Below are 144179 nucleotides of genomic sequence, written 5' to 3' on the forward strand. Positions count from 1 at the left end.
ATTCTCAAAGGATCTTCTCCTTAATACAAGACTTACATTTAATAAATACTCTGTTTATTTTAGCAAATTTGTTTCCATTTGGTCTAAGTAGATTGTATTGAAGGCATTTGAAGAAAATGTATATTGCCTCAATCTATTTATGATAAACTGAAGCCATGCTTAATAATATGTTCTCATCTATTCATCCACGATATAGAATTATCAACTAAGAAGTTTTTTCCATATATAAATTTATAAGCCTTCTATATGGCACTACACATTATATGAATTTATAAATAAATTTCATGTTAATGCAATATGACCTCCATTTCATCAATAGGGGCACACATTTTGCTGTTGTCTATATACAGGTATAAGATATATTTACACCTTTTTAATTATGTTTTAACATTGCTCTTTTAGCATTTTTTAATTAATAAATTTATTTTGGTATAATAGTTTTTTTTTAACATATAATTGTTTTGATATATGCATTTTTTCTTATATTCAATAAGTTTTTAAAAAAAATCTTTTCTAATATCTTTTCTTTCTTTACTTGTATTTATTTATATATTTTTTTCATATATATTTTGTTTTACAATTGACTGCACTTGTTTATGTATTATATAATGCAGCTGACTGTCTAGTTATTCCCCAGTATATGTATGTGTGTAGATTCTCCTCATACAGTATATATATGTGTATAATTATAGCACAATTGCCAGTATCTGGACATAAGCCACCTTCATGGTCGCTGTGTAGAACTGGGGAGAATATACAATCTTTTACCAGCACATGTGCCGAGCGGGGAGGAGGAGGTGTTCCTCTGCAATTGTCAGAGGCGTGCTCTTAGTGATGAGGCCGCCCTGAGAGGCGTGCCGCTCATGATTGAGCACGGCTGGTATGAGCAGGGAATCTCTGAATACTCTGGCGCGGGGCGCATGCGCGGAGTATACATTTTTCATTGGCTGATGACGCTTAGTGACGTCACTGTTTGGCGCGAAATCAAGGCAGTCAGCTGCATTTAAACTGTTGATCATACTATGTACAGCACTTCTTGATAAAGTTCTTTGAACGAAACGCTTTGAAGGTTTGCTGCTGTCCCACACCCATATGACCCATCAATAAAGGACTGTTATTGCAAGACCTGCTCTCTCTATCTTTGCTGTGCGCTGCACACCCTGGCTTTTGCAACCTTTCTGTGATTTTGAACTCCAGATTCCTGTGTGGTATGTGTATTGTGTCCGCTGTGTGGAGAATTGGGCACGTTTTGCATCTTGCGTCCTGGCATGATCTTGTCCCGCATTCAGTTATACTGTTGAATACTTTACTCCTCGGCTTCATTTTCTTGAGATTATGAGGTTGTCTGTATGATAAGGGTATTTCAGGGAAGACCTGTTGCAGGCTTGTATCTTCCTGGAGAATGGGCTGTAGTTCACTGGCGATCTTGCGTAGGGCTTCTAGGTGTGGGTTATATAAGCCTGTCACAGGAGACCAGGTCTTTTAACACCTTTTAATACCGGGATCATATGATTGAGCAAAGCAAGGAGGTAAAATAAATTGTCATTTATTCCACTAAATGACGTACACACAATGTTACACAATTACACTCAAAATACACTTACTGGGACGGGGGCAAATGAAATAATGGGTTTCTAGAATGGAGTCTTGAAAAACAAAGTCTTTAGGAGCAATTTCCCAGAAGTGGGAGTTGCTCGTGAAACAGCATGGAACTGTCCTCGGTCAGCGGTGCAAGTTGCCACCGCTGTGTACTCCAACAGAGCGGCTTCCTTCGTTCTGCCACCACAGTAACGGCACTTAGAATCTTTGTATCTGACGAAATCTTAGATGTTTCTTACGCAGCTTGATGAATCTTAGATGTTTCTTAGGTGAATCTGTACAACTGATTCCTGATGGGCTGCAGGAATTCTTATACTTTACAAACCTGGCAGAGAGGGCTTCTCAGTCTGCTAAGAGCATGCGCCAACCTAGCACCTTTTGCTTCTTAGCATATGAGACCCAGCCCCTCTACCTGACGACAGTAAGTCTGGGCTGGCCACTATTTGCCAAACTGCCCGGACTTTACACTAGGATGGGGGTACTTGAGGAACCCCTCCCCACCTAAAACCTAGGGACACTGAGCCCTTTCAACTCTGGGCTTCTACAGACATCGTGGCACCACGCCAGCAGGATGCCTTAGAAGTCTGGAGCTGCACATCCTCAGCTCACTTACAGTGAGTCACTAGACACATACTAAGTGAGGGCTGCAATAATTGAGTGTTTCCCGATCCCCGATGGTCTGAATGAAAGCCCAAATGTGCCTTATATGTTTAATACACTATTTGAGGGGGACTTTCATTCATCAATTTTTATAAAAACGTATAAAAATTACGCTATGGTCGTTTTACATGTTCCTCCCTGAACTACGCGCACAGCAAGTTTCAGAGCGCTAGGAGCTTCCTAACAAAATTTAGCACACAGCCGCTTTTACTCCTCAAGTGCTGAAGTTAAAAACATTTTTACTCTCGCCACATAATACCTGGTGGGAGAGACACCGAACCCCTACACTGGGTTCTGGGGTTTTGAGCATATACAGGGGACCCTGGAATGTGATTTCCCCCTGCCCTGTCTTACTGTTCTGGTCTGTGCTGAAGCAGGGAGATCTGGCAATGTGCCGCTAACTGCTTCCTAGTGAGGACTTTGTCTGGTGGCCTGTGTCTTCATGTCCCGAGTAATCTGGTAGGATTCCTTGGTACATATTTCGGGGTAACCAGCAAGTCTGGTCCCCTTCTACCCAAACCCACCATGACAACATTTTACTGTAAAATCATCCCTGAAACTCATGCCCTGTGAATCTCCTCTGGTAGCACTCCTGGAACAGTAAAATACACACATACATCTTTATTGAAATACAGTGCACATGCCATAACTGGGTCGCAGAGCTGACACTTCAAACTCCCCAATATGGCTCAGGGACACCCAGCCGGACATAATACCTTTATTATTACCAACAGACTCTGACAGCTCTACATCCACAAAACACACACTGCAGACACACACACACACACACACCACTCTATACCCCTCCTCCACCCACAAAACACACACTGAAGCCCTCCCCCTGCACCTACAAAACACACACACTGAGCTCCCCCTCTACACCAACAAAACACACACAGCAGAAACACACCAACAAAACTCTGCTGCCCCCTCTACACCCACAAAACACACACCAACAGAAGACACACAACACTAATAAAACACTCCGCTGGCCCCTTTACACCCACAAAACACACAGCAGACACACAAACCTTTCCCCTCACTCTCCTGTGCTGAGCTGTCTGCAGGCAGGGTGAGGGAGGAGTCAGTGCCTTGCTGGTGCCTTCTGTCCAATCACCTCTCCTGTCTAAGGCTGCGTTTATAGTGGCGTAGTGCTTGGTGATGCGTGTTGAGGCGCGCTTAGCATATATTCAGAGACCCATTATATGTTAGGCCTCGGCCATGTTTACCACTTGCTGGCGGAAGCGCACTGAGGCGCGCTCCCGCTCAGCACTGAGCCCCTTCAGCCGAAATTAGAGCGGCTTTAGTAGGGGCTCGCCTATGCTTCCGCAAGCGCGTGGAAGCGTAGGTCTTAGGGAATTGTAAAATTCCCCCGCTTGCCGGCGCGACAGGCCAGTCACGTGAGCGGTTCGCCCAATGAGCACAAACCAGCTCCGTGACACCACTGGCCCGCCCCAAGCCCGCCCCCAGCCCACCCCCTGATGGCGTGCCGGGCAAGCAACCGCAAGGCCTGGGAAAGCACCCTCTTTCCCTGAGCCTCAGCGCGCCTCAGCACGCCAGCGGTAAGCGTGTTCGAGGCCTTATGGTGCCATTCTGAGTGAAAGCTTCCGTTTGCTTGCTCACGCTTGCTGAACCTCGCTCAGCTTCCAGCTACAGGCAAATCTGCGTTTCTGTGCTTGCTGGAGAGGAGGTGTGGTCACGTGACCGCAAAGCCTCCAATCAGAGCGCAGCACAGAAATGGTCTTACACCTGAGAGCATCATTGTTCCCTGTGTGCTGTGCTGTGTATGTGTAGTGTATGCAGTGAGTGTGTGCTGTGAGAGTGCTGTGTGCTGGTTCTGTGTGTGCTGTGAGTGTGTGTAGTGAGTGTGTGCAGTGTGCTGTGTGTGTGCAGTGTATGCAGTGAGTGTGTGCTGTGAGAGTGCTGTGTGCTGGTGCTGTGTGTGCTGTGAGTGTGTGTAGTGAGTGTATGCAGTGAGTGTGTGCTGTGAGAGGGCTGTGTGCTGGGCTGCATGTGCAGTGAGTGTGTGTAGTGAGTGTGTGCAGTGTGCTGTGTGTGTGCAGTGTATGCAGTGTACACATTTTTTCTAACATTATTATGTTTTTTTAATTCGGGGTCCATATATATATATATATATATATATATATATATATATATATATACTGTCGCGGCCGAGTTTATTCTTACCTTTACCCGGTCTCGGCCGCGACAGTAACCGGGCGTGCGCCGGGGTGTCCCGTGCGCGCGCCGAAGCCTCGGAGGAGCGGTCCTCCGATCGGGGCTTCCCTCTCCCCTCTCCGGGACCGCCGGGTCCCCCGGAACACCCACCGCCGTCCCCCACATCGCGGGACACCAGGGCTCCCTCGGGGAGCCCTGGGCACGCGCGCATGGGGCGCAGGCGCCCGATGAAGCGTGACCGCGCAACCGTGATGTGCGGCACGCCGAGGGGATTTGGCTAGCAAGCCGGGAAATCTCCCGGCTTGCGGAACTAGCCAAGTAAGGATTAAACGTGTCGCCAGTGTATATAAGTATCCATTATATCCATGGATATAGGGGATATATATTAAATGAGATATATATATATTTTATATATATGATATATATATTTTGGATATATCTATATATATCTATATATATCCTATATATATATCATACATATATATATATACACATACATACATATTCATCACACAGATCCCTGTCCCGCCTCCCGCCCTGCCTCCGCCCCACAATCCCCGCCTACCTGAGCACACGCTCTGTCTCATGGGCAAGAACATGAAAAGCAGCCACTTGGTAAGCGAGAGGTGAGCATCAGCAAGCATCAGCGCTGGAGAACACAGCCACACTCCACTATAAACACAGCCTAAGAGCAAATTTCACTCTTTGTGAATGAAAACTGAAAGCCGATTGGCTAAAATACTTGGCAGGGTGCTAAACATTCGTGCCATTACTGATTGGATAATGCCCAGAATTTTAACCAATTAGAGAGCAGGGATTTTAATAATGCCCAGAATTTACCAGCTTTAGCCAAGAATGTGTTTTAAATGGAACACATATTATTCCATTTTAAGATTTAAAGTCTGAAGCTTTAACGCCAGTATTCTTATATGTTAATAAATCGAGTCTATTAAGATTTTTGGCTTTAATGTAAGCTCCTTTCACAACAGTGTCACTTTAATTCTTAGCTTTAAATTTACTCATAGTGGCCTCAGCCTGTTCTTCAAACATTTTGATATCACTGCAGTTATGTCTAATCCTACGTAACTCGCCATAAGGTATATTCTCCAACCATTTAGAGAAATAATTGCTATCTGCTTCAATGTAATTACAGAAGTTCACTGGCTTATGAAAAGTCTTGGTACAGATACCCCTATTCTCAACATAAATCAATAGATCAAAGAATTCTAAATCCATCAACATGGTCTCTGCAAACAAATACAAGTTAAAACAGATGTATAAACAACCTTATACCGTACACAGATTACCAAACGTTATCATCCACTGACGACAGCGATGATAATTATAAAATTATTCTTCCAACGAGAAGATACAAGAGAACCCTCACTTATAATGTTTGGGTCCTGCTTCTTGACTACCCTCCCATTGAATAACTCGGTCCAGATATAATATACCTTTGGAGGACCAGGGCAATGTCTAACCTCTACCCTGTCTTTGAAAATACAAGTGCCTATGAGCCACTCTTCCATTACAGAACAAATCTTGTCATGTTTAATAAACCTGTCATCACTGGTTTTGGTCTTAAGATTCTCAATAACCTGCTAGCCTCAACCACCCATGTTGATCTATTTCATCCATTATGGGCTCAGGTACATATGGAAAGGTGTATCCGTGAGATTAGCGGTACCTATTACAGATAGCTCGGTCAGCTCTACTTAATCTTTAGTAGGATGGTCCAGACTGACACCTTTCTTTAGCCCAAGACAGTGAATCACACTTGATAATGGTTCCATGGTATTTATTGCATTGGTTAAGATCTTATTACAGGTACATCTCTTGCTTAACCTAAGAAGGTTACTTCAAGGCTTGAGGCCCACCCAAGTTTCTTCCTGCATGGTGCTCCTCCCGAGGCCTCCTAATGAGACCCAGGGAAGTTGTTGTTCACTCCACAGAGGGAGGAAAGAGAGACACCCACTTTTGGGAAAGTGCCAGTGTTTATACCCTCGGGTTGTGCTTGTAATCCTGCCCTATAATAGAGCAGGTCTGAATACTGACAGGCCATCACATCCAGCATGTGACCCAACCAGTATCCAACTCCTCAGGCTGACACTTTCTGGCTGTTGCTAGGCCCGCCCTTGGATACATAAAATGTATCTAAGGCTGCAATAGCACACAAGGCCTTTCTGTAGGAATTAACCCTTCTGCTGCCTGCACCTAACAGGACTTACACTGGTAGGGCCCAGGAAAATAAATAGCCGCCGGAGGCTATGCTACATTTATATACTGCTTATATTTATAAAAATATACATAGGTAGTTTGGCACTAATACTTGAATAAGATAGCTAAATATAATATATGTTTCAGCATCTCTAATTGGATAATTAAATGATGAGGATCACTGGCCTAGCAAAATATATTTGAATAACGTTGCACTTTACGTGACAATTTTTTTAAACATTTTAAGACGTGCTCTTCTTACTACAGAATATTATTGCACAGGACTATCCTGTGTGTGTAAAAATGTTGCATACCAAATGAGGTACCACTATATTTCAATAATTGTTTTTACTTATATCCAACACTTACCTATTTCTGCTGACCGGACCGGATTCGTTTACACATAATACTATGGAACTCATTTGCTATCTGCCGGTTTGCAGACAAAATTCCCTATTGAAGTCAGTGGGAAATTTTAACCGAAAATCTGCCCGATCATCAGCATCAGCGGCAATTGAATAAGCCTTTAAAGGAGCTATTATAGTGGTGTCTTCCATCAGCAAAGCTTGTTCAATATTGGTTAATAAAAATACACATCAATCTGTTTTTGCTTGATATACTGTATATAATGCAGTTTTTGCACTAATTTTTGCTGCTGAATAGCCACCTAAAATGTATTTTATATGATACACTGTTTTACCCAACCAGAGTGAAACTCAGAATCAAAGTAAATCTTTATATAATAATATATTGGTTATCTGTGATAAATGACCCCTAATGCATTGTAGCCAATCTTTTAGAAAATTTCAAATATGCATAATTTATATATCTATAGATATGTTTCCTATAAAATTAACACAAAAAAATGCCAAGATAGTGAGTAGCACCACTTTATTCATACAGTAGGACTATAAAAGTACATATTGTTCATCACAGTACAATTATTTATTTATTTATTTATAAAATATTTTACCAGGAAGTAATACATTGAGAGTTACCTCTCGTTTTCAAGTATGTCCTGGGCACAGAGTTAAGACAAATAATACATGGTTACAAATACAGTTACATAAATGAACAGTGTATACATTATATACAAGACATTGCATGCACAGTTAAAGAAAATATATATTATGGGAGTATGAAACAGTTACAGACCAGATTAAAATGTGAGACAGCCTTAGATATGAAAGAACTTAAACTGGTGGTGGATGTGAGAGTCTCTGGTAGGTTGCTCCAGTTTTGGGGTGCACGGTAAGAGAAGGAGGAACGGCCGGATAATTTGTTGAGCCTTGGGACCATGAACAGTCTTTTGGAGTCTAATCTCAGATGATAAGTGCTGCATGTGGTAGGGGTGAGGAGCTTGTTCAGATAGCTGGGTAGCTTGCCCATAAAGAATTTAAATGCAAGACAGGAAAGGTGAACTTTGCGCCTAGACTCGAGTGATGACCAATCTAGTTCTTTGAGCATTTCGCAGTCATGTGTGATAGTTGCATTGGAGAACAAAACGACAAATTGAATTGTAGAGGATGTCAAGTTTGCTAAGGTGGGTTTGAGGTGCCGAGCCATATACTATGTCTCCATAGTCAATAATTGGCATTAGCATCTGCTGTGCGATACGCTTTCTGACCAGGAGACTTAGGGAGGATTTTTTCCTGTAAAGTACCCCTAGTTTGGCATAGGTCTTGGTTGTCAGGGTATCAATGTGCATCCCGAATGTTAAATGGGAGTCAAACCATATGCCCAGGTATTTAAAACTAGTGACAGGGGTTAGGGTGGTGTTAGCGTTGGTTCTAATCTGGAGCTCAGTCGCTGGAAGCTTTAAAAATTTAGTCGTGTTCCCAAATACCATTGTTACAGTCTTGTCAGTGTTTAAAAACAGTTTGTTGTGGGAAATCCAGTTTTGAAGGTCAGAGAGGCTATGGCTGTGTGCATATAGGATTGTGTCATCTGCATACATGTGTATTGAGGCTTCCTTACAAGCTGTGGAAAGATCATTGATGAACACTGAGAAGAGTGTTGGTCCCCAGAACAGAGCCTTGCGGGATACCACAGGTGATATCCAGGGAGTTGGAGTTAGAGCCTGAGATGGACACATGTTGGGATCTACCTGATAGGAAGGACTGAAACCAGTTTAAAGCATGCTTCCCTATTCCAGAGCTCTGGAGTTTGTTAAGCAGGATAGCATGATCAACAGTATCAAAAGCCTTTGCAAAATCTAGGAATACTGCACTAGTGAGTTGTCCCCGTTCCATTCCACACTGGATTTCATTGCAAACTTTTAGCAGGGTAGTTATGGTGGAGTGTTTTGGGCGAAAACCAGATTGGAATTGGCTAGGGAAATTTGTCTTGGTAAAGTAATCGCTTAATTGGGAGTGGACACATTTTTCCATGACTTTGGATAGAATTGGGAGAAGTGAGATTTGCCTGTAGTTTGAGACAGTGTTTTTGTCCCCACTTTTGAAGATTGGGATAACTCTGGCAGTTTTCCAGGTCTTAGGGATATGGCCTGCAGACAGGATAGAGTTGACTATGGAAGCAATTGGTTTGGCAATGGCTGGGGCACCAAGTCGTAGGAACCTAGATTGTAGTAAGTCAGGTCCACATTGGCTGCTTAGTTTTAATTTGAGGAGCGCTTGTGTAATCTCCGTTTCGGATACAGGGCCAAATTGAAAATTGTGGGCAGTGTTGGGAGGGGGTACTTCCAGGTATGTGGGTACTCCCAGGGTGAGATTCAGGTTTGTGGTTTGGGCTGCGTTTCGCAATAGCAGTCTTGTATACAGCTGTGCCAGCCTTTATTCTAAAGCCTCGCACGCCGTACCGCTCTGAATACCGGGTGAATGACTCGCTATGTTTTCCAACCATATAGCAAATGACTCGGGTTTCTATCGCGTGCAGAATCCATTTATCGGGGGTGAAAATTGCATTTTAGCGTTGTCTGCAATACGTCTAGAAACTCAAGTGGGTGATCGTGAGCTGTTGTCTTAAAAGTCTAATAGCAATTCAACCTACTGTACAGTACACAGTACAACCGTACTGTTCTGCAAGTCTGTGTGTGTGTAATTAAATTGTAATTTGATACTTTATGCGTGTCATCACATTTCTATACAATATGCATTATTTATTAATCAATACTTTTGCTAGGCTTGCTCTTCTTTAACTACTGTTTTTATTTTATGCGCATGCGTGTACTGTATGTCTGTATGCCTGTGCGTGTGTTCTCACATTCTGCGCATGCGTGTATGTCTCATTGGAACCTTGTTGAAACGCATATGCGTGTCATCACATTTATGCGTGTATGACTTCTCATTCAATTTGAATGTCACGCATGCGCACACTGAGCACGGGAGCAAAGGAGGAGAATCCAGGGCTTGCGCAACCCTGGAGGAACCCCCTGCATGCAGTGAACGAGGGACTGGAAGCTGAAACGGCGTCTACGTGAACAGCCCAAGGGCAGGGAGTAACGTGGAGATACCAAACCGAGGGCAAAACGCTGGGAGAACAATTCTAAAATCTCAATTTTATGGACGCTTGTGAGTAGGATTCTTTTACTGTTTTCATATATTAAACGTTATTACACTATGCTTTCTTCTCTTCTTTCTTTTTGAAGCCTATACTGAAGATCATCTGGGGAAACACACAGTGAGAGAAAGGCACAGGCAAGTGTCAATCTCTGTATTTATAAGTGTTTTTTAATTGGTATATCAATTTGTATTACACCGTTGGTCTGTGTTCTGTTCTCTTTCTCCTCTGTATATACTGAGGCGAAGAGGATCAGAAGTCTACGCGCTGGAGGACTTTATAATTTTTCTGAATGTCAAGTCTGTCTGAAATAAAAACTTTTTTTTTGTTTTCTCGACATGTGCTTGCATACAGTAACAATTCTCGATATTCTGAGAATCAATCACTACTGTAGCTTTTTAATTCTACACTAGTCATGTACATACTTTATGAGGTGGGTGAAATACTGTGATTTTTATTTGGGGGTGTGGGGATCAAAACATTATGATGAGATGACCTGTTCAAAATATTTCTTTGAACTAATAATCCAGCATACAGCGCTCTCCCCCTCACCCCCTCACACACAGACAAGGCTAAAGTATTTCTTCTTCTTATCGACACCTCTCCCAAACCATTCATTTGTAATGGGTGGCTTTGTGGCTTAGTTTAATAGTTTAATCTTCCCGAGCGTGTTCTCACATTTATGCGCATGCGTGTATGTCTCATTGGAACCTCGTTGAAACGCATATGCGTTTTATCACATTTAGGCGCATGCGTGTATGACTTCTCATTCAATTTGAATGTCAAGTCTGTCTGAAAAAAATAAAAAAAATTCCCGTTTCTCGACATGTGCTTGCATACAGTAAAAATTCTTGATATTCTGAGAATCAATCACTACTCTAGCTTTTTAATTCTACACTAGTCATGTACGTACTTTATGAGGTGGGTGGCATACTATGATTTTTATTTGGGGGTGTGGGGATCAAAACATTATGATGAGATGACCTGTTGAAAATATTTATTTGAACTAATAATCCAGCATACAGCTCTCCCCCCCCCCCCCCACGCACACACAAGGCTAAAGTATTTCTACTTCTTATCGACACCTCTCCCAAACCATTCATTTGTAATGGGTGGCTTTGTGGCTTAGTTTAATCTTTGAGGCTTTTTAGTCTTCTTGAGGCCTTTGAAGCTTAACGCATGTGCACGTGTGATAATCCCTTCTCGAATGATTCCTCCACGCACATACCAAGAGAATTGCAAGTTTAAGGACCGGTGGTAACTACTGTAGCACCTTCAACCCCTCCCCCCCCACCACTTCACACACAAAGCCTTCCTTGCAAACAAACCAACGTGAATAGAAATGCTTATCCATACACATAGCCAAACTTTACCCAAAGCAATTAACCTGTGATAAGCCCTTCATGCAGAATACCACACACATTCAAATTTAAAATTGAATTTCAAGTTCAAAATAAACCCTTTTTTAAGGACTGATTTTTTAAATAAACCATAATCATGTTTTTGATAAGTTAACAATCTTTGCCATTCTTTCTTTTTCTTGGGGGGGGGGGGGTTAAATGATTCTCGGGAAATTTAAAGGTAATTTTTTTTATTTTATCAGGATAATCATGGAAAAATGAAAAATGCAAATAATCATGAATAATACAAAATGTACAGTCTTTATCTTCTTCGTCATGGCCGCATTGCATTCTGTAGTTCATTGAGGGGGGGGGGGGGGGGGATTGTGTAAATTATGACTGATGCTACTGTACACAATACACACAGTTCACTAATTTTACACATGATACCCCCATCCCGTCCGTTCGTCCTTTTTTAGTGCAGCTCTCTCTGAAAAGATAAAATAAGTGCTGTTAAGTGCATATAATGGCATTGTGTACAGTATCACTACTCCATATTGGACTATGTAGTTACTACTGTCAAACTATACTGTATACTGGAACTCTATATTACATTATAACTACTGTACTTTATAACAAGATTTGTAGTGCAGCTCTCTCTGAAAAGAAAAGAAAAAATGAGTGCAGTTAAGTGCATACTGTATAAAACAATATGTGCCATAGTTACCTGTATCATACTTGGTGTACCTGTACTTACCATACTACAGTACTGTACTGTACCTTACTACTTTCCTGATGCCTGCCCATTACGCTATATCATAATGGGCAACACTGTCGCAATATGATCTATATATTTATTACATCTTTCAACGGTGAGTACGTTGTTCCAAAAACTCATTATGCAATTCGCCAATTCATCCTTTTTTGACGGTTTCACCACTTTTCGGATATGATCCTTGAGCTGATGCCATACCATTTCGATTGGATTGAAATCTGGCGATCTGGAATTGAAGGGGGGAAAGAGGAATAATTAGTTAAAGAGATACACAGTAAACAGTGTAAAAAAACGAGAAACGGTCAATAAATTGTTGCCTCCAGTACTTGGATTTTTAAATCAGATTCATCAATGCGCAAGCAACGTTTCAAAAAAGCGATATTATACTGTAGGTCCATCGAAATCCCTCCATTTGCCGTTCTCCGCTTGATGACAAAGTTTCTTTTCTGAGGAAAAATAAAATATTATATATTTCCATTATTGCTGCTGATTGATTGTTCTGTTGTTCAAAATTTATAAAATAATGTTTTTACTCCAAAAAAATTAAAAAAGTAGCATTTTTAAAATTGTTTCATTGTTTCATTGTGTCACATACTTTAATGGTTCCTTCAAGAAGGTTACAAGAAGGGGAGGGTGGTGTTGATAAGAGGTTGTATTACCGCTGTCTTGTGTAGTAAGACTTTGCATGCGAGGTGGATGGGGGTTGGGGTTATGTGATGATATGCATATGCGTTTCAACAAGGTACTACAATGAGACATAAACGCATGCGCATAGCTGTCCACCAATTGTTCAGTATCTACTGTAGAAACTGCCCAGCCAATCATATTGCTGGACTACATTTTCTAGAATTGTGAATAAAATAATAGAACTAAATAACAATGAGCAAAGCGATTGATTACAAGAGAACGGACCGATCTGCAGTAACTAATCACTTGTCTGTGTGCATAATGTATTGATATTTAAAAAAAGAATAAAATACAGCAGCTTGAACTGTAGCTAGTGTACTGTAAGTCCCGTAACACACATACTCTAGTGTACTGTAATACAGGTAGTTAATTTAATAATTTAATTTACCTTCATTAGAGACGTTGCCAAACGGGTGGCGAGGACCAACTGCCTGTCCCGTAGTCTTCATTATACACATAGTTGACAGGTGACAGCGGACCTGTAGTTGACAGCTGATGAAGCTGGAATTATTTTTGGTATATGCAAGCTTGCTGGTATCTGTACGTGAAATCAGGCTCAGGCTGGAAGTTTTGCAGGTATCCTGGCGGGGACAGATAGCAAGGGTTGCCTGTCACCGGGTTTTCACTGACGGTCGGATCGTTATTGTAAGCCGTTCTGGCGCTTGCGCCGGTGCAGGCGCTATTACATTGCTGGCCTGGGATTGCCGAATCTTATTTTCATTAAATCTGACCTTTCTCCTTTTGAAGTCTCCATGATCAAAGATACTCGAAAAATCTGGCACCACACACCAATACGAAAAAAACACGAATCACTACTTAACTTTTTCCTTATTGCACGCTTCCACACATGAGCATCAGGTGAAAATTTGTAAAAGTCATAATTTGAGATAAAAAATTGATCAATTTCACCAACTGTGGTCATTTTATCAGCTGCAGCATTAATTGCAGAAAAATTATATATGAATAGGTACAATCGGGTCTTTTGCACACGTACTGCAGTGTACTGGTGCTCATTGCGTCCGGCGATTGTGCAGTGAGAAAATATGTGAAAAAGACACGGCGCATTTAGTTTTATTATGAAACGCCTAAATTGATACAGTAACTTCTTCAGTACCAAGGTCAATTCACACTGGACCACTGTGGTTTTTTTAAAACTCCTGCAAGTCGACACATTACTGTAGCACATGTACTGTACACATTAGAATTCACTACAATTCATGAATATCTGCCACCTGGCGGATATGCGAAGAATTGCCCCCAATTAAATCCGAACCATTATAATTAAACAAATCAACCGCGAATAAACCGCAGTTCAACCGTGGGTGCCGGGCGGCGCGAATGCAGCATGAGCACGGGGGATGCACCATTTACTACGTGTGGCATTCAGGACATGGCACCACCACGCCCCCGAGAAGTTTTAGAATAAAGGCTGGCACAGCAGTATTTCAGTTTCATAGATATTTTCATATTATACTTCTCTGAAGATACATAAATAAACATTGTTCTGTAGAAACTATTTGATATGTACATTAATGTCAACCATTTGTATGTATTTTTAATTTATTTTATAATATGTTATTTTGTCTAAAAGTTATTTTCATTTTCCAAAACACATACAGTATGTGCATTCAATTAAGACTTTATTTTGATTTCTGAGTTTCGTGAAATGCATATACTGTATATCCCAATGTATTGCTTGATAGATGCAATAGAAAGAAAATGCTACTTACAATTGACTCAAAAGTGACTCGCTTCTCTAAATGACCCAAGTTTTAAATGTAACAAATGGATTCTTGTAATTTTTAAAAAAAAAAACAGAACAAAAAAACATATGCACAAATATCATACGCCAAGATCCAATATACTCTTTGAAGGTTGCAACATCTTTCTTAAACCTAAACGGAGATAATACCAAGCACATCACTTATTTCAAACACACTTTACACACATTGTGGTTTTACTCACCGACATTGAATAGAGGTTGGGACTTGGTGAACCCAAGTTTGCTGGTATCAGGTGAACCCACTCGCTGATACACAATGCATTAGAGGACCCTTTAACTGCAAAGGATTTGATACACCAAACAAACAAACCAATCCTATCATTTGAGTCCTATCAATGAATTTTTCTCAATTTTTGCTTATGATGCTAAATCAATGGGATATTTATTAAATATTAAGCACATTTGAAATTACAAATGTACTGTGTTGTTGTTCATATTGGATATTTCTGCAGATGTGACGTCAAGATTTTAGGGACAACACTTTGGAACCATAAAGCTGTCAAAAATAATGTACCTGTTGTGGTCCTAGTCCTAGCTCAACAGTAATGTACTGAAACACATCTGGAATTTGATTTTGTCAATCCCATCTAAAATCAGTCGCTGCTACAAGGAAACTAATGTTATCAGGGACCAATACAGCAACATACATTACATTACCTGGCACATTAAAAAAAAAGGTACAGATTAGTGCCTTTGTCATAAGGGAGCTTTTCCAAGTAAGTGAACATTTCATAGGCAGCATTTTGAGACGCATTTCCACTTCACAGTGAAATATTCCTTTTTATTTTGCAAATGCTTTATTTAATTATTTTTATTTCTCATATAGTTACAACTAAGGTAAACTAAATGATGGTGACTTTTAAAAAACTTTTATAAAATTGCTTTATAATTCAGTCCTGGTCCCGGCAACTTTGGAATTGCTGCGCTGTGAAATCCTTAGTTGAAGGTCCTAGCCAATCCCAACCAACAGTATGCAATGTATATCTTTTGACACAGTACTTATCATTGTGTTTTTTTTTGTAGTTGAAGTGTTAGACCTAATACGACAAAGCTAATAAACATATTAAACTGTAAAACAATAATGAAAATTGTAGATATTGTGTGTGTAACAGGGACTTATCACTGAGAGAAACTGCCTCTAAATCCAGCAGTGTGCTGGTTAAATGCCCACAGGCAATCAACCAGACCCCACCTAGCTGATTAGGACTCTTAGAAAAAGCCTGATGTGAGAAACAGGAGAGAGATTCCTTAGCTCACAATTGGGCTGACATAAGGAGAAAGAGGACTGCAGAGATTTCCTTAGCCCACAACTGGGCTGACCTGAGGAAAATATGATATTTTGATGTTCACAAAAGGACTGTATGCTGACAGCAAGATAAGGGGACATGACCTCTATACCTGGACACAGACATTTCCATAGCACACAAGGGTGCAGACCCAGGAGAGCAGAGAGGCCTTCCCCTACAGCTACAACAACAGAAACAGATAAGAGACTTTCTTGTTGGACTGTTGTGTGAGTATATATATATATGTTTAGGGTGGTAACCAGCTTAGCCACCAACCCAGTTAGAAAGGGCTGAAGTAGGAGGTGCGCATGCAGTGTCGGGGTGGTTGGTAGCAGCCTGAGTGAGCTCTGGGGACTCCGCTCAGATCGCGCCATAATTAACCTCTAAAACCGCCGAAAACCTCATAAAAACATCCTTCCCCGGTGTCAGAACCTGCAGGGATGCCTCCCCCAAGAGAGATTGTAAGCCAGCCACCCCCTCTGTCTCTCGTTACCTCCAGAAAGCTGCATCTCCTCTGCACGAAATCCAAGATGGTGCCCGTGCTGGCACGTGCATCCACAGGCACTGGAGCTTTCACAACAACAAGGAAGCATCTTTACGGACACTGAATAAAAACAAGATTCAGAAGAAAACACTGAAATAACCACAAACATGTTAAAAGATTTATTTAAAGAGATGCATGGTGTGTTTCAACTGTCTCTCGACAGGGCTGTTGCTGAATTCAAGGCAGGTTTGAACTCTCTGACCGAACGAACAGTGCAGCTGGAAAATAAACTTGAAGAATCCCTGCAGAGTCAAGGTTAAATGGAAGATGAAATATTCAGGCTCAATGATGAAGTCAAGAACCTGAACGACACCGTCGACACTTGGAAAATCGGGAAAAGAGGCAAAATCTCAGAATAAGAAATATCCCAGAAACAGTCATTCCAGATGAGCTGCAACCCTACATAACAAACCTATTTACTCAGAGTCCCGTCGCTCCAAACAAGTGACCTTCATACTGACAGAGCCCATCGTGCCTTGGGTCCAAGATTTGCAGAACCTCGGAAATGCAGGGATGTAATAGTCAAATTACACTATTACACCAGCAAGGAGAAAATAATGAGAAGCTGCAGTAACCAAGATTTCGTGGACTTCGAGGACTCCAGGATCCAAATCTTTTCCAGGATCTTTGCAGATCCACAATTTCAAGACGAAGATGCTTCCGCCGAGTTACAGCGGTCCTTAAAGACAATGATATCTTCTATAGATGGGCTTTCCCGTTCCGCTTGGTTGTAAACAGAGATGGGAAGCAATTCTCATTAAGATATCCAGAAGAGGCGGAGAATTTCCTAGGAGCCCTTGGAGTACACAGCCAGCAATCCGTGAAACCGTAACACTCTCCGAGACCTAAGAGACCACGGAGGCTTCAGCGCAAAGTGAAGGAGAGGACCGTCAAGAATCACTGTATTTCGCACACCCAACCTGACCGAGCTAAGGGCCCTGGTTTTATGACTAAAGTCAATCTAGCTGATGGAGGAGGTCGTGGTCCAGAAATTATGGCCCGCGGTGAACTTTTCTCCTCGACGAGGTTTGATTCTTTTCCTGCCCCTACCGGGTCTTGTTGGTCCCGGATGAGGAACAGAAAATCTAAGACTATGATTATCTTAAAGATATTTATATGTCAATCATAAAGATATTTTTTGGTGAGTACAAACTTTTTAAGGTTTATACTATATCCCCAGTTAATTGTGTTATAAGCTGTGTTTTTTTTTTTTCTGGAAGAAAGGAAAGGTCTAAGGTAAAAGGTTTAGGATGTGATATATCCCAAAGGTATTCTCCTGTTTTTTTTTTTTTCAATTCTGTTTTTATAAAAGGGCTTGGAGTTTGGAGGTAAAAGAGGCTTATAGATATTAAGATGGCAGAGTCCTTCAGCGGAGATCGGGGTGCCCCGGAATCTTCGAGGCTCGTGTCCCCCACCTATTTGCGCTTTTTGTTGCCTTTTCTTTTGGTCTATATAAAGACCAACAGTTAAAATGTGTTAGGATGGTCATTAGGTCCCCCTCCAATATATTCTTTATTGTTGTGTTCTATGGTTGCTTTCATAATATTTCCCCCCCAAGTGTTCCCCCTTCAGTACCACCCATTTTAATAATCAGGATCCCCCTAACACTTTCCGAGATACTTACCCACTAGCTTATTATTCCTCTTTTTCAAAAAAGAAAAGAGGAATAGCAATTTTGTTAAAACATGATATTTCATTTCAATTGGAAGATATTAAAAGAGATAAAGAGGGTAGATTCATAATAGTGAGAGGTCTTCGGGCAGAGTTAGGCTAACTCTAGTTAATATACATGCTCCGGGTGATCAATAAATTGATTTCCTGAAATCAACCTTGGAAGAAATTGGGGGCTCCACCTCGGGAGATATAATATTAGGAGGAGATTTCAATATGACTGTAAACCCAGAGTTAGACAGATCCTCATCTGCACGGTATAAGATAGCGAACGAAGTATTCAACAAAGCTAAATATTTAAAAAAACTGATAAAAGATTCCTCACTCGAAGACACTTGATGCATGAAGAACAAGAAACAAAGGGACTATACATTTTATTCCCCCCACACGACATATACACAAGAATTAACTACATCTTTGTACCAGCGAATATTTTCTATTGTGTCACAAACACACATATATGCCCTATAACATGGTCTGATCACGCTCCAGTGGAGTTGGTCCTGAAACCCCCTTTTATTAGGCCTAAGGTGTTTCAGTGGCGTCTAAATGAGTCGCTCTTGAACCAGACAGGGATTGAAGAACAGATAGGGAATATTCTAGTAGATTATTTCAAACTAAATAAAGGATCAGTCGAAAGTTCATCCACTCTCTGGGAGGCCGATAAATGCTATATTAGGGGTCAATTTATCTCAATAGCCTCATATAGGAAAAAGGCAAAAAATCTCAAACAAGATAAACTTACAGCTAAAATAACTGAACTAGGACAGGAACATAAATCACACCCCTGCAGGAAAATATATAAGCTGCTTTGCCAGACCAGAGAGGAACTACATAAATTAAGATTGGAAGACACAGAGAAAGCACTAAAATGGGCCCGTCAGACCAACTACGATAAAGGCAATACATCAGATAAGCTTCTCGCTAGCAAACTAAGAGGTGTAAAAAACAAATCGCAAGTTTCAGTGAGAAGAAGGGGTAACAAGGAAATCACATAGAACCCTTTTCAAATTGCTGAGGAATTTTCTAAATATTATAATAATTTGTATAATATCGACTCATTAGACCCCAACTTTAATAAAACAACCATCGAACAAATATATAGTTATCTACTGGCATGAGAACTCCCAAAGCTATCTGCGAAAGAATCGGCAGGTCTTAACGCTAAAATAAATATTACAGGATTAAAAGAGGCTATTAAAGGTCTGAAATCCTCAAAAGCCCCAGGTCCAGATGTTTTTTCAAATTTATATTATAAAAAATATTGGGGAATTTTAGCACCAATTCTTTTGGATATGTTTAATAGTTTTCTATCGGGTTTCCAGATCCCCTCGCAAATGTCAAAAGCAAATTTTGTGGTAATACCCAAGGAAGGAAAAGATCCAATGAGTTGCACAAGTTATAGGCGAATTTTACTTCTCAATATAGATATAAAAATATATAGTAAAATTCTGGCAAATAGATAAAAAAACAATTTTGCCCTGCTTACTCCATAATGACCAGGTAGGTTTTATAAGGTTTTTCTGAGCTAGTCATAAAAGATTTTGAAAAGTTAACGTCGAATAACTCTCCATTTAACAACAATCTTTCAAAATCAGAAAGGGAAGCATTAAAAGTATTAACTGAAGACAGAGAAATAGTTTTAAAACAAGCTGACAAGGGGGAGGGGTAGTTATATTAAATAGAGAAGACTATATTAAAGAGTCTGAAAGAATCCTAGGTGACACAACAACATACTGTAAACTTCCTAGAGATCCCACAGCTCAATACCAAAAAGAACTACAGATACTTTTAAATAGAGGCAAAATTGATGGTATATTGGATGAAAAAGAATTTGACTTTTTAAATAAAAAAAATCCAATATTACCAATCTTCTATTATCTACCCAAATTGCACAAGTGCCCTGAAAACCCCCCGGGAAGACCTATCATAGCAGGGATTGATTCCCTCACTTCGAACCTATCAGCCTATGTAGATATTTTTCTTCAAGAATATGTTAAGAATAAAAAATCTTATATCAGAGACACAACAGATATTTTAAGAACTCTCAAAGGACAGATATGGGAAGATGATTTGTATCTTGTCACAGGTGATGTCACATCCCTGTATAAATCTATCAGTCACCAATAGGGATTTGAAGCAATAGACAAAACACTTTCTAAGGATCCCAATATGACTCATGAACAAGCCAATTTTATTTTAGACAGCATATATTTTATATTAAAACATAACTATTTTTGGTTTGAAAATAATTTTTATTTACAGAAATGTGGAACCGCCATGGGTACTAAATTCACCCCCAGCTACACAAACCTTTTCTTGTCAGTATGGGAAGATGACCATATTTGGTCAATTGCAGAGCTGGTTGCGAATTTGGTCATATGGCGGAGATTTATAGATGATGTCATTTTTATTTGGATGGGAGATGAAGGGAGACTTTTAAAATTTATTGCGTACATAAATGATAATGATTTGAATCTTAGATTCACCTGTGACTATAGTAAAGATAGAATTAATTTCCTTGATCTGGCAATTTATATTGAAGAAGGTACCATCAAAACCATGACACATTTCAAGGATGTTGATAAAAATAATTACATATTACAAACGAGTTGCCATCACCCAAGTTGGCTTCGAAATGTGCCATATGGGCAATTTAGAAGAATGAAAAGAAATTTCACCGATGATACAAACTTTAAGATTCAAGCCAAATTTCTTGAAGATAGGTTCTATGAGAAAGATTATAATAAACAAATAGTTCAGTCAGCAATACAAAAAGTGGAAACCTTGAAAAGGGATGACTTATTAATAGATGTATCCAAAAAACAAGACAAGAAGGATTTTAATTCTAATTTTTCTTTTATTACAAACTACAACAGACAAGCTGGAAAGATTGTTAATATTGTGAATAAATACTGGCATATACAGTTAGGTCCGGAAATAATTGGACACTGATACAAGTTTTGTTATTTCGGCTGTGTACCAAAATAAATTCAAGTTACAGTTAAATAATGAATATGGGCTTAAAGTGCAGTCTATCACCTTTAATTTGAGGGTATTCACATTTCCAGGTGTGGCATTCGCATTTGGAAGCTGTTGCTGTGAACCCACAACACGCGGTCAAATGAGCTCTCAATGCAAGTGAAACAGGGCATCGTTAGGCTGCAAAAAAAAGAAAATCCATCAGAGAGATAGCAGGAACATTAGGAGTGGCCAAATCAACAGTTTGGTACATTCTGGAAAAAAAAGAACGCACTGGTGAGCTCTGCAACACAAAAAGGCCTGGACGTCCACGGAAGACAACAGTGGTGGATGATCGTAGGATCCTTTCCATGGTAAAGAAAAATCCCTTCACAACCTCCAGCCAAGTGAAGAACACTCTCCAGGAGGTAGGCATATCATTATCCAAGTCTACCATAAAGCGAAGACTTCACGAGAGCAAATACAGAGGGTTCACCACAAGGTGCAAACCATTCTTAAACCTCAAGAATAGAAGGCCAGATTAGACTTTGCCAAACAATATCTAAAAAAGCCAGCCCAGTTCTGGAACAGCATTCTTTGGACAGAGGAAACTAAGGTTAACCTGTACCAGAATGATGGGAAGAAAAAAGTATGGAGAAGGTTTGGAACGGATCATGATCCGAAGCATACCACATCATCTGTAAAACACGGTGGAGGCAGTGTGATGGCATGGGCATGCATGGCTTACAATGTCACTGGGTCACTAGTGTTTACTGATGATGTGACAGAAGACAGAAGCAGCCAGATTAATTCTGAAGTGTATATGGATATATTGTCTGCTCAGATTCAGCCAAATTCAGCGATGTTGATTGGACGGCGCTGCACTTTACAGATGGACAATGACCCAAAGCATACTGCGAAAGCAACCCAGGAGTTTTTTAAGGCAAAGAAGTGGAATATTCTGCAATGGCCGAGTCAATCTCCTGATCTCAACCCGATCGAACATGCATTTCACTTGCTGAAGACAAAAGTTAAGGCAGAAAGACCCACGAACAAACAACAACTGAAGACAGCTGCAGTAAAGGCCTGGCAAAGCATCACAAAGGCGGAAACCCAGCATTTGGTGATGTCCATGCATTCCAGACTTGAAGCAGTCATTGCCTGCAAAGGATTCTCGACAAAGTATTAAAAATGAACATTTTATTTATGATTGTGTTAATTTGTCCAATTACATTTGAGCCCCTGAAATAAGAGGACTGTGTATGAAAATGGTTGCAATTCCTAAACGTTTCATACGCTATTTTTGTTCAACCCCTTGAATTAAAGCTGAAAGTCTTCACTTCTATTGCATCTCGGTTGTTTCATTTCAAATCCATTGTGGTGGCGTACAAAGCCAAAATTATGAAAATTGTGTCAGTGTCCAATTATTTCCGGACCTAACTGTAGTTAAGAATGATGAGGTAATTGGAGATATGGTTCCTGACAAGCCAGTTGTTATATTCAAAAGGGCTAAAACACTAAAAGATAAACTTGCACCAAGTGCATTGCCCAAAAATAATTCAACAACCAATAGATGGTTACCAAGTATTAAAGGTTTTTTCGGCTGTACCACATGTAAAGCTTGTGCTTACCGAGCAACTGATAAATATGAATTTGTCTCTAATGTAACGAAGAAAAAATACACTATTAATAAACACATTACATGTAGAAGAAACTACATCATTTAACTTATTGAGTGCCCATGCGGGTTACAATATGTTGGTAAAACTAAGAGACAGATGAATATTAGAATATTGGAACATATTGGTAACGTTAGACGCAAAGTTTTAACCCATATTTTGTCTGAACATTTTATAAATAAACATCAAAGTGATATAACAGGTTTTAAATTTAGTGCCATTTAACATGTTCTCCCTCATTGGAGAGGGGGAGACAGAGATCTGGAACTAACCAAAAGGGAATCCTTTTGGATATTTACACTTAAGACGTTAGTTCCAGATGGCCTAAATGCTGGGCTTGATATAAAAGCATTTTTATAATGCCAGTATTTTAAAAGAGTCAATATATATTCCTTCTTTTTATTTATTTTAAATTAATTTTTAATTTGTTTTTAATAGATCCTAAATCTGATATTCATATTCTATATGATTAGATGTACTGCATATTTAATATGTTCCCCTTTTTTTCTCTCATATGATTATTAGGTATCAATAATCGCCGTGTATATTATTGTTTTTTTAAAGATTGTATATTGTGGTTATGTTGTTTGGGGGCAACATGGCCACCAATATATAGTTCAATACAATACAGCTTATTTTTAATTAGAAATATATATGTATAAGGTGTTAAATTATGTTTGTTAGTATATATATTACAGAATGATAAATCATTTTAAATCTTTGTTATAACTGATGTATATGTTAACACCAGCAATACATTTTATAATTGGATTAGCATTTGCAGTTAATTTGTAATTAGAAGTATATATGTATAGGTATTATGTCCGTTATTATATACATTATAGTATTATTGATGATTTTTTAAACTTTGGTTATAATTGATGTATATCTTAATAGAAGTTTCGGATTATACACTAGGAATATATGTTTAAAATAAGATTAGTGTATGCGCCGTTTGTACCAATCATAGTTAAGTAGTGGGTATATCTACCTAGCTATGAGTACCAATTAGCCACTCCTGATGAAGACTTGTCAGCCATCTTGGAGGAGGAGAGAAGCAGTGGGATCCTCGGCATGGTCCTCTGTTCCGGTGAGCTGTGACGTCACGATCCGGAAGTGACGCACGCGGTAGCTGTTGCATTGTGTACCGGGCGAGGAGAGCTGCGACGCAAGAAAGACCAAGCTGTTTAAATGCTCTTACTTCTCTGATTGCCGTAAGCCTCCACTTGTGACCTTTTTATTGATAAATTTGTTATTTTTTATCTGCACTATGGTTGTTTTCTCTTCTCTCTGAGATCGCTGACCCATATACTCCAGACTGGGATGTATTATAGTTCCAGACTGGCACAAATGCTCCTTTTCCTACTGTGTTTGTGAGTAGGAATTTGGCAGCTCTTCATTTATTTAATATTACACTGTTTTACAATATTACACTATCCACTTTTCTTCTTTTTTGGGCACTCGGCGACGCTCCCCTGGAATTCCATCAACAAGTGCATCTCCCAGACTTTTGAAACAGTCTTTCTACAGGGTCGAGTGATAAGTTGTTTTTGCCTACTTATTTTTATTTATTATATTCACTGTCCACTGTTATTTAAACATATTGTTTGTTAATTCTTTTGATATTTTGCACATCACTGTTTTGGGTGAAGTAGAGCGCCATCTAGCATTCTTTTTTATTGTCAGGTTTTATAAGTAAGCGTCATGCCTCAGACAACACGCGTAAGATTATTAATATAATTGATTATGTTCAGTTTTCTAAATCCAAAGCGATGTTACTGAACTTAGATGCCGAAAAAGTGCGTGATAGAATTAAGTGGGATTTTTTTTAGATAGAACTATGCTGGGGTTCGGCTTTTACGGGCCATTTTTAAAAGGGATACAAGACTTATATGATACTCCTTCAGCCACTCTAAAAATGCCAGGGGGGGAGCTACAGTAAATCAAATTGAGATCAGCAATGGTACCAGGAAGAGTTGCCCACATTCCCCACTACTTTTTGCGTTGACAATTGAGCTGCTGCAATCAAAATCAGGGAAACTATCATATTCAAGGTATCAAGATCGGCTAGGAAAATGTTAAATTATCTTTATTTTCTGACGATATTATTTTGACAATTTCTGACCCTCTGACGTCTCTTCCAACCTACAAGATGAGCTTTCTCGGTTTGGGCTGTGCTCCGGTTATAAAATTAATTCGGCCAAGTAAGAGGTTCTAAATTTAACTTTATCAGATATTGAAGTAAAATTCATCAAATTAAATTTCAATTACCACTGGAACAATGTAAAATTTAAATACTATGGGATTTTTCTTACAAAAAATCTATCATTCTCCTTATAAACATAATTACACAGAGCTTTTCACTAGACTAACGGGATCTTTTACTCTGGAACGGTCACCAAATTTCCTGGATAGGTCGTATTATATCAGTTAAGATGAATGTCCTCCCGAAGCTGCTCTACTGTTTTCAGATATTACCGGTTGCTATTCCAATAAAATATTTAAAGGATCTACAGAATAAAATTATACTGTTTATATGGGGTAACCAACGACCAAGAGAACCGAGATCAGTCATGCTCGCAGCCAGAGAAAGAGGGAGTCTAGAGGTCCATAATATAAGGAAATATTATCTACTGTAGCCTCCCATTTGAAACAGATAGTTTTTTGACACTCAAGAAAATAAATATCGATGGGTAGACCTAGAGAATATATTTAATAGCTCTGCAGCTCTCCTGGCCCTTATGTGGAATAATAGGTCAATAAAGAGTTCTAAACCAGATCTTTTTGATTCGGCAGTAATAAAAATTTCTCTTAAATTTGGTATAAGGTTAAAAACTACTATCAACTATCTTCAACTCCTTCGAGATGTACCTCTAATTTTGATAACCCTGATTTTGGACCGGGTGGTTTTCTAGTGTGTATGATGAATGGAAGGTCAGGGAAGTCAGAGATGTGGGAGATATGCTTCTAAATGGTAAAATATAAAATTTGCAGGATTTCTGCCAGAGATACTCTTTCACAGGTGCAGAGAGGGGTATTCAGATTTTTACAGGTCTCCCACTATCTAAGGCAATTGCCCCCGGGTGGGTCATTCCCAGAATGCTCTGTATTTTAACAATTATGTAGAAAAAGAAGCTATCAGTGGGGTTTTATCTCAACACTATATCAAGTTCTTATTTCTTGGGAATATAAGGCCCCCTTGCATACACCGCTATATGGATTAATGGGCCCAGGATTTTCAGGTACAGATTCATTGGGAAGACTGGCAAGCTATCTTGGTCAATGCAACAAACACATCACTATACACAATCTCTAAAGAGAATATTTACCAGGTTATGTTCAGATGGTACTGGAGACCTCAGAGGTTGAGGCAGATCTACCCTGAGTCCATAAATCTTTGTTAGACGGGCTGTGGCGGTATCGGAGATATGGCCCATATTTGGTGGGTTTGTCTCAAAATACAGAGATTCTGGGGAATAGTGCAAAAGTTGGTGCGAGAAATTTTTGGGATGAGAATCCCCCTAGACCTGATAACAATGGTTTTTGGTAAACCGCTAGATAATTTAAACGAAAATAAATATAATTTATTGGTGCATATTCTGACTGCGGCAAGACGCACAATCGCAGGTGTCTGGAAAAAGCTCCAGCCCCTCTCCAGAAAAGAGATTATCTCGAGAGTGAATGAGGTGCAATCTATGGAAAGACTTACAGCTTCTGTTAGACTCAAGAAAATTCCATAAAATTCCTCATTTGTGTATCCTTATCTAGGGGTGTCTGTGATATCTGTTGTATGTTATACAGTATATATTCTTATATTATTTCATCTTTACTATTGTATTATGGGTTTTAGGTTTATAGTGGTAGTATAAATCCGTTTAGTTCATATTTAGTGTTTTAACTGTCCATGTTACATGGTTTTTATAATTTCGTTCGTGTCTACTTTGATTAAAGTTGTTGTATTCAATGTTATTATATTGTAGCCAATCCTATTACCCAGTGTGCTCTGTCTGTCACTGACGCAGCTCAGGCTGGACTCGCGTATTAACAACGCGACTCAGTTCCGGGTCGGGTGGTGATGACGTCACTATGGGCTAATTTTGGCGCAAAATTTTTAATGTTAAAATGTATGCCGTTACGTGTTTCCCTACACCTTGAGACACGTTGGTGCGTTGTCCTATACCATTGCAAAGCTGATTAAATAAAGGAAAATATATATTTTTTACTTTTGTTTGGAGTTGCCCTTATTCATTTTTTTGCATCCTGGATGTAGCTAGCTGTGCTCCTTCTCTCTTCTACTCCTCTGGACTCTGTTGAATGGAGGAGTGTCAGGGGGGGGGGTCCATCCCCTGAATATCTACAGGGGATTCCTGCTGGCTGGAGGCATTGCACCAAGTGAGATCAAGGTTCCTGTCCTTCCTGTCCTGCTTCTCCCCACACGCTCAGCCCTACTGTTGCCTACAGGTACGCAGCCCAACACCTAGAAGGTAGCTGGAGAGTGCATTAAAACCCCTGTCTAGTGCCACTGCTGTTGCTGTGGCTCATTTCAGAATGCCGGGACGCGATCAAGCGGGTCACCAAGCAATGTGGGACGCCGGAAGAATAGCCCAGCCGCAGACATCCCTTGGAGGCACTGCAGTGACGCTACGCCACGCACCCGCATACAGGGACTCTCTCCCACGCTAAGGATCTCCTAGCAACTGCCGGGACCAGAGGCGGGGAGAGGCCTGGAGATTGTGGCTGGATGTGTCTGCGGAGCGGCGCTGTGTGGCTGGAGGAAGTTGCTGCTGCTGCTGCCTCCGTGTATTGTGGGCGAGGCACACAGCGGGAGCCCCCCCCCCCAGGCTGGATTCCCTCACTCTCATGGCAGGTAAGAGAGGGGGGGGGGAGAGGGAGATGCAGCATACCACTGCAGTGAGCCGGCTTCAGCATTAAGAGCAGCTGTGCGGTCACTGCTGTATTTCATCTCCTGTCGGCACCGCTGATAAGAGGGAGAGAGAGGAATTTGAGAGGGCGGACACTCGCTCTCGTAGAGGGGAGGGGGTGGGTGTCTGTGTGTGTATAAGTGGGAGAGTGTGTGTGTGTAAGTGGGAGAGTGTGTGAGAGTGTGTGTAGAAGTGGGAGAGTGTGTGTGTGTAAGTGAGAGAGTGTCGCCCACCCTGTCACCCTCTGTCTCACCCTGTCACCCTCTGTCTATCCGTCACCCTCTGTCTATCCCTGTCACCCTCTGTCTATCCCTGTCACCCTCTCTCTATCCCTGTCACCCCGTCTATCCCTGTCACCCCGTCTATCCCTGTCACCCCGTCTATCCCTGTCACCCTCTGTCTCACCCTGTCACCCTCTGTCTCACCCTGTCACCCTCTGTCTCACCCTGTCACCCTCTGTCTCACCCTGTCACCCTCCGTGTCACCCTGTCTCACACACTCTCTGTGTCACTCACACACACACACACTCTCTGTGACACACACACACACACACACACACACACACACACACACACACACACTCGATCTGGATATCTTATTTACTCTATAAATATATATCTTAACTGGCCTATACTGCACCGACACACTTTATTCGAGCAAATACCCAGTATGTACATGGCAGATACCTGGAATGCGCCGCTCCTCACCTCTGACAAGCCCCGTTGCGTTTGCCTTCCCAGCCTGGGTTCATGCCTGGCTGACGGGCGGCTGATCTGTTAAATGTTAATGATTAGGATTTAATAGGCTGCAATGCTTCGCGTGTCTACCAGATGGCATAAATTCATGAATTGTAATGCAGTATATATATATATACTGTGCAGTATTGCAGCCAGCGGGAATAAAATGCTTCAATCCCTGCCTTGAAAATACCTCAATGCACTCGGGCAGAAAACAGTCACAAACCTCAATACACCCGGGTATACCCGAATTCGTGGGACTAGCCGAGCTCGAATAAAGTGTGTCGCCAGTGTACCTACACGGAAATAACCTATACTGCTTTCTTCCAGATCTAACTCTTGGACTTCACACAGGAGACATCGGAATCCCCCCTAACCCAGAAGAGAGGTAGGGAACACCTCCCCTCCAACATATAACATTGCGGGAATGAGGGTACCTGGACATTGAGGGACTGCGGATCACGTAAGATCCCAGGTGAGATTGCTGCGTTAGATATTGTGAAGTGGGGGCATTCAGACACCTGGTTAAGGGGTGCAGGAAACTAGTCGTTCACATCTGGCTTTTTTTTCTAAATCCAACATATACACACACACACAAACACACACACACACACACACACACACACACACACACACACACACACACACACACACACACACACACACACACACACACACACACACACACACACAACAAGGACTAATTTTAGTATAATGTAATACAATAAATAAACTTATGTCAAAAACTAATGTTGTTCTTACTAGGAATTTATTAAAAAAAAAATTTAAGCAGGCCTGGGGGCAGGACTAGGTGGCGAGTAGATATTTTTGTTCGGCGAGTAGATTTTTGGGTGATTTGTTGACCACTGTGTGTATATATATATATATACATATATATATATATATATATATATATGTAGCCCCCTGTAAACAGCCCAGGATATACATATATATATATATAAGATCAGGCGCCAGTAATCATCATGGGTTTTCCCCCTTCATAGCCCTAACCTGAGTGGTAGACGCAGGCCTGGAATCTGCTGCAGGCGTGAACAAGAGGGGAGGTTCTGCTGACACCATGAGGGGAGGGGCTAGCTCTATATTTAGCAGCCAACTCTGGTGAGTGGCGGGGGTTCTTTTTCTTTTTGCCGTGTTCCTCTCTTTTGATGGTTCTTCGGAAGAGAGAGTAGCTTAGGAAGAGTTCGAGTGAACAGTGATATCGAGAGTCTAGAGTTGCTGATTATTATGCCGTGAGCCACGATTCCTGCAGAACGGTCCGAGGAGTATCAGGAGGCTGCGGGCTCCCCGGCGCAGCGTGCCAGAAGAGAGCGAGAGGAACTGATACGATCAGCGTCTATAAGTAGAGCTGATAGAATTATAGACTGGTGGACCAATGCCCTCACCCCACTGCCAGGGGTAATGGGGGGAGAATTCAAGACCCACCTCGAGGCTAACCTCGGAGGTGGGCCACGGGGTATTGAAGCCCTAGCTCAGACCATCCTGTCGGAAGAGTGACTTGGAGGGAAGGAGAGAAGGAAGCCTTTGGGCGGAGGTGAGCGGTGTCTACCCCGTCCTGGCGATTGTATTGCGGCTGCTGGAAGCCTTATCGTTGGGATATCATTGCTCTGTCAAATAAAGAGACTATTCTTCACCCGTGAAGACTGTGTGTGATTTGGAGAGTATAACTCTGGGACCTGAGGTGTTCTTCTATACCGGTCCTGTCCCATTACCCTGGGAGTATAGAAGATGCAGGCGCTGCACCACTAAGAGATCATGGAGGCTATCACCCCAGAAGCCCGGTCCTGGCTCCCCCACAACACCGCGGGAAGTTCAGGCCCTCCTGTTCCTAACAGGTACGCACCACACCGCATGTAATCTGCCCTCATGCACCCTAGACACCACCGTAGAATCTGGGGTGGAGGGGGGGAAGCAGGGTTACATATATATACAGGCATACCCCGCTTTAAGGACACTCACTTTAAGTACACTCGCGAGTAAGTACATGTCGCCCAATAGGCAAACGGCAGCTCACGCATGCGCCTGTCAGCACCTCCTGAACAGTAATACCGGCTCCCTACCTGTACCGAAGCTGTGCGCAAGCGAGGAGACTATAGAGCATGTTACAAATGTGTTATTTACATCAGTTATGCACGTATATGACGATTGCAGTACAGTACATGCATCGATAAGTGGAAAAAAGGTAGTGCTTCACTTTAAGTAAATTTTCGCTTTACATACATGCTCCAGTCCCATTGCGTATGTTAATGCGGGGTATGCCTGTATATATTATATCTTATGGTGGGTGAAAAAGTTGACGAAAAAACCTCCACTGCAAAGCATATAGCAAATAAAAAGATCACATGTGAGCACATTCACATGTCTTAGACAGGTCTGCAACCCATGCTTTTCACCATTATCACCTAGCATACAGTGATTCCACTGCAGCAAGGGATTTTGGGAAATGACATGCAAATGAGCACACAGAATCCCAGAATCCCTTGCTGCAGTGTAAGCACTGTATGCTAGGTGATAATGGTAAAAAGCAGGGTTGCAGACCTGTCTAAGACGTGAATGTGCTCACAAGTGATCTTTTTATTTGCTATATGCTTTACAGTGGAGGGCTTTTTGTCACCCAGCATAACTTATCTAATTGCGGTGAAACCAACCCAGCCTTAAACTTGCAACGCCAGTACAACCAGCCTCACAGTGATGACACACAAAAGGTTGAAACAGCTGTCTGTGAGTAGGCTTACTGGCTATGCATCAAAACCCAGGCTATGCTGAAAGCTGTGTAATGCAGCGAGCATACGCTTATAAGGGTTTCATGTAAAAATGGAACAAAAGGTGACACTGTGTGCTCATTTGCATGTCATTCCCCAGAATCCCTTGCTGCAGTGGAAGCACTGTATAAAAGCTACAGGAACAGGTTTGTACCTCTAGTGCTTGATCTTCAGAGAAATCTTTCTTTATTGTGATCATGACTTCTGCAAATTGCCTTACATTTGTGTAGCTCATATCTTATGGAGGGTCATATTTACAAAACTGAGCAATGCCATAAAGCCCCTTCCGCCACTGGAAGACAACTCTTAGCCCATTCAAGTGTAGCAGCCAGAAGGTACAGTATTGTATAGCAAAGCACCACTTAACAAATGACAGTTCACAGTGGTGCTTCATACTGTATGCAACATACAGACCTTGCCTACAACAGAACATACAGGGTGGTTATTTTCTAAACAGTTGTGGTTGTACCAAGCCTAATAACGCCTTTAAGTAAATAGACTGTAGTCTATAGTCAAAGGGGCCTATGCAGAAAGGTCAGAAAAATTGCATTCGCCAGGGTTTCAGTTCGCCAGGTTTTTGGCGTGTTAACCTCGCTGTATGCAGGAATGGCCGAATCCCTGGCGAATGAATGCGCCACCACCATTTGATAAAATGGCTATTAACCGGTGGAGAGACGGCTGCCTGGCGAGAAACTGCCGAGAAGCCGTCCCCTGGCGAGATATGTCTGCAGCAGAGAGAGATCCGCTGCTCTCTCTGCGCAAACATCGGCACATTATAAATTATTTAAAATACACTTTTATTCATAGTGTAGATGTGCAGAGGGTCTCCGGAGCTGAACCGCATTGGTTTCAGGTCCAGGGACCCCCTGCTTCCCGAGATACAGGCCCCTTTATGAGGTGCCGGTATCCATCTGCATTTAAAGGTCCCGATCACGTGACCGCGGAATGTAAACAAAGCAGAGGGAAATCGGCACCCCATAAAGGGGCCTGTATCTCGGGAAGCAGGGGGTCCCCGGACCTAAAACCAAAGCGGTTCAGCTCCGGAGACCCTCTGCACATCTACACTATGACTAAAACACACATATCAATAAACAATCGTTCCTTACCTTTGCGGCTATGTGCTACGGTAACGAAGCAGCATGAATGTATTTTTTAATAATAGTGTACTGTGAGCAGGGGGTCTCTGAGCCACAAATCAATGCGGTTCAGCTCAGGGGACTCCCTGCTCCCGCACAATATTATTAAAATACAGAAATGCTGCTTCATTACCATAGCGTATAGCCGCTAAGGCAATGAAGGGTTAAGGCAGAATAGCATGTTTATTGGGGACAATTGCCCCCAATAAACATTGCAATAAACAACATACACCCCCTGTGTATTTAAAATACATAAACAACAATAAATACATTATATACATATAGCACTTACCCATTACCGGTTGCCACGATGAAGGCCATCCTCATCTTCCTCCTGCCCATGTCCCCTCCGCTGCTGCAAAACAGACACAAGAATGAAAACATCCAAAGTAATGTCCCCATACCCCTTAATCACCATAGCGGTTATTAACCGCTACAGTCATTAAGGGGTTAACCCACCCTCACCCACCACTCGGGACACCTACATACCCTCCCACACTAACCCCCCACCCCGTGAGGCCTAACCACCCTCACCCACTACCCACAAGGGAGGCCTACCCACATACCGTTGGGGAACCCCCTATCCCCCCCAGTACCCACAATAAAAACAATACAGTGACCCACAATAAACTTCATTCTATTTATTAAATACATTACCCACCCCCTGTGCCCCCCCATAATTATAAGATTTATCCTTTTACAAACAGGGTTCATAACACAGCCCCACGCGAGTCCCCAGGTGGGCTGGCGGGCACCTGACAGACCTACAGGGTACCAGCAGCCCTTTTCAAACAGGTTCTGGAGGCCTGTTGGTGGGTCCCGCCAGCGCCATGGCCCCCAGGTGGTGTCCTTGGGTCACCGTGGGCCACAATTGGGTCCCCACGGTAGGCCCAAGGATGTCTGGGAGCCCCGGGTCAGACCCACAGGTGTCTGCGGGGCCTCGGGTGGTTCCCACGGGGGTCTGGGGAACTCACAAGTGCTCACTACGGGTCCGCGGTGCCCCCACGGATGTGGGACCACCGCTTCATCCCCGCACCTATGGGTCAGCAGTGCCCCCACAGATGTGGGACCACCGCTTCATCCCCGCAGACTACGGGTCCGCGGTGCCCCCACAGATGTGAGGCCACCGCTTCATCCCCGCATGTGTCACCCGTGGAACCACCAGCCTGATACCCGTGAGATACCCGAGGAACCCTGGTCTCCATAGGTCTCACGCAGAACCACGGAACAAACCCTGAATGTAAAAAAAATAAACCTGGCCTATACATTCAATACATAAACCCCCCCCCCAAAACCTACAGTACAATAATGTGCAAAATAACTATTATCCAGATAGGGATAATAGATAATTTGGCCATTATTAAAAACATTAACTAGCATAATCAAAAAAATAAAGTACTACTGCCCTCATCAATAAGAAGTCTCCGTCGCCAGCAACATCCTTGTCTTGCCCACAAAAAACATAGCCAATACAAAGCCAAATACATTGCAATGACATTCAGATATCAATTAACCCCTTAAACACCTTATCGGATAATAACCGCAAAGGTAATTAAGGGGTTAAGCCACACTGGCCCGATACCCACCCTTCACCCATGAATTTGTACATTGGCTTCATCATGCAAATATATATATATATATATATATATATATATATATATATATATATATATATATATATATATATATATATATACACACATACACACACATGATGAACCAATATACAAATAAATGTAGAAGGGTTATCAAAAACATGCTGTACTCAAAATAACACTTCTCTATAAAGACACACTACAATAAAATTAATTTCCTTTCATAATCCTAACTGATCTTACAATCAAAAACATCAAATGTCAAAGAAAAACCTCAAATGACAATCAACACATTGCATTTACATTGTATATATGATGCATACGATCTAAGCACCATATACATTCTGCAAATGAATGTTAACAATAACATTGCAAGCAAAATACAGATAACTCCAAACAAGTATACTATTTGAACCAATCCAGAAAACATAAATCAATTAGCAGTCATTAATGACATCCCTAAACAATTTACATTCCATCACTAACAATTAAACAATTAACTAATTCAAGCCTGGAACTGAACAATGTAGCCTGAGAAAAAATATAAGTACCAACAAGCATACAAAATTGAAAACCAAGGCTAACCCTGACCTCAAGTACAACATAGAATAGCAACGATTACATCTACACTGGCGACATACTTTATTCGAGCTCGGCTAGTCCCACGAATTCGGGTATACTCGGGTGTATTGAGGTTTGTGACTGTTTTCTGCCTGAGTGCATTGCGTTATTTTCCAGGCAGGGATTGAAGCATTTTATTCCCGCTGGCTGCAATACTGCACAGTATATATATATATATACTGCATTACAATTCATGAATTTATGCCATCTGGTAGACACGCGAAGCATTGCAGCCTATTAAATCCTAATCATTATCATTTAACAGATCAGCCGCCCGTCAGCCAGGCATGAACCATGGCTGGGAAGGCAAACGCAACGGGGCTTGTCAGAGGTGAGGAGCGGCGCATTCCAGGTATCTGCCAGGTACATACTGGGTATTTGCTCGAATAAAGTGTGTCGCAGCAGTATCTGATTTTAAAATACTTTAAACACACATTTAAGCATAGCTGCATAGTCAAATTAATTTACAACACATCAAATCAAGCTTTTAAAACAACATCATCTCTTACCCTGTATGTATATATCTCTCTAGACATACATACATACATACATACAGTGGCAAGAAATGATATACCACAAAAAAATAAATACACATGTACAAAATACATTTAAAAAAATTAACAAGTTCAATTAAATACATTTCTTTAGTTCACTTACCATTACTTGCCCCCACCGACTCCCGTTGAACTGGTTACTCACGAACAAAACCACCAGGCACAGGAACCCATAAAATAAAAAACCATAAAAAAATAAACATTAAACTGAAAATCCAAATCAATCCACGGGTCTTCTTATTGTAATCCATCTTCATCTGTATTCTTCTTTCTTCTATCTTCTTCCGGGGTCTTCTTCCCATCTTCGGCCACGCCCTGGTCGTCTTTCTTCTCCGGAGGTCCTTCCTCCTGCGCGTCTTGCTTCAAAATGAGACGACATAGGCTTTTAAAGGCCTATGACGTCACATTTTCGTCGTGGTTCCCACGGTCCTGATTGGGCCGTGAAAACCATGTGTTTTGGCCGATTAAAAAAAAAAAGATGACGTCACTTAAAGGCAATGAAAGCACAGCCAATCAGAATGGCTTTGCTTCAATTGCCTTTAAGATGACGTCATTAAAAGAAACATGGCCGTCCACACATGGTACGGTAGCCAATCAGAGCGTGGGAACTCCATCCCTACTCTGATTGGCTCTAGTATACGATGTGACAGAGGCTTGGGGGAGAACGGATGTGACGTCATTGAAAGCCTGGCACATGGTACTAGAGCCAATCAGAGTAGGGATGGAGTTCCCAAGCTCTGATTGGCTACCGTACCATGTGTGGACGGCCATGTTTCTTTTAATGACGTCATCTTAAAGGCATTAGTTTGGATGTTTTCATTCTTGTGTCTGTTTTGCAGCAGCGGAGGGGGCATGGGCAGGATGAAGAGGAGGATGGCCTTCATCGTGGCAGCCGGACATGGCTGAGTACTATATGTATTTAATGTATTTATTGCTGTTTATGTATTTACAATGGGCACATTCACTATTATCCCTTTGTGGATAATAGTAATTGTGGCCATTACTATACTGTATGTGTTAAGGGGGGGGTTATTTCTTTCAAAGTATGTATGTGTTTATTCATTAATTTGGGGGGGGCACATAATTGGTACTGCAGGCCTGCGGGTAGCACCCGAGGGCCCCCGCCGGCCTATAGTATCATATGTGTATGTTAGGGGTTATAGGGGTTGTTGTTATATATATATATATATATATATATATATATATATATATATATATATATATAGTGCAGAATAAATTAGTTCTCCAGTATTCGGTGATACCTTTTTTATTGGACTAACAATTTATGTCATAGGACAAGCTTTCGAGAGTTATCCTCTCTTCTTCAGGTCAAGCAATACTGATATACAAATGAATCTATGGCTAAAACAGTGTGGAGAGAGGAAAAAAAAACAACAGATATTTACTGTAGATAAGGTAGATATGATTCAGTGCAACAAATGTGACCAAGGTTGCTACATTGGGGAAACCAGCCAAAAACTACAAGGAAGAATGAATATGCACAGACACTCTATACTCCATCACGAAGAAGGAAGATACTGCTCACCTGTGGGACATCACTTCTCACAACCAGATCATTCCATAAATGATCTAAAAATCAAAATCCTCAATGGAATGTTTAAAAGCACCCAAGAACGGAAAACATTTGAACTCAGAATGATAAGACTCTTTGACACCAAAACCAAAGGACTTAATGCAGACATGGGTTTTCTCACACCCTATCAAAATTGCTTGTGTAACGGTTTTTGTGAACCGGCCTGACCCACCCAATCTCACATTGGCCCCTGTGGTCTAACCGATCCCCATTACAGTGTGATAGTGTCTGGTGGTGCACCTGTTGGCAAAAGGACTCCTGAGTCTCCCGCATGATGGTGTGTGGGGATGACCCGTCCAGACAGGCAGCTGAGGTAGTGTGCAGAGTCCTACCTATATCCAGTGCAGCGCCTCCACCTCATCAGGGTCCCTTCGGTCACTTGGGGATGGTCCTGGCGAGGAACTCCTCTGTGGTGCTCCTCTCTGTACAATCACTTCACACATGTACACGAGAGGGTTTGTAATTAAGAGCATCTTTATTGGACGGTGGGCCATGCTGCCCTCCACAATGGGGTGTATTAGCCCTCCATTGTCACAGCACTTCCCTTTACAAGGTGTAGTTCTCCTTAAATAGGGATTCCCTATCCCAGCCGGGATGTCTTTACTCTGTGCCAGGTCCCTGGACACAGTCTTCTTATTCAGCTACTATAACATAACTCTTAACTGCTCCTACTCTTACTCCTCCTCCAGCAACACACTCACACACACTAACTTTGGCTCAGTGCTGTGCCTTATGTACACTCTGGAAGCTGACACACCTCTGACATCACTAACCATGGAGTCAGAGCCTGTGACCACTCCCATCCATACATAGGGCACCTCACCAGGGTGTGAGGGCAAACCTCCATAATTACTGCTGGCATGCCCACAACTTACCAGGCCTTACTGTCAGCAGGAGAGATGACTGTAGCCATTTTACATGACCGCTACATTCTCCCCCTGGTGAATCCCATCGTCCTCGCTGGGACCTAAATTTGCATACCTTCCTCCAGGAAGCACTGTAACACAAAACATAATTGTTAACATCACACAGATTGCACAATACAACAGAAAAATGACTACAGCGACATCCCGCCAAGCCCGCCCCGACCAGCAGCCACGAGCCCGCGTAATGTCTCAGTACCCCCTAATAGTAGTGACTCGGGTCAGGTTTTCTAACCTCTCTACCACCCATGTCCAGGACCGTGACATGATAATGTCTAGGCAGTCCCCTCTCGGGCCTATAGGTCACCTTGTGTTTATGTATGTTCCTCCCTATACTCCACACTCGGATCAGGTGATCTATCCGGTCCTCTGCCTTCCTTCCGGTAACTTCACTCCCCTTACTGACCAGATACATTTCAATGGTTTCCCTAAGCCACCTTTCTCTGTTTTCTTCTATCTCCTCCATGAGGGGTTCAGGGACATAAGGGTACTCCAACCCGTGGGAAGACTTATATCGAGCCATTATTGCCCGTTCCGCTCTACTGATCCTGGTCAGATCAGCCCTACCTGCCCTCCCAGGTAGCACCCATGACAGGGGTTCGTCAGGATCCGCAGGGTCTGATAGTGTGTCAGGACCCATGGGCTCTATCTCCCTGTGTTCTATCTTAATCCACCGGTCCTGCAATTCCCTATCTCTTTGCTCAGGGGTGAATTCTCCTTCGGCCCACCAAAAATCTACTACCTCCTCCCTACGGATGAGAAACCGCGCACGGTCCATCCAGGCTACATAACCTTCAAAGAGTGGGGCCCACCAACGGTGTTCTTTGAAGCGGTGTGAATCCCCTGAGTCACTCTCGTCCGCATCCCCCCACGAAAATACCCCCGATGTCCGTGCCGACCGTGGTACGGACCACCGTGATGATCCCAGGGCCTTTTTCTCTGGTTTGTTGGTCGCAGGAGGCAACCACCGGCCTACCGCGGCCTTACCCAATTCTCCCCCACCCGAGAAATGCCCTCTGTAGCGCAACTGCGCTGTCTTTCCCCAGTCCGTCTCTCCTCCCCCCCCAAAGGTACGTCCACAAGTTCTAGGCTAGGCGGGGACCCCATGGAACAGGTGATGGGGGCAGGGGTTTTACCTAGGGCGTGGGGTTGGGCGTAAGGGCAAGCGAGGGGGCGCCACGGGGCTATGACCCGTTCCCGGCTGTCCATGGATTGAGCCAATGAGGATAGCTCACCCTCCTCAGTCTGCGGTTCGCCCATCCAGCTCTTGGGCCCTTGAGGTGATCGGGGACCTTCACCCGATCGCCAAAGCGTCGCTGCTTCCTTCCCGTCTGTTCCGCCGTCGCCACCGGAAGTGATGTCCTCTCCGGAACCGGAAGTGCCGCCATCTTGGGTTGGACCCCCATACGGGATCTCTTCCTCGATGACGACATCCGGAAGCTCCGCCGTCGTCTCCACCGGAAGTGGTGTCTTCTCCGCACGTGCGTCTTGGGCCTGGCACGGCCTTGTTTCCGCTACACCGTCTACCGGAGCAAGGTAAGTAAGTGGCCTTCTCTTACCATTCCGCAGGGGTGTAGGCGTCTCTCGCCCGTCGCCGCCATATCCTGGGGCGGAGGGACTCCGTCTCTCGGCTCGCCGATCTGCGGGGGACGCCCTGCTTTCCAGGCTGCTACTCACGTCACGGGGTGTCGTCCTCCCCGGTTCTTTCCTGGGCCTTGATTTCACCTCCGCTAGCTCGCGGAGATCCTCATCTGAGTAGTCTCCCTTCCCCGACTTAGGTGTCACCGATCGGGGCAAAAGTCTCTTTCCAGTGCGGTCGGGGGGTGACCCGACCGTCTCGGTTGCTGCTGACCCAGCCGATTTAATCGACTCCAGTCCCCTTTCTCTGGGACTTGCACGACTGATCCACAGTGCACCAGGGGACTCGGCAGAGTGCCTAGCCGTATCCCCCGGGGGGTCAGCAGGTTGGATCGGGATGAACGTCGGCATTGGCCACAAGTATAATGTCCCGCATTGTGGGCAACATGCCGCTGTATTAACAGTGCCTCTGGGCAGCCCGCATTGAAGGCAGAGCCCGACCACCGTCTCGGTGTTGGCCACCCTGACTACCAGTAGCCCGCCGGGTACCGAGTAGGGCTGGGTGGAGACCATAGTGCCCACAGTGGAGGAGCAGGCCATTCTCTTAATAGGGTCCACTTTCTGTATGGGTCTCTCCAGGTCAGTGGTTCCTCGCAACTGACTGGTAGAAGTTGCTGGGCCAGCCACTTCCTGCTTCGGCTCCTCCCTCCGCTGACATAGCTGGAACCCGCCCCCAGGGGTTGCAATTATGGGCGGGTCCCACAGGGGAATAGCATGCCCCTTAATTAAGGCCGCGCCTTTCTCACTCCTGGTGGGCGCGGTCTGCGTTTTCGCACCAGTATCCCCATCAGGGTGAGGTTCTTTTCCCGCGGCTAGTTCCCGCCTTCTCCTGGCAGCCGCCTTGCGTGCAAAATATCCCTCCTTTTTACACGCTACCTCCGCGGCCGGAACTACTTCTTGTAGTGGCGCCGTCTGAATATCAGTCCCTGGGCCCAGTGGGTGCATTCCCACCGGCCATAATTGAAAGTCACTCCCCCTGGTTGAAATCAGGGGAGGGTCCCATAGACTAAGCGGTTGACTCAGCACAGGGGCCGAGTGAGTCACTGTCCATGAAGGCGCAGCCATAGCTTTCGCGCCATGCCCCCCATCAGGGCGGGGCTCTGCTGTTCGCGCCATTCCCGGCCAGCTTTTTGCAAGTCCTGAATCAACCAAGTTCTCTGCGACTGGCCCACGCGGTCTCCCTAGCAAGCGGAAGCCGCCATTTTGGATAACTTTTGAGTCCGAAATGTCAGTTTGTTTTCTTGATAAGGTAGCATTCATTTGGTTGCACGTCCACTGACATCCATCCTCACTGTGCTCCACCCCATTTATCACAATGTCCTCACACTCCTCAAGGGGGGCACCTCGGTGTCCCAGACAGGACAAAAACGGGGCAGCCACCGCCTTCGCTCCACTCCAGAGCAGATTAGTTAGAGACAGCTCGGCGACAGTTTGCTCTTCAGTGGGGTGCCTTCCCCATCAGCCTCTGATCGCCATTTTGGGCTCTCCGCACCACGCGGATCCTCCATTCCTTGGGTTGTCACGCTCTCGTACCAATTATCGTACATGGGGCTCCGCTCTGCGGGGCAGCCACCACACCAGTACAATAAAGATTTGCTCAGATGCACCACCACATGTGTACCTGATCTAGGCTGGACTCATGTTGCACTACCTCAGGCTAGGCTCACTCTCTCAGTGTCTGCTGTGACTCCTTCCTCCCAGTCTGTGCTCCCTATGGTAAGTGTCTGGAATGGGCTAGAGTACTTTGGCTCTGCCATGCAGTACTTGGGGCGTCTACCTCTCTTGGTCAGCCTAGCGCAGACCCTCTCCAGGATTCCTGACCACGTTAACAGGCTATCCCTTCTGGCGTCCTACCAACTAGCACTACCTCAAAGTGACTCGGTCAGCTATAGCCCGGCTCCAAACCCCTCACTCCTTTCAGGCCCCTAGGTCGTCCCTGCGAACTGACAATACCCTGTCAGCCCCTGACCACCCCTAGGTCCGTCCCTACGCAGCACAGAGTGGCAGCAGACACTCTCCCTGTTTCCCAGTGTGCCTAGCTAGAGCCTGTCCTGTTGACAGATCTGATCTCAGCAGCGCCTCCAAATGTAACGGTTTTTGTGAACCGGCCTGACCCATCCAATCTCACATTGGCCCCTGCGGTCTAACCGGTCCCCATTACAGTGTGATAGTGTCTGGTGGTGCACCTGTTGGCAACAGGACTCCTGAGTCTCCCGCATGATGGTGTGTGGGGATGACCCGTCCAGACAGGCAGCTGAGGTAGTGTGCAGAGTCCTACCTATATCCAGTGCAGCGCCTCCACCTCATCAGGGTCCCTTCGGTCACTTGGGGATGGTCCTGGCGAGGAACTGCTCTGTGGTGCTCCTCTCTGTACAATCACTTCACACATGTACACGAGGGTTTGTAATTAAGAGCATCTTTATTGGACGGTGGGCCATGCTGCCCTCCACAATGGGGTGTATTAGCCCTCCATTGTCACAGCACTTCCCTTTACAAGGTGTAGTTCTCCTTAAATAGGGATTCCCTATCCCAGCCGGGATGTCTTTACTCTGTGCCAGGTCCCTGGACACAGTCTTCTTATTCAGCTACTATAACATAACTCTTAACTGCTCCTACTCTTACTCCTCCTCCAGCAACACACTCACACACACTAACTTTGGCTCAGTGCTGTGCCTTATGTACACTCTGGAAGCTGACACACCTCTGACATCACTAACCATGGAGTCAGAGCCTGTGACCACTCCCATCCATACATAGGGCACCTCACCAGGGTGTGAGGGCAAACCTCCATAATTACTGCTGGCATGCCCACAACTTACCAGGCCTTACTGTCAGCAGGAGAGATGACTGTAGCCATTTTACATGACCGCTACACTTGTAATCATCCTGCTTGCCTCTATTCTTATCCACACTTTCTTCCCCCCCCCCCCAGTATCCCTCCCCCTCCCCACCTTTCTTTGACTCTGTCCCCTGGCTTCAAACACTTAACACCCTACCTTATCTACAGTAAATATTTGTTGTTTTTTTTTCTCCTCTCTCCACACTGTTTTAGCCATAGATTCATTTGTATATCAGTATTGCTGACCTGAAGAAGAGAGGCTAACTCTCGAAAGCTTGTCCTATGACATAATATGTTAGTCCAATAAAAAAGGTATCACCGAATACTGGAGAACTCATTTATTCTGTACTATCGCAACTGGACTAACACGGCTATTTTCTGCTTTATATATATATATATATATTTTTTTTTATATTCATGTATTTATTTATTTAGATTTATTTATTTATTGTGGGGCTGCTGTGTGTGATTTCTTTTTATTGTGGGTAGCGGGGGTGGGTGAAGGGGGTATTAGCCCCAACGGTGGTTGTTTAGGGCTTGCGGGGAGGTAGCGGGAGGGGTTAACCCCTTCATGACCCTAGCGGTATTAACTGCTACTGTCGTGAAGGGGTTAAATGCACCCGCAACCCCCCCGCAAGCCCTAAACTCATAACACTGGCCAAATACCCCCTTCACCCACACCTGCTACCCACAATAAAGCTGGCACGGTGGGTTAACCCCTTCATTGCCTTAGCAGTTAGCCGCTAAGGTAATGAAGTGGGCTGTACATGCATTTTTCCTGCCTCGGATGCATGCCGGGGGCCTTCGGTGCTGATATCAGCTCTGGAGACCCCCAGCATCAATCCGAGCCAGGAAAAGGGCCTGATTTTTTTTTATGTCACCTATCGCCGCTCAGCTCCAGCTTTTTGCCAACTTTTGTTGGCGGAGCGATTTGGAGAAAATCTCTCCATTTTATTGGTGCAATCAGCGGCGAGATTCTGATCGGAGCTACGTGAATACGGCGGGTTTTAAAACTGGCGAGATATTGCTTCTCGCCACCCGCGCGGTGAGTTTTTTTCCCAAGAAAAAAAAACTGCCGGATTTTCCTCATCTCGCCAGTTTTTCGCCAGTTACTACATTGCTATAGGCATTTTTGGCAAAAACCTGGCGAGATTCGGCTTCTCGCAGCTCTCTGCATAGGCCCCAAAGTAGTGTTAAACTGTAAGGTACTTATGAAGGGAATGTACCATAAGGGCCTTATGGCTTAGCACTGTTAAGTAAATATAGCCCATAGTATGTGTGATGAATTTACTTGATCCCCAAGGTGCGCAGATATAAAATGATGCATCTTAGGTCCCCTAAATGAAACAGTGTATAAAATGTTGCTATCACACTTTAGTTAAATTGCAGTGCATCAGTATTGATATGTGGAGACTGTAAGAAGCTTGTGAATCAGATGCAAGGTGGCATGTAAAAATACTGCCGTGATCATCCACTGAATACAGTTCGATCCCATATAAAACAAATTTATAGGATCACAAGTTTCTAATCACTTCTGTCACGAAAATGTTTCTAAATGGATTTCTGTAGTTACAGGATCCTCCTGCACTAAATAAGTTATGTATAGATTTTTATTTTGTTACCAAATTACTCTGAGAAACATTTAATTTCCAAACATAGTTTTAAACGTTCCTTAACTAAAAGAAATATTTTCACATCTGTCATTGATTGTAGATTTTTATTGTAATTTTAGCTGTTATAGGACCGTATCCTTTGGTATTGCACTCTTAAGAAGAAACCTACTGTATTAAATTTTTTTTATTACAAATACGGACTGAAAAACCTCTGCTAGAGCATAACTCTAGGTACCACAGAAGAAGCTCAGAGTGAAACACGAGTCAGGTTTAAGTGATATCACGAGTGCAACCCCGTATCTAATCTCCGAGCTGCTGGCGCCTGCATGCGGGAGACGCAACAACCTTAGAATCATTACAAATAGGGATAGTAGGCGGCATTTGTTTCTCATACATTATTCTATGGGATTAGAAACGTAGGTTGTCCATAATTATTGTAAAATTGAAATGTAAACAAAGGTAGGGAATAATTTTTTTAAAAGACGGTGTATGTGCCGAGCACGCGCATTCTAAGTGAAACTTCTTTGTACTTTGATTTTTATGTTTTTTATTGAATTAAATACATTTTGAGAGTATAATTTATTTTTCTGCAGAAATGTCCATAGTATCAGTTGGAAAAGTACCAGCACTGTGGCAGGCTTGCTTATAAAAGCACTGTTCGCTTGCCTGATCGCTTTTCTCCATCAAGGACTTTTAGTGCGGTGAGAAAGGAGGGAAAGTAGCGCTAGCCACTAGCTATCTAGTTGTTATAATAATGGAGTGTGAATGTGAGGGAGTGTGTCCTCCTAAAAGAAGTGAATAACAAATTAAAGTCCTGAATGTAGTTATGCAAATTGTCTCGTATAGTAGATATCAATGTTCAGGGTAATACTAAAGTCCAGCTCCGGAGTCCAAAGATGTCCTCTGGCACAGTGGGAAGAGGCGTTTGTGATGGTACCTATTTTGTTTTATGCCAGTCTGTTTGAATAAATTTTTTTATTATGCCATGGTATTTGTTTCTTCTATTTTTGAATAAAATCTAACCATTGCCTGGGATACATACAGATGCAGCGGACGTTATTTTAAGGCATCACGGCACCGTTTTCGTGTGCGCTGCTGTACTCCACGCGGCATGAACGCCGCCAATCGCCCCAGGCACACGTGTTTATCATGGTTGCTTTGTTTGAATTTCATGGATTGTGTGCAATTATATGCAATGAAATGAATTAATTGTAATGTGTACAGTACTGTGGTACTGTGTCAATTTCAGGTGCTTAAAAGCCAGAACACTAAAATGCCATTTTTTGCACTCGCCTCTTAAGGCGGTACGCCACAGCTTCCTTTGGCCCGTGTGAAGTGGGTGCTTTAAATCAGCTATTTGAATAGCCCCACAGCCCAGCCAGAGCTGCTACCAGCACCCCCTATGAAGATATCTCGGGAATCAGAAGTCCCCAAAGCTGAAATGTACACAGTTCAGTTCCAGAGACCTGCTTCAAACCTATAAAGCTTTATATAAATAAATAAACAAAAAAGCAAGATCGTTGCTTTAATATTTAGCAAATTAAGTGTATGCTTCTGATACCGCCCTATAATTTTGCACACGAAAAGACAGTATGACATCCCGTCTTTTCCTATTCACTAGCACATCAAATGGATACTAGATTTTATTTTGCGAATAACCCAGCCAATGCCGGTCACAAGCATGGATGAAAAATGGGGAGTGTTGACAGAACTGGAAAATTAGCCAAGAACCCAATGGCAGGACATCAGTTACGAAGCGTGGAAACACTTGAGCACATATTGAACATCCTGCCGCTGCTCTGACTGGGCTTTGTGCGGCTAACAATGGCGGATTAAATGTCCCGCAGGCCAATAGGAAGACATGACATCATCCCTTACGGTTTCCTATTGGCCCGCATGACCTTTAAACCTGTGGAGGTGCTACTGGGGGACCAGGGGGTCTCTGGAGCTGAAATTAATATGGTTCAGTTCTAATATATATATATATATATATATATATATATATATATATATATATATATATATATATATATATATATATATATACACACACACATATAAAAAACAAAAATATGATCTGCTGTTTTAAAGGGAAATTTGAGAAAAGTAAAAAAAAAACAAAAAAAACAGCCACAACTGTTTTATGAGATAACCAACAGATACCGTATATTGGATTCATGTGGGTAATATAATTTGTTGGTTACTTCTAAAATCTGATCCATTGGTTTAATCTCATGCTATGTGGAGTGTTTAAAACTTCAGTAAGATCAGCAAATATTGAATTTTTCACAATGAATTTAGCATAACCCACAATTTACGTGTATGTATTTCATGTTAGAAGTTAGCAATAAGAGAGTCCAGCTATTTTAATGTGAAATGCATTTTTATTACTTTTATTGCAAAATGAATACAGTTCACATCTTATAATGCTAACATGCATTAAAATAATTTCTATAAATCACTTCATGTTGTAGCAAAAACAAATATTTTCACTTAAGTTTTTTTTTAAAAATGGGTTATTTTTGTTCTTGTTTAATTGAATTGGTCCCAAAACAAAAACAAAAAAAATCGGTATCCTTTCTAATTTGCTGACATTTATTGGGCCAACACAAACCACTGACACACTATGATGTAGATAAGGTTTTGAGACTTCGAGTTTCTTTAGGTAACACACAACGCATTAGTATACATTATGTGTAGGTCCAAACAAACAGTAAGGCAACATTTCTATATGTTAACATTTTTAACATCATGTACAGGCGTAAGCATCCGCAGGGCACTAAATCCATCAAATGCTTATCTGATGATGCTGTAGACTCAAAACATAGCCTTTATTATCTAGGAATGACAAATAAAAGGCTGCCTCAGTCTACTAAACATCATACCCTAGTTTTACTGCAGATATCAGATTCTGTGTTGGCATGCAAGTGTGTGACATTTGCATCCTTGTTTTATTTTTTAAGGATACTCTCCAAAGTGATCGCCTCCTGTATTGCACAGCATTGCAAGTATGGGTACGCAGTCAGCACCACATGGGGCACAGAAAACCTTTGGCCTTCTCGGCCAAACTCGGTTGTAGGTCTAAAGGGTGGAGTCATTTGCATGCTTAAAACTTTAACAAATGCATGATGTTTGGGAAATATGGATGAATGACCATGAGTGTTGTTCTGTACCTTAACTATACTTTGTATGATGGAGGGTTTCTGTAACCTCAGAGTATAATTTCAGGTTAAAATCTTTGAAAAGTCAACACAAAGAAACTGCGTGTCAAAAAAGTATCTTTCTGCAAAGTGTGTGTAAAGGGCATGTCCCAGTTTCCTGCAATTGCAAGAAAAGGTAAAAACAAAACAAATGTGCTTTAATCGAGCTATGAAAATACTTACATTTTTGCTTACACTTGACCTATTATTGGATGCAGCATCATTGCATTGTAGTGAATAGCGTAAATAAGTCTGACCGTTACATAAAACCTAGACAGCATAAACAGTATATCAACATCTCTGATTAACAACACGGTCCTTCATTTTAGACTTAATTTGAATTGAACTTAGTTTATTTTTAAGCAGGGAACAAAAGCACTGGAATACACTGGTCATGAAACCACTGCTGTCATCAGCATTATTGAATAATGGCTTAATGGCAAAGCACTTATTTGAAGCAGACGCTCAAGGCCGACATAGTATTGCAGACGCATGTAATATGGGTAAACGTCTCTAAATTTCAAAAGCTATTGTAAGTAATAAAGTCTATGGAGCAGACCTGGGAAAGTGAGATAATGAAAAGCCATATTAGATGTGATGACACATTTTAATGAATTTACATCTATAATTAATAAAAAATAAAAAGTTGAATGTGAATCGATCGTTTGTAGAATGCTCTAGAGATTAATGCTCAGCTCAATCATTTGAGAATTCAAAAAGTAGAAAATAAGTAAAAATGATGTTTCCAATTTAAGTGTATTCGCCATTTCTACAAGGCAAGAGACATGCAACATTATTTTGATATACTACTCTTATACTTGTTTTGGTTTACAAAACAAAGAAGTACAGAACATGGTAGCCTTGCCAATCTTACAATACCACGTTGAAAGTCAGGGGAACAGGAAAACGCATGGGGATTTTCAAGAATACAATAAACTTCCTGTTAAAAAACAGTCATGGTGTCGATCCTTATAGGTCTGTTTCAAAACCACAAAGCTCTGAGTAAAGAAGTTTGGATTCGCTGTAGTTATGAGGTGGAAGGTGTAATTTACCCAAGCTAGAGGTCAACAAAATAAAGAATATGGGAAATGGACATAGCTGAAATATAACATTCGAACTAGACAGAAATGTCTTAGTTTTATGAAAATAGCAGATTTGATCTTTAATTGTCCATCTCTGTTCTGTAAATATGTCAATGTTTTTCAGTCTCTCTCTCTCTCGATATACAGTATATCAAAGAATTGTTTTTCTGAACCACTTGCAATATTCTGCAGGCTCATCCACCTATTTTTGAAGGTTGAAATCTATAAACAAAGTTGAATGTATTGCTGCAATATTCTTTTGACATTATTTCATTTTAGTGGATGACAGATATCCTTTTATTTAAACAACTACGTAAGAAATGCAGAAAGCCTTTAGCACCCATTACATTGTTGTTTTCGATACTCATTGTTTTCTGCCCACTGTGTTTTTCTACAAGAGAGAAAATGGTCACATAAAACTGAATGCTTGAGACACTATCATTATCGTAACACAGCACTTAGATGCTCTTGTTGAGCTCCCCCACTCAGATGTGTCATTGCAGTGATTATAGTATCTTATCGAGACCCAGATGAAGACAATTCCTACATTTAATTTCATGCACTCGAGATGGTTTTCAGATGAAAGCACATAATGCTGGCAACTCATTTGCAGGGGCAAATGTGGGATAAGTTTCAACTGCCTCTTAAGGCGACACCTTGGTTATATTGCTCTATGGCCATGAATTAACATTTCTTAAATTACATTTTCAACATTTACAGGACAAGCAAATGGGTGATTAAATGGATGCAAAGTTACACCTAAAGTATTTGTATAACAATTATTATATTATTATGACTAAGTCCATGGATTTGGCCTGATTGGTTTAGTCTACTATCCCACAGGTACTTCTTGCAATACCCAATTTGAACCAAATCAGTGATATCTGTTGAATCATTGTAATTAAGGAAGTCCCCATCATGTTAATAAACTTTTGCCAAGCGCAATAAATGGCGAAACTTCATCGGTATTTAATTATTTAATCGTCTAGAATACTAAGGGAGAATTTATAAAAGTTATTAGAAAGTAACACCCAATTGCAGCTCTTGTTTCAATCTTAGGTTAATTTAAAACAGGTTTATATCCAAGCAGAATGGTAACAGAGCAGTCTTTGGGAGAAGCCCTTTTTCGACCTCTGACTCAAGCACTAAAAATGAAATGGTGAGATTCTTAGAAAAGCTTCTGTATATTCTGTTTACATCACTAGGTTCTGTATGAATACATACTGTATGTTCTTCCAATACCTCCTAGGAATTAGTAGGTAGTCGATCGATGCTTCTATAATCGCTAACAATTGGCAAATATAGTTTTCTTCATTAAGTTTGTAAAGAAGCAGTGCCATTTAACATAGATGTAATAAAGTGAAAGTAGACACCTATTACAAACCACTGCCACTTCTAAGACATTTAGAAGTTTGTCAAATTTAGGTCCAAGAGCAAAATGTACCTTCTGCCAAGAGAGCACTGAAATGTGAAGAAAGAAAGCTACATTTTCCAATAAACAGATGCTATATTTTTTTATTACCCCCAAAACTACTATTTTACATAATTTTTCACACTGGTTCCCTAAATAGTCGGTTTAATTGTGGATAGGGAATTAAAATGCACACTTGGGTACATATGGCTATAGCAATATTAATAGGGAAACTTCATTAGAACCATTATAAAAAGCAATATAAAATATCACTATTAAATATGAACAAAGTTCTCTCTGATTATAGTGCAGGGTTCTGGCAGCCATGTCGGTCATTTTTATAGTATGCGATACATTTTATTGGAACAACAATAAGGTTTAACGTTTTTATTTCTAAAGTTGAGATTTACAGTACAACTTTTGACTTTAGAAGCAGCAAATTGACTCACTGACTTACTAAAAAAAAAAAGCTATGTCAAAAATACCTTCATTGTGATGCACTCAATTTATTAGACGTTCACTAAATATCAAGAAGAATTGTGAAAGTATTCTGACTTCCCAGGTAAAAGAAGGGATAAAACATGAAGTTTAGCTCCAACAAATCAATTCAATTTTTTGTCGAACAGTCACAAGTACAATTGTCGTGTGAACTGGCACGATAAATCATATTACAAAATGCAAAGAATTAATTTGCAAAAAAAAAGACATTTGGATTATTAAAGTGTATAGCACATTTTAAAATCTTGGAAAAATGCAGCTTATATTCATTTTCTGCTAAAGGACACTCTAAACTGGTCTCATATAGACAATTGGTATCTGTATTTGTCTTTGGCAATTTCATTTATACAATTCCCTGAGTAAATGCACAGTCAGCATTGGCTTTTGCTGTTGGCACGAAGTAAAGGGAAAATACTTATGGGGTTTGTGTATCAAGTGACAAGTCATTTGTATTATGCATTTCTTAATACCAAGGCAATTTTAGTCGGCATTGGCCTGCTAGTGTTATGAAATATGGGCATATGAAGTGAAACGGGTGGTAAAGGCAAGTATTACTATACACATGTTCTGGTGACGTACCACGTGTTATATATCTTGCTATCAATTTGTTTTTTTACCATTTTATTATGCGTCAGGTAAAATGACACTAGGGGAAGAAACTTGCATGCAATGAAGTAAAATTGGAAAAACGTTTCATGCATATGACGCAGAAAGTATGGCATAGATTTCCTTTCACATGCCCAAGCTCTACTGAGTTCTAAGAGTTTGCTTAATACACAAATCCCATAACGTAAGGGTCTTAAGTACAATTCATACTTTTTTTTATCATATACAAGGTCAAATCCATTATATATCTCAATAACTTTATTATATTGCTTGGGTACGCCAAAGAATGGATCAAATCCTTATTTTCCAAAAACAATGTTGACTGTATTGTGCATGTTTTCCAGGACCGGCTGCTCTTCACTTGCGTGGTTGATGGATGTGCTGATTTACGTGCTGTACAGAAGGCAGCTTTTCCACAGAAGGATGAGGTTTCTGATGAGCCACTTGAGCTGCAGCTGGGGGAAAGTCCTTGTCACCCTGTTTACAAAGACATTCATTTTCATTAGGCAGACATTCAGCATTTTAGATATATGGTCAACATTTTAAGCAAGGCCCCTCCCAAGAGCAGTCAGATATTAATGTGTCCTCCACTTTTATTGTTACTTATCCTATATATCAGTGGTTATCAACCTTTTTTGGGTAAGGAACCTTATATTTCAATTATGAAATGCTGCGAACCCCCAACACTCTTTAATAGCGCGTGAGATCATATGCATTGTAAATTCTTATGTATTTGGTACAATTTTCAAATTACCCGAAAACCACAGGGAACCCTTTAGGGATACCTGGGGAACCAAAGGTTGCTAGCAACCCCTGTTGAAAAACACTGGTATATATACACGTGTTTTCTTTTAACCGACTGACTCCTCACCAACATGTTTTCAAATTGTGTTGAAACAGCAACTTAAGAGTCAGACAATCTCAAAGACATTTTTACTAGAGAGACCTCCCATAACAAAACAGCTCCAAGATGACATCACTTATCAGGTGCAGACTCCATATCTCAGGGGTCCCCAATGCACCATGGCACCCACCAAGCCTCCTGTGGGTGCTGGACAACTGCTCTCTTCCCCCCCTCTCTCTTTCTCCTCCTAAACCCCCACCCCTCCTCCTCCCCCCTTCTCCTCCCAAAGCAGACCCGGCCTATGGTGTTAGCCCTGCCTCGGAAGTTGGGCAGTTCGGCATGGCACCGAAGGCTTTCAGTTAAGTGTGTGTTTGTGAGTGAGAGGGGGGTGGGTTATGAGCGGAGTGAGGACGGGAGGTTATGCGAATGGTGCGAGGAGAGGGTTAAGTGAATGGAGAGAGGAGGGGGGGGGGATTTATGTGAACGGTAAGAGGAGGTTATGTGTATTGGGGGAGGTGTTGTGCTGCCGGCCTCTCATGCTGGAGGCCTCCCCCCAACTTAAGTGTATTTTGTGCGTGTTAAGTGGTTGGTGCCCGCCACTCTCACCTGAACTCACAAGTGTGCCCGTGGGCACAAAAAGGTTGTGGACCCCTGCCATATCTGAATCTTTGTACTGAGAAGACATGTAGTAACATGCAATAACATGAAGACTGAAGGCAAAGTCCATGGGACGACATGCACTTTAAAGATAAGCATATATTTCATGTATACGATCCTTCAATAATTGCCATTATAAACATGTCAAGTGCCACTCATCTGATGCGAGTCCCACTCAGTGTTAGTCTTCTGTTATACTACAATGGAGTATCATTCTTCTAAATCACATGGTCCCCCAAATTGTATTTTGCATGTCCAGGACAATCAAATCAGGACAAACCAGAAAAAGGAAAAACCTTTTGTTTACCATTCCTCGTTTCATTCAAGTATATAGTACTGCCATTAAAACACAGAAGAAAGTAGTACACAATGCATTGAAAGAAAAGCTTGACCTTCAAGTTCTTTAAATAATGGTAAAATCATAAATGACACAAAACAAAAGGTTTGAGAACAGAAAAATGTGTTTCTGGTACAAAAACAAGTTTAATTTGTTAAGTCCATCAAGAAACTATATAAAATTATATATTTTTAAAATTGCCTCAAAGAAATAACACGACAAGAGCAGATTGGTGGCGTATAATAATGGCTTTATAAAGGTAATAAATTAACACTATTATTCATGCTAATATAATACTCGATTAACAATAGAGAGACACGCATAACATGGCTAAAATAATACTTCCAAAAAGTTTTTAAAGAAATGAACTCCGTAGAAGTAGTCACACAATTTTAAATGTAAACTCTCAAGTGTTAAACACAAGAAATCCCATACAGTACATTTTTTTTAAGTTTCAGTGGTAAACAACAAATAGTACAGAAAAAGGCCGCTCTACACTCACATTTCTGATGAGCATCCCTCAGTGTTTTCACTAATGCTCATGCCCTACACAGTGTACATAGAGTATGACATATTTCATTAAAATATAATGTTTTAGTTCGCAAGCATAAATATTACTCTGCCGACTCATCTTAATAGGTGTAAGGAAGTCATTGAAGAAAGTAGAAAGGTAATACAATGGAATGGAAATGTGGAATGTGAGAGAAAGAGGGCCAGGTGAGCAAATGTATGCAGACTGCTCAGGGACAAGTTAGAACATTGTGATAGAGGAGCAGGATATATAAAAAGACAGCTCACATGAGGACACATTTATTAAGTATTCAGTATTTTGTTTAACAGAGAAAGTTAGTTACATTATGTTACCAACTTCCATATTCAATATGTGTAGAACTCAGATGAATAATATAACATACTTACCCTTGTGACAGCTCCGGAGATTATCAGAGTTGGTTTAGGTGGGCTGAAAACAAAAAACAAACACTGTTAGTGTTGCGTATTACATTTTTAGCTCTAAGATGAGGGAGCTGTTGGAGGCTGATAGTGTACACTAATAATCATGATTACACAATATATTTTGTTTGTATTGGAGGAGGGTGGGGTATAAACATTTTTCATTCATCTCTCCCACCCCTCACCAAACTTGGTGAATTTTGGATATTCGTGACTGCAGAAACATTGTTTGATAGCAATAATTTATTCCATAAAGCAGAGCAAAAATGTATATTGCATCACTGTAGTTCACGTAGTAGCAGTAGTTAAAGCCATAATTTAATGAATGCATAGAGAAATTCATATACATACTGTATAATAAACCCCTTCACATATACTTGAAAACATGTAGTGCATTCCCAACGTTATTTTGTTTTAAATATATAATTTTTTCAGTTTTATATAAAATCACTGCATTTTATTCAGGCCTGTTTTGGTGTACGAATATATATATATATATATATATATATATATATATATATATATATATATATATATATATATATATATACACATACATACATACATACACACACACAATAGTACCTCTTACTCAGCTAGCTGACACCTGATCTGTACAGCATGAATTAACTTGAACAAAGGCAAATAGCTGGAGTCTTAACATACTGCAAGCAGCCTAAAAACTTTAGACCGATAACAAGCCCCGTTTTACAGCAGATGATATGGACATAAACTACTAAAAAGGAAAAAATAAACAATGACCTGCACATTAGATATGAAACAAATATTTGCTTTGCAAAATATACACCACGCAGTACAATATAAATATTGGCTTCTCTGTGTTCAATATGGATATGCAGTAAATATTTCCACCTCCAACTTCAGACATTACAGAGAAGTACTGTAGACGTTTTACATTGGTGTTAATGGTATCGGGTCTTGTTTTACATCAAATTATCTATGTTGCAGTACTTGCACATTTTTTTTTTTAGTTTTTATCAAGTATGTTTTCAATCCACATCATCTGATTTTGTTTAAAATAAAATAATCTAATAATGCTGCATAGGTACAAGATGAAAAAACATCAATTAATGAGGTTCTGAATTCCTGCATGATAATCCATTGGATGGCAGTGTTGAACCTAAAACGCCCACACACACACGAGTTCCTCCACGTTGACAATGTATATTCAAATAGTAATTCCTATCCAAATATACCAGTGTGAAAATAATAAAAACACATTCTATAATGGCCCCTTTTCATGCACGTACACAATGGATCCAGCTTAGAAATTAAACAAAAGCATGGTGTTGTAAAACATTAAGTTGGGATTGGTAAACAGCTTTGGTTTCCGTGTGGTCTTATAGTATTGAATCAAACACCACCATTTACTGTGCATACTGTATACATTCCAAGTAATGAGGGGAACAAATCAAGGATTTATGTGGTTTGTACATAAAGGGTTATATATGATTATTTGCTTCTTGTATAGTGTAGCTGTGCGAGTTTTCAAAACTGTGACGTCACTATCAGAAATTATCTTCAACATCAGGGACAAGCAACACTGAAATATTCTATTGTATTATTTTTTTTTAGGTTGCAGTTTATTAATGCACTCCTGCAATACTGATGATTACTTTAACACAGTACCTTGTAAATATTAAGCAACAAAATTAATAGGTGAATGGTTCCTCTCTTGAAAATGTCCTGACGAATTTAAAACACAGTTTGTGGGATTGTCTGGTTATTTCTGATATTTGGGATACTGTTCTGCAGTATATACAATACATTGGGGTAACTACAATAAAAAGAGCCCTTAGCCTTGCTGTTTGGAAATAGGGAAAGTTTGAAAGGTCAAATCAATGTAAGGAACAATGTCCCAAGGCTAGTAGAGATTGTCGTGCTTGCAGCAAGGAAAACAGTGATGGTGAAATGGATAAAGCCTGAACCCCCAGATATTTTAAACGATTTTGCGCACCCCTGTTTTAGACACCAATCTATAACTGGCCATGCTATTCTGCTCCCATGTTTTTACATTTTATAGTGTAGATAAAAAAATGTTAATTACCGCTATTTTTTTATAGAAGCATTAGGTATACCACAAGAATGATCTAATTTTAGTGCAGTGTAATCATTAGTTTGCGCAGATTTTGTGATTTACATATGTTCATGACTTTAGCCTTATTTATGCATTACTAAAGCAAGTATTTTTTTAATTAAAGGAATGTGATTAACTCAGTTTTTACAGGGTTTGATGACTCTAGGCAGAGGTGGGCAACCTATTTTTCAATGTAGCCACAGGTATGGTGAATGAAAAGTGAAAATCGCCACACCATGTAAAAATTGCTCAATCGAACATTTAAAACACACTGTTCATCTGCTTCACTCACCTTAGCACTATCACCTGCTGCTGCCTCACTCACCTGAGCACTGTCACCTGCTGCTGCCTCACTCACCTCAGCACTGTCACCTGCTGCTGCCTCACTCACCTCAGCACTATCACCTGCTGCTGCGTCACTCACCTCAGCACCATCACCTGCTGCTGCCTCACTCACCTCAGCACCATCACCTGCTGCTGCCTCACTCACCTCAGCACTATCACCTGCTGCTGCTTCCACTCAGAAGTGTATGTGCAGAGCTCCAGGCATTTGGTAAGGAATCAGCTTTATTCTTTCTTTATTTGTTATATTTTGCTGTGAATCTGTGGGGGAGTATACTGTGAGTATACTGGGAGTTTTATAGAGGGGTTTGGGTGCATTTTCAGGCTTAAAAACCGTTTTTGGTTTTCACCCAGGGGCTGCAGTGATTTAACCCAGCATAGCTGCAGTTTAGCTGGCTGGAAAACTGCAGTCACACCCCTCTCTCCTCCCTCACTACTGGAGGTTTTTACTGGCTGTTTAAACTTCCAATTTCACTCTTTTGTTTTTCTTAAGCCTGATTCCTTTTCTCACTTGCTATTGAGAGCTCTGTGTCTTTTCTATAAAGACTTGTAAATTGTGGTGTTTGCTTAATATAACAGAGAGAGAGTTAATAATAAGAGAAAAAAGATTTAAAACTGCAGCAGGTTTTAAAAGCTGCTGTTTTTTCCCCTTGCAGAGAGATCTCTTCTAAAAGAGAAAGTTTTCTCTCAATACCTCTCTCCCTAAGCAATACCCTCCCCTGACTTAGAGGCTTATTTGTTTATCATGCCTGGAAAGGGGAATAGGACAAGTGCGGCAACAGGGGCGACGCCCGGATATAGAACACCAAAAACTGTGGCCCCTAGGAGCGACACTCTTAGTCACAGCCCTAGGCCTGGTCCTTCCAGTGCCCTGGCCATGCCTCCCCCAGCACCTGTTAGCAGCGTAACCCCTGCAGTCCCAGTTCCAACATGGGCGCATGTGGCAGTTGCAGGCGTTAACCCCAGCAACAACAATGCTGGGGCCACGCCCTGTTTGAGCAGGAAGCTTGGGGTGAGGTGCCCAATGTCACCTGGCCTAAACATGGAGATATATGTGAGGGCTGTGGCTGATGTGGTGGGTCCCTCTGCTGTGGTGGCGGCCAGCAAAATGTATGGGAGGGGCATTTTCTTCCTTCGTACGCTGGCTGCCACTCACTACCTGGTGCAGAAAGGCATCAGTGTAGGGGGGAAATACATCCCTATGGAACCCATGGAGGGGTTAGGCACAAAGGTCATTCTGTCAAATGTGCCCCCCTTCATCCCAGATTGCCTCATGAAGCCGTACCTGCAAGCCCTGGGAGACATTAAGTCCCCCATAATAAAATTATCTTTGGGCTGCAGAGATAGGGCGCTGAGGCATGTACTCTCATTTAGGCGGCAGGTACAACTGCTGCTGCCAGGGAGCAATGAATCTGTGGAGGGTTCGTTTAGGGTGCCCTACGAGGGCATAGAATACACTGTGTTTTATGGCACGGAGGGGGTTAGATGTTATCTGTGCAGAGAGCTGGGGCACACTCGTAGGAGTTGCCTCAGAGGGAACAGAGGACCCATCCCAACTCCTGCACCCGCCCCTCCCTCTGCCAAGACACCCGGTACCGCTGTGCCCACCACAGCGGGGCCCTCAGGGGCCCAGGTCCCTCCTGAGACCGCAGGAGATGTCGCTGTCCCATCCGGAACAGTGACTTCTGCACCTCTTCCTGGAGAGCGGAAGGAAGGAGAGGGGGTCGCCCTAGAGCGGCCAGCCTCTGTTAGCGCTGTCTCCCCCCAGGGGGAAACGCCCTGTGCCGCTGCACCCACCGCAGCGGAGCCCTCGGGGGCCCAGGCCCCCGCTGGGACCACAGGAGATGTCGCTGCCCCATCTCGGACAGTGACGTCTACACCTCTCCCCCAAAGAAGGAGAGAGAGGGAAAAGCCCTCGAAGGCCCAGGCCCCCTCTGGGACCGCAGAAGATGTCACTGCCCCATCTCGAACAGTGACATCTGAACCTCTCCCCAAAGAACAGAGGGAGAAGGAAAAGAGCTCGAGGGCCCAGGTCCCCCATGGGACCACAGAAGATGTCACTGTTGCAACTCAAACAGTGACATCTGAAACTCTGCTCAAAAAAAAGAGGGGAAAGAACAAAGTCACCCCACAACAGTCACCCTCTGTCGCTGTCCCCCCCCAAGAACCCCCTAACCCCATTGTAAGCACCGTACAGGGTGAAGGGGAGCGGGAGGAAACTCCTGCTATGGAGACAGCGGCACCCTCTCCTGGGAAATCAATCCCCAGGAAGAGCAAATCAAAAACCAATAAGAGGGTGATTGAGGAGGTCGAGGAGGGTAAACCATATTACGTTTGCCCTCTGAAGTCTCGGAAGCGGAAAGAAACATCAGTTCCGCACAAGGTGGTCCTGTCCGGCCCACTGGTTGGGATTAACCAGTGTAAGCCGGATCCCACAAATGTACAGCCCCCCCCCCTCGAATTTCTGGAAGGAATGCAGCTGGAGGTACCCGACACCTCTGGGGACGTTGGGGAGCCTCCCAACGCCCCTCTCGGTTGGAGAGCGTCCCCCGGAGAGTTGTGCTTCGGTGAATTTGACATGCCGAGTGCACCTATCTTCGGAGCCAGCCAAGATCCCCCTCCGGCTGTACCGCCTTCGGGTGACGCACATAGGGATAAAAAGCCCCGGTTTGCGTCACCAGAGGAAGGAGATGGGTTAGGGCTGACCCCCGTGGATGAGGGTTTGGAGGGTGTTGTGGTGAGCACTTCCGATTACATCTGGGAGTTGTCTGACCTGAACCCTCTTGGTGCAGAGTTTTGGGCGGGCACTTTGTTGGGAGTGAACGCTGGGAAAGACCCTCCCAATGAAGCCCTTGCTAACGAGTGCCCCCCCATGGTTGGTGAGAGCCATCCCGCGGATGGTGGGTGCACTCCCGCGGATGGTGGGGGCCCTCCCGCGGATGGTGAGGGCCCTCCCGCGGATGGTGAGGGCCCTCCCGCGGACGGTGGGGGCCCTCCCGCGGATGGTGAAGGCCCTCCCGTGGTTGGTGAGTGCCCACCCGTGGGTGATGCGAACACCCGTGGCATGTGTGCTTCTGTGGCCCCCAAGGACTCTCGGGAGACCACTGCCTCTGCCATGCCGCCACCAGCTGCCCCTGAACAGCCTGACTCGGGGATGGAGGTGGAGAGCACAGTGGACCCCCTCGTGGAAACACCGAGGAGGGGATCCAATCTAGGGCTGAGAGAGGCCCCCGCAGAGAAGGACGGGGGTCTTGAATTCTCTAGCCAAGAGGAGCCTGGGGAGTTGGGGCTCAGAGGGGAGTCCTCTGGCACCATGGAGTCGGTGGACTCCTCGATCACCATTATCCCTGCCCGGGAGCTGGATAGTTTCCTGGATGATACCCTCTGTAGACATGGACATACGAAGGTGCAGTTGGCCCTTGAGAGGTGGAAGGATGCTTCGGTCATTCTCCAATCTCTCAGAGTATACATCAAGGCTAACCACAAGGCCAAACTTTCCGGGACTATCGAACATACTCGGGTCCTAAAGTTTAACAAAGTGTTGCGAGAGCACGTAAAGGCTTCTCGGGGTATAGTACCCTGAGCACCTATGGGAAGCAAGACTCTTGATTACCAATGGCTTTGAGCATCGGTACGCTAAACGTTAATGGATGTAAGGACGGGTTTCGAAGGTTCCAGGTACTCTCCTTTTTACAAAAGGGAAAGTATTCTGTGAGTTTCCTGCAGGAAACCCATACCACTCCAGAGGCTGAAGCCAGTTGGCATCTGGAGTGGCGAGGCAAGGTCTTTTTCAGCCACCTCACTTCGACATCTTGTGGGGTGGTGACCCTGTTCTCTGAATCCTTTCAACCTGAGCTGCTGCTTGCCAAAGCTGTTGTTCCAGGTCGCCTGTTGCATATCAGGGTCCGACACGAGGACTACACGTTTAATTTCCTGAACGTGTATGCTCCTGCCAACGGACCCCTGAGAAGGCAGTTCTTCGTCAGAATGTCTGAATACCTGGAGACAGTCGACGCAGACGAATACGTGGTGCTCGGGGGTGATTTTAACTGTACCCTCGAGGCTCGGAAAGACCGGAATGGTCCGGAGCCACACCCGTGTTCTGCGTCGGCCTTGCGGGAGGTCATCACCCGCTACTCCTTGGTAGACGTCTGGCGAGAACAACATCCTGAGGCATCCACTGAGTTCACCCATGTTAGGGTGTTTAGGGGTGAACGGATGTCCTGGTCCCGGATCGACAGGCTGTATATTTCCAGCCACAGCCTGTCGCGAGCCCAGTCCAGTGCCATTAGGCTGGCGCCGTTTTCAGACCACAATTGTGCGTCCGTGACGGTGACGCTGCTACCTGCAGCACCCTCGGCCGCATATTGGCACTTCAACAATACGTTGTTGGAGGACAAGGGGTTTGCGACGACGGTCCGAGACTTTTGGATGGCCTGGAGAGGTTGCAGGTCAGACTTTGCCACGTTAGAGCAGTGGTGGGACGTGGGCAAGGTTCATCTGCGCCTCGTGTGTCAGGAGTACACAAAAGGTGCCAGCAGGCGGCGCGATGCTGAGATCGAGGCCCTCAGGGAGGAGGTGCTCGATCTCGAGAAGCGGCTGTCTGTGGCAGGAGACCAATACCTGCAGAGTATGTACGTAGAGAGGAAGTGCACTCTCCGGGACTTGGAAGATCGGAGAGCTCGGGGGGCGTATGTGCGATCCCGTATCAACTTCCTTCGAGAGATGGATCGCGGGTCGCGCCTCTTCTACGCGCTGGAGAAAAAGAGGGGAAACCGTAGACATATCACATGCCTGTTGGCAGAGGACGGTACCCCTCTGACTGACCCGGAGAGCATCCGGGACAGAACCCGGAGATTCTATGTAGATCTTTTCTCTCCGGAGTCCATCCAGCCAGATAAATGCAGGGTCTTATTAGAGGGGCTTCCCACGGTCAGTGAGGATGGAAGGGAGCTGCTTGAGTTACCTTTGACTCTGGCCGAGCTCTCTGAAGCCCTCAGTCTCATGTCCCACGGAAAAGCGCCGGGGCTAGACGGGCTGACTGTGGAGTTCTTCCAGTTTTTCTGGGAGATGCTGGGACCTGATTTCACCGAGGTCCTAGCTGAAGCCCTTGAGATCGGTGAGATGCCACTTTCGTGTCGGCGGGCAATACTGTCTTTGCTGCCGAAGAAGGGGGATCTCCGTCAGATCTCTAATTGGCGACCGGTCTCACTGCTCAGCACGGATTATAAGATCGTAGCCAAAGCGCTTTCGCTGAGGCTCAAGTCCGTGCTGGCAGAGGTGATTCACCCCGACCAGTCCTATACTGTCCCAGGCCGGAGCATTCATGACAACATTTTTCTGGTCCGGGACCTGATGCACTACGCGCAGAGGACTGGTCTATCACTCGCCTTTCTGTCCCTAGATCAGGAGAAGGCGTTTGACAGAGTGGATCACCGTTACCTTATGCAGACCCTGCGGGCGTTTGGCTTCGGCCCACAATTTGTGGGCTTTCTCCAGATGCTGTACGCCTCTGCAGAGTGTCTGGTGAAGATCAACTGGTCCCTGACGGCACCTTTTGTGTTTGGTCGGGGAGTACGTCAAGGGTGCCCCCTGTCTGGGCAACTGTACGCGCTGGCCATTGAGCCCTTCCTCTGCCTACTGAGGAGGAGGCTCACCGGGCTGGTGCTGCGGGAGCCCGACATGCGAGTAGTCCTGTCGGCTTATGCCGATGACGTGCTCCTCGTGGCCCAGGACCTAGATGATCTAGAGCGGGCACAAGCGTGCCAAGAGGTCTACACCGCGGCCTCTTCTGCTCGGATCAACTGGTCCAAGTGCTCTGGCATGTTGGTGGGTCCCTTACAGGTGGACTCTTTGCCCCCCACGTTTCGGAATGTCTCGTGGGAGAGCGATACTCTCAAGTATCTGGGAGTCTACCTGTCTGCTGCGGAGGACCCGGCCCCAGAAAACTTCAGTGATCTTGAAGAACGGGTCATTGCTCGTCTGGGGTCATGGGTGTATCTGTCGAGAATGCTTTCCCTTAGGGGAAGGACCCTGGTGATTAATCAGCTGGTGGCCAGTCAGCTTTGGCACCGGCTGATAGCCATGGGTCCAACCCCCGAATTTATCAACAAGATCCAGAGGAGGTTGATGGATTTCCTCTGGATGGGGAAGCATTGGGTTTCTGCGGGAGTTGCGTGTCTCCCTTTGGAGGAGGGTGGACAGGGAGTGGTGTGTGTCCGCTCCCAGTTACACACTTTCCACCTCCAGTACCTGCAGAGATACCTATTCGCAGATCCGTCTCCGCAGTGGTGCCAGCTGGCGACCTTTTTCTTTCGCCAGCTGCGCAATATGAGGTATGACCGGCAATTGTTTATCATCAGGCCTGAGGGTTTAGGTAGAGACCTCTCGGTGCTGCCGGCATACTACCGGGACTTACTGAAGGCCTGGAAATTGGTCTCCGCGACCAGGAAGGAACAGGCGGTGGGGGTTGATTTCCTCGCCGAGCCCCTGCTGTATAATCCGGCAGTGGGGGCTCGGATGTTGGATTCACCCTCTATTTGCCGCCGACTAATCCTGGCGCAGGTGACCAGAGTCGGAGATCTCCTGGACTATGAGCGGCGAGACTGGGTAGGAGCAGAGGAGCTCGCGCCCCGTATGGGTCTGCTTACTGCCCGCGTTCCTCATCGTTTGATCCAGGAGATTAAAGATGCCATCCACCCCGACTCACGCACCTTCATCGAGGGGGTTTTGCAGACCGGAGAGCCTTGTCATCCTATCAACTTTAGCTCTCCGGATCTTTGCGTAGAACCCAAACCAAGGCAACCCCCTCGAGTTCCTATCTCCCCAAACCTCAGCAGGTTGGGGGATATGTCCCCGGCATGTTTTCGCGGCATGCCGAGGAAAGTCCTGTATTCTCTGGTGCTCCATATAGTGCACTACCTCGCCCTTGTCACCCGCCCAGATACCATCTGGAGGCGGGTATTTTTTGGGAACGAGGACGAGAGACCCCGGTGGAGAGAGCTCTATTCAGCTTTGGTTCCCCGTCCCGCCGGGGATTTGAGTTGGAGGATCCTCCACGGTGCACTGAGCACAGGAGAGTATTTGGCACACTTCACGGACTCCCCCGCCACTTGTCCTTTCTGTGGCGAGCGGGAGTCCGTATTTCACATTTATTTGAGTTGCGCCAGACTGCAGCCCCTCTTGTCCTTCTTGAGGAGCCTTCTCCTGCAGTTCTGGTTAAACTTCTCTCCTCATCATTTTATTTTTGGGTGCCCAGTGTCCCGAGACAATAAGCCTAGGGATCTCCTAGTTAACCTGCTCCTGGCAGTGGCTAAGGTAGCCATTTACAAGACCAGGAAGCAGCGTTTGGAGAAGGGGGTCCCAACGAACATCGTGGCAGTGTTCCGGGCGCTGGTGCACTCCCGTATTCGGGCAGAGTTCACGTACGCCGAGTCCGCTGGGACGGTTTCGGAGTTTACCTCCCAGTGGGCGTTAGGCGGGGTGCTCTGCTCGGTATCCCCCATCAGGGGTTCTTCTGAGTTAACCCTTCTTTTTTAAGTGCATTTTTTACAGTGCACTTGCTGATTCCCTTATATATTTGTTTGACTGGTTTTTCTTTGTTCTACTTGGCAACAAGTAGAATTGCTGTTTAACTGAATTGGCCGGCTTCGCCGGCCAATCAGTATTGAACCAGATCAAAATAGGCTGCCTCACTCACCTCAGCACCATCACCTGCTGCTGGTTCACTTCGACTCATTCAGAAAGCGGAAACCAGCACACGCCACCAGGAAAAAGTTTATTTTATTGTGGGAGCTGACAAACTCAAATTCGCCACACTTTCATGGCCAATTCGCCACTTGAGGCGATTGGCGACAAGGTTGCCCACCTCGGCTCTAGGCAAATGAGTCATATTTAGTAATAAGTGCTCCTCAATAAGACACATTGGCGGTTATTCATTAAACTGCGATAGTGCTAAATCGACTTCAATGGATGTTTCCATACGATAGTGCCCTGATCGGTACTATCACAGTTTAATGAATCCCCCAATTTAATGTACCCCCTTTATGTGCTGGAAGATGCCATACAGCCCCATTGACTTGAATGGTCCCTAGAGGCATATTCACTAAGCTGCAATGAAAGGGGTCTTATAGGAGTAGCAAATTTTAGTAAAACTGACGCAATATCTAATGTTTGTGTCAATTACTTTGAAAATTCAACATACATTATCATACTGTATATGTTTAACTGCTTTTCAAATTCAGACCTGAAAGTAATATGTCCGCAAGCACATTTATCAAAACCAAGTTAGAGTGGGCTGCAACCTCATTCTCATTTTGGGACACTCTTAAGAGTTGAATAATCTGATAAAAAAAATGAATAAGAAACATCTCATTCAATTATCCAAGTCTCTACAATGGACTCCAGATGCCCTTAACCTCCCTGACTTCACTTTTACTCCTACGGTATCGGTAAGTCTCCTCAGGGCAGGGCTTTTCTTTGCCTTATGTTGTTATTTACTTGTTGTGTTTATCCCATTGTTTGAATTTTTTTTTACAATACATTCCTTCTTACATATGCTGTATAAGTTATAAGAGCACCCTCAAAGGAGCAATCCAAGCGGGCCATTTATTTATCATTTTTTATCTTTTTACACAGGATTGAAGCAGGGGGGTCTCTGGAGCTGATCTCAATTAATTTCAGCTCTGGGGTCCCCCTGCTTCCCGAGATATTTCCCTCTGAAAGGGTGTCGGTTAGTGTTGGACCGGGTCCTACATTTTTTTTTTAACCGGGTAACGGGTACCTGGAGGATTTGGCGCCTTGTACCCGGCCACCCAGTTATTCACTTACCTGGGTGTGGAGGAAACTTACCTGGGGTGCGGCGATATCTGAACAGGTAAGCAGAGGTGCGGGGGCGGTGGGGCAGCCTCAGCGGTCAGTGTGGAGCCCGCGTGGGAGCTGCAGGACTCCATACTGCACTGTGAGCTGGGACAGTCGGCTGTCCAATAGGAAAGCTTCTTCTCCTGCTCCGGTCACATGGTCCCAGCTCACAGTGCAGTATGGAGTCCCACGCGGGCTCCACATGACTGTGATGCTGACCCACCTCCCCCGCACCTCTGCTTACCTGTTCAGATGTCGCAGCGAGGGCTTCAAGCAGGTAAGTAATAGATACTTTTCAACTACCCTGACATTACCCGGATACCCGTCGCCGGGTCCGGGTAATTTTCGGGTAGCTGAAAAGCCGCCGGGTAACGTGTAGTACCCGGTACATCACTAGTGCCGGTATCTCAGCATTGTTTAATACTCCTGCGTCACGTGGGCTAATAGGAAGCCGAACTGGTGATGTCACGATCCCCTATTGGCCCGCCGGGCGCGGGAGCCTTGTAACGCAGCGATTACATGAACCCCAGCCAACAAGTCAGAGCAGCTACCGTATCCCCTACAGAGGTAAGGATCTCTGGAAGCATGCGCTCACCAAAGCTGAAATGAAAGGGGTTCCGCTCCGGAGTACCCCTGATTCAATCCTATGTAAAAATACGTTTTTTTTTTTAAAAAGGAAGAGGAAGAAACGACCCGTTTGTATTGCCGCTTTAAACCTTTCACTTAAATAATCAGTGGGTTAAGCATTATGCTAAGGAATAAATGTTTATCAAACTTTAGGGACAATTCCCAAACTTGGAAGAACTAAAAAGGGAATTTTATGAGGCACCACAATTATTAGCAGGAATGTTGAAGGCATACTGTAATTAAAGTTTTTTTTCAATTTAATTTGACATCTCTATTTAAAATGTGTCTCATGCTCTTGGTTGAATAAATTGAAAAATCCATAATAAAAAATAAATAAAAAAACCCAGATGTCAATGACAAGCTTTTATATTTTACCTTATTATAAATCCTAGCCTTTCATCTTCCAACCTGTCAAAAATCACTATGAAATATGTAACAAATAAAAGAAACATGATCATTTTATGAAGAATTAATGCCATTTGCCTGTGCTATCCTTCAATTACTCTGCATGACTGTGCTTTGCTTGATGTGCCAATGACATTATTAGCTTTTACATTGAAGGGTAACTTAACTTGGAGAAAATGGCAGATTCCATAAAAACACTCACTTATAATGCCCTCTGTTACTTCAATATAATTGACAGGAGGACACAGAGTTCCTGTCACACATATTTAATATCTTAAATACAGGCAATGTCCATAAATACGTTTTACAGGCAGGTCATGCAGTGTATTTACAAGACAGCATACAATTAGCATTTGCCCCTACATTAAATGCAGCAAAACCCTGATCATTATGCAAACAGAACATCATTCTCAAGAGTTGTGATTGAGGTGCTAGAGCTGCACAAGAATGGATTTAAATAAGGGCTAGTGCTTTTTAAAATATACAGTTGGAAGTCAACCAAGTAGAAGAACCAAGTTTGAACAAAATGGATGGAGTTAAATAATCAATAAAGTAAATTGTAATAATAAAGATGATACAATGTATTCAAATGGGAACTGAAAGCATATGCACATAAATGATACTTAGTAGCAGAATAGTAACAGAATAAAGGGACTTTTATGCAGCGTAATAAAGTACAGAATGCTGTGACTAAGGTATACTCAATACATTGTATTATCTTTATTGCTACAATTGTTGTTCGTTGTATTAACTTTATTGAATACTAGCTGATATACCCGGCGTTGCCCGGGATGTAATTTTGGGGGGGTGGGCGACAGGGTTGGGCTTCCCCCCCTTGACAGCTAGGTGGGTGACTCAGTTGACTGAGTGTGTGGGTGGATGGGTGACTGAGTGGGTGGGTGGGTCGGTGACTGAGTGGGTGGGTGACTTTGGGTCGGTTTGACTTTGGGTCGCTGGGTGGGTGGGTGACTTTGGGTCGCTGGGTGACTTTGGGTCGGTGGGTGATTGGGTGACTTTGGGTCGTTGGGCGGGTGACTGAGTGGGTGGGTGAGTGACTGGGTGACTGGGGGAAAGTGGGTGACTGGGGGAAAGTGGGTGACTGGGGGAAAGTGGGTGACTGGGGGAAAGTGGGTGAGTGAGTGACTGGGTGGGTGTGTGGATGTGTGGGTGGGTGACTTTGACTGGGTGACAGTGCGTGGGTGGGAGACGGTGGGTTACTTACCTTGACCGGGTGGTGTTTCCTGGCGGCAGACGGTTCCCCTCCTGGCACGGATATCCCCGTGGCATCAGGCTGGGGCAGGAGGTGGGTTCGGAAGCTGGCTGGGGGGCAAGAGTGGCAGGCTGGGGCAGGAGACCCGCGCCACGTGAGTGCAGGAGGCCCGGCCACGCTTCCCCTCCATCCGGGAGCGCACGTGATAGTGCGTGCAGGAGGCCGGGGGAGTGCAGGAGGCCCGGCCCGCACTTCCCCTCCGTCCGGGAGCGCACGTGATAGTGCGTGCAGGAGACCGGGGGAGTGCAGGAGGCCGGGGGAGTGCAGGAGGCCGGGGGAGTGCAGGAGGCCCGGCCCGCGCTTCCCCTCCGTCCGGGAGCGCACGTGATAGTGCGTGCAGGAGTGTGTGTGTGTGTGTGTGTGTGTGCCCTTTGGCCCGTCACTCCGCCTCAGGCCAATGAGAGGTGTGCGGGGGCGGGCGGGCCAAGGGACCAATGAGATTTCCCCTAGGGACACAGGACATCCAGACAGGCATACAGTGCTTTCACTAATATAGTATAAGATTTAACACATCTCCATGTCGGATGATTAACACTTGTGTTGGGACTTGCTATCATGGACATTGAAGCCCTGCAGCGCCGGCCGGAGGTTAGCTGCTGCATCTTCAGCGTCTTCTTTTCTTGCCAAAACTGAGCTGCAAGTGCCTGTTTTCCTGGACTCTGATTGGACTTGCTTTTAATTTTTTTAATTTATTTTTGTTACTTACATTTTTTTATTACTCATTTTTTCAAAAGTAAAAAAAAAAAAGGGGGGTACAAAAAGAAAAAAGGAAGGGAAAAATACAATGGTACAATGTTGCAAATAATCTGATTACACATTAGGGAGGAGGATTAGGGGAGGGGGGAAGGGGACAGCATTTGAAACCCCTTCCCCCCTCCATTCCTAATGTGTAATCATCAGATTATATGCAACATTGTACCATTGTATTTTTCCCTTTTTTTTTTTTTAAATCACATTTGGGTGGTGGGTTGTTTTTGGCTTTATAGTGTGTGTTTGTGCTAATCACTTTTAACCCAGATGCCGGTCCCATAAGTCGACTAAAACATTGGTCCATTTTTTTCATGCTTAATACAGTTATTTAAATCTATTTCTGTGCTTATTGTCTTTCATTTTGACTGAATAACTAACCTGATTTGTTTACAGCACTAGCCATATACAGCACATGGTGCTTAGAAATATATAATTTATGTCTGTGGATCAGCATGTTCTAATGTCCTGTGCTTCAAAGCTATAATGACATGACTGCTAAGTGATATGATGCATAGTTGGAGTGCTACAATAAGAATTAAGATTGCATGATTTGGTGAGAATTTTCTTTTTTCTTTAAGCAGACCCTTAAAATATTAAGCTTTTAGATCAGTTAGGGAATACAGAATAAGAGAGACACAAATCAGGGCAGATAGTAAATCAGCTATGATAAGTTCACATTTTACAGACAGTAAATGAAACATTGAGAGAACGCCCTATGCAGGACTACGCTGGTGGTATCCTACTGTATTTTCCACTGCGCTTGGGAAATTAACTTGATGCAGACACCTATATTTAAGCATCTGTTCTAAGTTTTAGCACCATGTTCACATGATTGATTTAAATAACTGCTTAGGTCTATTTTAAAATAAACCATGCTTACCCAACGTGTCAACCACTTTGGCCTACATTTTAATACTCTAACAGAATAAAGGCAATACTGTACTTATTTTATACACAGTATAACTGTGTGCTTAGGGGGAAATCAACAAAGTGTTGGACATTTACAGTACTTCCTTAATATTTTCATTTTTCTATTTGCTTCCACAAACTGCATTGATGAAGACAAAGGCACAAATACAAAATGCTAAAAATGTGCAGGGAAGAGAGAGATAGCTTTGTCGAAGAGATACATTAATTCCTTAGACATTACAAAAATGTAAGGCAGGAGTGCGCAGACTTTTCTGTTTGTGCCCCCCTGTCTGCTCTCCAATCACGGTTATTAACATTTTTCAATCTCGCCACTGAGCCAGAGTCCCCCTGCCTACTTCCCCTTTACAGGGTGGGGTAAGAGTAAAGAAAACACTTGTTTGCTAGCCCCTCTTCCCTATTTAGAGGCCCCAAGAAATTTCAACTAGGTGCAATTGAACCTTTAATGACTTCAGTGCCAAACTGCACTTCTATTAATTGTTTTAGCAATACCATTACTAAAAGGGTTAAGAGGAAGATATTTACAGACACATTCAGCTCAAAGTGGTATATGAAAAGAGCATCTGCGCATCTCTAAATTGGCAGCAGTAGCTCTGTCTTTGTTTATTGTTCTATTCTAATTTGTGCAACATGGGACGCTGGGCTCCAGACAGTGGAGCTGGCATAGCACTTGCATGATGCTGCCAGTACATTACAATACATGCAACCATTTCACACCTAGTGTCCCTTATTGAGAAAATATTGTATTATGTTAAATAGAAATGCAGGTGTTGGCGGACCACCAGCAATGTTGCTAAGCTCCCGCTCAATCCTTAAATAAATTGTATGTTGTTATATCATATTCATTAGATTTAGACACAATTACTGTAACTGTCTATGCTACTGTATAGTTATTCTATAACATGGCTTATTATCAAGCACTAGATCCATACCAAGAATAAATGATCAATGTCAATACTGTATGTTTTGCATATTGAATGCTGATCCCTCTGGTTCATGCAGGGTTTCTGGATCTCGGGATGATTTCAAATAAGTCTAATTCCAACTTTTCACAAAGGAATAGAGAGCATGAAAATGGCTGTGATTCAATAGTGAGAAGTACTGTACAAAACATTAAAGGTAAGATCAAGCCAACATGTCTAGTTCAGGTATAAGTTACAGCCACAATTTGGAGTCTCATGAAGAAAAGTTTATTAATTAACTTTGCTAAAGAAAAGGGTTTTTTTTTGTCCATGTCCCGTAATGGAGAAAAATAGCAATGTTTTAGACAAAAAAGGAAAAAAAAAAATATAGTTCTGGAAACAACTGGACAGCATACCCAAACTACTTTTTATTAATGTTTTTGTGTGGCTAGTGCATTTTTTATACTAATAGTCAAAAGGCCCCTGATTATTTATTCAGCCGAGGCGTTCCCATGACGCTACAAAACTAACACGGCTCACCTACGCACCTTGGACTTTGAGGCATTGGCTGCATGTGATCAGAAAGTAAACACTGTGATGATTGCTCACATTTATATTAAGGTCAACTGATTATTTACGAAGTAAACACTTTGTTATATTTATCCCTTCTTTCCTGATGTTTTTTTTATTTTTTTTACTTGTGTAGTGCACTTCCCCCCATCGTATGGGAGATATGGTGGCTACGGTGTGTGTGGTGCGTTACCTGTGGCACATAGTAGGGCCGAGCCTCCGCTGCTGGGATTCTGGGGTGTGTATGATCCATCTGGTGACACCTGCACGGGATCCTGTATTCGATAACCCCGTGACAGGACCCAATACAATAATACACACACTGAATAAAATAACAGTTTACTGTATGTATAAGAATAACAACAATATACCGTCCCCACCAACTAGGCCTAGCATTGGTCTCACATCTAGAATGTATCCATTCTTTCAGTCATTCTATCATTTTATGTTTAGGCATGTAGTTCTAAGTATTTCATTCATTGATCTAATATCTAAATATTTCAGTGACACATATTCTGATATTGAGGGTTGGTCTAGCAATATTATTGATTGTCAATAATCCATTTGATAATCAATGGTACTTTCCCTACTTCCCCTCTGCCATTAATAATATTAATTTAATATTATTCCTTTTATATTTTCACACATTTTTATTATTTTATATATATTCATTATCATTGTTCATATTCTTCATCACATCTATGTATTTGTGCTTCGCAAGTTATTTTTGATTATTTATATTTCTGTGTGTTTGTGTCTATGTATATTACCTGGTGGTATTACTTTTGGTAATTAGCAGTTGTCCATCTATAGATGAATGATATAGTATTTAGGTCTCTTAACCGTATTCTTTGACATTCATGTTTTATTTAGAGTTTTTTTACATTTATATATATCTTTTCTATATATATTTATATACATATACTTTTTTTACATACACATTTTTGTTTGTCATTCATCTATTGATTGCATTTACCATCAGTAAATGTCATTCAGCTGGTGTTTTCAGGTTGCCTGGCTACCATTAGGGTATACATACACAGTCATGCTTCCTTCCTTTATCACCCTTTGAAAAAGTCGCCCGTGTGCGATGAAACGTGTCAGGGAGCGTCATCACGCAATACCACTGACACTACGCCATCACGCATGCGCACGAAGAGGCCGGATCGAGCGCGGAACTAGACAGCGGCCATCCAGCACAGGAGACATTCTATGGGAGCTTAGACGCAGTTTGTGGACTATCAGAGGCACTTTGGATTCCTGATGGATCACTGCCGTATTACATCCTTGAGGCTGTGGAACTGTTGATCCTTTCACATACATACCGGATGGTGGTGATAATTCACAAACTGCTTTTTATCCTTTTACCCTTGTGAGTGATATTCTTCCCCCTCCCCTTCCTTTCCAACAATAAATGTATGGTTTTACACTATGGGGCGTGGGCGTCCTCCCCCCCCCACCCCCTCAGTATACATATACTATATGGTCTCTTTTCTACTCTGCTATAAGCTGTTCAAAGTAGAAAACGCTTGTTCCGGTGGGGAGAAGCAGATCAGCGGGCACCACGATGCAGAAAAAATTGAATTGAAGCTGGACTGTGCTGTATAACGATTTCCTTTATTTCGGCATGGATAAAAAGAGGAGGGGAAACCTACCCCTGCACCTCTAACGCGTTTCACCCAGTAATTGGGCTTTTTCAAAAAGCCCAATTACTGGGTGAAACGCGTTAGAGGTGCAGGGGTATGTTTCCCCTCCTCTTTTTATCCATGCCGAAATAAAGGAAATCGTTATACAGCACAGTCCAGCTTCAATTCAATTTTTTCTGCATCGTGGTGCCCGCTGATCTGCTTCTCCCCACCGGAACAAGCGTTTTCTACATTGTCCACTACTACAGCCTTGGAGCACACAGAACCGGTCGTCATATGTGAGTACAATTGCTGCCCCATGAGAGCTGCCCCAGGCATATAGGTTCAATTTGTTCAGAGACTTTGGAGAGGTCTTGGGGGGGTTCCAGGACTTCCCCCTTACAACTCTACACACCTCTGCTAGACCTTATGCCATCTAGGGGTTAAATGCTTACAGCCTCAAGCATGCACTATCACACCCTGTGATCCAGTTCAAGTGCAGGAAGATAATTTAATCAAACAAGTGGGTCATTATTATGCTCTGTAGCACTGGTTGATTGGGGGCCTTACCCCTTTATTTTTTGTTCTATAAGCTGTTCAAAGACATAAGCTGTTCCAATACAATATGGTGATATATAGCAAAAGCAAAAATATCAAAGATACATCAAATTGCCTTGATAAAAACTGGCCAATTAAAGGTATGTTTATATACATATATTTAGCAAACTATCAAGTTTTAACATCCATAGTAAGTTATTTTTATCCTTTTTAGGAATTCATACATTCATTAACTACATAGTATTTTCGAGTGTCAATAATACAGGCGTTCTTACATATAGAAGCTTTCCACAGCAATATATACCCTTCAAAGCCATTTATTTCTATCTTTTGAGACCTTTATGTATTGATGTACTATGCACTTCCGCTTTGGAGATATTTAAAATGATATATTTTATTCAAAGTTAATATTTTGTTTTCACAAGATACTTATGTATCCTCCAATGTAACCAGCCTACTGACAGATACAAGTTAATTGTTTATCTTGTCACATTTCTCCAGGATTCGTATCTCAGCAGGGTGTTGTTGTTATTTTATCCAACATAACTATTATCTTAGAGAACAGTTAAGATCGGGGGGAAGGGCGGGCTGGAGAAACAAGCAAAGTGGATGGCTGATTTGAAACATACAAACATACACATTTCAATATCTGTATACTGTGTGTTCTGTTCTTTGAAGATATGTTACGTGCGTTTTACAGAACGGGGAGTGCAGGTGAGTGAATACAAAAGGATGATATTCTTGGATTCACCTGCAAGGTACCACATTAACCCAGGTTTTCACAAAGGCATCTTATGAGCACAAATGACATTTATGATATGGAGAAAAAAAAAAAAAAAAACAGATTCAGAAGGAAGAATATGCCATCAAAAGCACATTGTTCCTTGGCTCTGCAGAATGAAAAGGCAAGAATGCCTGGCAGGAACAAAACAATAAATGGTAGTGAATGGGAAAATGTGCTGGGACACAGCAGGGACAAGAGTTTTTTTTACCTCTCACTTGCCAGTTGTAACACGACCAGAAGACATTAATACCGTATCTCAGGGTAATTTGTTGGTAGACCAGAGCTCAGTTGGCAGGCAGCCCGGCTTACTTGGACCGGTACCTATACAATACTACTAGCAAATGAAAAGGACTGCAAGCCCCAGATGTAAAGTAGGTGATAGTTTATCCTTAGCTCATATTGTATAACCATGTCATAACTCTAACCAATCCAATTCATTCAACAACAACTGGACTGTTGGGCAATTGAGGAACACATCATTAAAGGTCAGACTTTTAAGAAATTCAGGCTGTATACAGTAATTCTAAAGCAAACAAGCCCCGACCTGTTGCAGACTTAACCCTTGATTGAATGCATGGTTTGACAGTGCTATAAACAGCCACAAAAACAAAAAATACATTTTTAAATATCTACCACACCATATTGCACTCTATTTTGTTCTTTTGGGTTATTCTGTAATCTGCGATAGTGCTGATAAGGGTACTTATCACATGGACATGCTATTTGACTTCTGTTCATAGCACGGTTTCAAATGAGGCTTTCACATCAAGTATTATGCCTGTATTAGTCCCAGATGATTTTTTATATCCACCGAAGGGGCAGATCAGGCAATTTCAGGCCGCAATTTCCCATATACATCAATGGGTAATTTTGTCTGAAAACTACTTGATCGGCCTCTTCGGCGGGTATAGAATGATCCCCTTCATCTGTCTGTATGCTGTTTGGACAGGGTAACAATAGTTTACAAGATAGCTTGAAAAAAAAATTATATTGACACCATAAAATCTAGAGAGTGAAAAACAAAATTAGAGTGTGATATTAAAGTGAAAATTACACTGTTGAAAAACCAATCTTGCCTGCCAGTCTCATCTGGGTGTAATACTGGAATGAATACTCTTGTTCTGCTCAAGGATGTCTTCTCTCTACCCCTTGTGTGTCAAAAGCCCTCTCCCATCTTAAACCCTTCTCACTCACACCTCTGGAGTGCCCTTCCCCTCAATATCCGACTAGCACCCTCTCTATCCACCTTTAAGATCGACCTTAAAGCACACCTCCTTATCGAAGCATATGAGTAGCTCTGTGGCCGATACTATACACATACACTTCATACATTGACTTTGGCAACTTGCAGACACACTTACCAGAACGCCTCCTACTGTCTCAGTATGTTACATAGTAGATGAGGTTGAAAAAAGACATACGTCCATCAAGTTCAACCTTTGTTAAATTTGGACAACAGATACTTTATCCTATATCTATACTGTACTTACTTATTGATCCAGAGGAAGGCAAACAAAAAACCCAGTGTCATATCATCCAATGATATCTCATAGGGGGAAAAATAAATTCCTTCCTGACTCCCAAGAATCGGCAATCGGATTAATCCCTGGATCAACATCCTTCCAATGTTTACTTATTTGGTATATCCCTGTATACCTTTCCTTTCTAAAAAGATGTCCAACATTTTTTTTAACAAATCTATTGTATCTGCCATCACAGTCTATGTAATAATGTAATGAATTCCACATTTTAACTGCCCTTACTGTAAAGAACCCTTTCTTTTGTTGCTGGTGAAATCTCCTTTCCTCCAACCTTAAGGGATGGCCCGAGTCCTTTGTACTGCTCACCATGTTTCAGTAATCCCTATGATATCAAACTGCTCCCTATTTCTTCAAGCTCCATTTAAAAAAAATTTCAGCCTGTACTATTATCTTCGTCTTCCTTTCTGCGCCAAATTGGTTTAGTCTTTAGAAGTTTTCTAGTATTATCTGTATTTACTATGGGTGTCTCACTGCTTGTCAAACTTGCACTTGCCCCCATTCTACCTCCATAACACCTGGACTCCTCTTCTATTCTATTCTATTTAGTTTGTTATGTATCATTCCCCTCCCCCCTCCATCCTAGTTTAAAATCTCCTCCAACATTTTTAACATTCTCCCGACTAGCACAGAAGATCCCTCTTCACTGAGGTGCAATCCGTCCCTAGAATAAAGATGGCACCTCTCAGAAAAGGAGTCCCAGTGCTCTAAAACCCCCAAACCCTCCTTCCTACACCACTTTTTAGCCATGCATTAACCTCCCTAATCTCTGACTGTCTCCCTGCGGTAGCACATGGGACTGGTAGTATTTCAGAAAATACTACCTTGGAGGGCCTTGCCTTAAGCTTTTGGCCTACATCCTGAAATAATTTTTTAGGACCCTCCATCTTTCTCCAATTTGTCATTGGTGCCAACATGTACCAAGACCGCTGGGTCAATCCCAGGCCCTCCCAACAATCTGTCTACCCGATCCGCAATGTGCCGAACACGAGCACCCGAGAGGCAACAAACCGTTCGGTTCATGTGGTCACGGCAACAGATTGCCCTATCTACCTTCTTAATAATGGAGTCTCCTACCCCCAATCTCTTTGTATCCGAGCATCCCGAGTCCCTCTGTGCTGTAGGAACTATTCCCTTGGCTGCCATGTTATTCCAATTTACCAATTAGATTGTGAGCTCTTCGAGCCAGGGACTCATTTTCCTAAATGTCACTTTTATGTCTGAAGCACAACTTTCGATTATGTGTTATTTATATTATTTGTTATTTATATGGATTGTGACATGTATTACTGCTGTGAAGTGCTATGTACATGAATGGCGCTATATAAAGATATACATACATATGTGGGATGACTTATGTGAAGAAATATCATACTTGTAGAACAGGATACAATTATAGTTTGGCAACCATTGCAGTACCAAAACTGAATGGTCTATATCCAGGAATGGGCAACCCTTTCGCCATTCGCCACTTGTGGCGAATTGGGAGTCAAAGTGTGGCGAATTGAGTAACCACAATAGAAGGGCCGCCGGGACTTCTGCACTCACTGTGCAGCCCGCGGCGGCTTTTCGCTCTCCCTCTCGAGTTCGCTCCCGTTCCCCCACGCTCTCCCCCCTCCCCGATCAGCCCGCTCATGCTCTCCCCCCTCCCTGCTCACGCTCTCCCCCCTCCCCGATCAGCCCGCTCTCCCCCCTCCCCGATCAGCCCGCTCAGAGAACTGCAGGCAGCAGAGCGCTCTAGCATTGAGGCACTTCCGTGCCTGCTAGAGCGCGCGCGTGCAGTCCTGCCTTCTCTGCCGCCTCCTCCGAGCAAACCGAGGTAGAGAGGGAGGGGGTGTCATTGGAGGTGCAGAGGGGAGGGGGTCATTGGAGGTGCAGAGAGGGGGTCACTGGAGGTGCAGAGGGGAGGTCATTGGAAGTGCAGAGGGGGGGGTCATTGGAGGTGCAGAGGGGGGTCATTGGAGGTGCAGAGGGGGGGTCATTGGGGGTGCAGAGGGGGGGTCATTGGGGGTGCAGAGGGGGGGTCATTGAGGGTGCGGGGGGGTCATTGGAGGTGAAGAGGGGGGTCATTGGAGGTGCAGGGGGGTCATTGGAGGTGCGGGGGGTCATTGGAGGTAGGGGGGGTGATGTGAGGTGCAGGGAGGGAGAGTGATGTGAGGTGCAGGGGGAGAATGATGTGAGGTGCAGGGGGAGAATGATGTGAGGTGCAGGGGGGAGAATGATGTGAGGTGCAGGGGGGGTGAGTGATGTGAGGTGAAGGGGGGTGAGTTTTGTGAGGTGCAGGGGAGGTGAGTGATGTGAGGTGCAGGGGGGGTGAGTGATGTGAGGTGCACGGGGGGAGAAGGATGTGAGGTGCAGTGGGGTGGGATGTGTGTGGTGTGCAGGGGGGTATTGTGTGTTTGATGTGGAGAGGGAGAATTATGTGGGTGGGTGAGGGGGAGAGATGGGTGTATGAGAGATAGGTGGGGGAGTATCGCAAAGGTTGATAGTGAGGGGTGCTGGGGGAGATATATGAGGATGATGATGAGAGGTGCTGGAGGAGAGATGATGATGATGATGATGATTATTATTATTTTTCCCGCGCGGCCCAAATTTTTTTTCTTGGAGCAGTTCGGCCCTTCTCGCTTTACGAGTTGTGCAGGCCTGCCTTACTTGGTAGGGAAGGAGCGCGCTCCGGCTGTGTGGCACGCTCCCCTTCCTCCCAGCCCGCTTAAGTTGTGTGACGCGCTTCCTCCCCTCCAGCACCAGAAGTTGATGCGCTGACACGCTCCTCCCCATCCACTCCCCTGGCCAGGCCTGCCACCACCACTTCCTTCCCTTTCTTTCTCAGCCGCCGCGATCTGGTTAGGAGACGGGGCTGATGCGGGGGACGGGGGCTGATGCCTGATGCGGGGGACAGGGGCTGATGCCTGATGCGGGGGACAGGGGCTGATGCCTGGGATGGGGGAGGGGTGGGGGCTGATGCCTGGGGCGGGGTGTAGAGGGCTGCTGCTGCCGCCTGATGAGGGGGCTGCTGGGGGAGATGATTAATGGTGCTGGGGCAGATGATGAATGGTGCTGGGGCAGATGATGAAGGGTGCTGGGGCAGATGATGAAGGGTGCTGGGGCAGATGATTAAGGGTGCTGGGGCAGATGATGAAGGGGGAAATGAGATGAGGAGGAAGATAGTGGTGGTGGCATGAGGGGGTGAGAGGAGGGGGGTGAGGGAGCTTGAGGGGGGTTATGGTCTGAGAATTTATAAACTTTTTCAAACCGTGTGTTTAAAATTTTCGCATGCGCAACATAATACCTACATTTTTACATGGTGTGGCTATTTTCACTTCTAATTCGCCACACCTGTGGCTACATTGAAAAATAGGTTGCCCACCCCTGGTCTATATCATCAGGGGGAGAGTACACACAAAAAGAAAAAAAATAATAATAAAACAGACACTCCTATTTAAAAAAAAAAGTGAATTTATTAGCTCCTAAATTGAAGTTGTGTGTGTACACACACACACACACACACACACACACACACACTGTATATCACTATCAATGTATTTGACATGTAATGTGTACATTTTGTGTATGATACTTTTTTGTTCTTAGTCATAAATGCAGACAGAACATTACAATTGCACATATGACAAATTAAAAAGGCAATAATTGTAACCCAAAAGACATAGCATGATACCTTTTACAGGTCCTCAAGAAGATCTCTGCGATGAGAAAGTCTCTATATTGAAGAACATTTGTTGGTTTAAAAAATAAATAATTATAGGGGTGTACAGATGTAGCCTCCTTTACTGTCCCTAGAGCAGCGGGATGAATCAGCATCTGCCTGTAGGACGTTCGTTCCCCCCCAGAGAAAGCAGCGGTGAGGATTCAGCAGAAACATTAAGTCTCGCTACATCAGTACATACATACATATCAATGCATTTTTGTAGCAAAACTGAGGGATTTTCATCCTGCGCCTGTGCATCCAAGTACGTTGCTCCAATTTTTCGAATTTTAGTGCAATATTATAATGAGATGTATCAAACCCTGCCTCATTGTGTGTATCAATCCGCTCTCATTTACGCAAAGTGAAGTGGTGTAACATTCTGCACCACATGCAAGAAAACGCCAACTCCCATAATCAACAAGCAGCTATCAGAAACACACCAACCTGCTAATCCCCTTGTACTTTATGTTTCCACTTACCCTTTTTTATAGGATGTATTATCCTTGGGGCAGGGTTCTCCTTATCTACTGTAACAATGTATGTTAATGTTTGATATTTTATTGTCTTTCGTCCTCCAACACTATTGTACTGTGCAACGGAATATGTTAGCATGATAATAATAATAATGATGATGTAATCCTCCCTTACCAGCTTCCTAGGGACATTATATCGGTGTCGATGTATGTATAATATAGGCATCAATTTACCTTGTCTCATAGTGCTGGATGTGGTTAGCTGGGCGATGGAAAAGATGGGCGGCAGAAGTTTTTATAGTACAACGTCAATCTTTCTGTTACAAGGCTTCGGAACACTGCATCCACATTTACAATAAGATTGATATGGCTGTACCCGGTTTCATCCATACTTTTATCACTTAATACATAGTTCCTCCCTGGGTGGCTTTTGGTAACACTCCTGGGAGGTGCATACTTGTTACTGATAGGACTACCTGTATTGGACTAGGTCCCCTTGTGCTTGCTTAGCTCTATCCATGTGATAATTCTATTTTGGGCCTTTCTGAGATCCTGTCCTGTACTGGGGAGATCATCATCACCCTCCGTTCTCTTGCAGAAAACTGCGACTTCCACAGGGGCTATTAACTATGTATATTGAGCTCCACTTGCCAAATCTGCATTCCCTTTCTGGGACCTGCATATATCTTCTGTGCATTGTTGTAGGGATCCTAACTGTTAGGGCACTGTCCCTAACTAAATTACAACAAACAGGGGGGGGAGGGTAATCTCTTCTTTACTAGGGGGACTTTCTCCCAGCCTCTACTCCCCGAGACTCCTCCTCTCTTCTTCTGGAACCTAACCTTCCAGAACAGTTCCTCTGACTCTCATATCCCCTATCACTTAATTCCATGTGCATCACAGGGTGGAGCCTATCACCCACTGCTTACTATTAACTCCTTTGACTGCGCTGCGTCAAAACAAATGCATTGCCGCCAACAGAGCGATGGCTTGGTCGCAATCGCTGGAAGTCATCTCAATTTGATTATTCCAGCGACTGCATGCCTGACGTCGCCGTCGCTATAAGCGTAGCCTTAGATTACATTATTAACCAACACAAGGAGGAGGAGGGGTTACAATGAGATGATGCAACTCGGCTTCAAAGAATGAAGCAATATGCCAAAAATACTTTTCTCTGCATTGATTCACAGACCCATAGTATATTTGTATTCTTTTCATGTATTTTAAATTTTCTCGCATTAAATACGGCACCAATGTGGTTACCTATCTCGTTGTCAGTCACACTGGTATGTTTGCCTAAAGTAAATAGAGCCAGGTGTGTTACCAATTAATGGCTTGATGCCAAGCATATGTAAAGTTATTTCTATGTGCACTAATTATATGGGCTTAACTAAGGAACTAAAGCTAGAGCACAGCTGAACAAATTCAGCTTCTTATATCCAAATCAAGAAGTGATCTGGAATAGGACATTAAAATAGGCTGATGCTTTGCATAAGGCCCTACTAAAATGAATTCTCAAGTTATTGACGGTGAGTCTAAATCAAAATATAGATAGGTCACTAATACAGGCAAATTAACTACAAACAAACATACATAAAAATAGAAACGCAACGTGGCGAGAACAGCAGCAGAGGTTTCCCCACCTGATATGAGGTGCAATTGCATGAAGGCAGTACTAACTAGTTTATGGGTATGGTTATGCAATGTCACCATCAATGCAAACATCCTAATCTCATTACAGACTAATAATCCCTTGACCTCTCTAAATTGCAAACAGATTAGCAAATTAATAGATTACCAATTCCCTAAATGCAGATTAGGTTTATTAGTTTCCTTAACCCCTTTTCAGCAGGTGAAACCGATCTGAATGTTAGGGGGTTTAACTATGAATATGACTTTTAAAGTTATTCATCACTGCAGTATTTTGCAATCAAACTGGCATTTTATTTTGGACATTCATACATTGATTTTTTAAAAATATATTCTGCCCTATTACACTCCAACAGTAATTTTAAAAGTCCCTTCTAGACACAGGAGCTTTACGTGTACAGTAGTCTTCTTTTCTACAATGATGTATTTGAAAAAAGTTTCTAATAGAACACTAAGAAACCAAGACTCTTATACAGGCATACCCCACTTTAAGGACACTCACTTTAAGTACACTCGCGAGTAAGTACATATCGCCCAATAGGCAAACGGCAGCTCACGCATGCGCCTATTAGCACGTCCTGAACAGCAATAGTGGCTCCCTACCTGTACCGAAGCTGTGTGCAAGCGGGAGACTAAAGAGCCTGTTACAAATGCGTTATTTACATCAGTTATGCACGTGTATGACGTTTGCAGTACAGTACATGCATCGATAAGTGGAAAAATGTAGTGCTTCACTTTAAGTACATTTTCGCTTTACATACATGCTCCGGTCCCATTGCGTACGTTAATGTGGGGTATGCCTGTAAACAGATGCACTCTAAGAAACAAGATTTACTACCATTTCCATCACAGAAACGACCTCTATGAAACAAGAACGACATTTAAAAATTACTCGAGCAGTTCGTTAAAACTAACAACCTGGAGACAAATGTGAAAAAGGGTTAGTGGGGAGGGAAAAAAACCCAGAAATCACTCTATTCCACATTGGTAATGTTAATTCATGGATGAACAGTGTGGAAAACACAAACACACACAATCTGTGGGCCAAAAAAAGCCACAAAATGATGCAAAAAAAGATATAAATGCAAGTCGAGTTGAACATCAGGCCCCTTAAATTAGTGAGGTTACACCAAGTTTCTGGTTCTACAAAGATACATTATTATCAATAAGCAAGGTTCTAAAGCAGTAGTTTCCAAACTTTTTTTGAGTAAGGTATCCTAAGTGAAATTCTGAGAAACCCCAACCATCACTAATAGCGTGTCTGAGATCAGATGCATTGCAAGGAACACCCAACCCTCTCTCTCTCAAGAACTCGATCAATAAACAACATGGGTGTCCACCCTAACCAAGGTGTACATGTAGGTTAGCCAGACTGCTGCAGAATCATTAAGATGAGACAAAAATATTATTACAGATTTAGTTGCCAGTACTGTACTCTAATATGTTGGAAGATCAAAGACAATGCAATTTCCCCTGTTTCTTGGTGCACATTATGTATGTTTAAATAAATAGAGCCACTGCAAAAATATTGCACTGTAGAATTCCTACTGGAACTAGTGTTCATGGGTACAGAGGGTGGAAAAATACATGGTGCAACTAAAAGTAAATCTTACCTGACAAGATGCCCTTGGTTTACTTATTAGCAGTTAGAATAAAATAAATTAGTCCGTTTCTTTATTCCCAGTAATGTCATGATATCAACAAATCAAAGGGTTGTACACTGCCATGTTCCAGAATCCTCTTATTTCATGCCTTTTGCACAATACCTGTATTTAGAAGGTTCTAATTGGTCACAATTAACCAGGTTCATGATTGAGCTCATTCAGCTACCAATTTCGATAGGTGGAATATTGCATTTCTCCACAGTACTGTAGTTCAACTGACATGTTTACTTTGAACACCCTTAATTTTGTCCAAATATTACCTACAGGCCCCTCCGGAAACCTAGAAAATGTGTCACAGAAGCCTCCAACAGCAAAGAACATTATTTGATCGGTTTTACAAATGACAGCATGCTGTATGAAAGAACATCCTGGTTTCCTTCAGACTTGCAACCCATAGAAAAATGTAAGGTTGCCACTAAACTATACTTTGTCAATAGCTCATTTACCAGTAGCTAACACCACAGCCTCCAATTCACTTAAGTATGACGTGCCTAGCAACATTTTAACACAGAAAGCACCATATAAACTGTTAAAAGAAATTATCATATTCTTGTCTGATAACCTAACAGTTAATAGAAACAATATTGATCTTTACAGCACTACACATTTTTCCCCCTTTTTTTAAATGTCTCCCCATTACTCACCTCAGAAAAGCATTTACACATTATCTTCCCCCAGGCTGAGTTTAAGAACCACAGTGCAGATGTGGAATGAATAAAGAGCATAACTCTTGTCATTTGGCCTAAGGACTGAAGGGCGGCCATGGAGTCGAATTTTAATCACAAACGTAGCAAAGCTCTGAATTCGCTGCTTGATGTGGAAGGAAAAATATATCTATACGTCTTTCTGCTTCTAGCCACTGTCTTCAAAGTTATTGCCTTAATCAAGTACGGTAAAGTTGTCACGGTGTAACAAGTTCTCCATTGTAGGTTCACCATGTATAGTTTGAATTTTCAATAATTCCATTGTTTCTGCTTTAACCGGTCTAATAATGCAATGAAAAGGCTTACTCATTTGACTGTGATAATGCCGACCAGGAGACTATCGCATGAAAACTCCCATTTAATAGGCACTGTGATTTGTTATGATGTCTAATTGTGCATTGAAGACTCATTAGCCTTTTAATGGGGATACACTGGGGATATACTGTGGTTGTTCCGTCCCAAGCTCATTGTGGCAAGTGAGTAGGGCAGCTCAACTCAATCCCATATACTATGCAAGTGGAAGCTTCTTAATTGCTGAAGTGTTTATTGGACTCAACAATACAAACAAAAAGGGGAAAAGATACTGGAGTTAACACTGTGGCATGGGAACAATGGGGAGAAAAGGGGATAATGCAAAGGTATAGGGATAGCTTAGTATCAGGGATAGGTAAATTACAATAACTTTACCAGAGGAGATGATTAAGGTGACATATCAAAATGGCATTTGGCTCAAAAAAATCCATGCTAGCCTGAGCAAGCAGGAAATCGAATCAGGCTGTGCCAACTAGCAGGGGGAGGAGGGGGCATCCCAACTTACTGTGTAAAAGGGGCGTTGCTAAGATAACTGTGTAAAAGGGGCGTTGCTAAGATAACTGGCTGAGAAGCCAACAAGGGAGTAACAATGTTGCAATCTTGCACTGAGGAATGCTATCAGCCTCAGAACAGGGAAATAAAGAGGAATAAAGTAGATGTATAACTGTTAGCACAGTATGTTATCTTACAAGAGAACAGGTACCGTCAGTTTTTTTTTTTTTAGCATGTTTTTTTTAGCATGTTCGCTGCTTGTTTTTCGTAGCGCTTTACAGAGACATTTTGCAGGCACAGGTCCCTGCCCCGTAGAGCTTACAATCTATGTAATCTAATGTAATTGATAGCCCCTTAGGGGACAATTCTATAAACTCTGAAAGCCTCCCACAATCGTCCACTTTGTACTGTAGCTTATCGGGAAAAAAACCTTTAACTCTTATTCAATACGCTGAGAAATCACTACTCCATGACTGGGAAGCCTCAGAGTTCCATTCACTTCTATGGAACTGAGGCTTCACTACTGTGGAGAAGCAAATTCTTAGCATATTAATTAGGGCTTTAAACGCTAGAATTCTAATGTATACGTTAGTTGAAGTACTCAAGAGTATGACCATCGCATGATGCCTTCACTTCCAATAGACTGTCAAGACAGGAAAGGACTACTGAGATGGGAGAGAGTAATAATTAAGGATATAAGCATACCGAACAATTTGTAAACCACACAATTCAGCAATTCAAGAAGAATTCTACAGCATGGAGAAAACACACTCAATTCACTCATCCCTAACTTAAATATCATGCCGCATCATCATACTTGGGGTTGTGTGTGCAAGGGTGTCAACACTGTATACCACTGTATACCATCTACTCCAGGGAGGCGCAAACTTTTTCCCTGCGCCCCCCTGCCGGCGGTCCCCTCACCTCCGCGCCGCCCCCGCCAGCGTCATCACGTCATGTTGCCATAGAAACGTGACGTCACATGACCTCGCTGCGTCATTTGACACCGTGTTGCCATGGCGACACGTGTCAGAAGCCACCGGAGCCAAGGTAAGTTAGGTTTACAGAAGCCCTGCAGCTCCCCCGGCACTTAATTTAAGTGCCTTCGGGAAGCGTAGAGATGGATATCCATCCCAATGCACTCCTCACAAGGAGTTTTAGTTATAGCTTAATTCATTGGACATACTGGTGTCCATATCTCTCTCTGCCCAATGAAAGCATTTAGGAAATATACAGATGTAACCAATGTTATTACCACTGTTGGCGTGTAGTAGTTCAGAAATTATCATATAAAAATATGTTTTCTCTCTTGGACACAAAGAATCATGTAGCATACATTATGTTAGCGGTGCGCAAACTGTGGGGCGCGCCCCCTTGGGGGGGACGCAAGATTATGTAGGGAGGGCGCGGGCTGCTTGCAGGGAAACCTGGGGGCGTGCAGAGCTGTGCACGGGCGGCCAGAAGCTCCGTGCTGCTGCTTCTATGTGTCTGTGTCTTGCAGAGGGGGCGGAGCTTCTCTCTGCACACAGACAGCCCCTCCTTCTCTTCCTGTCTGCTTCCCGCACCAGTTTTCAGCAGCATGGGGGGGTTGGGGGATCGGAGCATGTCGCCCCCCCAGGAGAAAGTGTGTGTGTGTGTGTGTATTTGAGTGTGTGTGGGGATTGAGTTTGTGTGTGTGTGGGGGAGGGGGGATCGTGTGTGTGTGGGGGGGAATGTGTGTGTGTGTGTGGGGATTGAGTGTGTGAGTGTGTGGGGATTGAGTGTGTGGTGTGTGTGTGTGGGGGGGGGATTGAGTGTGTGTGTGTGGAGATTGATTGAGTGTATTTGGTGTGTGTGTGTGTGTGTGTGTGTGTGTGTGTGTGTGTGTGTGTGTGTGTGTGTGTAGTGATTGATTGAGTGTATGTGGTGAGTGTGTGTACGTGGTGATTGATTGAGTGTGTCTTGTAATGCAGTGGTGTGCAAACTGGGGGGGGCAATGAGGCGCAAGATTATTTAGGGGGGCGCAGGCGGCATGCGACGAAAACTGGGTGCGCGGTGGCCGGCAGACGCTGTGCGCGAGGGTCGGCCAAGATGTGCACGGGCGGGCAGCCAAAGATGTGTGCGGGTGGCTGAACAGGATAGTGCAGGTGGCGGCAACGTGATGGTGTGTGAGCGCACGCGCAGGGGCTTCGGAGGTACGGGGAGGAGCACGCCCGAGCACGGTGAAGTTAAACGCCCCTCCTTCGGTATCTGCCCTGCAATAGCTCTGTGTTCCTGCTCTCCTCCGCTGGCAACCTGCTTCGCTGCGATCCTCTGCAAGTGAAAGGGTAGGCTGCCACTATATCAATCATACTATGAATGTACAGAAATAATGTAAAAAAAACTGTGAAAACACAACATTTAAAACAGGAAAAAATAAATAATACTGTAGGTAGGAGTTTGGATGACAATGGGGATAGCAAGACAAAAAGCATGGAGTGGAAGGAAGAAAAAAAAGGGGGGGGGCGGAGAGGGAAGGGAGGTAGCAAAGAGGTGGATGAATGCCCCCCCAAAGGATTGCCTTTGTGCACGTACGCTCTCCCAAGCGAGACAAACAAAATTGACTTTGATGTGCGCTCAGCAGCAGTCAATACACACACAAACAGCCACACACACAAATGGCCCCGATCCACGCTTGCAAAATTATGCAGGAAACCCTGTGCTCATGCTTGGAGAGTTGGTGATGTCACCGCTCTCAGCGGCAGCGTGGACGCTGCCTAATTTTGCAAGCGCGAGCTGTTGAAATATGTAAGTATTTAAACATATGTGGATTTATATTGTATACCGTTTAATAAAGGGGTTTTTTTTTTCCCCATGTGATTTTGATTACATCAGGCAGGGGGTGGGGGCGAGAAATTTTATGGATGAAAAGGGGGGTTCGGCATAAAAAGTTTGCTCACCCCTGCATTATGTGATCAATACAGTATATATGTCAACACTTTAGAATTATTGTACATTTTTCACATATGCAACATATGTGAAACATGAACAACATTACATATGTTCATACACCAAGCACTAGCGGGAGAATTGACCATTGTTTTGAATTAGGTATGTGTGAGAAAGAGCGGGGCAACGGTGTAATTTTACTTGTGGGACTGTGCCTGCGGGTGAAACACATCTTTAACCATTTGGAAAATAAAAAATATATGCAGTTAATTATCGTCTAACAAATATATGTGTTTTCTCTGGGACATTATATAGCATATGTGATCAATATATGTTAACACGTTTTACATTGTGTACATATTTAACATATTCAACCACTGGAATGCTTACACATACTTTTTGCCTCCTAACAAAAAGGAGGTCTGATCCTGTAAATCTGCTGCTTTAATGCTCAGATACTAAGGGTATGAGTGCATGCAATGAAATTAATCAATATGAATGGCACCATTGGGCATGGCATTATTTTTTTAAGTTGCCATTATGCAGGACATCAGAAAAGTGTTTAATTATGCCAGGATAATACAGGCATACCCCGCTTTCAGGACACTCACTTTAAGTACACTCGCGAGTAAGTACATGTCACTCAATAGGCAAACGGCAGTTCACGCATGCGCCTGTCAGCACGTCCTGAACAGCAATATCGGCTCCCTACCTGTACCGAAGCTGTGCGCAAGTGGGGAGACTATAGAGCCTGATACAAATGTGTTATTTACATCAGTTATGCACGTATATGACAATTGCAGTACAGTACATTCATCAATAAGTGGAAAAAAGGTAGTGCTGCACTTTAAGTACATTTTCGCTTTACATACATGCTCCGGTCCCATTGCGTACGTTAATGCGGGGTATGCCTGTATTACGGATTATAAAAATTCAAATAGGCAATGTGAAAGTTGCTCTCTTGTGTTTGATAAAGGGGTAAAAACACGCTCCCTGTGGTCAGTCATTGCTGTCACCCAGGCCTGCCAGATAGGCCAATAGGAAGCTTCAATGTCATCTGTTCCGGCTTCCAATTGGCCCACGTGACAAGGAGTACAATGAAGTACCAGTGATATGTTCAATGAGGAGAGGGACGTATTTACTCATTAGTATTAAGCAATAAAACATTGTAAAGTGTCTTATGGCTTAACCCCGCTTAAAACACATGGACCTAAAATGTTGATATAGTAAGTTATTTTTAAAGTATCTTCTAATTAATTGCCATGGAATTATTTTTTAAACATTGAAACTGGATGTATTGCATTTTAAATACCAGTCCTGTCTCCAGTTTGTTTTGTAAGAAAAGACATGTATAAAATGATAACATTATCATTGAGGTAAAATCACTTCCCAATCGAAATGAAAACGTTCAAACTTTTTTTTGACCGGTAATTCTTGTTTGAATTTTTTTTATTTATCAGTATTTAGTATTTAACCTAGGAAACCTATAATATCCATTACTTAATTTGTTCCTGTGTGGGTCTGTACTATTAAGGCAACTCAGACGGCAACCATTTATATCTTCCAAAAAATGTTTAGAGGAGTAGGTACGTCAGTGGAATCGGGTGTCAACATTTGCGGTGGACCTAATGGGGGAGGTTGTTACTTTATAATAATTGTTACATTATTTTAAACACAATACAATATTAAAACAAGCAATGTCTTCATGTTGTGATTTATACATCAGGCCATTAAAAAAAAAATCCAATCTTGTTGCACGACCAACACAATGGGGATTATTGAAATAAGTGTGAAAGTGTCGATTCAGCCCTACAGCATGCAAGTCAACGGGACATAAGGCAAAGACAAAATCGGCACTACCGCACTCTATTGAATAAGCCCAATTTCCTACAGTATGTCTTAGATCAGCGGTGTGCAAACTGGGGGCATGAGATTGTCTGCGGGGGGCACGGTGTTGACAGAGGCCCCGCGCACTTCCTGAAGTTAAATGAAGTGCCGGGGACGCAGCGAAGGCCTCTGTAAACTGCACTTACCTTGCTTTTGGAGATGCGTCGCCATGGAAACTTGGCGCCATGACGATGGAGCCAAGATGAGGGAAGGGGGGGAGGGGCGTCGAGAGAGGGGAGCAGCCAGTAGGGGGGCACAGGGAAACAAGATTGTGCTCCCCTGACTTAGATTACAGCCTAAAAGGATAAACTGCAATATTACAAATGCAGTACAGTTCCTCAACCTCCATGCAACTTTATTATTTTATACTTATCTTGGTGCTGGATTTTACTTATTTGGTTGTTTCAGGGTAGTAGACAGCTTCTGATTAACCCACTGAGCAACAAACATGACATACTTTATTATACTGTATGATCTAATATTCAGGACATTATTGTGCTTTGGGTAGTTACAGCCCTTAGAAAATAGGGCCCTGTACTGGAAGTGCTGCTTCATGCATCATTCACACTCCTTTTATTTTCATCCTAAAATTCCTATTGTTATTTGTTTCCCTCTGAAATGTTAATGTGGCAGCAACAAATCATTAATTAGCTGTATGATTATTTTTCCCTTTCATCTGAATTTTTATTTCCGATTTGCTACTTTCCAAGCTGCCGTCAGAGAATGTTTTTAATCTTTTGTTCTGCAGATCAAAACTTGTCACTCCTTCTGCCTACAAACTGTCTCTTCCGAAATATAAATTAAATATGCTCTTGGGCAAGGGAGCGCAAACTTTTCCAGCTGCGCCCCCACTGTATTCCCTGCCTCTGTGATGGCACCCCCCCTCCCTACCTCAAAAGCTGCGTCAAAATTACGCTCGGGGTCACGTGACGTCACCCGCGGCATCGTTTGACACGTGTGACGCCACTTCACATGGCCCTGCGGCGTCATTTGACGCCACATTGCCATGGCAACGTGTCACAGAGGCCTGAATCCTGGCAAGTATAGCGTTGCAGGAGCCTCATGCGACCCCCCAGCATTAAATACTGTGGCGAAGAGCGCGGGGCCCCTGCAACGGCCCACGCCCCCGACCCATCAAAATCTCCCGCCCCCCCTGGGGGTCGCTCCCCCCAGTTTGCGAACCACTGCTCTTGGGTATGCAATCTTTTCGGATTTCACCATGCACATCTTTCCAGTAGCAGAGGGCCATGCTTTGGTTTGTAAAGTGTAGCATATGGGCAGAAGGGGGCTAGATATATTAACATTTGTTAAGGAAAGTCCTAAATCTAAAATAATAACATTATTACAATGCACAAGGATGTTATTATGGGGCATATTTACAAAGTGGAGAAATATCATAGGCACCTTCTGGCGCAGTTCAACTCACTGGGTTCCAAGGTATCTTCCAGTGTCAGAAATTGTTTTATGGTTTAGTATGACTGTATGGTCCTATGTGAATCTGCAGCGGAACTTTTTGATCAGAATTTTGTTTAATAAAGCTTAATGCAGCGGTGTGCAAACTGGGGCGGGGAGGGGGAGGAACCCCCCAGGGGGGTGGGAGATTTGTCTGGAGGGACGTGGGCAGTTGCAGAGCTCCCACAATCTTCACCAAGGCATTTCAAATAAATGCCTGGGGACCGCACGAGGCATCTGCAACCTCTACTTACCGAGGTTCAGACGGCTTCTGGATGCGTGACCATGGCAACGCGGCGTCAAATGACGTCACGGCTGCCATGGTAACGTGGTGTCAAATGACGCTGCGGGTCACGGGACGTCACACGACTCCACAGCGTCATTTGACGCCGCACGAGGTAAGGGGGGGGGGGGAGAAAGAGACCGGCAGAGCAGGCAGGGGGGCGCAGCATAAAAAGTTTGACCGCCCCCAGCTTAATGCATCAATATATACATATTTTTACAACTACATTTTCATATGGTGGTCAGTATGATGTAACCCAGAAGCATTTTATTTACCTGTGCCTATAAACTAGTTAATATTAATAAAAGTATTCTCATTTTTTAAGGGCCTCATTTGCGCAGAATGGAGTACACGTTTTTAAAACATATGATGGTCACTTTTTGAGAATACAGCGGCTTGTTGTAGCTAGAAAGAAAAGAGAATGCCCTCTGTCTGCATCCGAGAGGAATGCATTGGATATTCCCAATAGGATAACTGGAACAACTTGAATGTGGGAATACCACATAGTGACCAGAGCTCTCTTTCATTAAAACATGTTTTATAGGAACCAAGTACAGAAAAGCTTTATGCTTTAAACATCTCTGTACAGTTTGCACAGTAAAGTGCTTTGGAACTAGAAGGCTCTGCATGAATATGGGTTATTGCAAGGAAAATGTGGTGCACTAACTTCTTTTGGATGGAATGTCTCATGTGGTGTCTAAGCAGAGATGCCACTGCAGTACAATACAAGGGCGCTATAGTATATATTTATATTATATATGGCAAGTAATAGCAGAAAGGAACAATAGGACAGAGAAATGATTGACAGGCAGGCTTTTGAGAACATACTTTGTGGTTAGAGAACAAGAAACAACAAAGGGGTTTCTATAGATCAAAGTAGAGATACGTGTGTTTAGACACTCTGCTCTTTTTTTTTTTTTGGAGTTGCAGCAGATGTAAGAACAGTTTCTTACACCTGAAGCAAAATGTTAGACTTACGTCACCATATGATTTGGATGAGGCTTTGAGACATGTAAAGCAAATTGATAGAAAATCTACATTGGCGAGATCCAAAACAACTAAACTGGTGAAAGGGAATCTCCATTGTTTGTGACGCAAGCAAATGAAATCAGGGCCATAGTATATATATATATATAAAAAAAAAAATATTGGAAAAATTAGAGCTTAATCCAGCTATACGAACGCTGGTTGAGGAAGGTCCCCAATTAGTTTTTAGGAATGCCCAAACCCTAGCAAACAGCCTCTCACCAAGCCTCTTCCAATCAGAAGGATCTTCTGTAGTACAAAACTTGAAAGGTTAATTTTCATGTCACCATTGCAATGTATGTTCTTATATGCTATACCTGCTTAACTTAGTTTCCACAGTCATAGGTAAAAGTTTTAAGATCAATTAATTCATAAATTGCAACACAAAATGTGTGTTATACTTATCTGTGGCTGTGGAAAACAGTATGTGAGCAGGACACCAAGACTATTGAAAATAAGAATACAGGAGCACATTCACTTAATAAAAAAAGGTGACTTGAATTATCCTGTACCAAAGCATGCCTGGTCAAGAATTGGACCATTAAGGGGATAGAACATGTCCCACCAGGGATCAGAGATGGAAATAGATTAAATAAATTAGATCGTAGAGAGATGTTCTGGATCTTTACATTACGTACTAGATCCCCACGAGGTCTCAATACGGATTGGAACTTCTGCAATGTTCTACAAGAGTAACATCCTCTAAGACTGATATTGCTATTTTATTATATATTTTTATGTAAATTTAATTGATTATACAAACAAGGTGAAGAGTAATATCTACTCATCTTTTTATTGTTTGTGTATAGTGTTGATGAATTGCATGGCTGAATTTATGTTTGCCAATCCTTGTATCTTCAAATCCTTATTGTGTTTGAAATGCCATAGACGTTGTATACAGATACTCTGTTTTTTAGTCTGATTTAGGCTGTATAAGGTGTATGATGGCTTAAGTGACTCATTCAATCATACAATTCGATTAGAACTTGTGGAATAGAAATATCCTAGGGGTTGCTTTGTTAATCTTTATAATTATGTCATGTGCTGGAAGCAATAATCCTCAAATTTCATGAATGGTTTTTATTTTTCATTGACTATTGCAAGGAAGACACGTGTATGCAACAAATGTAACCAATTTTTTATATTATTGTGATTCTGCAACTATTTTGCAACCCGTTTGTCTTTTAAAGTTTTGGAAATGTGTTATGCAAATTGTTGGTGTTTCAGTGGGCGTGGGAACCGGTATCTGATTGGTTGAGCCGGCTTTGACAGCATGCAACCAATTCAATACCTTGAGCTGATGGTTACATGAATAGGGACCTTTATAAAGTGCTTACAGCGCAAAACATGTTGGCCTTTTTTTGCCCCTTTATGGTCAAATAAACTAATTTTCGAGTTACCCTCTCTATCTCGCTTTGTTTTGGTGGTGCGACGCAAACTTTACCTATTTTCCTTTGCAGGCAATGACTGCTTCAAGTCTGGAACGCATGGACATCACCAAACGCTGGGTTTTCTCCTTTGTGATGCATTGCCAGGCCTTTACTGCAGCTGTCTTCAGTTGTTGTTTGTTTGTGGGTCTTTCTGCCTTAAGTTTTGTCTTCAGCAAGTGAAATGCATGCCCGATCGGGTTGAGATCAGGTGATTGACTCGGCTATTGCAGAATATTCCAGTAATGGAGGGGGCATCCCATAGAAACAGGGCGGTTTATATAGCGGCGCTTCAGGTAAGTACTGTCACATAGTGACAAAAAATAGAAACAACACAGCACTTCTTCAGGGATTCACTGAAGAAGTAGTGTTGACTACGAAACACAGGAATTGTCGAAATATAGTGTAAGCTTTACATTTATTTGGACATACAGTACCAGGAACACGCTGTTACAGCATTCAGAGTGTACGGCTAAACAGGACGTTTGACTATTGATACAGTGGGTCGCAATTACCAGCAACAGAACCTGTGACGTCATCGGCAGCCACCGAAGCTCTGGCACGTGCAATCGGCTTTTGCCATCAGTGTAGAGGGACCACGCAATAGCGCTCACACCGAGGGAAACCCAACAGACCAGGACCGATATCATTCACAACAGGAGTCGGTGGTTCATGGAGAGGGGATCCTGGACACTCCATCCGGTACAGCCCATGGGATTGGACGATCGAGTGGGATTTTGCTGTAGATGCAGATGATTTAATAATGTTGAAATGAACATATTGTTGAAATGAACTGGAGGGGTCTCTGGAGATTAAATTATTAGCAGTATTCATAAACCATTTTGTCTGTCATGTCATGTCTCAGAATCCAGTTCAGTGTGAAAGAATGTGTGTTTGTATGAAAGGATGAGTTTCGCTGACAGTAGATTTGAAATCTGTGCTTATTGCTCCACGCCCAGAACAATAACTGATAAGAAGAATAAGACGTTTCTATTGTTGCACAGAAGTATAGCGATAAGACGGACCCCAACGTACTTTGTTGTTGTCGTTTTGATGTACCCTTATGTACTTTGTTGTTGTACTAAGTTGTTATTAAGCAGTTTTGCTAATGTTTAGTGACCTTTAAAATAATAGGCTTAGAATAGGTAGAAGCCTGCGTGATCACCGAATGTATGCGTCACGTCATCATAATCTGCCTATTAACCAATGTTAGACTATGAATATGAAAAGTGTATATAAAGCCTGCTTGGGCCCTCCCCTTGCAGAATCACTTCTTGACCCTCCTGTTTGATCATTCAGAATATTATGCAATAAACTACTCATTATCCAAGTACCCATGTTTGCTCTTATCTATGTACATTTGCAAACTATGACAAAGCAATTGTGGTATCATGTCCCTAACATGCCATGCTCTTTTATCCTTACCTTAATGTACGTGCACAACTCACCCGCCGACTGAAAATTTCAATACATTTTTATATATACTACACTGAGATTTTGCGCGGTTTACTTTTTTCCTTAAGTATTGTCATAGTTAATCCTTTGTGCGCCAAGCACATGCGTGTGGTGTGTGAACAGAATAACTCCTTTTTTGTGAAGTGAGTACCTTAATAATCATACGCGGCTAGCAACAAATGCACTCATTGAAAACATCCATGGTACAGTAAGTGGTATAATGGCTAATAAGGTCTACTGACAAGTGTACATGCCATGGGTACTGAACTGTGACAATGATTAGGATGTCGACTCATCATGCCCAGGATAGTGTAAAGGACAGATAGGGAAGGGTGATACAACTTCCTCATTTGTGAGCGAAAGGGACGAGTCTTACTGATATTAATTGATTATTATTCTGGTAGCCACAGGATGCGGTAGTGCAGAGCACAGCGGAACAACAGGACTCCACAGGACAGCAGTGATGAAGAGTAAAAAGTTTTCTTTATTGACACGTCATGGTGCAGACAGGTATGGGTGCAAGATCTCCTCCTCTTACGCGTTTCTGCACCATGACGTGTCAATAAAGAAAACTTTTTACTCTTCATCACGGCTGTCCTGTGGAGTCCTGTTGTTCCGCTGTGCTCTGCACTACCGCATCCTGTGGCTACCAGAATATCTACTTTACCAAGCAGAAGCACGCACATCCAGGAGAAAAACGGGCATGGTTCACGTGAGTTTTTTGCATTATTGCAATTACTGGGAGGTACTATACGGGTGATTTCAGGCGGTCTGAGACTGTGTCCTCATTGGGAGTGATGTGGTAGGGTTTATATATCTCTGCTCACAGCACTCACCAGGACCATATATACATGTCTTTTATGTACGCCCACCTGCATACCCCAGCACTCACTTGTGTTTAAAACCTACCGTTGATTAACGTTCTTCAATCAAGATTGTTTATATTGCTATCAACCCTGGCCATTTGTAGCACTATTTTAGAACATTGTTCTTTTACCCTGCAGTTAATTGATTATTAAGTGATTATCATAACTCCTGTATAGTCCAGGGTTAATCTCTATTGGAGCTGAAGTGACTTTAGCGTTCCAAGTGGATACATAGGTACCACTAGAAGTAATAGTCATAGTAGGATTGTGGTGACCCTATATACTGATATATAGCAGAATTGAGAATATTTGACCCCATCGTTAGTGGCTACGGACAAGAATAGTCCGCTGTAGAGAGACAAAATTGCCTAAGTGGACATAGGAATAATCTGATCACACTGAGGTGAAGTATTAGATGAAAGGGGTGAACACAAAACCTTTGTTTAGCCCACTGGGAGCAAGAGTGCTAAGCGTGTAGATCCACTTGGCCTCCTTCTGGAGGAGGGCAACATCCCAGTCGCCTCTCTCAGGCTACTTGAGAACTGTTCTATGCCCAGAAATTGGATGACATTCAGGTCGCCATTGTGGCAGATATTGACATGCCTCGCTAGAGGTTTATCCACTTTGTTGCGGATGGTGCCAATGTGCTAGAGTACCCGCTGTTTTAGGTGGTGTTTTGTCTTGACCATGTAAATCTTGACACACACACAACTCCTACGCTCAGGCAGTATATAAATGTGCGGATCTTTTAAGATTTGGATTGGTCCCAGTTGGTGAATTGTTTGTTATCCGCATGTACTTACAGGCTTTACATCTTTGACACCTGAATCAGCCCTCTGGATTTGGTGGCAACCATGTTCTAATTGGTATCTCGTTAAAGTGGCTGTGAACAAGCATATCCCTGAGGTTTCTTGCCTGCCGGCTCCCAATTGAGGGGCAAGAGTGTAATGCCTCACTAATGTGCACATCAGCTTTGAGAATGTGCCAGTGCTTCTGTAGGATTGCACGCGCCTGGTGCCATTGCTTATTAAAGGTGCCAATAAAGTGTACCACTCCATCGCTAGGTTTGGGTGTGTTATCAGTAAGTAGGGCCATGCGTGTAGACTATTTTGCTCTCTTGTAGGCATGTTTGATCACCCTCCTACTGTACCCTCTGTCCAGAAAAAGTTTGGTCACGTTTGTTGATTGTGCTTCAAATTCCTCGTTTGTGCTATAATTCCTTTTAAGCCATAGAAATTGGCCAATTGGTATGCCATTAACCGTGCCTTAGGGTGGTGGCTGGTGGCTTCCAGCAGGCTATTAGTTGCTCCCAACCTACTTTAAGCTGAAGTGGGGGCACCCTCTTTGACTACCAGTAATACACTAGAGGTTGTTTTGACCTCGTCCTCTCCCAGCTTGCTACTTTACACCGACATCATGTCAGGATTTCTGTCTGGTCTCCCTGATTTCCAGATATAGCAAAGCAGCAGAAAGTATTATTGCTACAGACTACCAAGTTGAAGAGACTATTGCGCAGCCAGACATCTATAACTACTTCTATGAACTAGATACAACTTACAAACTACAGTTGAAGACCTGGTGGGAGGTGACACGCAGGACCTGTCCGTTTATTTATGCAGGTATCTGTGTTGTATGGTGTGATGTAGGCAGGGAGGCAGGGAACAGATCTGAGGGCCAAGTTTTATTAATGTGTGTGGCCCTGTACAGAGGCCTGATAGAGCACCGAGTACACCACTTTCCTCTCAGCTCAAATATCAATGGTGGCCATTTTATTTCAGAGCCCGGCCGAGTCAGTTTAAGCCAGTGCCTCTGTGTCTCCTCCAGTCACGGATTACACCTCCAATCCACGGAGGGAACCCACCTCTGCTACCCAGCTCAGCTATGGGCCCGACCATCCACGAAGAGTCCCTCTCCACTTCGGCACCGTCACGGGTCCCTTGGGAAAAAATGGCCACCTCGCTCCTCTCTTCTAGCCACGCACGTCAACAGGTAGATAAATGAGAATATGTACGATTTTATTTTGGTGAGGGGTGTCTTCTGACTAATCTAGTCTGTTTATGTTGCCAAATTAGCGATCAAAGTAAATTGCAGAGCTGTTAGGCACAGTGCCCCTGTGGGGTAGCAGAGTTCCTGCGGACCACCTTTGTGTGTTATAGGCTTCACCACAACGGTCACCCCAGTCCCGTTGGCCCAATCCGGTCCTGCACACCCGAGATCTCTCCCGTGGTTATATACGCATTCTAGTATATCCTCAGTGTATTGGTAGATTTGGTTGAGTGGTTTCTGCCGTTTTGAGACTGCACGCTGGTGTTGGTTGTGACCACTAGGCCTTCATATTGCCAAACTCTTGTTTCATGAATGCAGTTCAGATAATTATAAAAAGGATATTGGTGTGTAGTCTATATAATAGTCTTAATGAATTGACCGTCTATAAAAAAAAACTTGTGGTAAAATTATAAGAATGGCAGTTTATTTTGTTTCTCTTGAGGAGCTACAGCTTTATGCGGCCATCTTGCAACGCTCCAGGCCACGCCCTCGCGACCTTTTGTTTACGAAGGTACTCACTTTACAGCAAAATAGTTATTCTGTTCACATACCTCACGCATGCGCTTGTTGCACAAAGGGTTAACTATGACAGTACTTACCTGAGGTGTTGCTATATAAAACCACCCTGTTTCTATAGGACGTCCCCACCATGACTTTGCCTTGAGAAAGTGTTTTGCACTCAAAACGCGCACGTCGGCACCACCGGCTGACGTGCATGCGCAGGGCATACTCGCACCCCGCTCCCACTGAAGTCGCACGGCGACTAGCTGCAGTTACCTGCTCCTGCACAATACAGACTTCGTGCAGTGGCTTGACGGTCACGAGGAGTCTCATTTTGGGTGTTCGGGAACGTATTTCATATATCTATATATATATTATTTACTAAGCTGATTATACTTCTGTTCTGTAGAAACATCCAGTGTCAGTATGTTTCCTAGTATACAGTGTTAATGTTTAATTTCTCTTAGTCCACACAACAACAGCCATAACAAAAGCAGCAAGTTCTGCATCTATGATGTGTCGCCTTGTTTTAATCACATATGTTAATAATCATGCACATTGGTCAATGTCATAAAAGGCAATATGAATATACAGCTCAACTCCGTTATAGCGCGATCCGCTACAACGCGCTCCCAATTAAAAAATGTCGCCATGGTTTTTTTTTTTTTAATCATTCAATACTTTACTGCCGACACACACACACACATACATACATACATGCATACATACGCCTCCCCCCTACACAAAATATTTTACCATACCGAACCCATGACACTTCATACACTGGGGAAATCCTCCAGCAAACAGGACAGGTAAACGGCAGCACAGCAATGGATGGAGAGAGGCCGATGGTAAGTTAAAAACAGACATTATTCAAACAGCGTGCTGTCAGGTCCTCTGACGCGTTTCGGCCCGTAGGACCTTTGTCAAAGATCCTACGGGCCGAAACGCGTCAGAGGACCTGACAGCACGCTGTTTGAATAAAGTCTGTTTTTAACTTACCATCAGCCTCTCTCCATCCATTGCTGTGCTGCCGTTTACCTGTCCTGTTTGCTGGAGGATTTCCCTATCTACGATTCACTGCAGGCACGCCGGGTTGGTGCTGAGCCTATACGCTGGTCCCACGCTGTTCCTCGTCACTCTGGAGCGACGCCTGAGCCGCCGGTCATGTGACCGCCCTCTGCGACTGTTCTGTTGCAGGAGGGTTGGCGGCGGAATCATCCACGCTCCATACGGGAGCCAAGGCTACTTCATCTGGCCTAAGTGACAGAAGATAACGAGGCACGGAGGATCACAACTAGACCACATATACCACACCACCAACTAACCGTGAGTCTTTCTATCTCGGCGTTTCTGGAGCTCATTCTGAGCCAGCCGCTGGGAAAGACATTAGGTTATATTTTCATGCTGCTTCATATAGCAGTGTGGTGTGGATCTTATGACATTATCCTTCTAAAGGCTCACAGCACCACCCGCTTTTTTCTATTGAGCACCTAAGGGGTTAAAAAACTGTTTTTTTGACCTGTGTATACACTTCATACACTGGTAGCAATTCCCTAGCTGCTACACCATAGGATTGGTGTGCCTTTCAGTACTGTGCATAAGGCTGAGGCCCCAGTACCTCCGCTGCACGCACGCCCGGGAGACTGGCGGCGCGTGCAGCCGATTCCCCGGAAGAGACACCGGGGGGGTGGGGGAGCGTGGCCATGACGTCACCCAGCAGGTTCGCCCTCATTGGCTGAACCGCCGGGGGGCGCGGCTTAGTGCTCCGTCGCGAGTCCTGCTCTCAATTCTATTGAGAGCAGGAGCAACACTCGCCACAGCGCTGCGGCCCCCCCTCGCAGCGGGCCCGGCGCCTAAGTTAAGTTTGTTTATAGAGTCACACTCTTTCCCCACCCCCCCCTCCATATCTTTCCTTGTCACCCTCCCCTGGCTTCAAACACTTAACACCCTACTTTATCTACAGTACATATCTGTTTTTTTTTTTTTTTCCCTACACTGTTTTAGCCATAGATTCCTTTGTATATCAGTATTGCTCGACCTGAAGAAGAGAGAACTCTCGAAAGCTTGTCCTATGACATAAATTGTTAGTCCAAATAAAAAAAAAATATCACCCAATACTGAAGAACTCATTTATTCTGCACTATCGCAACTGGACTAACACGGCTATTTCCATACTGCTGATCAGCATTAAACTAATAGTGAGCTACCAGTGGTCCCCAACAATATGATTTAAAAAAAAAAAAAAAGGAGCCCGTGGATTAATAACCTCTGCAATATACTATTGAAAGCTACAGTAATTACAATGAATAATAATAATACAATTCACTGTGTCCTATTTGTAATTAAAACTATGACATTAAACCACAGATTTTTGTAGATATTAAATAAATAATTTTTAATTGTAGCATAAAGAAATAAATCTCTACACCAAATTGCTATTAAAAGTAATGTCATACATAAAATTGTCACTATAGCAAAATAGAGATACGCTATAAAACATTAACAATTATTACATATATGCACACACAAAAGTATCTTTTAGTAGCAGGATGGACCACATTTATTTATATGAAGCGCCCTCAGAAATGTAAATGAGATAGATAAAGATATATAGCAAAAAGAAAAATGCTGCTGCGCTTGCACCACTGCACAGATGAAAGGCAGTAATAAATGGCCTGAAGAGTATGTTTCGTTTAAAAAAAAAAAATAGAAAATGAGCACTGAGTGACTGACAATACAAACACTAAACAAACATGTAAAACAAAGGATGTTGACAAGGAATGGGATGGAATAGACAGACACAATAGGTTAACCCAAAAGCAGATTACGGCCACTCACAATGTTTAAAAAGAAATACGCAAGGAAACTCAAATGTAGAACTCTGAACTGCACCCTCACTCCGCCATCTGGTGTGCTGAGGCCATGTGGAGAGATACCGGCAAACTTCCGCTTGATTATACCAGGAGTGTGTGTCCACACTGTATTCCTTCTATGGTCCAAATCTCGCGAAGGTTGCCTATGGTACCCGGATACTCAATGATACTCACAGGACCGGTGGATTCAGCTGCCGGATCCACATACACACACGGGGGGGATAGTTTGATCAGTGTAGATAACAGTGTTCATGAGTTCAAGTAATGTTTTTCAACAAAGATCCACCATCAATGACCATCAGAGGTTTGGAGAGTGTTCCGGTGTCCCTGTTGGGAGGTGATAGATTCAGGAGGTTATGCCTTCGGGAGACCTTCTGGATCTATACATTAGATGCATTGCCCCCCAAGGGTTTTAATGAGCATATTGTCACCAGCACACTCATCTAGCCTCAGTTCCTTTCGTTTTTCAACGCGCTTTTTGGTCCCATCATACCTTTCTTTTTTATATTTATAAAATATAGCACTATGCAAGTGTAATGTATTTATATATTTACTATATATTTTTTTAGCACATTGCTACATGTAATGTATTTTAAATCATGTTGTATTTTATATCATACAGTATTGCATATTGCTTGTGTTTGTATTGAATTTATATGATGATTATTTAGAAGCCATGTATATATTTTTTACACATGCTCTTAAGTAGACTCATATACAACCACATGTTACTGTACTTTTAAATTATTTTATTTATATTATTCTTGAATTTCAGCATTGGTGACTTGTTTTGTAGTTCCCCCAGTTGTTAGTTTGTTTTGTATTGGCTGTTTCCCAATTAGCAGACACCTTGTTTTGTTTGTCTGTTTGTAGGTTCAGTGTGTATCCAATTAAGCAATTAAGTATTAAGCTATATATGATCACCTAACCTGCAGCTAATTACTCCCTGATGAAGTCTCATTTTATGCGACAAAACGCGTAGGGTTAAGGACAAGGACTTATGAATTTATGAACACTTATCTACACTGTGTGTGTCTACGTGGATCCTCTACCAGCAGTGATTAAGCAGCTGAATCTGCCGGTCATGTGAGTATCATTGAGTATCCCCAGGTAACATTTGCAACATCGTGAGATTTGACCCATAGAAGGAATAGTGTGGAGATACACTAATGGCGTCCTCAAGCGGAAGTTTGCCGGTATCTCTCCACGCCAGATGGCGGAGTTAGGGTGAAGTTCAGAGTTCTACATTTGAGTTTCCTTGCGTATATCTTTCTAAACATTGTGGGTGGCTGTAATCTATGCACTTTAGTATCCTATTAAATATTACTTTGCAGTATTTTGCAATGGGAGCCCGCTGTCTTTTTGATATAGAGATATATAGATATTCATTTTTATTTTTTTTAAAGGTGTAAGTCAGCTGAATGTAACTTAGTAAACATGACCCTTCCCTTAGTCCACTTTCGTCATAGGAGTGACAGTTCCTTTAAAAAGTGTTACAAGACAGGTTAATCAGCAATTCTTGGAGACCTCACATTGTTTAATGGCCTCTGTAAGTGGAGAAAGTTTTTGTTTTTGCAGTCATCCTCTGTTGTGCTTTGAATTACGGTATGTGGATTTCAAGTGAGGGAGAGTCACACAATGGTAATTGACATTATTTTGCCTGATGTGGATTTTGTGTACATAAGAGGGTACTCACGCGATGCCACTTTCCCAGTTCTCTTCCTCATTATCCTTCTCCTTCTCCTCTTTCACTTCTACGTGGGGTGTATGTGGATGTTTCTGCACAATCCGCATACCTCCAGCTTTGACTGAAACAATAATTCAAGCAAATCAAATAAACAAATAGAGGACAAAGTGTGATGGTGCTATGCAGTGCATTCTTGTAAAAAAAAAAAAAAAAAGGGGGGAGATGGTGGAGGTGTCAATACACAGATCACTTTCGAGGCTTAGGACTAGTGACCACGGCCGTCCACCTCCCCATGTTGGTGGCCTTGCAGAGTGGGAGCAGAAAATGAGGGGGGCTAAGTGGGAAGGTGTTACCAGAGAGAAAACACACACACACACACACACACACACACAGTTCCCCCCTCTAAGGCTGCGCTTATAGTGTCGGCTACGCTTATAGTGCACAAAATGGCACGACCAAGCGACAGCGCAACCAAAAATCTGGTAGTCACGGTTATTTGATTTTTTTCGGCGACGATCTCTCCTTGTGGCCAATCAGAACTTCTCCGTCCCTCTGCCTTCCCCTTTTATGACGTCACTGGCCTTGTAGTCAGCGACGTCGCCTAAACTTAAATTACAACTATTGCAATGGCATCAGCTGCGTCGCCGTCGCTATAAGCGCAACCTAGTGGAGCTCGGCCAATGCAGGGGGTGGAGGAACAGGCAGGGGCGGAAGGGATTGACTGTGTGTAGCAACAGCCCTGCTCCCTTCAGCAGGCAGGGAAAAACCTGGCAGTAGGTGAAAAGGAAGTAGTGGACAGTACAGTCACAAAAAATGCCCTGGTGCTATGCTAGTAGTGGCCAACTCCAGTCCTTAAAAAGGACCACCAATATGTAGGTCAGGTTTCAAGGATATCCCTGCTTCAACACAGGTAGCTCAGTCAATGACCGGAGTTGGCCACTCTAGTACTACTACTTGTCTTCATTTATAATCTCAGAGTACTGTTCCCACTACTTTTTTACTGGTAACACACAGTTCCACTTTCTTTTCTATATATAAAAGAAAACCTGATTAGGAAATATTTATTTCTATGTTAATAATGTAATTTTATTATAGAGAGCGAGCAACACTACTGTACATGTTATACACTTAAACGTAGCAAGGTGCGATTCTGTGAACAACTTCCCCCCAGAGCCTTGTTTCTTACAGCAAAGTCACCGTCCAGATGTCACATGGAAAACAGCACGGTAGCAGACTACGAAAGCTGATCTCAGGAAAAAAATTCTTGAATCATTGAACCGACCTCCTGGATTACTTGATAAGGTCTCAATCATATTTTTAAAGTGCAAACAATGAAAAGAAAAACAAAATTTCTGTTGAGGTTGATTCCTGACAAAGCCTTATATGTTGAACATGTTTTCCCCCCTTCAGTTTCATGCTAAGGGTTTTCAAAGGTCATAAGATGACTGTCATGCTTTATATGGGGCAATAATAACCTTTCTACCTTTGGATAGGCACATTCGTTTATTTCATTTTTTCTCCTCAAAATCAAATAAAGCACTCAATATTAAAATATATATACTATAAGTACTGGCTGTGCAACCTGTATGTTCTTTTGATCCTCCAAATTGAACTGAGGTTGTCATATTGATAACATTGTAATGAAATAAAAATCAGTTAGTAAAAATAAATCATTGGTATAAAAGGGCGATTACTTTTTTTATTGGTTTGTGTAAACAGAAAAATAGAAAGTGATGGCAATGTGGCTCACCTAATCTGCCAATTTCCCCTACAAAAATGACAATGCTCCAAGGCTTACATTTTTCTAAGCAGTGCTATTCCATAAGACACCTTATAACAGCTCACGTCAATGAACTAACTGTAAGGCCTCGTCCAAGTGGTGCCGAGCGGGCGGGTGCGCCTGCTCGGCGCTTAGCTGCTTGCCGAGCAAGCAAATTTGAATTTGCTGCTCGCAAGCGCGCCACGTGAGTGGTTCACCCAATAAGGGAGAACCAGCTCCGTGATGTCGTGGCCGCGCCCCCAGAAGCACGTGCACCTAGCCGGCCACGAATCACCCGGCCGAGCAGGGTGCAGCGCACGAGCGCCAGCTCCCTGCCTGGCCGAGGCCCAAGGTGTCCAGTGAAATAGCACCACTTAGTTAATAGGGCCGCACATATTAACACAAAGTGTGTTCTGGTGGCCAGTTTCATGCAACTGCTTTCTTTCAGTAGTAGCAACACATTTCCTGCAAATCTGTTCCCCACTGCTTTTAATTATAGCCCTTTGCCCTGGTTACTCTATTTCTCTACAAGATGCTTCCCTTCTGCACTTTGAAAGTTTCTATTGTATTTCTAAATCTCTGGTAACTATCCCCCTTTAATTCGCCCGTGTACAAGTGCAACGGGTTAATTACCCTTGGGTTGTTATTTACCTGTTGCACTTATCGCCAATGTGTAATTTACTTATTTGCTATTGTCATTTCGTGAAGCACTCAATACATTGTTGGCACTATATAAATAAAATTATACACACATGTTGAGGACCCCTAATACAAAATCTACTTTATAAGGCTTACGGAGTCCCAAGATAATCATAAATTAATTTAAAAGTAATTTTGTCTTGCATTCAAGCCGCCATGTTTTGAAGATAAAGTGCACAAGAAGAAAAGACCAAAGCGCAAAAATAGGACGACAAAAAGAGGGACAGAGTAGTACATCCTAGCAAACAACTCACTATCCAAGGTAAGTATTACACTGGCATTTGAATTTCATTATCATCGCATATCTCTAATAAATTGGAACTGGAAAAACATTGATCACTTTAAGAAAACGGGTTGTTTTCTCACAAGATCACTGAAGTGCCATTCATATCCTCATTCTGCAGAACTTCTTCTCTAACAGCGCAAGGATGTGCACCCACGGACAGAGAGGGGTAGAGAGATATACAGACACACACACACACACACAATATATGTGGGTGTGGTGCGAGTACACTCGCATCAAAAACGAGGGTACAGGTGGATCAAAACAAAAATTAGAGTGCACGTAAACAACCAAAATAAAATACAAAATAACACTGCCTTTGTAAAACTTGCACCATTGTATACAGTACATCTTTTTTTCCCCCAAAAACGATTTCACGCTTCACTGTGCAGATGCAGCAGGCATTATCCCACTGGTGCACGGCAGCAGATGCGTGTAATAGCACGCTGGCCCCTTGCCCTTTTCACTGGCGGCTAGTGCACACAAAATGGTGGCTGACCCGCTGGCGCGTTGTGTGTATATCATGCTGCATCTGCACTTATATTGTTGGAACATGTCAGTCTGTTATTCCCACCGACTGTGCAGTGTGAATTTAGGCACTAGAAATTAGATTGCATGTTGCCTGTAAATTGTGTGTGCAACACTGCAGTCAGTGACATAAGAAAATCAGTATTATTAAGAATACACCCCTTTCCCATTTTTATGCAACTCACCTTTACGTGAAGATACAGCAGCTCTAACATACAGATCATTCCAACATAGAAAAAGAACATGAAACATTACATACTAATGTGTGTGCTGGGTTAAGCCTCCTATTGAGCCTCACCAAATTGCAACCTGGCACACGATATATCAGAGCTCTCCAACTAGTTCTCTAAAGCAGCCAAAATCAGAAACCATTAGAATTAAGATGACCACAAGTTTATTGAAATACTATTTTAGATACATTTAAAGACTTGAAAATTATTATATATCAAACATTTTCAAGTATTTCATCTGCACCATATATAGCTATTTTACTAGTGAGTTTTTTAGTGTGAAAAATTACAGGAGCAGCATCTAAGAGCCACATCAAGGCTTGCGGCCTGGCAGTTGCATAGTCTTGCTTAGGCTACATTTATAGTGCCGGTGACGGCAGGCTGCTGCTGAGGCTGGAAAAATCTAAATTGAGAAGACTTCCAGCGATCGCGACCAAGCTGTCGCTCTGCGCTTAGTATAAGCGCACGCGACGGCGGCAATGCATTTGTTTTGACGCGATGTTGCGTCGCTGTCTCCGTCACCAACACTATAGCGCAGCCTTATACAGGCATACCCCGGTTTAAGTACACTCACTTTAAGTACACTCGCGAGTAAGTACATCTCGCTCAATAGGCAAACGGCAGCTCACGCACGCGCCAGTCAGCATATCCTGAACAGCAATACCGGCTCCCTACCTGTACCAAAGCTGTGCGCAAGCGTGGAGACTATAGAGCCTGTTACAAATGCGATATTTCCATCAGTTATGCACATATAGGACGTTTGCAGTACAGTACATGCATCGATAAGTGGGAAAAAGGTAGTGCTTCACTTTAAGTACATTTTCGCTTTACATACATGCTCCGGTCCCATTGCGTACGTTAATGTGGGGTATGCCTGTACTGAAGTATAATGGTTGGAAAAAAGTTATACTCATCAATACTTTACGCTCGTCCATTCTGCTGCATATAAGCATTCAATTAGATTCAAGGATTTATAACCCTTTGGGGAGGAGATTTCTGCTTCAAAGTAGCGGCGTATATAAGTTTCCAGTTAACTAAAGCTTTCTTTATATATAGAATACGGAGCCAAGCATTCTGGGACTTGCTGTAGTTAGAGAAAAAAAAAATGTTGCATTTCGAAAAGACGGATTTCAAATCCCCCGATGCTTATGGGCAATAGTATAAAAAAAAAAAATAACTGAACCAAACTATCTGGAATACTTGGAGCTGATAGACAGCAAATCAACAGTTACGGTAGTAATTATTGAGGATTAACAGTGAAACTTCTGACCCATCATGAGTTGCAGTCTGAGTCGTATCAGCAATAAAAAAGTAACAAAAATAAATAAATATTGAAGCATGAATTACAATAGTATGAAATAAACTCAGTGACTCCAGTATTGCAGCAAGTCACAGATTATGATGTTAAATTGCTGCAAACAAATTGTCTGAAAAACAAACTTTTTGTGACGTTGCATTTTCCCCCCTGCAACACTGCATGTATTGCAAATCCATTTTACCCAGCCATGGTTCAGGGGAGAAAAAAAAAAAGAAAGGGGAAGAGAAAAAAAAATAAATAAAAAAAGGAAGGACTGTATTCTTAAAAGAAAAGAGAAAAAACAAACCTTAAATGCACTGTATTTTAATAATGGTGTTCTTTTAAAGCTTTGAAGTGGAGATAAATTTGCGCCACAGTAAGGAAAGAATTCTGCAAGTGGGAGTTCCTGGTTTCATTTATTCTGACAATGTCCTCCTCTTCTTGCCAACAATTTACAGTGCACATGCCAGCAAAATAAATGACCCAAAGCTGGCCGGCCCGTCACTGTGATTACTGCGCCACTGGTAGCAACAATCCTGATTAGCACAGGCAGGAGGCACCACATCCGAGAAGAGAGCTTGAAGCAATGCCATTGCCTGCACACACCTACGAACCGCAGGACATGAACTCATATGGAGTTACTAAGGAAGTATATAATTCTGGCTTAATTGTGAGGCATCTCATCTGTTCCAAGCGAAAATATTCACCTGCATAAATGATTGAATTTGTATAACAAATATAAAACCAGCAACTTTTACTACGATATCAAAAGTGTGAAGGATTGCATCCTTACGACTGTTGCGGTTCCACCTGGTGAAATATATTCTGTAATTTTACTGGAGATATACTGTATAGCTATATATCTATATCTACACGACAGTTGAAATAAAGAACTCCCTGCTGTTATTAACACTTGCTTAACACAGTAATTGGAGATGTTTTATGCATTTACTCATTTACATCCCAATTAGCAAATATGAAAAACAATAAGTATTATAGAATATAGAACACATATGTAGCATGTGGGACTTAAACAAGTATCCCTCAAAGTAATTTTGATGTGAAACTAAAGCAAAGTAATATTGTGTGGTGCATGTGTAACAGTGGAGGTGGAATTAGAGGTCGACTTTAGATATTGTTGGTGGCACAAATGCACATGTATAATACCATATTAATTCAACACTTGCTTGTACAGAGGTTCTTGAAAAAAAGCCTAGGATAACGACATACATGACCTTTCTATTTTTATATTTACAAGTATGTATAAGTATTTTGAAATAATTCATAGGAAATAAAAATATCACTTGCGCGCATAACCCTGCTTTTCTCATTATTTCTTGGCATACAAGGCTTCTCACTATAGTCAGGAATTCTGGGAAATGACATGCAAATGAGCACTCACAGTGCACCTTTCGCTTCTTATCCATTTTAAATGGCCAACCCCTATAAATAATTAATGTAACTTGTTTTTGGAAAGGTTTCTAAACAATGTAAATTGAGACTTGGGAGTTACTTCAGTTGCTTTATTTGTTGCCCTTTGTTTGACTTACTGCAGTTTAATGCAGCAGCCCGCACTAATTTTGTTTTTCATTTATTTAATTTTTTTTCTTGCCCTTTCCGACGCTTTTATTTTAAAATCTGATGCTACGTTCAGGAGCTAAGCACATTTGAAATAGTAAGTGTCCAGGAGGTTATAATGGCGTTCTTCCCCAGAGATCAGAAGCTATAGGATTAAGAAAAATACATTATTTTTAAACGCTAAAAAAAGCATTTTCTTAAAAATAAATATTTTTTTTTTTAAAAAGGAGCAGGATGCTAACATTATAGGAGTTCATTTTTTATTATTATTATTATAATATAGGCTTCTGCAGGGATTGCTGCGTTAAGTCCCCTTCCCTAAATGATTCTGTGATAGGAGGGAATCTTTATAAATCAGATTGAGAGTAAAAAAAAAGGACTCCAAGTAATCATAAAGATAAGGCACAAAATAAGTTATGATGAGTAAAAAAAAAAGTGACAAAAACCCCCCACCGTACAGCAAATAACAAATACCACGTGAGCACATTTGCATGTCCTGTCTGAGGCATGTGCTCACAAGTGATATTTTTATTTACTGTACAAAGGTAAGGCAGCAAGTACATGGTTGAATTCCCATGAATGATACAAATAAAAGGGTGGATGCACAAAAAGAAATGTACTGCTTAAGAAAACATTGCAAGGATCCCATGATGTGCTTGCAGACACATAGGCCTTGTAATGGAGTTCTCAGATGAGATGTTTTAGCATTGAAATAGAAGTGATGAGTCAGAGCTGCACATTAACTTTGCCTTTCTGCATCAGCCTGGAAGAGAAAGCAACATCCAACATTTGGAGCAGTTAGAAGCTGCACATGTTAACAGTACATATGATTAATCCTAACGTGTCTTACTGTAATTTGTCTCAGGCATCGCTAGAGGCTAAACAGGAGCACATTATTGAAATGCTGCGTGCGGATTGGTCAACATTTCTGGCATTGTCAGTAATGGCTGGAATATGTCACCTCGCCAATCGGCTGCATTTCAATGATGCCTCCCTGCCAATCTCCCACCCCTCCTGCAGAGATGGCCAAGAGGCCTACCATTGTTGAATCGTGTATCGATGTTTCATACACAATCACATTATCTTGTATTTGACAGTCACGAACAATTTCTCACAAACATTCATCTCTATGACGTTTTGCATAATTTGCGTGATTCACAAACTCCACTGAAGTGTATTTATCCACGAAAAAAGTTGCACCATTCTCTGGCAAAAACACAGAGAGAGAGAGAGAGACACAGACAAAAAAAATATATACATATACACAAACACACACACACGGCCATGTGTTTAACTAAGAGGTTTTCTGATCAGCAAATATTACACATTTGGAAGTATATGTTGGTACTTAAGCACTATAATGTAGCATATGGTGTGGGATTTAATTAACTGAGTATTACTATATTTGTTAATTTAAAAGAATATAAGATGTCAACATATTTAGCAACACTGTGAATTTATGCATGAAAAAGTCATTTAAAAGTAATATTGTACATACTAATAATACATCATCTGCTAGAAAATTTATAGAAGTCATAGTTGAGTCTCTTGAAACAACAGACGAAAAAATTTCAACTGACTTCGCCAATATGGCTTTCAATTTTCAGCAGCACCAAGAGTTTTTTTAAGGAACTTAATTTTGTCTATGGAACCCTTAAGGATCAGATCAATAAAAAAAAAGTTACTTGTATAACTATATATTTAAAAAAAAAAAAATTAGACTGGCTTTCCAAACCATACGTTTTAACTATTTCACTGCCAAAAAGTAATCTGCCAGGTGTTACTGCCCCTATGCAACAAAAAGGATTAAGCAATGAATGCATTTAATGGCTCTGCTGTGAGCTCATAAAAGAGCACGTGTTTGACACACGCAGGGACACAAGACAGAAAGGTTTCCTATAACATATTTAGTAACACACCTTTAGTTAACGGTGATAAAACCACGATTAACAGGTGAACATATTTGTGCATATAACAGCAAGCAGTCTGTCAGCTGCTGAGTTTCTACAGTACGTGCTGCATAAGGCAAATGTGTCAGCAAGAACGTACACCGGGTTTGTCATTGTGCTGTCTGTATTTTTACTGCCTTAGGCGCGTAATATAGAGTGCGCACAGGCGCTACTGTGCGCGTCAATTAGAATTGGCTGTGTCCAGGCCTGACGTTCTATACTTCAGCCGCGCGCGCACGGCACTGAGCGGTGGCACGGCAGATCACAGCAAATACATGAAAATGTATAATTTCGCGCTGCTGCCGTGCCATGTGGCGCTACCAAGCCAATCACAGCGCGGCTTTCGCTGTGACGTCTAACCACACCCCCTAGCCGCGCATGCCACCGCTTACAACATATATAAAAGAAACGCGCGCGCCACGTGCATGTGCAACGCCGGGCACGCGCCAGCACCTACTATATAACAAGCCTAATCATCCTCTGTGGTAGGATGAGCACCTGATTAAAAGGAACAGATTTAGTCTTGGAGGTCAGCAGCTCTGCGCACAGGGGCTCTATGGGGAGATATAAGGGAGGTATAGAGGGAAGGGGAGAGGTATCAAGACAAAAGTGGAGCAATTCTGGGACAAAATAACTACACCATATGCATCAACATAGACCTCATAGAGCCAGGATTAGGAGGTCAAACTTTACTGCAGTCAGATCGTCTATTTTTCTACTCCTGTTAAATTGGAACAAGGATGCAGATTGGAAGGAGAGGTTGATCCAGTGCTGCTTTTCAAAATAGAAAATAGGGCTGCCAATTCCCAAATAATAATAATACCCCTAAACATGCTGGATCAACCTAACCCACCGTGCTGTTAGATTCCCCACACTGGCCCTATTTACGAAGCCATGCTCGGTAAGGGGCAGTTGAATAGGCTATAAGGTGCCTCATGGTGTAGCACCGCTTAGTAAATACACCCTAAATGAGATGCACCTCTCAATGTACATAATCTGTTCAAATACTTGCAAGTCAATCAATCAAAGCCCTGCAAAACGATCCTTTGCAGATCTTGCGGTGCAAAGGGTTAACACACAAGCAAGATATCATGTCCTATGCCTGTGTGATTCCTAATAAAAGCAATGCTAAAGGGCTTGCAAATCCACTTCCTTATTAATCTGTCCAACTCCTCCACCATATGGCACTGTTAATGACGCCTCCTGGCCTGTGTACATTCTCCCTCCTCCCAGTCCTGCTCAATAGTAAACAAAACACACATGAAATCTAAAAGGAGGAGGTTAATATACCAGCAGGAAGGTGGCCAGCTTTGGTGTCCGTTTTCTCTTTGGGAGGAGAAGACATGTCTTCTTTATATGCAAGGTTTTCAGCTTCTCCGCAAGGTATCTGAGGGTACAGGGCACTGCAAACTTGGTCTGTTGCTGATCACACATCAGCAGTGGGTGTAATCCCCGCCCATTTCCTCTTGTTCTCCCCCTCCTCCTTCACTCCAGCCCAGTGATTCCCCGTCTCCCCCCTTCCTTGCTCACATTACACTCTCCTCCTGTCAACGTGGCGGCTGCTGCAGCAGGAAAACTTCTTTCTTTTTTTTTTTTTTTGGATTCTGTGCTTTATTGAAAAAGAGCCACTTTTAAGCAGTTTTTTTTAAATCGCAGAGCCTACCGCTGCCAATGTCATTTGTAGCGCAATGGCATGTCAAACTCAAACTGTTTTCATTTGCGTTTGTGGGCGTCTGTGTCTTAACTTCAAAATGTCAAAATTGTTATTCCCCCACCCCCCTCCCCATTAGTTTTTCACAGAAATGGGCAGTGCTTGGCATGCTGATGATGTGAATGTTATACTGTATCTCAATTTTTTTTATTTTATTTGCGCCATCAAGCACGTGTCAAAAGTTCAACTCAGTGTATGTAGCCCTGCTTCCTAGCGAACACAGGCCACTACCATATGCTGTATTACCTGTAGGCTCACAGGGTCTGAGCCTCTGCCACAGAGAGCCTGGGGTACACACAATACCTATAACTTGGTGCAGCGCCTCCACCTGCGACAGCTTCCGCCCGAGGGGAAGTGGGTCTTCGCAGGATTTATGTACATAACACACACACACACAGCAATATCCCTTAACCAATTAACTTTACTTGCAGAACCGTATGTTATACCAACAGGTGTCCCTCCCTAGAGGAGACACTATAATCGCGTCTCGCCGAACGCTCACCCTCCCACCCCGTGTCCAGTTCCCCTTGGGAATAGTTCTCCCACCCTCAAGTGAGTCAATGGATGTGTATGAGTGTGACTGCGCAGCCACTGTGTCCTGAATGAATGATGGTACCGTTGGTGCACTTTAGAATTACCTGCCGGGCACTCCAGTACCCGGTGCGGTTACTATCTTCAAAAAGGATCAGCGAGGTGTAGATGACGTCACCCGTAGGTGTCTAGGGCGATCCCACCCAGTCACGCTGCGACCCGATAGCGGGGTCTGAGCCCAGACCTCCCGCTCACTTAGAACTGTCCCAGTGGTGATAGTGTGGCAATAAGGGAACCGGAACCTAACTATGGCCAGTCCCTAGCTCCGCTTGTCTCTACAGGGACTCGGGGCCTAATTGGGCCGGGGGCATTCGGCCTAGGTAGGGGGCGGTCTGCCTCCCCACACCGAAGCTCCTTCTCTCCTCTCCAACCAACTCTGACCTCACGTGTGCGCAACCTCTTCCTTTTCCTCCTGGCCTCGCACCTCATTGGTCCAGGCGCATCACGGGGACCCGCGGGGGCTGTTGGGACCCGTCGTGCTCTACCTCCTTCGCGGGCTTTTCCTCACCCTCGCTCTGCGCATGCGCAACCTCTGCTAGGCTAAGTCTGCGCTGACGCCAACCACAACATGGCGGCTCCCTTATGCGGAACCTCCGTTATCGGAGTGTTCCTTAACTGCAGCCTACCCACCCATAACAACCAAAAGGGTGGAAAAGGGGTCCCGGCTACATCCACCCCCCTGCGGATTCCAACGACCCCGCTTGGACGATACCTTTAACTGGCACAACGTTATATAATGGAAAATGCCTAACATACATTCTTCCTCTAAATCAGATTGTACATCTCACTAAACATCACAATTACTGATTTCAGTCGATTGCGAGCCCACTGCTGAGCCTCATAGTGGGGTGCCCCAAACTGATCGTAGGCCTTCCTCATTGGAGGTTGCCCATTCCTCTGACTTCGCCTTAACTGCTATTCGGTCACTCCCTCGGGAGAGTGACTGTCTGAGTCTTGCACCTGGAGTTCTTCCCTTGAGGGGGTTGCAATCTCTACATTGTCATGGATGGGTACGAAGCACGGGCTCAGCGGGTCCAATACTAAATCTTCCGGAGCCACCCCCAGGGGCGAGCGCTCCCGGAGCCCTTTACCCGAAGCTCCGCCGGGAGGTGCTCTCTGGTGAGGGCCCTTTGAGAGGTTCCCTCTTGTGGATCTTCCGGAACATCGGAGTTCCCTGACTCTTCTTCTTCCATTGATATCTCCCCATCCAACGAGGATGACGGCCATTCCAAATCCCCCTCCTCCACTCGGGGAATAGGGAGTAAATGATTCCGATGCCAGGTCTTCACCCGGCCCTCCGAGTCTTTAATGCGGTAAACTGGAAGGCCGGGCATTTGAGAGGCTACCTCATACACCCCCTCCCGTCAGCCAACTTATGTTTCCCCGGTACTCCCAGGTTACGGAGAAGCACTGCATCGCCAGGTTTAATGTCACTGTGTTTAACTTTATGATCATAACGCCTTTTATTCCCGGCATTCAGTTTTTCGGTGGACTTCTCAGCTTGTAGGTAGGCCCGTTGCAGATTCTCTTGAAATCGCTGCACATAGCGGAAATGAGTGGTATTATGCACTCCATCGGTGGAGACTCTTAACCGTATGTCCACAGGCAGTCTAGCTTCTCGGCCAAACATGAGAAAGTAGGGTGAGAACCCGGTGGAATCGTGTCGCGTGCAATTGTAAGCATGCACTAATGTTTCCACATTCCGACTCCATTCAGTCTTTTCCACCCCATTAATGTACCTAACATGTCTAGTAAGGTACGGCTGAATCGTTTCGGCAGGGCATCCCCTTCGGGGTGGTATGGAGTAGTGCGGGACTTATTGATATGCAAGAGTTTCAGCAGTTCTTTGATTAATTTGCTTTCGATGTCTCTTCCTTGATCTGAGTGGAGTCGTTGAGGAAGCCCATAATGCATGAAGTACTTCTCCCAGACCACCTTGGCCACCGTAATGGCTTTTTGATCTTTGGTCAGAAAGGCCTGGGCGTATCGGGTATAGTGATCCGTGATGGCCAACACATTCCCTATGCCACGGCTATCAGGTTCGATACACAGGAAATCCATACATACTAAGTCCATGGGTCCCGTACTTTTTAAGTGGCCCATTGGGGCGGCCCTGGTGGGTAAGGTCTTCCGCTTAATACACCGCACACACCGTCGGCAGTGATACTCTACTGCTTCTCTCATCTTTGGCCAGAAAAATCTATTTCTCACTAGTCCAAAAGTCTTGTCTATCCCCAAATGGCCGTGTTCATCGTGTAGAGCCTTCAGTACCAAGTACTGTAGTCTTTTTGGCAGTACTAATTGTCTTCTGTTTGGGTGATTATGATACTCCACAACTCGGTATAGCAAATTGTCTCGTATTTCGAATTTGTCAGCTTCCCGCATCAGTAGACCTCCTACATCCCCCGGGGCCTGTCGGAGGAGGGCCGGGCGATTTTGTCGGATGGCATAACGAATGGCCCCTGCGACCGGGTCTTGTTCTTGGTATCGTACCATATCTTTCCAGGCTATGATCTTGTCTGGAGTAACATGCATACCACTGGGGTCTCGATAGGCTTCTGGGATAGCATTTGATGTACACCCTAGAGAGTCAGCCACTCGTAATTCAGAGAATGCCACTTGGTCATTGACTATGGCAGCTGTACCACATAGGGCCCTTATTCCGGGTCCCGGAATTTCTTCCCACTGATTTTCGTCGGGGGTAGTGGCCAGCCCTGGTCGCCTAGACAGGGTGTCTGCTCCAATGTTCAGGGGGCCTGGCTTGTATTTCAAGGTGAAAGTGTAATTGAATAGAGCGGCCAACCAGCGATGCCCGGCCGCGTCGAGTTTGGTGGAGGTCATGATGTAGGTGAGGGGATTATTGTCGGTCGGCACCTCGAATGACACACCGTACAGGTAATCACAAAGTTTGTCCACAATGGCCCACTTGAGGGCCAAGAACTCGAGTTTGTGCACGGGGTAGTTCTGCTCACTAGCAGTAGGACTGCGGCTGATATACGCTACAGGTCACAATCCCTCGGGATACTTTTGATGTAATACTGCTCCTAGGCCGTTGAGGCTAGCATCCACATGTAGTATATACGGTTGTTCGGGGTTGGCATAGGCCAGCACGGGGGCCGCCGTCAGACTCTGTTTCAGATCCGTAAAGGCTTGTTCACACTTGGGTGTCCATTTGTCCCCGAAGGACTGTCAAGCAGGTGTGGCCTTCCGGCCTGTGTCCCCCGGATATATTTTGAGGAGGCCGTTGAGGGCTTTGGCCCGTCTGGAGTACCCCTCCACAAACCGTCGATAGTAGCCGCAGAATCCCAGGAACGACCGCAACTCCCCCACATTGTCAGGGTGGGGCCAATTGACAACAGCTTCTATCTTGGCGGGGTCCGTGGCAATTCCCTCACCGGACACTATGTGTCCCACGTAAGTCACCGAGGTCCGGCAGAAACGGCATTTATCCAAGGAGAGTTTGAGCCCTTCTTGCGCTAATCGGTCAAGTACTTTCAAGAGTCGAGCCTCATGTTCTTCCAGGGTTTTCCCGAAGACTATGATGTCATCTAAATACACGAGGCATTCTCGGGGGTTCAAGTCACCTAGAGTCGTCTCCATTAGCCGCTGGAAGGTGGCGGGGGCACCACATATGCCTTGGGGCATACGGGTGAATTGATAGAACCCTAGGGGGCAAATGAAAGCCGTCTTCTCTTGATCCTCGGGGCTCATAGGTACTTGGTAGTAGCCGGACCGAAGGTCCAGTACACTGAACCATTGGCTTCCATGTTGGGTATCCAGAATTTCTTCTATGCGGGGAAGATTATACTGGTCCAGTACCGTTCGATTGTTCAGCGTCCGGTAGTCAACACATTACCTCATGGTCCCATTCTTCTTTCGCACGACCGGCTTCTTCCATTTCTTTGATCGCAGCTCGTACATCCTCTACATCCCTAGGGGCTAGCCGACGGGAACGCTCCCGGAAGGGTTTGGTATCAGTCATCCGAATGGTGTGTTGGGCGTTGCGACTACACCCCACATCCATTTCCCTAGTAGGGAATACTGATCGTCGTTCCTCCAGCTGTACTCGCAATCATTCTTTCCAGGCGTCCGACAGTCCAGATGAACCGAAGTCAAACTCTAACGGCGATCCAGGTTCGTCCACTCTGGTAGTCTTTACCTGTACGGCTTCATCCACCGAGCTGACGGGGTAAATTCTCCCTATTCGCTGTCCCGCGTCGATGGCCAAGGGGAAAGGCGAAAGATTCTGCACCATCACATAAATTCGACGGGGAATGGCTGTTGACCAATCTCGGAATTCCGGCACTAGCCGATATCCTCGGCGGACATCTTCTTCGGTTGTGCTTTCTAATGAAAACAGCTGCTCCTCGTCTACTCGTTCAGCGTAGGCACACCAGGCGGGTACCCTCTTCGTCTCGCCGGGTAAGAGTCTGGTCAACCCTCCCCGCCCGCAGAACAACAGTCCGTAGTCCGAGGGGGATAGAGGAGGAGCTGGATCCACCTGGACCAGCTGCAACTGTAGGCTGGACATGGGCAGTTTGTTAGCTTCGTGTAGATAGGCCCGGATGACAGCTTGTACAATGTCCGCATTCGTGCCTAGGATGATCGGGTACTTGGGTGTATCTTTGGGTTCGGGACACACCAAGGCGTCCATCTTCATGGGGTGAGACTTCCCCGTGTTGAGCTGCTGTATCTCCAGATCCACGGTCACCAGCCCGTCGATGGGGTAGTCGTCATTGCTTAAGCCTCGTACTTTGATATGCCCTGCCGCTCTCAGAGGCTGCTTCTGGAGGTGTCGATCATTGAACCCCCGATATATGATGGTGACTTGAGACCCCGTGTCCAGTAGTGCGGAGGAGTAAATCCCGTCCACTAACACCCGGATCAGCGCTACCGGTCCCACGCGGTTACCCTCCTCTTCGGGGTCTTCGCCACTTTGGGGGGACACCGGAGTTGTTGGGCCGACCGCATACACACCGCAGACCATGGCCTGGGGCGTGAACTTCTTGGGTGACGGGCTTCGGTGGCGAGACTCTCCCTTCCGACAATCGTAGGAGATATGTCCTTTCTTCCCGCATTTGTAGCAGGACATATCCCGGGGTGGGGTACGGCAGTCATACGGAGGCGAGGTTCGTTCAGCGTATTTCAGCCGTTCGGGACCTGGTTTGTCCGGTGGGTCCTCCTTCTTTTCAGCACTTCCTTTTTGCTTAGTGCTGCTGACTGCTTTAGCCTTCTGGGGAGAGTGAAGCATAAGATACGTCTCGTGCTCTTTGACTTGCTGCAAGAGTTTGATAAACGAGGGAAGGGGCCCTCGAGTGAGGTTGTCGTGAATCATGTTTGCTATAGGATGAGTAGGACTGGACCCTCGTAGGTATTGCTTGCGGAGGTATTCGTCCATCTGGGAGGCGGCCACTTATTTATGATGCAGCAGGGGCCCAAGGGAGATTTGCACTCTGTGTATATAGGCAGACAGGTCTTAACCATCCTTTTGATTGATGCATAGTATTTGACCCACAAGGCCCCATCATCTTCAGTCGCGCTATAGGCCTCAACTAGGAACTCGATCATCATACGAACGGTTAGGTCGGGGCACTGTTCTCGATGGATGCTGATCAATGTGGACGCCGGGGGTCGTAAGCACTCCATGAGTCGTTGCCGTTTCACCATGTCGGTGCAAGACCATTCCTCCATTCCTCCCCTAGTGTGCTCCTTCCACGGGTCTATCCCATCCTCTCTTGTGGGCACAGGTAGCGTCCCCGAGAAGGCCTTTAATTTTCGGTAGCTTTGTGAATGCGTGGCTAAGGTAAGTGCTTCTACTAACGGCGGCAAGCTGGAGGGGGTGGTTAACTGGTCTATCTTGTCATTGAATTTCTGCAGCATATCACTACGCACCCCTACTTCGGCGGATGCGCTAGACCCGGCATAGCTAGAGTCTGACTGACAGCTAGCCGCCTCGCTCGCGGGACAGTGAGCAAAAGGAAGTGTGGGGTCGTCATCATCTAGTTCCCCCACAGGAGGGTCCCGAAGTGGATAGACAACAGGGCTGCCGCCAGGTGGAGCATCGGGCAGCGGTAGATATTGAGGGACGGCAGGTTCTATTACTACTTGGTCTCTCCGGCAATCTACTAGCAAAGTGTTCCATTTAGCGTCTTGGTCTATGAGCACATCTACTAGGCAGGCTTTGGCAAAACCCGGTAGTTGTCGTAGGGCCATTTACAAAGTCTTTAAAGGTAAGGCCATAGGTACTCGTGTCACAGCTACGGCGCGGCGGGAAGGCGTGCGCATTTGCCGCACCCAGTCGCGTATTTCCTGACGTGAAGGAAGGGCCATGGTGGCGGCAATTTTGTCTCAAGGGGCACCCCAGGTCTAAGATCTCAGCAGCGCCTCCAAATGTAGCCCTGCTTCCTAGCGAACACAGGCCACTACCATATGCTGTATTAACTGTAGGCTCACAGGGTCTGAGCCTCTGCCACGGAGAGCCTGGGGTACACACAATACCTATAACTTGGTGCAGCGCCTCCACCTGCGACAGCTTCCGCCCGAGGGGAAGTGGGTCTTCGCAGGACTTATGTACATAACACCCACACACAGCAATATCCCTTAACCAATTAACTTTACTTGCAGAACCGTATTTTATACCAACAGGTGTCCCTCCCTAGAGGAGACACTATACTCGCGTCTCGCCAAACGCTCACCCTTCCGTTTCCCTTCACCGGGTGATCCCACCCTGTGTCCAGGTCCCCTTGGGAATAGTTCTCCCACCCTCAAGTGAGTCAATGAAATGTGTATCAGTGTGACTGCGCAGCCACTGTATCATGAATGAAAGATGGTACCGTTGGTGCACTTTAGAATTACCTGCCGGGCACTCCAGTACCCGGTGCGGCTACAATCTTCACAAAGGATCAGCGAGGTGTAGATGACGTCACTCGTAGGTGTCTAGGGCGATCCCACCCAGACACGCTGCGACTCGATAGCGGGGTCTGAGCCCAGACCTCCCGCTCACTTAGAACTGTCCCAGTGGTGATAATGTGGCAATAAAGGGAACCGGAACCTAACTATGGCCAGTCCCTAGCTCCGCTTGTCTCTACGGGGACTCAGGGCCTAACTGGGCCAGGGGCATGCGGCCTACGTAGGGGGCGGTCTGCCTCCCCACACCGAAGCTCCTTCTCCTCTCCAACCAACTCTGACCTCACGTGCGCGCAACCTCTTCCTTTTCCTCCTGGCCTCGCACCTCATTGGTCCAGGCGCATCACGAGGACCCGCGGGGGCTGCTGGGACCCGTCGTGCTCTACCTCCTTCGTGGGCTTTTCCTCACCCTCGCTCTGCGCATGCACAACCTCTGCTAGGCTAAGTCTGTGCTGACGCCAACCACAACATGGCGGCTCCCTTATGCGGAACCTCCGTTATCGGAGTGTTCCTTAACTGCAGCCTACCCACCCATAACAACCAAAAGGGTGAAAAAGGGGTCCCGGCTACATGTAAATGCAAAAAAAAAAAAGAAAGGCTTCTAATAGTGTAGCATAGAATGAATTTGCTATGTATGAACAAATCTTCATTATATACAGTTCTGTAGGTCAACAAAATTTATTATTTTCACAGTATGGCTTTAAGAAATAATATTACACTAATAATATATATTTACGAACACTAGTTATAAATGAAAGAAACTGCAAATATGTCTGTTTTTACTTAAACTGTATCAATCAGGTATTCAAAATGAGGGATGCATCAGAAAATTATGTATTGTGTATAAAGTCCCATGGCAACCTAATTACATAAGGTGCACATTTCTATGAAGGTTTGTATTACTTTTTAGCACTGACGTTTTTGTCGCAACAGGAATGTGAAAAATATGTAAGTGCAGATGTAGCAATACTTGCCCTCTCCGTGACCGCAATTTGGAGCGGCTAATTTGGCGGCATCGCAACTATAGCTCTCACGGTCAGAAGGGCAGTAGGTTTCCCAGATGGATTAACGCTGTGGGGGCTTGTAGACGGACGTTCACAGAGGTACACAATTGGAGACTTTATAAGGTGAAATTATAACGAGGCTTTATTGTGCCTTTTCCTTAACATCAGGAAACCATCCAAACAAGGGGGAAACAAAGCTTCTATTCACTTGGGAGTGGTTCTAGTGAAATACTATGCAATTCACAACTCCCTTAGTTAAGCATGTCTCCCAGCAACAAACACATACACTGGCGACACACTTTATTCGAGCTCGGCTAGTCCCACGAATTCGGGTATACCCGGGTGTATTGAGGTTTGTGACTGTTTTCTGCCCGAGTATATTGGGTTATTTTCTAGGCAGGGATTGAAGCATTTTATTCCCGCTGGCTGCAATACTGCACCGTATATATATATATACTGCATTACAATTCATGAATTTATGCCATCTGGTAGACACGCGAAGCATTGCAGCCTATTAAATCCTAATCATTATAATTTAACAAATCAGCCGCCCATCAGCCAGGCATGAACCCAGGCTGGGAAGGCAAACGCAACGGGGCTTGTCAGAGGTGAGGAGCGGCGCATTCCAGGTATCTGCCAGGTACATACCGGGTATTTGCTCGAATAAAGTGTGTCGGTGCAGTAGCATGAAATGAACAGATATAAAAAGTCTTGTACTAAAAGTCTTATCTGTTCCTTGTGGTTTGGAGGGAAAATCTTCTCTGTCCCTGGTTGCTACCTTTTCTTCAGGGTTTGTCAGCATTCAGGTTTAGAAGTTTCCCCTGTGTCTTGGAAGCAGCTCTGATGTGTCTTCTGGCAGAACTCAAGACATGGTCAGCTCCAGAGATCTGTGTTCTCTTGGTCAGTCTCTCCTGGGAGACTCAAGAATCTCTGCTCTGTCTCCAAAGTTCAGCTCACACGTGAGCTAAGGAGTCACTTTCTGTCTCAAAGGCAGGCTTTTTCTAAGCCATCTAAATCAGGCAGGTGGTGTTAGTTAATTGCCTACCAGCAGTTAACCACCACACTGCTGGATTAGAGGCACATTTGTGAACAGGGATAAGTCCCCTGTTACATACCTCCCCTGTTTGTGGGAAGCTTGGGCTTGCCACAGCCAAAGCCCATCCTTCCACTCTCATTCTAGATATCTCTGTGACTTGAATGAGAGTGGATGGAGGAAGAGAACCCTCAGTCCTGCTGGGATTGGAGCCCTTTCTCCAGTTTATTCGTGTCTCCTCCCGAAGGTGCTTGAGATCAGCACCCCTCAGTCGCTCGAGGAGGACTTTTTCTAAGTATAGTCTTTTTGCTACGTGCGCGGTCATGAGATTTCCCTTGCGTCGGGTGCTCGTCTTATTGTAGGCACACTGTATAGCAGCAGTTGCAGAGCGTTTAAAAACAGCCTTTTGCGTTTTCTGCTCTTGAAGCTGTCTCTCTGCCCTTTTCCCACTCAATGGGGTTGCTAGTTCAGCCTTTTTGGGATTACATTGCAATTCCACACCCACTTCCAGAGAATGTCCCATCTTTTCAGCTTCATCAGCTAAGGATTCTTCTGGTTTTGATTCAGCACGTGTACCTTCTTTTGTTGCCTGTTGGGTGGCTGAAGGTTTTGCTAGTGCTTGTTTAGGTGGTTCAAATTTTGCAACCTTGTCTTTCAGATGAGCGGTATTCCCAGCTCTCACTGTACCCTTGTCTTCATGGGTTTTTGAGGCTGTGGGATACTGACGCTTAGTCAGGGTCAATACTTGTCCTTGTAGGACTGTAATCTCATCCGCGAGAGATCCCTGTTTTTTGAGTGCGTCTTGCAAGTCTCTTCTCAGGGAATGTATCTGCACGCTTTGCTTTCTCTGAGCTTGCTTCCACATTTTTAGTGCATTGTGAAGCACTATGAATTTCTTTGCTCGGGCCACAGTTACTTGTTTCAGTTTCTGGACCTTCTTGTGCTCCCTTTTGTGCCGGGTCACCTGGGTTCTAAGCTTGGCCTCTAGCGATGCTTTGTTGACGCTCAGGGTAACCTTCAGTTTCTCATGCTGCTTTGCGGGGACATACTGGGTCATCAGACGTTCCTGCAGCACTTGAATTTCTTTAACAGCTGCAGATTGTCTTCCTGCAGAGTTCGCTGCTTCTCCTCGGCCTTCTCGAGCTGCGTACGCAGACCTTGCAGTTGGTTCTGCAGTCGGTGCTCTGCTTCAAACTTCTCACCTTCCAAAAGTCTATTTAGTTCTTTAAGCTTGTGCAGCTTTTCATTTTTTCCCTTGACGTCGTTTGTCAAATTAAAATTTTCTTCTTTGAGTTTTAAGTTTTTTCTTTGTAATCTTAAATGTTCCCCTTTTTCAGTCTCTGTACTATTCAGGGCCTCTTTGAAGTCCTCCTTCCATTTACGCACATCTGCTTTGAGAATGACAGTCTCCTGGCGTGAGACATCCTTCTCTAGGTTGAGGGTCTGAAGCTCCTTCTGGGAGACTTGGAGATTTGTATTAAGATTGACAATCGTTTCTTAAGAAATGTCCAGCTCCTCAGTGAGACTGTGTAGTTCCTTTCTGGAAACTTCCAGGTCTGTGCGGCAGCTGTTGGTCTCATGATGTGAGGCATCCAGTGCTCTGCGGAGTGTCTGAACCTCTTTCTGAGATATGTCCACCTCTATCCGGACACTGTTGACCTCCTGTTGTGAGGCATTCAGCTCTATGTGAAGAGTGTGAACCTCTTGCTGGAAGACTGTCATCTGCTTTAGTGCCTCCTCATACTTCCGCTTTAGCGTAGCCACCATTTTATCAGATTGGCTCTGCTTTTCATCTATGGCGGAAATAGTAGCATTTGCAGTATCTAGCTCAGTCTTGAGATCGTTCAATTCTGTCCTGGCTATAGAGAACATTGCGAGCACATATTCCTGTAGCTTCACGTTATTTTTCTGTAGCTCTGTGTAACCATCTTCCTTTTGTTTCAATTGTTCACGGAGCATATCACAGTCATGCCTGGCATTTTTCAGGGCATCTTCAGGGCTGGTCAAGGGATCGTCACCCACTGGTTCCGGCTCCACTTCCCTGGGATGGTTGGTTGAGGGTTCCTCACTGTTGGCACCGGACAGACACTTCTTTGGGGTACACGACTTCTGCCTTGGGCCCTCTGGATATTCGGTTAACTGCGGGACGAATTCTCCATTTTCTCTAGACTGCAGGGCAACTCGGTCCCCCTTTTCCTCCACAGGATCTGCGGACGTGTCTGTTCCTTCCACGGTAAGTGAAGAACCGCTTTTCTTTTTCCGCTTTTTTGTTTTGGATGACTCCGTCCCATCCGGAATACTGGGGTCTCCTTCTTTATTTGATACTTTAGCAGCTTCATTATATACGCCAGGCTTTTCTTGCAGTTGCTTTAGCTGACAGAAATATTGGGTGATCTGCTGCTCCCGCTCTTTCTCTTGTCGACCATATTCGTCATCATAGAGGGCGGTCTTTTCTGTTCGTGCCGAGTTCAGGCACCCCCACCATTCTTGGGGTGTTTTGTGGGTGTGACTCGGTTCGGGTTCCCCGTAAGAGATGTCTTCCTCTTTATTGGACTGGAAGGGCCACTCTTCCGTGGGGTAGGGTTTATTACAGGAACGCTGCATCTTGTCCTCCATTTTTCGGCTATCAGGTGTAATTTTCTTCCTGACCTCAGGTGGTGCTATTGCAGCTGTTGCCACTGTATTTGCTAGAACCCCCAATTGTGGTAGTCCTACAGGTGGGCATATTTTGCTTGTAGAGGTCGTAGCTCTCACAGGCATCTCTGTAGACTTTTCTTTCTTGGGTAATTTTTTACAATATCAGCAGTACTGTGCATGCATTTTCTCTTATCAGGTATACAAGATGTGCAGTTGCTAGGTAAAAACGTCTATTTGCTTTACACCATTTACTTGCTAGGTTAATCTCTCATTAGGTATGCTGAATGTGTAGTTGCTAGGTAAAAACTTCTGTTTGCTTTACACCATTTACTTGCTAGGTGGTAATACCTCCGCTTCAGCAACAGAATTTGGTTTTCTAATTGAGTTCAGTAATTTTCAGTCTCATCCTTGGGTATTATGGCATTCACACTTCACACTTTGGGTGTCTTGTTTTGCTCCCAAGATATATAGGCAGACTTTTTTTTACTTGCAGAAAAAAAAAACATTCTTTGCAGTGGAATATTTCTTTCACTCCCGGCAGGGTGACTCAACACTCAGCAATTGCCTTTGGAATACCTTTTACACAGTTCAGCAATCCCTTTTTCCCCTCTAGGGCAATTTTACACTCAGCATTTGTTTGCTAAAAATTCCCCTGCTTCAGCACAGTCTTACATCAATTTTTCACACTTTTCTGCATATACTCCATTCACAGCTGGTAGTCCTATGCAGTGTGGCAACCTTTATTTGCAAAATCAGTACCGCTCGTGGGTCACCATCTGTATTCACTGCTTCAGCGAAACTTTTGAAAACAACAAACACCTATCCCTTTTTAAGGGCTGACTCACTTCTTGAACCCTGACTATGACTGGAAGGCAAAACCCCTATTTCAATGACCATATTACACTTTGTGATAGGCAAATAAGGTTTAGCTGCTTCAGCAGTCTCTCTCCTCTTGGGATTGGGGAAAAGAGTCCATCTATGGTTTCAGTGCAGTGGTGTGTATCACTTTAACTCTAGTCTCTGCTGCCTGAGAGTTTTTTTTTTTAAGTTGCTCAGACTGTTTGTAGGCAAAAAGCATTAAAAAAATTTCACAGAAAAAATCTCCGGTCCTTTCTAACTTCAGAGACGACCTCTCGTCCCACTTCGGACACCATATGTAGACGGACGTTCACAGAGGTACACAATTGGAGACTTTATAAGGTGAAATTATAACGAGGCTGTATTGTGCCTTTTCCTTAACATCAGGAAACCATCCAAACAAGGGGGAAACAAAGCTTCTATTCACTTGGGAGTGGTTCTAATGAAATACTATGCAATTCACAACTCCCTTAGTTAAGCATGTCTCCCAGCCCCAAACACATAGCATGAAATGAACAGATATAAAAAGTCTCGTAATAAAAGTCTTATCTGTTCCTTGTGGTTTGGAGGGAAAATCTTCTCTGTCCCTGGTTGCTACCTTTTCTTCAGGGTTTGTCAGCATTCAGGTTTAGAAGTTTCCCCTGTGTCTTGGAAGCAGCTCTGCTGTGTCTTCTGGCAGAGCTCAAGACATGGTCAGCTCCAGAGATCTGTGTTCTCTTGGTCAGTCTCTCCTGGGAGACTCAAGAACCTCTGCTCTGTCTCCAAAGTTCAGCTCACACGTGAGCTAAGGAGTCACTTTCTGTCTCAAAGGCAGGCTTTTTCTAAGCCATCTAAATCAGGCAGGTGGTGTTAGTTAATTGCCTACCAGCAGTTAACCACCACACTGCTGGATTAGAGGCACATTTGTGAACAGGGACAAGTCCCCTGTTACAGGGCTCCTGCTTCTGAATGGAACTCCTGCAGCATTAATCTTGACAGGCCGCCACCAGTCTGTAAGAACTGCGCAGAGAAAAGCTGTCCCTCTCTGTGTCTCCCTGCACTGCTTTTACAGCAGTTCTCTCGCTTTTTCTTATTATAATTTTTTTTCATAGGTTTGAAGCTGGTGGTCTCTGGATCTGAACCCCATTCATTTCAGGTCCAGGGACCCCCTGCTTCCTCAAATACAGACCGCTGTAGGGAGTGCCGGCATCTCCTGCAGGTTTAAATCTCCTCTGTCACGTCTCACATGACCGGGACATTTAAACAGCGCTGAGATAACGGCATCACCCGAGGTCTGAACCTCAGGAAGCAGGGGGTCTCTGGACCTAAAATTAATGGGGTCCAGCTCTTGAGACCCCCAGCTTCAAACCTATGTAAAAGAAAAATAATTTAAAAAAAGCTTTATTATCAGTGGCTAACCGCTCAGGTAATGAAGGTGTTAACCCCTCCTGCCACCTACCCACCCTACACCCAAATAAACATACCCTCCCCTAGACTAGACTCAACGGAGACAACAAAAGACAAACAAGCCCAAAGCTACATCCAATGTGACAAAATACATAGTAAATAGTATAAACAGTTACGTCTGGAAATAATTGGACACTGACACAATTTTCATAATTTTGGCTCTGTACGCCACCACAATGGATTTGAAATGAAACAACCGAGATGCAATAGAAGTGCAGACTTTCAGCTTTAATTCAAGAGGTTGAACAAAAATATCGTATGAAACGTTTAGGAATTGCAACCATTTTGATACACAGTCCCCTTATTTCAGGGTCTCAAATGTCATTGGACAAGTTAACACAATCATAAATAAAATGTTCATTTTTAATACTTTGTCGAGAGTCCTTTGCAGGCAATGACTGCTTGAAGTCTGGAACGCATCAACATCACCAAACGCTGGGTTTCCTCCTTTATGATGCTTTGCCAGGCCTTTACTGCAACTGTCTTCAGTTGTTGTTTGTTCATGGGTCTTTCTGCCTTAAGTTTTGTCTTCAGCAAGTGAAATGCATGCTCGATCGGGTTGAGATCAGGTGATTGACTCGGCCATTGCAGAATATTCCACTTCTTTGTTTAAAAAACTACTGGGTTGCTTTCGCAGTATGTTTTGGGTCATTGTCCATCTGTAAAGTGAAGCGCCATCCAATCAACTTCGCTGAATTTGGCTAAATCTGAGCAGACAATATATCCCTATACACTTCAGAATTCAACCGGCTGCTTCTGTCACATCATCAATAAACACTAGTGACCCAGTGCCATTGTAAGCCATGCATGCCCATGCCATCACACTGCATCCACCGTGTTTTACAGATGATGTGGTATGCTTCAGATCAAAACCCGTTCCAAGCCTTCTCCATACTTTTTTCTTCCCATCATTCTGGTACAGGTTGATCTTAATTTCATCTGTCCAAAGAATGCTGTTCCAGAACTGGGCTGGCTTTTTTAGATATTGTTTGGCAAAGTCTAATCTGGCCTTTCTATTCTTGAGGCTTATGAATGGTTTGCACCTTGTGGTGAACCCTCTGTATTTGCTCTCGTGAAGTCTTCTCTTTATGATAGACTTGGATAATGATATGCCTACCTCCTGGAGAGTGTTCTTCACTTGGCTGGATGTTGTGAAGAGGTTTTTCTTAACCATGGAAAAGATCCTACGATCAACCACCACTGTTTTTTCCGTGGACCTCCAGGCCTTTTTGTGTTGCAGAGCTCACCAGTGTGTTCTTTTTTTTCTCAGAATGTACCAAACTGTTGATTTGGCCACTCCTAATGTTCCTGCTATCTCTCTGATGGATTTTTCTTTTTTTTTTTGCAGCCTAAGGATGCCATGTTTCACTTGCATTGAGAGCTCCTTTGACTGCATGTTGTGGGTTCACAGCAACAGCTTCCAAATGCGAATGCCACACCTGTAATCAACTCCAGACCTTTTACCTGCTTAATTGATGATGAAATAATGAAGGAATAGCCCACACCTGTTCATAAAAAAGCTTTTGAGTCAATTGTCCAATTACTTTTGGTCTCTTGAAAAAGAGGGGGCTACATATTAAAGAGATGCAATTCCTAAACCCTTCCTCCAATTTGGATGTGAATACCCTCAAATTAAAGCTGATGGACTGCACTTTAAGCCCATATTCATAATTTAACTGTAACTTGAATTTATTTTGGTACACAGCCGAAATAACAAAACTTGTATCAGTGTCCAATTATTTCCGGACCTAACTGTAGTTAAATACTTCAATAACAATATTCTCATGAGTAAGAGTCATGTAGTTTAACCCTTTGGCCAAAGCGTTATAAGTTTGCAAACCACTCCTCCCAGTGTTTAAGCTCACCCCTCCCCACTTGTTAAAGTAGTAGGTTTTTTCATTTTGGTGTATGGACAGAACCACTAAGGTCATTCTGCCTCCAATAGAGGTAAAAGAGAAGTTTCACAGTTTGTGCTTGGACCTGCAAATTTGGTTATGTATTGACGTGGCTTGCAGGCTTGTATATATGAATATGATGTTGTGAGTTTTGGGGTTCTGAGCTTGCTGGGATTCTGTGTTTGTTACACTCAACGGAGAGCCTAGATAGCAACATCAGAAATCAATATAAAGCTATAAATTAAAAAAAAAAACATTAACAATATTCAAATATATGTGGCCAGGTCCCCCATTGGCACCCTTACCTCCCGGTTTGGCTTGGGAGAGTGCGGCTAAGTGGGAGAGGCTGCAGGAGCAATGCGGGAGGTCAGGATGGCGAACGGGTAGCTGGAGGTCCACGGCAGCTCCCTTTGCAGGGCACCACCATCTTGGATATGCGCATGCATGCACAGTGACGTTTCCCCCATGCGCAGAGTGCCCGAAATTGTGACGGCCATTACAGGAGCTGGCGCATGTGCAGTACAACAGTGCGAGTGGTGGCCATTACCTGCTGGGCTCCGCAGGGGAACTACAAGCCCCATAATGCACAGGGCTGTATATCACGTGGGCGCTGTCACTGGAGATCAGGTATTTACACCTTTATACCAGGATCATATCACTGGGCAAAACCAAAAAGTAAAACAAATTGCTATTTATTCCTTAGAAACAGACTTACTGTCGGTGTGGGCTACAAAACGAAACTTTTTTAGTCGAAATAGTCCATAAAACAAAGTCTTTATTTTGCCCGGACTCATCCCGAAAAGTCCTGGAACTCGAATCAGCATGAGTTTCCAGATGCCACCGTTGTACTGTATCTCTTCCGGAGATGCCAAAATCCCTTGACCGGGAAAGTTTCTGAGCCTGGAAACTTTACAGTCGGAGGGCTGCCAGTCTTCCAAAGCCAGGCAAGCGATTCTTCTGAATGTAACAAGGGCATGCGCGAGTTTACCACCTTAGCCACCTGTTATTCAGAAGCCACCCGCTAGATTAGGTGCCTCCAAGTCTGGGAAGGCAAATGCTAGCTGGGATGGTCTGCATTGTTTCCCGGAAGTTGGTACTCCACCTAACCATCCTGCCCAAATGGCTTTAACACCTCTGGCAGCATCTGTGGCTTTCATGTACGGACCTAGGGCAGACATAGTGGCACCACAAATTGGTATCCCACTAGCCCCCCCCCCCCTCAGAGTACCGTCTTTAAAAATCCCAGCTTCTAAGTATAATGTACTTACAAACATCACAGTTTAATAAAAATATACTTTTACCTTGTCTAAGTCTTTTGGTCTATGAGGGGTAGAATGGGACTATATTCTTTTATTCCCCCTCACACTGGAAATCTGACTAAGACTGTAAAAGTCTTATAGCCACATTGGCTATTAAACATTTTATGAAACATAAAAAATATAACCCATTTTTCTTCTAAATCTCACAGTGAAATGAAAAGATGCTTAGTTGCAATCTCAGAGCTGTAGCTCCATCCCTTAAGAAAACCTAATATTTTTTAGAACCAAAAAACACTTGGGCACATTCTCTTTCCTTTACTGTAACTTGGACTTAGGTTTCACAAAACCTCTCGCAACTTAATATACAGTTGGAGAAACCCCCAGAACCTATATAATGATTCTGGGGTACCTGGACATACTGGGGGATCCTCACTACATAGTTACATAGTAGATGAGGTTGAAAAAAGACACACGTCCATCAAGTTCAACCTATGCTAAATTTATGGATACTAGGAAACAGCGTTCCTAGTGCACCGTGCTCAGCTGTAGGGAGTCTCTAGGCATCCAATTAGTATACAGTATACCCTCTAAATGAGGAGAACAGGTCAACACCACTCTCTGCAAATGTATATGTGAACAGTGTCTCTATTCATATCTCCTAAGATGTGGGGAAAACTGTGCTTTGTTGGTGAGAGTCAGTAACAAATCTCTGACCTCCCAGTATACAGTATATAACTTTCCCCTGGAGAGAAGACACAAAGTATATGACTCCCAAAGCGTAATGAGCTAATGGGGGTACTCACAGTGGAGAGTTGTCTTGTGCGGTGAATCCCACGGCGTGCATCACGTTGAAACAGGCAAACAACAGGATATCCTCACGGAAGAAAACGGAGCACAGCAATGCAGCAATGAGGGGGCTAGATACCGGTATAAAAGTCCTTTAGTCCATGGTAGACATCATGGCATGGGATAGGTTAAAAATCTCGAACGCGTTTCAGGCCGTCGCCCTTTGTCTCGTTGACAAAGGGCGACGGCCTGAAACGCGTTCGAGATTTTTAACCTAACCCATGCCATGATGTCTACCATGGAATAAAGGACTTTTATACCGGTATCTAGCCCCCTCATTGCTGCATTGCTGTGCTCCGTTTTCTTCCGTGAGGATATCCTGTTCTATGCTAAATTTAGACAACAGATACTTTATCCTATATCTATACTTACTTATTGACCCATAGGAAGGCAAACAAAAAACCCCATTGTTATATCATCCAATGATATCTCATAAGGGGAAAATAAATTCCTTCCTGACTCCAAGAATTGGCAATCGGATTAATCCCTGGATCAACATTCTTCCCATGTTTACTTATTTGGTATATCCCTGTATACCTTTCCTTTCTAAAAAGATGTCCAACCTTTTTTTGAACAAATCTATTGTATCTGCCATCACAGTCTCCATGGGTAATGAATTCCACATTTTAACTGCCCTAACTGTAAAGAACCCTTTCCTTTGTTGCTGCTGAAATCCCGTTTGAATGAATAGTTCTTTTGAAAGCTCCTTGTACTGTCCCCGAATATATTTGTATATAGTTATCATATCCCCTCTTAGACGCCTCTTTTCTAATGTAAATAAATCTAACTTAGCTAGCCTCTCCTCATAAGTTAGATTGTTCATCCACTTTATTAATTTGGTGGCTCTTCTCTGCACTCTCTCTAGTTCCAGAATGTCTTTTCTAAGGAGTGGTGCCCAAAATTGTACTCCATATTCAAGGTGTGGTTTTACTAATGCTTTGTAAAGGGGCATAATTACAGTATGTTTACTTCCCTTCCATCCATTGCCCGTTTAATACAAGCTAAGATCTTGTTTGCCTTTGCAGCTACTGCATGACTTTGGGCACTATTGCTAAGCCTGCTGTCTACAAGCACTCCTAAATCCTTCTCCATCAAAGATTCCCCTAATTTATCCTCATTTAATTTGTAAGTCGCCTGTTTATTCTTGCATTCCAAATGCATAACCTTACATTTATCTGTATTAAACCTCATCTGCCATTTACATGCCCAAGTTTCCAGTCTCGCCAAGTCCTTCTGGAGAGAAATTACATCCTGCTCTTACTGTATTCTACTACCATACACCATTTAGTATCATCAGCAAAGATGGAGACTTTGCTCTCGATGCCAACCTCAAGGTCATTAATAAACAAGTTAAAAAGCAGGGGTCCCAGTACCGATCCCTGAGGTACTCCACTCACGACTTTAGCCCAACCTGAAAAAGTTCCATTTATGACAACCCTCTGTTGTCTATCCTTCAACCAGTTTTCAATCCACGTGCATACATTATTACTCAGTCCAATTTGCTTTATTTTGTACACAAACCTCTTGTGTGGAATCAAAAGCCTTTGCAAAATCTAAGTAGACCACATCAACTGCATTACCCAGGTCTAAATTACTACTTACCTCCTCAAAGAAACAAATAAAGTTAGTTTGGCATGATCTAACCTTCATAAATCCATGCTGACTATTACTAATAATTTTGTTTTCCATTAGGTATTCCTGAATATTATCCCGTATTAAACCTTCAAGTAGTTTCCCCACTATTTAAGTCAGGCTTAAAGGTCTGTAATTCCCCAGTTGTGATCTAGCTCCCTTTTTAAATATAGGCACCACATCTGCTTTACGCCAATCTTGTGGTACTGAGCCTGTGGAAATTGAGTAATTGAATATTACATGTAATGGTTTGGCTATTACTGAGCTTAACTCCTTGAGAACTCTTGGATGTATACCATCGGGGCCAGGTGCCTTATTTACATTAATTTTTTTCAAGCCGCTTATGAACTTCTTCCTCAGTTAACCAATTGTTCATTAATATGGAAGTTGTGGCTTCCGCCTGCGGCACTACTATTGAAATTGATTCTTCCCTTGTAAACACAGAGGCAAAGAATTTGTTTAATACCTCTGCTTTTTCTTTATCTCCAATAATCTGCCTGTCCATCTCACACTGAAAGGGTCCTATATTTTCTTTTCTCATTATTTTTGTTATTAAGGTACTTAAAGAACATTTTAGGGTTGATCTTACTTCTATTGCTATCTTTTTTTCATTATCCATTTTTGCTAATTTAATTGCCCTCTTGAAATTTTTGTTACATTCCTTATAATTCTGATACGATGTCTCCGTCCCTTCTGACTTAAAGAATCTAAACGCCTTCCTCTTCTTGTCCATTTCCTCCCCTACCTGTTTATTTAGCCACATTGGTTTTGACTTATTTCTTTTATACTTATTACCCAAGGGTATACACTGATAAGTGTGCTTTTCTAACAATGTTTTAAAGACTGCCCATTTATATTCTACATTTTCCCTGCAAAAACATCATCCCAATGTATTACTTGTAGATTAGACCTCAGTTTATTAAAATCTGCTTTTCTAAAGTTTAAGGTCTTTGTTGAACCCAAGTGTAACACGGTCCCGCCCCCCCCCCCCCCCCCAATTTCACTTAGGGACCCGGGCTGGGGAATAGGCGTATTACCAGGTGTGTGTGGTGTTATACCTGTAGGCTGCAGGAGTACTGAGTGGTCTGCTCGTTGGTAATGAGATCGGAACAGGACAGGCTTGGACAGATCTCTGGGTTCTTCTTCTGGGTTGGTCTCCGCGCCTCCAGCTGTGATGGAACCTACGGGGTGTGGGTGTCAGCCCCCATCACGGCACTCTCATACCCCTCCTGCCCAGGAACTGACACCAGAGGCAGAGGTATCTTCCAACGGGTTTTTATTGTAGTACTTGCTGCAGCAGCTCTTCATGGCAGCATATCATGATCTCCAAAAGTCCCAGGAATTCTGGAGGGTGCATGCCCGTTAGTATTGCTCTGATCTTGGTGGTCCCTAGGCCATCCGGCCTAGAGTGAGCATGCTTTCCCCGCAATGGGGAAGTCTGACAGCTCCGTCCTCTCTCCTTGAGGAGCAAAGGACAAGGCTCACTAACTTTTAGCTACTCCCCTAGAAAACTCTGGAACAGGACTTACATAGCAGATACACTATGTGGGGGAGAAACAGGTACTATCGAACATATCCTGTTATACAAGTAATCTGTTTTTTGATCATTTATTTCAAATGAGACCATGTTATGATCACTGTTACCCAAATGTTCCAGGACTTGAATATTTGTTAATACTTCTACATTGTTTGATGTTACCAAATCCAGTATTGCCCCTCTCCTGGTTCCTCAATAATTTGGGTCATATAATTGTCTTTAAGCACCCCCAAAAACCTGTTTCCTTTTGTTGTAATGCTAATCTCATTGCCCCAGTCTATGTCTGGATAATTAAAATCACCCATTATGCAAACATGACCTAGGTTTGATGCCTTCTCCATTTGCAAAAGTATTTTACCTTCCTCAAACTCACCGATATTTGGTGGTTTTTAGCATACCCTACAAACATTTTCTTATACTTTTACCTCCACTGCTAATTTCTATCCACAAGGTCTCTACATTTTCATCTTTCCCTTCATAAACATCTTTCCTTATAATAGGTTTTAGATCAGGTTTAACATATAAACATACTCCACCTCCTCTTCTATTTGCTCGATCCTTCCGAAAAAGGGAATAGTCCCTCTAAATTAACTGCCCAGTCATGAGTTTCATCCCACCATGTTTCAGTAATGCCTATGATATCATACTGCTCCCTTGCAGCTATTAATTCAAGCTCCCCCATTTTATCTGTCAGGCTTCTTGCATTAGTAAGCATGCATTTCAGTTTTTTTTAAGCCTGTACTATTATCTGCTCCTTCCTTTCTGCGCCAACTTGGTTTAGTCTTTAGAAGTTTTCTAGTTTTATCTGTAAGTTTAAACTCTCCTCCAACCTTTTTTACGGAAGGTTCTTAGGGAACCTTGACTGTACCCGGGATACATAAATCCCTATGCCCTCATTTACCTGTCTGGTCTGTGCTGAAGCAAGGAAACTTGGCGGTGAATCGCGTAACTGTTTTCAAGGGAGGATTTTGACTGGAGTGATGTGTCTATATGTCCCCGAGAATCTGACCTGATTTCCAGATACATTTTTGGGGTAACCAGCAACTCTGGACCCCGGCTCACTAGACACAATCTGACAACACTTTTACCACAAACCCCCCCTTGAAACTCATAGCCTGAGAATCTCCACTGGTTAGCACTCCTGGAAAGGTAAAGCACACATAAAATATTATCTCCGGTAACCAGCCAGGCATAATACCTTTATTGATGGCCTGGTTACCACTTCACCGTCACAGGCGCGAACAGCCAATAGGGCTGCAACATTCACAGAGCAGGAGATTATTACATTTTGCACACTGAGGAATGTGCCAGTCTGAAGAGGGAGCTGGAACATGTAGGTAGTGTCCAGGGAGCCCTGGACTAGGGCTAGATTACCCCTCTTAGGCCCAAGGTTGACCCTGAGTCCCTGTGAGATTGTGGCTGCTTCAGGGGTAGGCCATTTAGATAGGGACACTGCCCCAATTAGAATCTATAGTGTCAGGGACACAGCGATGATGTGCAGTACTTGAGACCTGTGGTCTGGGCTCAGACCACCCACGCAAGGTATAAAGACTCTCTTCATTGTGGGACACACCACCTGGAGTCTACCCCCCATAGAGGTGGACGCCATCACTGTCGACGACGGCGCAGGACAGACGGGCCCCTTTCTTCAGTCAGCGGTTCCAGATGCTGGAGTACCTGGCAGGTATCAGACAGTCAACAAGTGCACCAACTATACACTCTTACTGTGGGCAGCGCTGTGACACACACTTGGTGTGGGAGAGACAATTGGGGCTGGACATTGGGACACTGGTGCCCCCTGCACCCGAGTATTGTAGAGGTACTGCATATCAGTGTACATATATGTATGGTGTAATCGTATTACTGGCTCTGAGTATAAGTTGCATATATATATGAAACAAGAGGTGTTGCCGCTCTCCATCAATAATATACAATGTAAAAAATAGGGTGCATACGGGATAACTTGATACATATGAAGGAGAGGGGGAGGGTACAGAAAGGGTAGCCCAAAAGAACCTATTTGCACTCACTATTTCAAATAAATGGTTAGGAAAAATGTAATCCCTGGGAGGAGCCCATGCACCATTTAAAAAAATATATCTACTTTAAAACATTTTATTGAACATTTATGCAAAGACAATTACCAATTAATGGGTTAAAAATATTCAGGGGGTAAATGGGGACGGAGGGTGGTGTTTAATGTGCCTCTTGTATATGTAAAATACTAATATACTATAGGTAGTCCTGTGGCACTAATAGTGGGTTCGCGTGTAGTAAATGCTACAGCTATTCCTTCACTTAGATGTGAGTCCTTCCCTATTGCTCACATGAAGCTGGGGAGCAGGTGTGTATTTGTATCCTATCTCTTATGTACTCACTGCACAATGACATTCATTGTTGGTTGGGGAATGTCAAATAGGTACACGCTTACTAATCCCAATTAATGCACTCACTGTTGCCATATGACATTGTAGTCTACTGGTAAGTATGTGCTGTATCAATGCATGTGTGCTGAGACCGTCATAGAGCAGTTGGATATCAGCTCCTGCGGCTCTAAGCCGCTTGCTGCGTCACCCTGCACTTGCTGTAAGCGACCCGATCTTAGTATACCCTTTGAGATGGTATCGATCAAAGGGTAGCAGTCCTGTGGAGAGGATAGTATACAACCTGCTCACTCCGTCTCTTCGTCTTACAATCACCTCTCCGACCCCGCACCACCTGATGACGTCATAGCGGAGACGTCTAAAAACGAAACCGACGTACGTTTCGCGCCCTCTGGCGCTTTTTCAAGGTAATGCAGGTGCTGCTAAGAATGTCATTACCCTGGTGTTTTATCTAGATTGGCTGGAAGTACGCCTTTCAAAAGAGCCAATCATCTTCGTCAGGGACGCATGACACGGGCATTTCGAGTCCTGCCTATTATTTTAGTTTGGCATTTTGTTAACTCCTTAGTGCCCTGTTAAGGGGATATTCCCACATAAATGGTCCAAATGTTTTGATATAGCAGATACCTCACAGGTGTAAGTACACCCATGACTTTAATAAACAGATGTAGTGTGCCATAGATGTAGTTAGAGAATTGCTAGATATATGCGGTGGCAGCAAGCTAAAGTGGGGTATGAGGGGTAATTAGTTAGCACCAGTGATGTTAAGTCTCTGTATATGCTGTTGCATATGTGTGTATTAATACACTGGCGACACACTTAATCGCAGTGCGGCCAGATCCGCAAGCTGGGAGATTTCCCGGCTTGCTAGTGGCCGCCCCTCGGCGTGCCGCGCGTCACCGACGCGCGGTCACGCGTCTTCGGGAGCCTGCGCCCCCTGCACGCGCGTCCAGGACTCCCCGAGGGAGCCCTGGTGTCCCGCGATGTGGGGGACGGCGGCAGGGGGTTCCGGGGGACCCGGCGGACCCGGCAGCGGTAGGGAGAGCGCCCCGATCGGAGGGCGCTCGTCCGCTGCTTCGGCGCGCGCCCGTCACCCTCCGGCGCGCGCCAGGCTACTGCTGCGGCCAAGAACGGGCAAATGCTCGAATAAACTTGGCCGCAGCAGTACATATGTAGACGCGCCCAGGTATATGTGTTGATCGTAGGAATGTATGATCCTTAAGGAGGCCGCCTCTAAGAGTCAAAACGACCGAGGGGAGTTTTTCCCCAACTGTATACCATGAGTCCTCCCCCCAAAAAATCCAAATGTACAAGATATTGTGCATGTGTAGGAATGTTAGGTCTTAGATGGCCGCCTCTAATAGTCAATACAGCCACAGCGAGTTTAATACTCAAACTGTATACCCCAAAACCAAAATATGTGAATATTACATTGTTATTGAAGGTGCAAGTATAGTAGATGCATAATACACACTAATGGTGAAGGGGATGGTGGCCACCCTAGACTATAAAAACGGGGAATAAATGTATCCCTCATTAATTCCATTTGGGTGGAGGGGCTGAAAGGTGAATATATATTGGCATTCACGTTGTAAGAGACGCTTATCCCAATCGCCTTTGCGGGGGCCTCAGGGAAGATGTTCTATCCCACAGAATGTTAGATATTTTGTGTCCCCATTGTGAAGGTCGTTCACGTGGCGTGCGACCAGGGTATCAACGTTATTTCTAATCGTCCCCAGATGTTCCAGGACTCTCACCTTGAGAGCCCTGTGGGTTTTCCCTACATAGCGCATACCACACCTGCAGGAAATGAGGTATATAACTCCCATTGTGAGGCAGTTGATAAAACTGGCGATAGTATGTTCTGTGTTGTCTATCTTGCCCGGAATGCTCTTTGTGACCCCCATAAATGGACATGCCCGGCAACGACCGCAGGGGTAAGATCCTACTGGTCTTCTTTCTCCTAGCCAGGTGCGGGGAGTTACAGTTCTGTAATGGCTATGCACTAACCTATCTTTAAGGTTCCTAGCCCTCCTACAGGTCATCGTCGGTCTATCCTGCAGTACGTGTCGAAGGTCAGGGTCATTCATAAGAATGTGCCAGTGTTGTCCGAAAATACCCCTCAGATCATCCCACTGTGTGTTAAAATTACCAATAAATCGTATGATATTTGTTTCCTGTGTGTTGCTATTTTGTCTCTCCACGAGCAGGGGTGCACGTGGTGTGTCTCTAGCCCGTGTGTACGCCCTCCGAATGGCGTTCCTGGTGTAACCACGTTTAGTGAACCTTAACTTCATGTCTATTGCTTGTTTGTCAAACTCCTGGGCTGTAGTGCAGTTCCTACGTAGCCTCAGGAATTGTCCCGTGTGTATATTCCTTGTTTTGTGCAGGGGGTGGTGGCTGTAAGAGACTGTTGGTCGCCGTAGTCTTACGGAATATGGTTGTAGACAGCCTACTATCCGTTTGCTTAGAGATTGTCAAGTCCAAGAAATTAAGGGCACTCTTATTCACTTCCATGGTTAACTTCAAGTTATGATGATTATTATTGAGTATATCGATGAATTTATGTAGCAGTAGTTCGGGACCGCTCCACAATACGATGATGTCATCAATGTAGCGGCCCCACCACTCCACATGTTTTGTGTACTCCTCCAGGGCCTCGCTGAAAACCACCTTTTCCTCCCACCAGCCCAGATATAAATTGGCATATGTGGGGGCACAGGTGGTTCCCATCGCGGTGCCCTGGATCTGATGGTAAACTTTTTGATCAAACAGGAAGTAGTTTCGTGTCAACACGAAATCCAAGAGCTGTACTACAAATTCATTATGTCTATTACAGCGTATATCGCGTTGCGAAAGGAAGTGTGTCACGGCCTTAAGCCCCACCTGATGGGGTATGCTGGTATATAACCCCTCTACGTCCAGTCCTACCAAAAGCGTGTCAGGGGCAACCACCATATCCTCCAACCTCAGGAGCACATCTTTTGTGTCCCTTAGGAAGGACGGCAGTGCATTAACAAAGGGACGGAGTACGGTGTCCAGATATTTGCTCGCGTTCCCTGTTTAGTTGCCAATCCCTGAAACGATCGGTCTTCCTGGACGTGGCATCTTGTTTTTATGCACCTTTGGTAGGTGATAGAACGTGGCAATTTGGGGACACTTCACCATAATGAATTCGGATTCCCTTTTTGAAATCACATTATTATCGAGACCTGAAGACAATATATTACTAAGTTGTACTTTAAATAGAGTGGTAGGGTCCTCAGGCAGTATCCTATAGCTACTGCGGTCAGATAGTAAGCGTCGGCACTCAATGGCATAGTCCTCTTTGTCAAGAATGACTATATTACCGCCTTTATCAGATGGTTTTATGACTATTGTAGGGTCTCGTTCTAGGTCAGATAGTGCGGTGCGTTGCGTGTATGTTAGGTTTTGTTTCCTTTTCACTTTTGGTAGTCCCATAATATCTGTTGTTACTAATTTCACAAAAGTGTCTACATTAGAGCATGACTCAGGGGAGGGGGTGAAGGTAGATGGATTTCTAAGGGTTGTAAATGGTCCTTCTCCTATCCCTCTGTCACATTCTACAGCTAGTTCTTCCATCATGTTGATTTGGTCAAGCTCCCTAGTAGTGAGGTTCTCCAAGGAAGTCCCCTGTATTGCCCTTGTTCTCCGTCTGGTGAAAAATTTGTGTAACAGGAGTTTCCTGGAGAATAAGTTGAGGTCTTTAATGCAGTCAAACTGTACCAAATCACATGTAGGTGAGAAGGATAGCCCTTTTCTGAGTACCTCTATATGATTGGTGTCTAGTTGCTTAGAGGAGTGGTTGATTATCTGTTTCTCTTCCTCTTCCCCCTGTAGGGCCTCCTCGTGGGTGCCTGTGGCTGATAGCCCCATACCTCTCTGTCTCTTAGCAGTACTCCCCTTCCCCCGTCTGGTCTTCCGCGGCCTGTTGGAATATAGCCGCCTCTCCCTAAAAAAGGCTGAAGCTCTGCAGTATGATGCTCAGAGCCACCTCTAAACTGACCTTGATGTGGCGGTCCCTCTCCCTGATTATCGGGGTCTGTGTCACTGGCCGAGTGTTCCCACTCTGTAGATGACTCTAAAGGGGCCGTGGTGTATTTCCTCCTTGAGGCTTTAATTTTGTAACGGAAGATATTTCCTTCCTTTAAGTCTTTAGAGTCCCTTACAAACTTTTTCCCTTTTCTGGCTTTTATGTCAGACTTGAGTTTGTCAATGTTTATTTGTAGTTTTTTCTCCAAATTGCTAAACTCATTTTGCCCACTCCATGTCTCAATCTCTTTGCGTAATTGTTCGATATTACTATTTGTTTGTGTTAGTTTGTTTTTTTCGTGTTCCAGAAGGAGTTTCATTAATTTGACCGAGCAATTAAGCAGTTCAGTTTCCCAAGCCTTATGAAACACCTCATCTGTGTGATACGCCGAGGGTGCCAGATTACGTCTTAGGCCTCGGGGTACTATATCTAGTCTGAGATAATTCTGTAGGCTAGTAATTTCCCACCATATTCTGGTTTGCAACTTCATTGCCTTTTCTAGGTCATTGAAAAAACTCTTTATGTCATTTTGACCTGTACTGGGAGGTACCTCAAAATCCAGAGAAAATACCGTGCTGGCCTCAGTATTCCAGGCATCAAAGTCAGGTGTCGTGGACAAAAAGCCTGCCATGCAGGATTGTGTATTAGCAGTTCACTATGTAGAATCAGTACGGGTAAAGGGCTATACCATAGCATATATCACACAATACCAAAAACCGAAACCATGTACCACATCTGGGGAGCTGGCAATCAGAAAAGAACAGAGTTCTTACTAGCATATATATATGAAACAAGAGGTGTTGCCGCTCTCCATCAATAATATACAATGTAAAAAATAGGGTGCATACGGGATAACTTGATACATATGAAGGAGAGGGGGAGGGTACAGAAAGGGTAGCCCAAAAGAACCTATTTGCACTCACTATTTCAAATAAATGGTTAGGAAAAATGTAATCCCTGGGAGGAGCCCATGCACCATTTAAAAAAATATATCTACTTTAAAACATTTTATTGAACATTTATGCAAAGACAATTACCAATTAATGGGTTAAAAATATTCAGGGGGTAAATGGGGACGGAGGGTGGTGTTTAAAGTGCCTCTTGTATATGTAAAATACTAATATACTATAGGTAGTCCTGTGGCACTAATAGTGGGTTCGCGTGTAGTAAATTCTACAGCTATTCCTTCACTTAGATGTGAGTCCTTCCCTATTGCTCACATGAAGCTGGAAAGCAGGTGTGTATTTGTATCCTATCTCTTATGTACTCACTGCACAATGACATTCATTGTTGGTTGGGGAATGTCAAATAGGTACACGCTTACTAATCCCAATTAATGCACTCACTGTTGCCATATGACATTGTAGTCTACTGGTAAGTATGTGCTGTATCAATGCATGTGTGCTGAGACCGTCATAGAGCAGTTGGATATCAGCTCCTGCGGCTCTAAGCCGCTTGCTGCGTCACCCTGCACTTGCTGTAAGCGACCCGATCTTAGTATACCCTTTGAGATGGTATCAATCAAAGGGTAGCAGTCCTGTGGAGAGGATAGTATACAACCTGCTCACTCCGTCTCTTCGTCTTACAATCACCTCTCCGACCCCGCACCACCTGATGACGTCATAGCGGAGACGTCTAAAAACGAAACCGACGTACGTTTCGCGCCCTCTGGCGCCTTTTCAAGGTAATGCAGGTGCTGCTAAGAATGTCATTACCCTGGTGTTTTATCTAGATTGGCTGGATGTACGCCTTTCAAAAGAACCAATCATCTTTGGCAGGGTCGCATGACGCGGGCATTTCGAGTCCTGCCTATTATTTTAGTTTGGCATTTTGTTAACTCCTTAGTGCCCTGTTAAGGGGATATTCCCACATAAATGGTCCAAATGTTTTGATATAGCAGATGGACCTCACAGGTGTAAGTACACCCATGACTTTAATAAACAGATGTAGTGTGCCATAGATGTAGTTAGAGAATTGCTAGATATATGTGGTGGCAGCAAGCTACATTGATGACATCATCGTATTGTGGAGCGGTCCCGAACCACTGCTACATAAATTCATCGATATACTTAATAATAATCATCATAACTTGAAGTTAACCATGGAAGTGAATAAGAGTGCCCTTCATTTCTTGGACTTGACAATCTCTAAGCAAATGGATGGTAGGCCGTCTACAACCATATTCCGTAAGACTACGGCGACCAACAGTCTCTTACGTGCGGACAGCCACCACCCCCTGCACATAACAAGGAATATACCCACGGGACAATTCCTGAGGCTACGTAGGAACTGCACTACAGCCCAGGAGTTTGACAAACAAGCAATAGACATGAAGTTAAGGTTCACTAAACGTGGTTACACCAGGAACGCCATTCGGAGGGCGTACACACGGGCTAGAGACACACCACATGCACCCCTGCTCGTGGAGAGACAAAATAGCAACACACAGGAAACAAATATCATACGATTTATTGGTAATTTTAACACACAGTGGGATGATCTGAGGGGTATTTTCGGACAACACTGGCACATTCTTATGAATGACCCTGACCTTCGACACGTACTGCAGGATAGACCGACGATGACCTGTAGGAGGGCTAGGAACCTTAAAGATAGGTTAGTGCATAGCCATTACAGAACTGTAGCTCCCCGCACCTGGCTAGGAGAAAGAAGACCAGTAGGATCTTACCCGTGCGGTCGTTGCCGGGCATGTCCATTTATGGGGGTCACAAAGAGCATTCCGGGCAAGATAGACAACACAGAACATACTATCGCCAGTTTTATCAACTGCCTCACAATGGGAGTTATATACCTCATTTCCTACAGGTGTGGTATGCGCTATGTAGGGAAAACCCACAGGGCTCTCAAGGTGAGAGTCCTGGAACATCTGGGGATGATTAGAAATAACGTTGATACCCCGGTCGCACGCCACGTGAACGACCTTCACAATGGGGACACGAAATATCTAACATTCTGTGAGATAGAACATCTTCCCTGGGGCCCCCGCAAAGGCGATTGGGATAAGCGTCTCTTACAACGTGAATGCCAATATATATTCACCTTTCAGACCCTCCAACCAAATGGAATTAATGAGGGATACATTTATTCCCCGTTTTTATAGTCTAGGGTGGCCACCATCCCCTTCACCATTAGTGTGTATTATGCATCTACTATACTTGCACCTTCAATAACAATGTAATATTCACATATTTTGGTTTTGGGGTATACAGTTTGAGTATTAAACTCGCTGTGGCTGTATTGACTATTAGAGGCGGCCATCTAAGACCTAACATTCCTACACATGCACAATATCTTGTACATTTGGATTTTTTGGGGGGAGGACTCATGGTATACAGTTGGGGAAAAACTCCCCTCGGTCGTTTTGACTCTTAGAGGCGGCCTCCTTAAGGATCATACATTCCTACGATCAACACATATACCTGGGCGCGTCTACATATGTATTAATACACACATATGCAACAGCATACAGGCATACCCCGGTTTAAGTACACTCACTTTAAGTACACTCGCGAGTAAGTACATCTCGCTTAATAGGCAAACGGCAGCTCACGCATGCGCCAGTCAGCACGTCCTGAACAGCAATACCGGCTCCCTACCAGTACCGAAGGTGTGCGCAAGCGGGGAGACTATAGAGCCTGTTACAAATGCCTTATTTCCATCAGTTATGCACGTATATGACGTCTGCAGTACAGTACATGCATCGATAAGTGGGAAAAAGGTAGTGCTTCACTTTAAGTACATTTTCGCTTTACATACATGCTCCGGTCCCATTGCGTACGCTAATGTGGGGTATGCCTGTATACAGAGACTTAACATCACTGGTGCGAACTAATTACCCCTCATACCCCACTTTAGCTTGCTGCCACCGCATATATCTAGCAATTCTCTAACTACATCTATGGCACACTACATCTGTTTATTAAAGTCATGGGTGTA

The 144179-nt window shown here is 43.6% G+C and overlaps 1 protein-coding gene across 2 annotated transcripts; it reads right to left on the reverse strand.

The window, feature by feature from the left end:
- Nucleotides 1-48243: 48243 nt before the first annotated feature.
- On the reverse strand, nt 48244-111904 carry DAP (death associated protein). 2 transcript variants are annotated; one of them, XM_075586228.1, is made up of 5 exons: nt 111720-111904; nt 102116-102227; nt 53405-53447; nt 52989-53032; nt 48244-51125 (listed from the first exon to the last, which is right to left on the reverse strand). In XM_075586228.1, exons 1-5 carry the CDS (start codon nt 111772-111774, stop codon nt 51035-51037), a joined length of 345 nt encoding a protein of 114 aa, XP_075442343.1. In that variant the 5' UTR covers nt 111775-111904; the 3' UTR covers nt 48244-51034. The 2 variants fall into 2 exon arrangements, with proteins under 2 accessions (XP_075442343.1, XP_075442344.1); XM_075586229.1 differs by lacking the exon at nt 52989-53032 and having other exon boundaries at nt 111720-111897.
- Between the last annotated feature and the right edge of the window lie 32275 nt (nt 111905-144179).

Source organism: Ascaphus truei, chromosome 2 (assembly GCF_040206685.1).
Source record: "Ascaphus truei isolate aAscTru1 chromosome 2, aAscTru1.hap1, whole genome shotgun sequence".
NCBI lineage: Eukaryota > Metazoa > Chordata > Amphibia > Anura > Ascaphidae > Ascaphus > Ascaphus truei.

Excerpts from the sequence above, each read along its gene's own strand:
- DAP (XM_075586228.1), bottom strand. The coding sequence starts at position 111,774 with ATGTCTTCTCCTCCCAAAGAGAAAACGGACACCAAAGCTGGCCACCTT. Across the intron at positions 53,448-102,115 it reads AACTGGGAAAGTGGCATCGC|CCCACCTAAACCAACTCTGA; the intron begins GTGAGTACCCTC and ends TTTTGTTTTCAG. Across the intron at positions 53,033-53,404 it reads TCTCCGGAGCTGTCACAAGG|GGCATGAGCATTAGTGAAAA; the intron begins GTAAGTATGTTA and ends TACACTGTGTAG.